The following is a 144,179-nucleotide window of genomic DNA, read 5'->3' on the forward strand; positions in this document are numbered from 1 at the left end:
CAAGAGGAGCATTAACCTGATATTCACTCTTATCCGAAAACTCTATAGGGTCATTTGCAAAACTGGATGATGCTTTTGTAAGACACCATACTGGGCCCAAAAGTTATAAAAACGAATTGAGGATATCTTCAAGAAATGACAAGGTGATGCAGAGTTGCTTTGAGACTTCGTGAATGAATTCTAGAGGGAGAGAATGCTATTAACAGAAGGACCACAACCTTAGTGTCTTTTCCCATACATTTTACAACCTAAGTAATTACCTGCTAATCAATTGCGTTAATCAAATCATTACTAAATTAACATTAAATTCTGTCACCTCAATAGAGACTTAAAGTAAAGTCCAATGCTAAATTAGTAACATTTTCTATCGCATTCTCTAGGAAATTTGATACCTAATTCTGTTAGGTTATATAATTAACAACGACCGTTTATATTCTTATTTGGTATAATTTGGGTGTATCAATTGATCATTAAGCATCTCTGACAAACAAATATGATGATACTGAGGCAAATTTCACCTATACAGGTGATGATTTTAAAGGCCTTGGAAATATTATTCATCAGGGGCCTATTTGGAAAGTTATCTTGTAATTGAAATTGAGTGTAATTACCCAGTCTGGCCAAGCAATTACTTGGTTAGCATGTAATTGAGTTTAATTGAGGAGTAATTACGCTCTTTAATTATGAAGGAGAGGTTGAGAATTGTTTATAGTTAGATGATGTAATAACAAGGTTTTTTTTTTTTTGTTGTTAATTTTCTCCTTATTTTTTTAAATTTTAGTTTATATTTTTTTAATATAGTTTTAGTTTTTATTCTTTCCCTTGAAAAATTGGGGAATCGAACCATCACCAATAAGGTGAAAGTTTAGTTATCCAACCAACTGAATCACTAAGATTCCCCTATTCTTTTTACTTTTAAAATTCTTTTTTATTTTTTACGTTGTTTATATTTCGTTTCTCCAATTCTCATTTCCCAACCTTTACTTCATGTGCTTTCATGTAATTTCTCGTTTTTTGTTTCTTTCTTATTTATTTTTCTATAATGTCTTTATTTCGCTTAGTTGTGTTATTATTCTATTTTTTGAAACTATATCTCCTAGTCATAGAAAGAATGAGTCATCTACAAATTTGACTTATAATGAGTGATGTCATTAAAGTTGAATGTCCTTGTTGATTGAGTTTATAAACAAGCTTGGCTTATATGGAATAATGTCAGAATGGAGAGGTTACTTGTTATCAAACATTTGAACAATGTTATAAAATTATGACAATAAAATATTAATTTTTTGTCAAACACGTAGTTCATGATGTTCTTGCGAAATGTATGGTTAGTTAAAAAATTTAAATTAATTTAACTGAAATAATTATTATTTGAAAACTATGTATTAATTATTTTTATCAAATTATTCACCAATTTATAAGTATTAAATATTATACTTTCAAAAAATAATATATGACTTCATTTACTTAGTAATTCGGATTCATGTCGGGGCACTCAACTACAGAATTCATTCATCTTATAAGGAGACTAGTGAAGCAGTCGATGGAGGGAAGAGAGATCTACACATGGTGCTCATCGAACTAGAAAAGACATATGACAAAGTTCCAAGGGAGGCTTTATGGAGATGCTTGGAGGCTAAAGTGCACCTATGGTGTACACTAGGCCAATCAAAAACATTTTTTATGGAGCCAAGACTCAGGTAAGGATAATGAGAAGATACTCGAAGCACTTTCCAGTTGTGATGGGATTGCACAGGGATCTGCTCTTGGCCCATTTTTATTTTCCTTAGTGATGGATGGATTGATACCGGCAAATCCAAGGTGATGCGTCATGGTGTATGTTATTTGCGGATGACACAGTTCTGATTGGGACTCGTGGTAGAGTTAACGCTAAGCTGGAGGTTTGGAGTCAAACCCTAGAGTCTAAAGGGTACAAGTTGAGCAGGACCAAGACATAATACTTGGAGGGAAAGTTCAGTGACGCTGGCGTGGAAACGAGGCTTCATTCCAGGTCATCCAGAAGAGAGGTAGCTTCAAGCATCTTGGATTTATTATCCAAGGAAATACAGAAATTGACGATGATGTCACACATCATTTTAGAGAGTGAAATAAAGGCTCGCATCCGTTGTGGTAAAGTACTTACAAACGTAATGATAAGAAGGTGCAATCAAAACTTAAATGCAAGTTGCAGTGGTTAGACCAACTACGTTGTATGGGGCGGGATGTTGGCCAGTCAAGAGCTCTCACATTCAGCAAATGAAAATTGGTGAAATGAGAATATTGCGATGAATGTGTGTGCATACTAGGATAGATAGGATTCCAAATGAATATTGTCAAGACATGTGGGAGTGACCTCGTTGGAGGACAAGATGCAAGAAACGAGACTGAGACGGTTCAGGCACGTGAATTAGAGATTCATGGATGCCCAGTACGGAGGTGCGAGAGGTTGGCTATTGATTGTTTCAGGAGAGGTAGAGGTAGGCTAAAGAATTATTGTGGAGAGAGTAATAGATAGGACATGACGCGGTATCAACCTGTCAAGGACATGACCTTAGATAGAAGGTTAGGAGGATACAAATTAGGATAGAGAGTTAGTAGGCAGTTGAGTCTCGCTTATCCTTCCTTACTAGTAGTCGTAGCATTACCCTTGTAGTTTCTTGTCCTTCGATTTATGTTACTATCTGTTATTTCTTGTACTTCGATTATCGTATTATTTTGTTGTACTTACTTTTCCTTTTTCCAGAATATTTGTTTTCTATTTTATTTTGCCATGACTTCTTCACTTCCGTTATTTTTTTTCCCGCACTACTTTGAAATGCTTCCTTGAGCCGAGGGTCTATCGGAAATAATCTTTCTACCTCCACAAGTTAAGAGTTTGGTTTGCACACACTCTAACTTCATCAAGCCCCACTTGTAAAATTACACTCCGTATGTTGTTGTTGTTGTTGATTACCGAGCAATTAAGTAAATTTAATAATATTTTTTTTATATATATATACACATATTTAACAAACACTAACGTTTAAGCTTTGATAATTAATTTTTATTTTTTAAAATTAAAAGATTTAAATGTGTAATTATATTTGTACAAGCAAACATTACGTTTGTAAGTACTTTACCACAAACAATTAAATCTTGATAATTACCATACTGTGTAATTTCAGAAAAATTTGTTCACAAACTAAAGGACTAAAATTAGAATCTCTCTCATCCTACGACGGACACTTTCTAAACATGGAATCAATCATGAGCTAAACTCTAAATCATGTTATCGTTTGGCCGGCGAAAACAGAAATACTAATAATCTAATAGAAGACATCCAAACATAAAAGGCTTAAGACATGGTCAGTCCTTTAAACTTGACATGATATTCCATTTACACATTTGAACTATGTCATGTTTCAATTGAATACTTCAACTCTTAATAAAATCTTTCAGTTAGACACTTTTAGTTTAAATTTTGAAAAAAAAAAAAAAACAAATTGCGTGTGTTTGAATTCATCTATTAAGTAGTTACGTTAACTACATGCACATTAACGTCAATTAGAAAATAAATGTCTAGTGTTTTACGGCTTATTAAAGCGAATGCTTATAATTAAAGAACATAGACATATTTTATGTGATTAACTTAACTACTTAATAAATGAAAGAAAACGCATACAAAAAGATTTTCTAAAATTTAAATCGAAAACATCTAATTAAAACACTGTTTGTTTTGTATTTTGTTATTTTGCTATCTCTTTTCTCACATTATTGTGCCGGGTACTTTTTCTGAGCGGAGAGTCTACTCGAAACAGCTGCGTAGATCCTACCTTTTTCAGATCTCACTTGTGAAATCACAGTGAATTTGTTAATGTTGTTTTTGTTATCTAATTAAAAAGTTTAAGGTGTCCAACTGAAACATGTATTAGTTTGATTGTCTAAAATGTAATCAAACATAAAAATACCCAAAGATAGGCAGGAAATTAAGTGTGACTAATCAAATCTAATCCATATTCCCATGGCACTGCTGCAACAACTCAGTTCCTTTCATCAATTCAAGAAACCCAAATTATGTTGTCCTTTAACTCCTCTAAAGAATCAGATTTTCACATATTTTATAAAACCAAGAAAGCATCTTTCTTCATTTCAAGTTTCATCTTCACTTGATTACTCAAACAATCACAATTATACTAAAAAGTTGGTTCAAGAATTTGATCCAAATATACCTATTGAAGAAGCTGTGACACCACCTAGTTCTTGGTACACTGACACTTCATTTTATACACATGAACTCAATCAAGTCTTCTTCAAAGGCTGGCAAGTTGTTGGTATAACTTCTTTGCACCCTTTTTTGCTTACCTAATCTAGTATATGATTCTTTAAAAAAAAAAAAAAAAAACTGTTTAGTTTTTGTTCTTTCTCTGGATTTTCCTAGTTCGTTTTTTAGTCTGCTTCAATTTGGGAACTGTAATTATTGAAATTATTAGCAGAGTGCAGTATATTGCTCCCTGTATACCAATTTATGTGGCATCCTTTCCTTTTTAGTAAGTACTAGGGGATAAGAATGTCACTTTCTATAATTAGAAACGACTTACCTTTAAAATTTCGAAATGATTTATAGCCACGCAAATGTCCAATGTTTATTTTAAATCATAAATTTCAAAAGTATTCCTTTCTTTCTTAAACTTTGTGTCAAATCAAACGATACCACATAAATTGGGACGGAGGGAGTATTATTATTATGCGTAAGGAGGGAGGGGGGAGGAAAATGGAGCAGGAGGTTACGAGGTGCAGAGGCGAATCCAGGATTTAAATTCTAGGGGTTCAATTTTAAGACTTTTAGTATTGAACGCATTATATTTTTAAAGTTATGAGTTCATATCTATTATTTATTACAATTTTCATTATTTTTTACACATAGATTTATATTCCGCGTTGAAAGTTAGGGGTTGAACCCCACTTGTTATACGCCACTGACGAGGTGGGGAGTCGAACCCTACAACAAGTTGAAAGTTCAGATAGCAAACCAACTAAGCTACTAAGGTTCGCAGTTATATAGATATGTGGAATTATACCAGTTATTGCCCCTCAATCTTGGCATTTTTTTTTTCCTTTTTGATATTAATCTTTGCCTTTATTATCATAGGACTAAATCTTGGTGGTTTAGAGCTTTCCTTCTTCATTTGCAACTGTATCAGTAATTGGCATAGCTAATAGTATTGCATTCTTGGAACATAGCTCTTGTAGATCTCTTACATATGTTTTTCTCTCTTTCTCTGTGTGTGTATTTTCATGTGTAAGTGTATTTCTGTGGTGGGAATAGAGAAAATTTTAATGGAACGCTGTTGAACTAATTTGCCAATACTATTGAGGAAGCTTTTTTGAGGCACAATTAGTATCTATGAAGTGTAGCTTGCAAAGCTCAATGTGAGCTTAATATGCTATAGCGTAGGCGCATAGGTGAGTGTTGAAAATATAGTTGAGCGAATAAAAGTGTGCTCTCTCTAACAGCTTAAGCTTTTATATGAGATGGTCACACATTTCAACAGTGAGAACCTAACTATGGGGAATAAAACTATGGTAATTGTATTGACTACATGACAAGTAAAAGGAGAGTGCAATGAAGTTCTTGTTTATTATCTAATACTACTTTACCATTCTTGAAAAGAAAGTATCAAGTGATTCTGCTTTCTGAATGTGAGTTTTCTGCAATTCTTCTTCTGTGATTTCAGGGTATTCAGAACAGATCAAAGAGCCTAGCCAATATTTCACTGGAAGGTACTGTTATGCCATAAATTTCACTAGATTATAACATTGATATTTGTGAGTTTCAAGTGATTCATATACAGTTTCACTAAATGCAAGAGAAAGGAAAAGCGAGCTCTCGTTCGGATTATTCTTGAGATGAACTTATATACCTATCTGTTTTGTTCGAGTAGCTAATAGTTGATATACAGATTGGGCAACGTCGAGTATGTTGTATGTCGAGATGATGGTGGAAAAATATACGCTTTTCACAATGTGTGCCGGCATCATGCCACTCTTCTTGCTTCTGGAAGTGGGAAAAGCTCTTGCTTTGTTTGCCCATACCATGTGAGTTTTTAATTGCGCATTTGGAGCTTTCTTGATCCTTTTTGAGCTGATTTCAGTTTTCTTATTCTCATTACAATATATGATTTGAAGACTTACTTTACCATCAGCTTTTTCTTGATCTTTTCATTTACTCTTCTTCCAGTAATGAGATTACATGATGGATTATTACTGACTATTGGAGTAAAGGAACTCAGATTTACAGAAAATATCTTTTTGTATGCACACATTTTAAGCACTGGTGTAACCGGCCTATATGAGTTTATTTACCATTTAATATTTCATCAAGTCTGACTTTGCATTATTCTTTAATAATGAGGTTCTTCACGTGTCAAGCTTGCATTTGAAATACGGTACTACAGTCAATCCTGATAGAAAAGATATATGCTATCGTTAGAGTATGTTTGATATTATTTAAAAGAAAATTTTAGATCTATTATTTTAAATTCGATGTCATGTCAAATGTATAAACTGAATGAAGTAGATTTCAAGGTCGAAGACTCAATTCTTTTTTATGTCATTTAAGTTTCTTGTGTTTCTTCCTCCTTTAGTTTGTGATGAATGGTAGTCTGACCTTCAAGTCAGAGAAGGTCAAAACGATCACTCACCGTAACTCAGAAGTAAATGTCTTTGATTCTTGTCTTATTTTTTCTTGGTTTCTTTATGTACTTAGATATTTGCCTCGTCCACGCATCACAGAGGTTATCATTCTCTTGATACTTATTTGGTTGTTATAGCATGCGATTCTATGATTTTAGACATATTGGAGGAAGTAATATCCAATATAATTTCATTTAATGGTTCTTCCTTTTGCAGGGGTGGACATATGGATTGGATGGAGCACTTCTTAAGGCAACAAGAATAACAGGAATCAAGAACTTCAAAGTGAATGTATTAAAAATATACATTATATAACTACATTTTCAGTTCATGGTCGATGTGGGGAGTGATTTGGTCTTTTATGTTTTTCTATATGAAGGATAGGAGATGGGATTAGTTCCAATGAGAGTGGCTGTATGGGGACCATTCATACTTCTCAATTTTGAAAATGGAGCTTTGTCCGAACAAGAATCTGATTTTGACTTGGTTGGAAACGAATGGTTGGGCAGTTCATCCCAAATCTTGGCTGATGGTGGAGTGGATTCTTCATTAAGTTTTTTATGCAGACGTGAATACACCGTTGAGTGTAACTGGAAGGTTAGTTCTCACATTATGGTTAAATCAGTTCATTTGCCTACAATAAAGGGCTTTTTTCATTTTTTACCTGTCGGTCGAAATTAATTATGGGTGCTAGCCAAAGTATACAAAACATATACATTGATTATGTATATTATATTTTGCCGTCTATTATTTTTTAGGGTGGTCCAAAAAGGTAATTATCCCTACAATAAACCGGTGCGTTCTCTTGCAGGTTTTCTGTGACAACTACTTGGATGGTGGTTATCATGTACCATATGCTCATAAAGATCTTGCTTCTGGTCTCACACTTGACTCGTACTCTACCACAGTATGCCCGACACCATCTTTATCATTCTTATTTTTTTCATTTTATTCCAATTTCTAGAGTTTTTATTTAATTCCTCAAATATATGGTTAACGTTTACTTCTATTGTTGCATGTAACTCCTGATAATGAATCAGATACTTGAAAAAGTCAGCATCCAACGATGTGAAACTGGAAGTGCAGAAAGGGACGATCAAGAATTTGATCGACTTGGATCAAAAGCTTTATATGCATTCGTGTATCCAAACTTCATGATCAATAGGTTGGTGATTCATATATTATATAAAACAGCTGGTTTTTATTACAACTTTTTCACGACTGGTAATTCTTGTAAAACTAATCTCTTGAGATTTGTGGGGGGAGCTTAGGTATGGTCCTTGGATGGACACGAATCTCGTACTGCCTCAAGGACCTCGGAAATGTCTAGTGATATTTGACTACTTTCTTGATGCATCTCTCAAGGTAAATGTAGTTCAAATTGAACTGTTACAGATTCATTTTCTATGGTCTGTTTTGAATTTCTGTATGCATCGTCTTGCTTCAATGCAAGTCTCTCAGAGTAGAACTTGTGAAACTTTCTGGAATTGCAGTTTGAATAGGTTAGGAAAAAGTTATATGCTAGTGTTCCTTTCTGTGGATTCTCACAAATTCTAGCTTTGTAGAAGATGTTTAAAGAAAATGGCCATTAGGTTTTCCGGCTCCTCTGGGAGACTGCTCTTTCTCACTACACTCTGGTGGCACTGAATTTTTGAAATTCCTTTGTTAATCTTCATAAACTGGTGTTGATAATATTGTAGTATTAATCATGAAATTACTATGTTGAATTTAGAGTTTTTGGACGGAGAGAAAACTGTCTGTCATGGGGGTGATTAGGAAGACAGGTCCAATTGGATCAAAGTTGTAGAGACCTAAGTGGTATAATTTCTGATTGGTGGATTGTTGTAATAGTACTAAATGCTTGGCAATACTTGGTAGAGCTTATTTTTGATTTCGTGCTGAACCCAGTAAACAAACAAATAGGTCGTCTTTCTGGAAATGTTAAAACAAGAGGGGGAAAGGACAAAGGAAAGAGCGACGCCACAGACTGTTAATGCATGGTGATCTATGTACAGCTAAATGGATTTTTGTTCTTTTTACGTCTATTAGCCATGCCTTTATTAAGCCTGAGATCCTCCACCAATGAAATGCCATTTTCTCTTCACGGAAGATATTTTTTGGAACCCGGTTGGGGTGGGGGGAGGGCCAGGGAAATGAGTTTCGGCAGTATGAATTGGATTTGCTATTGTTTAAAGAGAAGGCGAGACAACAGAAGTTATAGCAAGTTTGACGTCTATTGGAAGCGTGGAGTATCTCTCAGATATTTGAACCAAAAGGAAGCACATCTTTAGCATAGCAATTAAGATCAAACCTTTAAGTGAATTCCTATGGAGACTTCCTAAATAGTTATTTTCCATTAGCATTTCACTCTATTCCATTTCTTACCATATACGATAGAAAAGGAAAGGAATCATATTTCAAAGTTTGGTGTATCCAAAGTCTTTTGCTTTCTTACTCAAAGATAAAGTTACTTCTTCCAGTAATTGCTTCTTCTTTGTTCACAGGGTGATGAGAGTTTTATCGCACAGAGTCTCCAAGATAGTGAGACAGTGCAGGTACAGTAAAAATATGCGCTTTCGCAATCAACTTTTGTCATCGTCTCTTTAATATATATACGCATCTGTTACATGTGTGTTCAGAATCGCCCACTCATTATGCTCTGGTTAACATTGCTAACTACAATTTACAGATAGAGGATATAAAACTATGTGAAGCTGTTCAAAGAGGCCTTGAATCACCCGCATACCGCACTGGGCGCTATGCACCACAAGTTGAGAAGGCTATGCATCATTTTCACAGCCTTCTATATGAAAATCTTCATAACTAATATATTTCGTTATGCTTGCTATTTGTGAGAATTCCAGAAAATTATCTCCACTGTTTTCTGCTGGTAGCAGCAGTCTGAACCAGAAAATTATCGTCACTGGTCCTAGCCCTAGTTATCGAACGGTTGTTTTTCTTCCTTGTCGGTTTCATTGTACATGCCATCTATGGTTTTGGAAGTGTTATAAATAATAACCTGAGGGTCATACATCCTATCTTCCCTAGCCCCCACTCCTCACTTATGGGGTTACCCTGGTTATGTTGTTGTAATTTTTCATGGAATCCTTCGTCGAGCCTAGTGGCTGTGAAGGACTATTTTTCCTGAAGTAGCAAACCCACACTTGCACCAATTATTTGACTTAAATTAATAATCCTGCTACAAGCGTGTTTCAATCACCTAACCCTTCTACGCTTGTTGTTTCTTGGGAGAAAAACTGGACATTATTTGATCGTGTAAATATAATGTAGATTTAGATTCTGTTAATTCCTTTACATTTAACTATTCACGAGCAGCTTCGTATCTGGACTCAAATACTTATTGTTCTTACTGTTCTCTGTCTTCAAATATATTCAAGTCGTGAAAGCATTGTGCATTTTTAATCATGCTTTGTTGGGGCCTCTGTTCTCGTTGTCGAAGTAAAATAATGTTATAATCAAGTGCACATTTTCTCATCGCAGAAGCAAAATAATGCTACAATCAAGTGAGCATTCCATGAAAATAAATTGGAAGGCACAAGGAAAATATATCAAATGCAAATTGCTAAAGTAGTTAAGTGACAGATGTTTCATCTTTTACATGAACAGCACAAAAAGAGCTTTCTCAACAAGGTGGAGTAGTCACGGGAAAATTAGTATCTGCAGCAAAAGGCAAGTGCATCCGAACTTAAAAGACGAATTCAAGGAAAAAAAAAAATACTAATCTACTACATTCACATTCACAAAATGAAATAATAGCGGCATATTTCTGTACAGTAGCAAAAGAAACGCCACTTTTACAAAGCACGATAACACACTTTTGGTTAGCTACGTTTGTGTATATGTAGATGTCTATGAACACTCTTGTTGATTTTTCCGTTTTGGCAGTTTCTTGGAAAAATATTCACCAAATGGCTTCTCAGGGACAGGTATCAACTTCCCAAGAACAGCAAGAGGCCAACTGTTGAGCAAAAACAAATTTCACTTAGTACCAGAAAGATATTACTGGATCATATATAATGCCAGTGCATAAGACCAGACTAACCTTATAATTCCAATGGCAATTGAAACAAGCCATAATTTCCAGCTCAGTCTCACAGTAGAAGTGAATTTTCCAAGAAAGAATATTATGAGAACCTAGCAATAAAAAGATATATGAAAGAATATTATGAGAACCTAGCAATAAAAAGATATTGTTAATATAAAAAGTTGAGGTTCAGTACCAAACAGAAGGATAGGGATAGTATATAGGGCTTTTTTTCATTTTTATGCCCACCGGCCGAAATTAATTGTGAGTGCTAAGCCAAAATATACAAAACATAAACACTGATTGCGTATATTTATACTTACTATACAAAACATATATATTTGCATGCTATTATTTATTAGGGCAGCCCAAAACGGTACTTATCCCTATTATATGTACCTGAAGCACCACTGTGACGCCAACAATTCCAATGAATAGACGGTTTTTTTGGACTCCTTTGAATACATTCATCTCATCTGGTTTCCGAGCATTGAATTCATTGAAAACCTGCAGTTTTGAGTCATTAGCAGTGGGTGCAGTGATTAAATCTCAGTAGAAAGGCATATGTCTGAATTTATGTAGCTCACTTGCAAAATGAATATTTCAGTTTCAGACTTTACCATACACCCCCCTCCCCCCCCCCCCCCCCCCCCCAAAACACACGCTAGTTCCCCACACACACACAACAAACTAGCTTCAGACTTTTTACCGCATACACCGATCTCCGGAACAAACAAAAATAGAAAAGGACTGCAGGGGAAATTGAAGGGAGCCCAAGAAGATAGCTATATCTCATATTTAATTCGAGAGTCATCTCCGGGAACACACCAAGATCCTAAAAAATAGGCAGAGATTAGATACCCCCTCCATCCAAATTTGGTTGCACTCTTGATTCGATTAAGGGAAGAGTCGGAAATATGAATTGTTTAATATTTGTTGAGAAAACACACAGAACATGTTTTGATGCTTTTATGCTGGATAAAGGGGAAATTATAAGGTGGAGAAGTGGGGAGGCTAAAGTTTTTGTGGTATTTCAGACGAATTATAATTAAGGGAAGTGGACAAACTACACAATCCAAAAATGCAAGTAGGAAAAAATACCTGACGTGCCTGAGATTGCATGAAGTACCACACTAGATAATCTTTCTAATGTAAGAAAGGAAAATACAATATGGAGAGTGCAAAAGCCAATCATATCTTATTTTGTTATCAGTTATATTCTTACCTGACACAAGACAAAAGCGTTGAAAATCAAGGTATTCTTCAGTTTAATAGCGCGCGCATTCGTCTCATGCTCCAGATGCAGAAGCTCTCTACCTCGGAAATTGAGGATCAGGAGAACTGTAACTTGATACAGAGCCTGCAGGTGTTCAACCAGGAGATATTAACCTCAAAAACAAATATAAAATGAATATTTCTCATTTTGGAACATCGCCCTTTTTTTTTTTACCTGTATCAGTAAGTTCCTCCACATGATATTGGTGACAAGAGGTTCCCTAAGATAGAATTAAACAAACAATCAATTGAGAAACAGTATAAACTATAGGAATATCGGTTAGTAATACAGAAAGAAGCTGAACATGAGTTGATGCAATTGGGAAATCATTGGCAGTAGCCAAAAAGTTCACCACTAAATGTTTTTAATACAAGCAAGATGCACCAAGTATCGAAGCATAAAAATGAATGGCAGAAGGCATTGGGCAAATATAGAAGTCCCTAAGATCTATTAACACAAGTGGAAAGAGTTGAAAACGTATGGAATCCAATTTAAACTACAATCACATGAATGTTAAGAATGTGGTGAGAATGTTTTAACCCACTGAAAGTGCAGAAAAATGGTATTCCGGCAGCGTGGTTTTCAGCACATCATGGGGGCAGATGTTCAAAAAGGTCTCCCGATTTACACGAAATTATTATTCATACAAGAGTTAATATATGGGCGGCATCCAAATAGGCACCGATAACAAAAGATGGAGAAAAATAAAAAGATTATGCGTGTGTTCAGCGTGGTCCAATGTTTTCCAATTTTCCCATGCTCGGTTGGTCAAAATTTTTGGAAAACACTCTCTAAGAAAACAACTTAAAATGAGAAAAATGATTTCCCTAGTGGAAGTAGGGGAAACAAGTTCCACAAATGGCATTCCACATTGATTGTGTCTTCCCCACCCTCCACAACACCTCATTTTCACCCCCCCCCCCCTCCCACACCGCCTACCCCCCCCCCCCCAAAAAAAATAGTATTTGTCATTATTATATACATGCTTTTAGGATAATATTTTTTGCTTACGTACCACACAAGAAAATAAGAAACCCACTTAATTTTCTGAAAAACATTTTCGAATAAAATATTTCATGGAAAATATTTATTTCCTTCATACCGAACACTAGATTGCGCGCACCTCGACTACCGGGTACGCGCTATCTCCTACCTCCCACCAGCACAGGTACCGAGGTACCGAGTAACTCTGCCCATCAAGTCCTAGCTAGATGGGAAGAAACCACCTAGTATTTTTTTTTATTTTTTATTTTGTCTTTGTTGGGATTTAAACCCTAAGTCTCCGAGGTTTGAGCCCACTTCTTTGACCACTTCCAAGACATTATGCGAACTGACATGAAAGAAGAAATTCCAACAGACCATCATGCATAAAGGCCTCCTCATAGAAAACCAAGTGCGCAGCCACATGACGTATTAGTTATCTCTAAAAGCCTACCCCAGTCATACTACAACTAGGCAGAAAAGCTAATAGAGCCAAGCTAATGTTAACTTGACATCACAAACCCAATATACTTGCCATTAAGAATGTTGAAGCAAGCATCTTTTTTCCAGAAGATCAATCTACAAACTAACCTTCGACCAACAGGAGCTCGGCGCATTAGATGATCAGTTGGTGGTTCTGTGGCCAGTGCAAGCGCACCCAAGGTATCCATAATAAGATTTACCCAAAGTAGCTGCAAAGGTGAATGGAAAAACGTAAATGATCAGTCTCAGAATGTAGAGGTAGAACAACTCAAAGTGCACTTGCTAATCACTCTGATCAATGATATGAGAGAAGAGAAACTAAACCTGAACAGCATTCAATGGGACATCACCAGCAGAAACTGCAGCAACAACATTGATTATAAGAGCAGCAACGTTAACAGTGAGCTGAAACTGGATGAATTTCTGGATGTTAGCATATACGGCTCTGCCCCATCGGACAACCTGCATTTGGTGAGAAAAAGAAAAATAGAAATAATTATACCGTGCGCTGCTTTGAAAAATCTTAGAACTTCAATCAAAGCAACTAGAAAAGATACTAAGGGGTTTGCGAAATATATCAGGTAAAATGGATCAACTTTCGAACTGCTGAAGGCATTTAAACTTGCAAAGAACAACATGCATTCTGAGATAGGAAACTTGTTAGCACTAAAATCATAAGAGAAGCACTCATAAAGTAAGAAATGACTAGCACTTCAGTCATTCCAGAAAAAATTCCTGGAAGGATTACTAAATCTCCACCATTAAAACTTATCCTTAGCATCTTCTTTTATGTTCAAACTATATAAATATGACGCTTGGGGATATCTTCAAAGAAGTTAAGTCAAACACACGAGGCAAGTTTGGGTTTACTACGAAAAGAAAGCCAGATAACCTCCTGCGAAAGCTGTCGCTTTGATAAACTGACCTTCACAACAGAAGCAAATTGGTCATCCAATATGATGATATCTGAACTTTCTTTGGCAACTTCTGTTCCAGCAATTCCCATAGCAAGACCAATATCAGCCTACAAGACAGCAGCAAAGGAAATCTTATTAGCAAATATGGTGGTTAGTTGTGAAGGTAACACCTGCTATCCCATGAAACAACCACAAAGAGCAGACAAGAAAATTTGATCAGCAAATTAGAAAATAGAACTGCAGATAAGGGGCAACTGATGTACCCAGCCACGAATCCACAATCCATGCATTTTAGAGATGCATCCCAAGGGCCTATTCATATGTATCACCATAAGTAACACGAGCAAAAACTTCACTTCTCAAAGGTCCAGCAAGTAACCATATAGTAACAGAAAGAAAATCCTCAGGCCGAAGGGACAGGGAACAGGATAAAATTCAGAAACAGCTAAAGTACACCTAGCAGACCTCATGTTTCCTATAATCACATATACTTTTTAGCAAGTTAAGAAGAGCACCTCATGTAGTGCAGGAGCATCATTAGTACCATCTCCAGTCACAGCTACAACATGGCCCATACTCCTTAGTGCTTGGACAAGTAAGAGCTTATCACTTGGGGACGATCTTCCCATAACCTGGACATGATGTTGATTTTAAAGTGAGCAACAGCTTCGTTGAACGACTAAGAACAATCTAGTTTCATTCCATACCGATATTTTATCTGCCACTCCCTTTCTCTCCTCCTCAGACATCCCTCTAAACCTCTTCCCTTCAATCAGGTTTGGTTCAGTTGCATCAGCATCAGACTTAAGTATCCCACATTCCAAAGCTATTGCCCTTGCTGTTAGTAAGTTGTCACCAGTGACCATCCTTACCTGTGAATTTCAGGGAAAACAGATTTACGTTATTACATATATTGAAAGGTAGCAGGGCAGCTAAATATTTAAAAAAGGATTTGGAAGGGAGAACCACTGATACAATAGTACATCCTATAGTAGTGGACATCCTACACTACAAGCATATAACACAGCCCCCAATGCTGGGACTTACTAAGTTCAAATACGAAAGGGATAGGGTACAATATGAGCAAATAGAAACATTTTTTATAGAGTACATGTATTGCCACATTCGAAGCTTTTCGGAGAGTCATCAACCGTTTCAGACTGCACTATGCATGCAAGAGGAACACACCTGTCAAGGAAAACATTCCCTAGTACAGTCTAGCTAGTGACACAAGACAAGAACTGTCCAACTAAATTACAGATTAACAAGCAGCTGAGGTCCTAATTTGTTTGCGAGTCCCATGAATATGAAAAGATCTCTAAGAAAGCACACAAATTACAGGAAACGCTTGTTCAATTCTTTATTGTCAAAGCATCACACTATTCGTTCAAAACCACAATTATAATGAAACCAAAAAGAACATTGGTATATGCATTACAAAAGACAAGTATCACAGACTCCCTACCAAAGCCTTGGAGTCCCATGTTTGGAAATAGAACACAAATTTCAACAGGAACCAAAAGAAACTTGAATAAAAGAACGATTTTTACGGTAAACAAAGAAATAACACAATACATGACAAACCAAATGATAAGAACTAAGCCAGTATTACATCCATTAGAAAATTATATTACAAAGAATCAATTGCTCCAATTACCTTCACTCCAGCATCAATACATAGCTGAACTGCATCTCTTACACCTGGTCGGCATGGATCCTATAAGACAAATATAAAGAGTTAATTACATGTGACGACCAAAGTAAATGATACTTCCGCATTATATAATCTTAAAATTGGAAAGGAAACGTAGAGAGAACAGGAAGTGAAATGAACTGCAACTGCAGACAAGGCTATGAGAGTGCACAGTAAGTATAAAACTGAGCATCCAGTTACTTGAATTATCCAGGCTCAAAGATAGAGTTCAAGCCAATGGCTTATAATCCTTTCAAGATTGAGCTTGGTCAAAAGACTCATCAGACATCAAGCTTGCTTTTCTTCTCATTTCTCGTTAAAATCACATATGTATGTGTCAGCATTTTGTTTTTATAGAGAGAGATATATGTCATCATTTGTGTGCATTAAAAATATTTAAAGGGGAAACCCTAGTTCTTGGCACTGTCCCTAACCATCACTTCTCTCCTATCTCTACCTCCATTCTCGAACTTCGTGACCGCCATTGCTACTCCCTCCAAGTCACCGCTACTTGTTCACCACTCTAACCCATAGTTGTGGTTCTGCACCCGATTGCTCTTGCTTTGCTGCATAGTTCGTTTTTACCCCCTTCTTAGCCACCAGTGTTGTTCCATAGCATCTACGCTATAGGTTTCACTCCCTGAAGAGTAACCACCTTTGACTCTCATACTAACTGTGCTTTGCAGTGGAACACATAATTCGATTTTAAAGATCTCATGGAATCAATGTCAACAAGACTTTGATATATCATCTCCAACCTCAACCTTGGGAATTTGCCTTCATAGACATACTATTCATGGATTAAGAAGTTTTTCCAGGTTAGATAAAGCAAAACTGAAAATTTAGGATTTCTTTTCCAGTCTTGGTTGTCAACTTCCAAAGTTGCCTTATCTGTTTGCTGCCCTAGGTAAGCCTTCAGCACAAAATCTCAAGCTCCTAAATATTCCCCTTTGTGTGAGCTCAAGCCGCAATTTTCAGTCAGCCAAGCCCAAAAAATAGTTCGGAGAAGGATCAAATCAAGATGAGCCCACAAAGATCTCAGCTTGGTTTTGACTTGACTCGAAAATTTACACCCTTTAAACAGAAAACAAAATTAATTGAATAACTTGGGAGTTCTGTAACATTTTCGTGTGCTACAGAAAAGTTTCCCTTGGTGCATATAGAAGAGAGAGAGATGTCCAATAAAACATATAAATCAGGTTAAGAAGAATTTTACGAAGTACCTTAATGCCTACAATTGCAAGCAATACCAGGTCACCCTCAGGTATTTCCCAGTTATCTATTTCTTCCTCAGTAGGTACTTTTTCAACCTCATATGGCCGATAGGCAATAGCAACACATCTCAAACTCGAAGCAGCCATGTTTGCAATTGCTTCTTTGAATTGTGCCATCTGTGGACGGTAAATAAACTTACACTCAGAATTAAAGCTGAAATTTATATAGTAATTCTATATCTTTTTCGGATCAGTAAAAGTATGGTGAATTTTATGCAAAAAACAACATGCAGAAATCACATCTATATTGAAGAAAAAGTACAGCAGATGGCATTCTTTTATCTCTTAAAGTGCCCAATTTTTGGTTAGTAGTTCCTATGACAAGTTTTCGGAGTGATTATTGACCGAAGAAGAAAATATGACAATTTTAAAATAGGATAAATTGCTAGTGATTGATTAATTTTAGTTCTTTAACAGATCAACTGCTTGATAAGACCAACATTTTCACAAACCTTATCATCGCCGAGAGGAACCCCCGACCCATTCTCATCAATGAAACTTGTACAACAAGAGAGAACAATTTCAGCAGCTCCTTTCCAGTGCAAGTGAACCTCAGAATCCTGCAAAACACCAAACCGCATATGCAGTGTCACTACATTTCAAATCAAGAAACACAGCATTGGTATCAACCGATGCATTGTTCAGATACAAATCGAATTTAATAAGATGGTTTCTCCATGACCATAAAGCTCTAAGAGATAATTTACTACATCCAACCTTCCAGATAGCTTTAGACATTTTCCCTATCACGAGAAAATCTTATAGCACCCAAAGAAGAGATGGACTTCTTTATGACAAGTAAGAAGAGATGGACATAGAAGCAATGTTTTTGTTTGAGTCATCATGTGTATGACTAATAAAAGAACCTTTTTTTTTTTTTGAAAGGACCAGATATTCGGAACACCACCTAAGCAACTTTTGGTCTTTAAGCTTTCCATCAACTTAGTTCCAGAATGATAAAAGCTCGAAGCTTAAACTTCTTTTTACACTATAAGCCTGGCTCTTCAAGATGATGTGGCGATTGCTCCTCACAAGCAGGTTGGAGAAAGAAAATTGGAAGATAAGAAAACAGCAGTTGGCTATAATTCAGAAGCAAGGATGATATGGGAACCATATGTCAATTTTCTATTAGTTTGCTTTTCCTGTAACGTCCTCAAGTAGAAAAATAAAAGGTATAATCACACTTAAAACTAGCCATATTATATGATAAGAAAAGAAGCTTCAGCATTGAGCAAGGCCTTACCCGCTTTATAGCAACGCCGCCTCTTTTTTTCTCTGAGTTGAATGGGAAAGCATGGATAACAGATGCTTCTGATCGTACTGCTTCAAAATTCATCCCCAGCTGTAGAAGAAAATACCAGTTCATTACTTCAGAGAATTCAGACATCCATTATTATAAGCATAAAGGAAAGGATAATTACATTGACAGCCCATTGGAGAATAGCTTTCTCTGTCGGGGATCCAGAAATCTCAGTAGCACCACCACCCTATCAGAAAATGAGGAAGCACATGATCTTCGATTGCATATGTTCTCTATCTATCTAGATGCAGATATGTAATCCCCACAAAATGAAAAAGTAAAACCGGTAAGACAGCTCCTAACAGATAACACGAATTCACACCATAAGCAGCCAAAGGACTCCATAGTGGCAAAGAAGGTACTTCAGCACTTGTTTTACTTGCACAGATCACTCTCAAACAATCTGCTCTTTTCTTTGATAAGTACAATATTTATACACAAGCATCATCAGCAGACCCTAGAGGCACATGTCGTTGGACTGAGTCACGTGTTAGGGTGTGTTTGGTATGGAAGGAAAACATCCCCAGAAAATATTTTCCAATTTTTCCATGTTCGATTGGTCAAAATTTTTGGAAAACATTTTCTCTGGGAGAACAAGAAATTCCTTAAAAATGAGGAAAATGACTTCCCTAGTGGAAGTAGGGAAAACAGGTTCCACAAGTGGCATTCCACATTGATTGTGTCCTCCCCACGCTCCAACACACTTCATCTTCACCCCCATGCCCACCATCCCACACACTACTCCACAACCCCACCTCCCATAGTATTCGTCTAGATGATATACATATGCTTTTACGATAATATTTTTTTTCTTCGTGCCAAACACAAAATAAGAAAGAAGCCCACTTATTTAGTTATTTTCCTGAAAACGTTTTCCAAGAGAGCATTTTCCTTCATACCGAACACACCCTTAGAGTAACTTGATTTACTTTACCAAAAGTGTTTCAGTTATTCAAAGAACAAATATAAACACCCATTTAAACAAAAATGCTACTGACTGAGACCATCAGCTGGGAGCAATTAGTGTTACGCCAAAACCTAAGGAATAAAAGAATAGTCGACCCTCTCTCATCTTAGTAGATTCAGCCTCAAATCATAATTTAAACCCTACTTGTTTACACCATAGCTAAGGAAATAACCCCTCCCTCGTCCATTTGGCATGATATGGACCTCAAGATATATAGCCTGACTTGTGCATTACACAATTAGTCGTAAAAGAAAATACTAAAGTGATAGTGGAAAACTTAATATGATGAAGAAAGCATTACAACAAAATCAAAATCAATATATTCAAAGACTTTGATACTTCAAACCTATGAAAATCATATAAAAGTACTTTTCTCAATAAAGAAATCATATAAAAAGTACATTTTGTTACCCGAATTATATTAACTTCTGAAGGAAAAGGATAGAAATCACATTAAGGCTCCAACTAAACGACGCGGACTATTCTTTAATTTACCTGTGGCACAAAAACGCTTCCAGTTGTATTCAGTCCCACCCCTTCATGGAGCAGAGACAACACAGTTGGAGGCACTTTAGATCTATCATCAGCTGGATCAATCTTTTTGCCAGAGACATAGGCCTCAACCACAGCCATCTACAGAGGGAAAAAAGGTAGAAATCACATATATTTAAAAAGGCTCTTCATCCAAAACCAAGAAGGGAAAATGGAATGAGAAAAGAAAGGAGAGGAAGCGGGGAAACAAAATACAAGAGGATTTAAAAATTTGAACCTGGTTCAAAGTCAAGGTTCCAGTTTTATCACTGCAAATTGTAGTTGCAGAGCCCATAGTTTCACAAGCAGAAAGCCTTCTCACCTGCAGTTAAATATTGTTTAGAACACAGAGGAATCTTGATAAAAGAATCCAGAGAAAGATGACTGCTCCTACCAAAGCCTTATCTGCCATCATTTTCCTCATTGAATAGGCAAGCCTGCAAGATTATAGTTGACCACAAGTCAGAGACTACTTCAATAACAGTTGTGATAGAGAATTACATTAATGCAAAGACCAATAAACAGAAGAACCAAACTAATCAATCACTTAGAGATCTCCAGCAATACATGTGACCTTCACAACCATACTCCAGATTTGTGTTTAACAAGGCATCTAAAAGAGAAGCACCGAACTTACGTTAGGGTAACTGCCAAAGGAAGTCCTTCTGGCACTGCCACAACCACAATTGTAACCTACATTTTCCACAGGTCATTGATTTGAGATGACAAACAATTAGAGAACATAAAGGTCATTATGAAAAAAATGCACATACAGCAATAGTGAAGATTTTTATAGCTCCATCTACAGCCTTGCCAACTTTTGTTTTCCCAGCTGTGAATTGAGGAGATCCGTCTGGGTTATAAGTATGCCCGGTAAAGAATCTGTACGTACATTCTCAAACTTAGACTCCTAAAGCAGTAGAGGTAAGGGAAGGGATAAACAGCATCAATTGAATTCTGGCACTACCTGATCATAAGGACAATCAGAACAGCTAAAGCTACAGTGAGCCCAACTATGCCAATGAAGGTTGCCACCCCATTCAGACGGACCTAAAATGAATTACAGAAAAAGATTGAATTCCTGAATGTAAATCATTCAGCAGAATCATAATATTCTACACTCAAATAACCTGCAACGGTGTTTCCTCTCCATTATCCTCTGAAATGCTTGCCATCAGCAATCCCCATTCTGTGTTTATTCCAACACCTACCACCTGGAAATTAACATGACGTGTATAAAATCATTTGCAAATCAATCAATAAATCTAGCATGCCTCAATCTCAAACAAAGTAGGGGTCAGCCATATGAACTGTTACGGGCTGCCTTCGTTGTGCCATGGCGCCCATAACCCCTGCGCGCCCCAAGAGGGCCAAGCGAGTGTCAGTCGTGCAGGAGACATGCGCAGATGAGTGTCAGCCGCGCGCAGGCTGACACAACCGTGCGCACAGGCAGGGTCGGCCGCACAGGCAGTGTCAGCCGTGCGCAGGCGACGTGCACTGACAAGGGGCTCTAGATATGCTCTATGGCATATTCTAAGAGTGCCAAGGAAGTTTAGCAAGGATATGGGATGAGCCCATGGGCCGTCTGGCAGACGAGGCCACGCGCGAGCCTGAGTGTCAGTCCCGTGCGTTTCCGAGCTATGGATGGAATGTTGGGATTTAGGGTGAGGGGACCCTTCCTCGGATGTTATGGAATGTGCTTACCAAGTTTGGCGTCATTTGAAAATCATTTACCTAAGGGCTTGACTTAGCCAAGGAGCAGTGTCAGTGATAAAGCTCCCGAAGGCTATATCTTGACCCGAGTATGGGGATGAGATGAAACTTCATGTAGGAGTGAAGTCAAGAGAAAGAGTTAGGAACAGACGGCCCCTCATTTTGGGTTCGGAAGAGTGAGAAAGGCCAAGTGGGATTCTCTGGCAAAATGATGTCCAGTGCTAAAACTTGGGCTTTTCTTTTTAAAGCATATATAAGGGGGGCAGAGCTGTCTACAGCTCAGCCAGCCTCCCCCATGCATGCTGTCGGCCAGTCGCACTAAGTGAGCAACCTTGAGGGAGGACCTCAAGGGCCTGCCTAGGCACCTCATAGGAGTGTCCTAGGTATCCATACGAGTTAGGGGACTCTATGGACGACGCCGTGCCTGCGGGCCCGCGTTGGGCGCACAATGACTGCCGGAGGCTTGACGTAGGAGCTGATTATGCCCCGCGGGCTATCTTTATGAATGTTAAAGACCTCCGTGCCAATTGAGTACTCGAGGCACCACTCAAGAGCCTCGTGTATTGACTTGTGAGCTTGGCTTGGGTTCAGCCTTGCAAGCAAGAGTCTGTTGGCCTAGACGTGCAGTCGTGGGGTGACGCTGCACCACGAGGGATGCAAGTATGTCACGAGGGCTATGTTTGCCAATGTCATGGGACAACCCTAGGCACATAAAAGAAGACCGCACATGACGAAAGCCAAGGATTGGTAGTTTCCCTACTCGGGCGCGACACTAGGCAAGTGTCAAGCTTGAGGATAGGACCGTGCGCGCAGGAGCGACGCTCAGTGCCAGGCGAGGGACATGCATGTCCGTAACCAACCCAAGGGGTGCGCATACACGAGACCTAGCATATGAAATGCGCCATCAGAGCGTGACAAGACAAGGCTGAAGCCTTGGCATCAAACGGGCGGCACAAGGAAAGCTAAGCCTCTGAGGCAAGCTTCATCATAGGCACCGGGTCATGCCAAGAAAACCTGGGATAGAAGAAAGGCTGGCTTGTAGTCAGGTGGGACTACGGGCGCCGCATGGGCTATTTGTGTGCCGCTGCCGCTTAGGAGGAGTCGGCCCGTGACAGAACTCTTGAACCATTCAGGAGGAGTCGCCCGTGACAGAACTCTTGAACCATTCATCTTGACAATGTTCTGCTTATTTAACAATGTCTTTTACAGAAAATCAGGTATCTCTAAAGCCATTCGAATATCTGAAATTAAAGTCTAATAGGAAAGACCAAAGTAGACCCTTCAGCCCACAGACATCATGCAGAAAAGAGCCCCTACCAGCATAGTTCCATAGCCATCGGCAATTTTGCATCCAGACATCAGGAAAGGTGATTTATTAGGATCCTTGTGAACCTGGATAACAAAATTCATACCAGTTAACAAGGAAATTGCAGCAGTGTAACCTAAGAGATTTTACTAGAAACACTCACAATCATGCTCTCTCCTGTCATGCTTGATTCATCAAGCGCAAGAGACTGACCCGAGATTAATATTCCATCAGCAGGCACCTGCAATCAATGTAGAGAATAGAGGTTCATAGAAACATGATCATACTTACAACATCAAGAAAGGAAGAAGAAAAGGAAACTGACCTGGTGACCTATTTTCAGAGGTATAACATCACCAAGAAAGGAAGAAGAAAAGGAAACTGACCTGGTCACCTATTTTCAGAGGTATAACATCACCAACAACTACTTCAAATATTGAAACGGGAATTCTTCGGCCGCCTCTAACGACCTGTACAAATTAATCTCAGACTGTTAAAAGAAAAAAGAAGGGAGGGAAGGAAAGGAAAGGACAGAAAACGGGAGACAAACCTCAATTTGTATGTTCTGCTTCTCTTCATTAAGATTTTGGAACTGAAGTGATTGCTTATAGTCACTAACAGCTGCAAATGCATACAGGAAACTAGTGCAGTTACCACAGAGAGCAAGAAATGAACTTTAAGGCTTTATTCATTGGCCACATATAATCCAGATGCCAACATAGTTTCAATGCAGTGGCTTGCATCAATTACTTTACGAAAATAAATATAGACAAGTAAATGCATATTAGACTTCGATGTCTTTTTAATCAGCTATTATGATATTGTTGCAACTGTAACTACTAATCAAAGAGCACACAAGATTTGCTCCGAACTCATTTTCCTTCCACAATTTCTTTGACAATTCATCCGTCTAACTAGGCGGAAATCACAGACTTGACAACATCTGCATCCTTACTAAAAGATCCTGTGATAATGCTTTAGGTAATTCGGTATCGACACTGAACATAGAGTTGTCTTTTATCCTACAAGCTGATTGCAAAATGGACACAGTTGTACCTAACAAAAACCTAAATGAAAAGTTACCTTATCAAAAGAAAACCTAAATGAAGGAAGTAGACACTGGAACTGTTGATAGTTGTAAAAGCATTGGTTGCTAAGAGAAATCAAGCTTCCAAAACTTGGAGGGAGATATTTAATCATGCATGAAATGTTTACCCCAGTGCAGGAAATGTTTCATCTAGAGCTCGCATCTTAAGGTACCACGTAACTCTCTTATACATCATTTGTAGTATAATGTGCAAAATAGTGATCTCACCTTATTGCATCTGGCACCATGTACGATTTAAATGTATGTCAAATTATGATTATCAGTATAATCAGCAATCAGCCTCTAAATCTTCCACATTTTACATTAAATACCAACTAATCTAATCAGCCTCTCAGTCTTTCCCATTTTAAATTTAAATTTCAACTAACCTTGTAGTTCTATCTCTTGGCCAAACAGGCTATAAATAACGAAATCCATGTTTTTAATAACTTATCCAGTGTTAAGAGTTCACTGAAATTGCACATTTCTTCATACTAGCCAAATTAAGCACAAGTTCAACATCAAGAGCTCTATTGAAATAAAATAACTACATAAATCCTTGTACCTGTCACAACTATAACAATAATCACTGCCAAAAAAATGCTTCCTCCATCATACCATCCGTCATCTAAACCCTAATAGAGCAAGCTTAAATTAGAGCAGGAGGAGAAACTCGCAAGCAGATATTAAATAGCTTGTTTGAAGACAAAACCTACTGGAAAAGTTAAGACATAATAGGCCAAAAAATTGTTAAAAAAAGAAAGATGTTCACGGAAACAAATTAGTGGGTATTGCTGCATTATTCTATATATACTTTGCATATGTGTAAGTCTTATAAAAGACAGAGAACATAAGAACTCTTATTGATAGGTAAGAACATAGGAGATTTTATTAACACAACTGTGTTCTTCAAGATCAACAGGACCATAACATTCACCCCCGGCCGCAGTTGAGATTTTATTAACACAACTGTGTTCTTCAAGATCAACAGGACCATAACATTCACCCCCGGCCGCAGTTGTATGAATCTTCAAATTATATTTCCACTCGATATCAATAAAGGACAGAAGAACAGAGATTCTTTCTACTGAAATTTCAATAAATATTTTTCCAATGCAGGATTTATATCCTAAAATGGTGACTAGAAGTTATCATGTGTATTCAGCCCACCTCTGTCTTTATGCCCAGCGCCAATGATGCAGCTGCGGCTACCATCAAAATTATCAGGGTTGTATCACAGCAAGCTTCCCAAACAAACCTCTACAGTGGAGAAAAGGGTAAATATGTTTGATGATAAATAATGTCATATTGATTTTCAACAATAAATCACGGCATTAAATGATGTAATAACTGTAACACATACCCAGAAACTCCTTCCTTTCTTCCGAGGATATGTGTTGGATCCATATGCATTCTTTCGCTTCAGCAGATCTACTTCATCTCCATCGATTCCTTTATCTAAATTTGTTTTCAACTTCTCTGCCACCCCTTTAACCTGGTGTAACACCATTGCACAATGGAAATAGCAAAGATAGATTATTACTTCATCCAGCACTCATATGACTAAAAGAAAAAATTAAAGATTTTGAAGGTGAACTTGCCCCTCCAACATGCTGTAAAGCAGTAACATCATGGTCTCTAGACATCAATGTCAGATCATCCGCGCTAATATCAAACTCACCAACAGAGGTAGTAGTTGGAGGCAACGTTTTAACAGGCCCATCCCCTAAAACAAGAAAAATGTAAGACAAAATAGTACTCGACAGAAACATGTGACCAAAAAAAGAAAAAAATCTATCAGTTCAAAATACGACTAGTAAATCTAGGGCTATGTTGCTCGGATTCTTCAAAAATGTTGATGGGTGTGTGTCGGATTCTCCAAAAGTAGTGTATTTTTGGAGGATCCGACACGGCTGCGGTAGCATTTTTGGAGAGTCCGAGCAACATAGATCTAGGGTTAAAGGTGCGCCTATAGCAAACCTTTCAAGACTAAAAAGTGAAAGAGCCTAAATTATCAGCAAAGATGTAACAGTGGCAGTTAGAGAGTAATTATGGAAGAGTATCCGCCTTCATTCGACTATTGTTCTACTTCCAGAGATAAATTCTTTGCAGCAACAATTATCCGAGAGTAATTAAATCTGCTTCTGTAAGCATACAAGAACTGCGCTACATCTTTTTAAGCTATTTCTTTATTTCCATTTAATATAATAAAGCAAATTGAAAGGTATCTGACGGATATCTGTAGCCACCTTCAGCCGGTTTCCACCACTAATTTAAAAGACGAGATATAACAGATTAATTCCCTCCACCAGAAAAATCTGATCAGCATTCCAAACAGGGAAAGAGAGAACACAAACTTCCGATATATTGGTTCAAGTGAAGTAACAAACAAACAATCATGAAACATTTTTATTTACTGCACACTTCTTTTCACCTACTTCAGCATTCCTGTATTTAGATATGGATACAATTTTTGAGGCTAAGTAGTTAGAGCTGTCACAAACATAGTTTTCACTCAATGACTAAAAGCAGCAACAGGTAGTGTTTACCATTGACTGTCTTCCCCGCTTCTTGAAAAAGAACAGCCGCCTGATTCAATGGAAAGAAAAAAAGGAACAAAAATATTTACTTCCATTGAATGCACTGTAGGATAATGTGAAATATTCAAGATTAATATTTACCCGAATGACTTGTGCATGAGTTCTTATCTTAGCAATCAATCGCTTTCTTTCTTCTTCCTTTTTTAAGTCCAAGGTATATCGAAATCGACGAGAAGCATTAAGGACAAGCGCAGCTTGCTGAGCAAAGATAACTCAGGTCAGCAAAAGTTTATACCCTTCTTAAACCAATAGAAGAAACACAGCTTGTAAGCCTTTTAAAATAAATAAATTAAATTCATAAATGGAAAAGGCATGAAAGCAGCAATTGTCAAACTGACAAAGAAACAAGAAAACGAAAACACTAGACTTCTCCAACACATCGACAAACAACATAGCAAAAGAAGATTTCACATAACCAGGAAACAAACTGCTCTCTGCCATTTTGTAAAAAATAGTTTAATTTTCTTCCTGAGGGCATCACCGTCATTTTGGGATAGGCTTCATTTACAGTTTAACCACTGTGGTTGTGTCTATCGATTCTACAACGAAGGAAATATCACCCTTGAAGCAATTTAAAAACATAATACCATCATAAAGGACAGTGGACATTGATAGCCACATTACACTGGGAAACAGGAAAGCTCCAATACTCCACATTGTTTTTTTTGTTTTTTTTTAATTTTGTTTTTTTATATGGTAATTTGCTCCTTGGTGACTCGAACCCACAACCTTAATTGGAGGTGCAGGTGCTTTCCGCTTGAGATACCCTAGCAATACTCCACATTGTATCCCCTTGGTGATAAAATTTTAGATTCAGTGTAACCGTCATGAAAATGGCACCATAACCATTTGGGTTTTGGCAATGGTTGACAAACGGACTTTTTCATTTTGGCATAAAGGATTCATCAATTGAAACCCTCTAAAATTGTAAGTTTTGACTTACCAGAAAACTAACACAATTAGCATTCTCGAAACGTAAACTCAAAATTGACCAAGTTGAAACCAAAACGAAAATCATAAACTAACCAACTATGCAATGGTTTTACTAACACGGTAAATAAACAAAGAATAAGCCAAAAAGAACCCATACAAAACAAATAATGAAGGAATACCTTAAAAAGATTTTCACAACAAAAACCACATAATAATACGATAACCGAAGTACAAGAAACAGCAGATAGTAACAAAAATCGAAGAACAAGAATGCATACCAAAAAAACCCCATATAAAACAAACAATGAAAGAATACCCAACTAAGATTTCACAACAAAAAACACACAACGCAAACATTGATAATAATTACAAGAAATACGTACCCTTAATAATACGATAACCTTAGTACAAGAAACAACGGATAGTAACAGAAATCGAAGAACAAGAATGCATACCAAAAAAAAAAAAAAAAAAAAACATATAAAACAAATAATGAAGGAATACCCAAACAAGATTTCACAACACAAAACACAAACATTGATATAATAATTAGAAGAAAGACGTACCCTCCAGCGTTTCAAGCGATCGATAGGTGCACTTTTAGTTCTTGGAATATCAAAAGGACTTCCACAATCAGCAATACCAGACTTGATGTTGTTGCTACTGCTACTCCCAGCTTCCAAATCCTCATTATGATGCCGCCTATACGGCGACATTTTCCCATTATCTTCACTCATCACTGTTACTGTCGCAGGAGAGATGACACCAGATTTCACAACAATTTCTTTTTTCTCTGTATTTTCAAACCATCTAAAATATAACCCAAATTTTTAACAAACATATAAATCTAACACACTAAAACTAAATAAACCCAAAAAAGAACAAACATATAAATCGCGCACACAAAATTAAATTAAATAAAACCCAATTTCAGCAAAATTTTACTAGGGTTTATCTCCTAACACGGGCCAAACCAACCATAATTAGCATCATTTTCAACCATTAGCTTAACAATTTTCTTTCTCTATATTTTCAAACCATGTAAAAAAAAAAAAAAAAAAAAAACCCCAAAAGAAACAAATATATAGTAAATCTGACACACACAAAAAAGTAAATAAACCCCTATTTTAGCAAAATTTTACTAGGGTTTATCGCCTAAAAAAATTACAATACAAAGAAAAAAAAAAACATAAATAATAGGTGTATCATATTCAAGCCAAAATCACCACTTATGTGCAGATAAACATAACAACATCTAATACTATTTGTATTCACTGTAATTTTATTTTTTTACCTTATAAATCTGACACACAAAAGTAAATTAAACCCCAATCTCCCAGCATTTTTTTTTCTCAGTATTTTCAAACCATGTAAAATAAAACCCAAAATTGAAAAAACAAATATATAAATCTGACACACTAAAAGTAAATAAAATAAACCCCAATTCCAGATTAAAAAAATATATATCTAGGGTTTATCGCCTAAACACCGACCAAACCACCCATAATTAAACATTTTTTACAATACCAAGGAAAAAAAAACACAAATAGTAGTATCATATTCAACCTATGTGCAGATAAACATAACAAAATCTAAAAAAAAGAACAAACACATACTAATATTATATAATACTACTATATTGTATTCACTGTAATAAATTAACTGAGGTTAAATTGTTAATTTTTTTTTTTTTTTTACCACAAAAGAGAGTGTATAGTGAGAGAAAAAAAAAATGGCGTGTTGGAGGATTTACCGGTAGTGGAGAAACCGACAATATTGTGTGACCAATGTGACAAAAAAGTTAGAGATAAGAAATTTCAATGGAAATTGCAAGCTTTTTTCCAAGGAAAGTGTTAGGAAACTTCGTGTATCTTTCTTAAGACCTCTTATAGTGTTTTGAAAGCAAACCTTTTTTTTTTGAATTTTTTCTGTTACGATATGACAGTATAGTAGCATGGCCTGCCGACCAACAGCCTTCGATAAAAAATTACATTATATATAAAAAGTTTTTTTATTTTTATGTATATATATAAATTTTAAACATCCTAAATATAAGAAAAGAGATTAATTTAGTGATCTAAGATATTTAAAATTTACCTTGAGATTTCAAATTTAAATTTCAATCATTATATTTTTATTTTTTGAATCTCTTAATAAAAAATTTAGATCCTTCACTAGCGCGTTGTACGACATAAAAAGCATGGTACTTGGTTAGTTTTTCAAAAATAAATTAGGTCCTTTTTTGGATATTTTCTATGTGGGACTTATAGTTGGTCGACATGTCAAAAGGAAAAAAAGTCAGAAGACTTTTGGCCATGGAAACCAAATATTTTTTCACTTTATTTGAAATTTGAATTTTGAAATTGGAGTTATATTTGGTTATTATTTTTACAAATAATATTTAATTGTTTGAATATAAAAATATGAAGAAAAAAAGTAAAAATAAAATTTTAGCTATTTTTCAAATTTTAAATATTATTTCTAATTATATTTAGAATTTTTATAGCTAAATATTAATTTTTAAATAAAGTGAAAAAAATTATGGCCAAACGGTCCTTATAGTGGTTTGAAAGCAAAGTTTATTTTTGAATTTTTCCGTTACGATAATGAGAATATAGTAACGTACTAGTAGGGTAGCACATGGTACAACACAAAAAGCATAGTAGTGGTTAGTTTTTCAAAAATAAATTACCTTGTCTGGATATTTTCTATGTGGGCCCTATAGCTAATTGGTTTTCAACTTAATTCCTAAACTTGTTATTCCTTTAGCTTGTGTCAAAAAAAATGATACATTTATATATTTAAAAATAATTTAACTGAAATTTTTTTTTCTCTTAATGAAATAATTTACAGTCACATTAATAGTACTGGTTGGTTTTTCAAAATAAATTGTCTTTTCTGGATATTTCTATGTAGGCCCTATAGTAAATTGGTCGACATGTCAAAAAAAAAGTTACTAAACTTAAATTGAAGGCTAATACATAGATGTCCCTTAAAATTTGTCAGGATATTAGATCTAAACTCTCGGAATAAGCTGTAAAATTTCAGATAATTTTTATTTGAGGTTGATGCATATCTTTAAGAAGTTCTCAAGTTTTATGTGACTAATTTAACTACCTAATAAACTAATAGACGAACGAAAGCATGCAAAATATATTTTAAAGGAAAGTACAAGTGGAGAGGCCCATGGTACCACATAAATAATAGGCCTTCATCCAATTTATGTGGCAAGTTTGACTAGGTATAAAATTTAAAAAGGAAAAAAAAATGTTATTAAAATTTATGGTCCCCTTAAACACTTATGTGTCTATAAATTATTTAATTGAGGTAAAAGAAATTTTTTAAAGTTAAGTCATTTTTAATTATATAAAGGTAATATTTTTTTCACGCGGAGTAAAAAATAAAAGTATTTAAACACTTATGTGGCTATAAATTATTTCATTAAGATAAAAGGAAAACTTTAAATTTAATTATTTTTAATTATAAAAGGGTAAAAAAAATTATACAGACTAACAATAAAAATATGTTATAGGGACAGAGAATATAGTACTAATATACTACTGGTTAAATTTTCAAAATAAATCACCTTCTATGGATATTTTCTATGTGGTCCCGTTTCATAATTTCCTAGTGTGCCAAAAAGAAAAAATTTGATAATTAATTGATCTGACATGTCAAAAAATATTGATATCTGAAGTTAAATATGGAAAAGAGTACTGAACTTGTTTTTAAAATTTTAGGTTTTATGAATAAAATTTGAAGTTAAAATAATGGCTAAGTCTAATAAAACATATTTTGTTGAACGTAGGAGTAAGGATTGCTACATCTTACCCCTATATTCACTAGTGGGATTACACTGGTATATTGTTGTTGTTATAATCTCTAAATATTACTCCCTCGTCTTATTTTGTTCTTCACTCTTTACTTTTTAGTTTAGATTTAGTAATCATTAACTTTAACATTTCAATGTTACCCTTCATAAGGAGTAATACATGTTCACACAAGTATCTATGATTTATTTTCGAAAATTTTTCCTTATTTGTTATATTAAATTTCATATACAGTCAAATACCATTACATAAGTTTATATAAATTGGGATAAAAGAAGTATTTTTTTTAGTCTATGAACAAAAGGGACCAGTTTACTGGCTGAGCTTAATTAATTTATACCTTTTCTATATAGTAATAAATAACAATAGCGATATCTTTTCTTTTCTTTTTCATATAGTTATATTCTATTCTCAAATAGTGTCATTATCTGCATTAATAAAGTTCTAATTTCAACTCCGGCTTTTCAACTATAACGTAGGTTAACCAAAAAGCCTACTATAACGTAAACGTACATCACAGCATAATTAACTTAATAGTAACAAAAAAATTAATGTGTTGTATAGTAAAATGAAACATGTATTAACATACCCAAAAACTACTTTAACAGTTTTTTTGTTTTATTTTAACTCAGACGAATTACACATGCATTATTTTTTATAGGAGAAGAGTCAATTAATTAAGCCATCAAATAACCAACCTCTAACGCTCCTGCCCTATAATTTTTCCCCATTAATTCCTATAGTTGCAAAGTGAAATGCGATGCTACCGTAATTTTCTTTTTTCTGTTTTATTCAATTCGGCGGTTGATATGCACTTTGAAACTCGACTAATTTTGATTCGCATCAGAAAGTCACACTTAATAACAAAGCGAGATATTTAATTAAGAAGGATGGACTACTTATTATTCCAACATAATTTTGATGGTTACCGTCATTATTTATTTTCTCAAGTAACCTACGTACTAGGTAAGTAAATTCCATTTATTGGTACAATATGTTGCGTGAGGAATAAGTAATAAATACTACAAAGTGGAGTAATTTTTTAAGTTGGTGGGTCATGAATATCTGTTGGAGTCTTAAAAGAAGAACACGAGGAAATTTACTTGTAAGGAATTTAACTGTCAGAAGTAATATATTCGGATTTACCTTTAGAATTATTTTAGAAAAAAGAAATATATGTTACCATACAATTATTATATAGGCTTTCACTTTTTAACACGCATCTATATAGTTTATATTTTGAATTTAATAAAAGTTAAAATGAATTTAACTTACGAACAAATTAGATACAAAAACAATAACATACACAGTGGGATCCCATAAATGGGAAGCAAATAAGATATGAATTTGGAATTTATAATTAATTAAATTAAAAAATAGATAATTCATTAAACATTATTTCATGAAGCAGGCAAATCAGGGTGGAACATGCTAGTCGACATGGTTTTTCATATTTTCCTAAAAACGCGTTTGCTTATAAATTCCATGAGATTTTATATTTTTCTATTTCTAGTTAATCGTATTTTTTTTTTGTTTCTTCAAGATGGAACTTTGGAGTAAAATATATTTTCTTTTTCTTTTATGAAAGGAAAAAAAAAAGAAGAACGCGGCATTTACTTTTTTGTATGTTGAGGGAAGTCCTAAAATGGAGGCACGTTGAAGGATACGTGGTATCCCAATCTTTAAGGAACCTACGACTCTTCCATGACATTATTAATTATTAAGAAAAAGACTATACTATAAAAAATAAAACAACTTTTTAAGTTAATAACAAAAATGCCGTGACTATATAACTTTCTTCCTACAACTTTCACTCACTGATTTGACTAATATAAATATATTAAAAACTTATGAAAAGAGAAAATGTTTATTAAAAAAAAAAATCGAGACTCGAATGTGAGATATTTGATTAAGATGATTTCAAGATTTTATTTTTTACCGCCACTAGAAAAGAATGGGTGAAATGTACGAATATCCAATTATATTGTCATTTAACTTATGTCAGCTTTATAATTTTGTTCACTTAGGGACACTTCAGATATATTATGCATAAAGCTAATTTGATTAGAGTTTAACTTCATACACAATGTAGGAAGTTTTATATTGAAGTTCAGTTATATATGATTGAAGTTCAGATGAAAATGACTGAGTCTCACTCATATGTAAATTCAGACGAGACACTTGATACTGTCAAGCCTAATTTTAAATATCGTACATTAAAATAAGTATATATAAAAAAAAATAGTGAGAAAACAAACACAACTTAAATAAGTATATGCTATATCAAAATAAGCTGCCCTTGAAATTTTTACGAAAAGAATGTGGTGGACTATATGACTTTGCCCATAGAAGACAGATGGGTCACATGCACAATCTCCTACATATAAAGGACTTTAGTTTGTTCTCCACATGACTATGACTAATATGAGTCTTTAAATATTAATTTCCCCTTCTGGGGGTTAACTACGTGTTTAGGAGAGGAATATATATCTATATTTTAGTAAGTATTGGCTCCGATAAATTAGTTTTAATTAACTAAAAATGACAACCTAGAAAGGGCGTATCTAATTGTTTCTTCAAAAGTATTAATTGTTTATTTGGAGTGTTAATTGTGTGGCATTTTGTCTGAGTTTTTGCCAAGTTAGCTTTTACAAACTCAGTTTTGTAGTTCTTGATGTTGATGATGAGATGTTTGAGTATTGTTTAAGATTATTACTTCTCAATGCCTTTTTTCTCAACTTTGGTTCCCTTTCATCATGACGACTTTTCTTCCGTTGCATGTAAGTTACACTAATTATTTTGTACTCGCCATTCAATATTATATACGAATTTAAGTTATACATATTGATAGTATAATAAAAATTTACACTATCAGCATAATTACTTATTAATATTATTAAATAAAGTTATCTTAAAATTTTTCTAAGTGACTTGAATGTGTAATTAATATATTATACTAATAATAACCGCAACAAAATTTCATGCTCCTAGCTGATATATTGTTGTGTAGAGTTATAATTCCTAGTATATTCCTTTCAATTAATGAAAAAGAATAAGGACATTGTGCAGAATAAAACCAAATATACATAGCATTTTCCGCCACGAACATAAACTACTATCGTAATTTTGGAAATTCTATGAAATCAAGGTTTCATTTTTCTCATATTGGCTAATTTAAAATATTCATAGACAAACAATTATGAACAAAACCCAAGAAAAAAAATGAAACGAACAAAATAAGAACATTCGATATATATTGTACGTACCACAAAAGAGTTGCTCCTCCTCCTTCTGGTTCTTCTTCTTCAACTTTCCAAAATCTGCTAAAATATAAAGCTGCATGCAAATTATAGTTTGAAACAAAGATATGGATGTGTCTCGAGTCGATTATACAAATAAAAGAAACAAACAAAAAAAAAAAGAATATGTGCAAGAGAGGGAGAAGGAAAATTGAAAATGTACTACACAAACGTAGAAAGAAATTACTTTCAGTTATTTGGTTGATGAATGAAACCTTTGAGATTCATAGCTATCTGAACAGAACTATCGTCGATGACTATTTTATATCAACAGTATGAAATAATAATAATAAAAATCTGCTCTCTACTTTCTTTTTAATAATATTATTTCCCCTCTTTAGTCATATCACATATGCTTCGCTAGAAAGAAAAGAATTTAATGCCAATTGTTCACATTCTGCAATCAGTAACTAGATGCAGGCCTTTTATAGGCCTAAAAATAGGTGTTTCTCTATTTTTTTTCTTTAGTACTAGACGGCCTACGCAGCACGGGCTCAATACTTTAGATTATAATGCATTTATGTGTATGTAATTATTTTTAAATAGTGATAATATATATATATATATATATATATATATATATATATATATATATATATATAACATTGTAATTTGTGTCCGTATCTAAAATTTTATTATATTAATGTTTGCTATGAACACAAAATCGGCAAATTTATTAATATTTTTTAAAAGAGAAGACTTGTTTAAAAGGAAACTATTTTCTTCTCTTTGAGATAAAACAATAGCAATATTTAAGCATCAGTTGATACTTTCAATTTTAATTCGATTAATTTAAAGGTGTAAAATACGTATTATTTTTTATCAAATTTTGATTTGGACAATTCTAATTCAAATTATTAAATTAATTTTACATGTTTAAAACGAAACAAAGTAGAAATTGATTTTTTATTTAAACGAAGAAATACTATTTTTTTAATTTTTAGTAAATATTCTCGGTTTAGCTCATTTTACTTGTCATGTTGTCTTTTGAATGGTTTTTTAAGAAAACGTCGATTAGAAATTTGACTAATTTACCTTATTCATTATTTGATCTGCATTTGATATTTTTTTTACGACATTAATTTCTTTTCACATTTATTAGAGTAAGAATAAAAATAAAAAAGTAATTAAATTCTATCTTATTTTAAAATATAAATATTTTAAGTATATTTATTTTAGTAAACATAACAAATAAATGACATGGCGGAATAACAAATACAACAGTTTACTATCTAGATTAGATCTCAGGCTAATATAAAAAAAAATTGTATGGTTTGACTACTTAACCTTTTGAAGAAAAGCAATTTCATGGATTGACACGAACGTGGTAATGAATTCATCATTATTGACTTAATGAGATACATTGAAAATTACATGAATATTGTTTGATTTTTTAATAGGGGGTGCACTTTTTTTTTTTTTAACATTATTAATTTGCACTATTTTTATGCATATATATATATACACTATGTTCAAAACACGATTAATATAACATTGTAGTTTGTACTCCGTATCTAAAACTTTATTATATTAGTGTTTACTACGAATACAAAGTCTGCACTTTTTTTTTTACATTATTTTTTTTAATATGAGATTCACTTTTTTTTTTTTATATTACTTGATTTTGTTAATATGGGTTGCACCTTTTTTTACCGTGAGTTTAGAGATGGTGGGATCCATTTTTTTTTATATATATATATTGCTTGATGTCGTTTAATATGGGGTGCAATTTTTTTTTTTTTTGGACATTATTAGTTTGTACTATTTTTATGCATATAATATATATACATATACTATGTTCAAAACACGATTAATATAACATTGTAGTTTGTGCTCCGTATCTAAAACTTTATTATATTAGTGTTTGCTAGGAATATAAAGTCTGCATTTTTTTTTTAACATTATATTTTTTTTAATATGGGGTTCACTTTTTTTTATTTTTTTTTATTTTTATATTGCTTGATTTTGATAATATGGGGTCCACTTTTTTTTTTCCCCATGAGTTTGGAGATGGTGAGTTCCATTTTTTTTCTTCCTTTTTTTTATTGCTCGGTGTTATTTAGTATGGGGCCCACCCCCCTCCCTTATTTTAAGGGACAACGGACGACGAAGACCCATGCTTTATATATTTTTTTTTATTGTTTGGTGTTGTTTAGTATGGGGCCCACCCTTTTGAACATTATTAGTTTCACTATTTTTATGCATATAATATATATATATATATATATATATATTATGTTCAAAACACGATTAATATAACATTATAGTTCATGCTCCGTATCTAAAACTTTATTATATTAGTGTTTGTCATGAATACAAAGTCTGCACTTTTTTTGACATTGTTTGTTTTTTTAATATGGGATTCACTTTTTTTTTATATTGCTTGATTTTGTCAATATGGGATACTATGTTCAAAACACGATTAATATAACATTGTAGTTTGTGCTCCGTATCTAAAACTTTATTATATTAGTGTTTCCTACGAATACAAAGTTTGCACTCTTTTTTTGACATTGTTTTTTTTTTAATATGGGATTCAATTTTTTTTAATATTGCTTGATTTTGTTAATATAGAATCCACCTTTTTTTCCCGTGAGTTTGGAGATGGTGGGTTCCACTTTATTTTATTTTTTTAAATATTGGTTGGTGTTTTTTTTATTTTTTAATATTGGTTGGTGTTTAATATGTGGACCACTTTTTTTTTTTTAAATGCTTAATTGGTTGGTGTTTTTTTGAATTTTTTAATATTGGTTGGTGTTTAATATGGGGACCACACTTTTTTTAAAAAGTATTTTAAGTATGTTGCTGTACAATAATTTCATTTGCTCCCACTAATGGGTTGATACACATGTGGCAATGAATCCATTAGGCTATATAGGCCCACAATTTTTTTTTTCAAAAATTGGAAAACGGATATATATATATATATATATATAAGTATTTTAAGTATGTTACTGTACAAATAATTTCATTTGCTCCCACTAATGGGTTGATACGCATGTGGCAATAAATCCATCATTATTGATTTAATTGTTTGATTTTCTAAGCATTTTTGTATTTTAAGTATGTTGTTGTACAATAATTTCATTTGCTCCCTCTAATGGGTTGATACGCATGTGGCCATGAATCCATCATTATTGATTTAATTGTTTGATTTTCTAAGCACTTCTTTATTTTAACATTCTTTGTTTTTTTAATATGGGATTCACTTTTTTTTTTAATATTGCTTGATTTTGTTAATATGAGATCCACTTTTTTTTTCCCGTGAGTTTGGATGTGGTGGGTTCCAGTTTTTTTTCTTCTATTTTTTTTTAATTACTGGTTGGTGTTTAATATGGGGCCTATAATTTTTTTTAAAATATTAGTAGTTGTTTAAAATATGTGAGCCCACAATTTTTTTTTTGAGCCCACAAACGGACGACAAAAAAGTGCCCGTTAAACTGGCTCTTCTAAAGGTAGAAATAACCAAACATAGCTCAAACTTCATAAATTCAAAAATAAAGTGAACAATATTTGGAATCTATTGACAAACACCTACTTATTGAGTTTACTTTTCTCTTTCTTTTGTGTGTAAATTGCTAGGAAACATGTGTAAAAATACGAGCTGTGAATCATAAGGGGCAGATTACACGTTGAGCGCCTGTCAAGGGGTATGAAAGCCAGCAAAGCAACGCAAAGCAAGTCTCTAGTCTCTACCAACTGACAACACTCCCTTTCACTTTTATATGTGGCACCAAAATGAAGCAAAGAAGAAAAATAAGTAAAGATGAAAGCGATATTCAATTAATTTGGTGCGTTAACAAATATCTTTCTGATTATTGTTTTAGTCGTCATGTAATCATCAGCTAACTGGAAGATATAACCAAGTATGTACTATTAATAAAAAACGGCGTTTCCTAATCGCATTATGTCGGCCAAATGAATTTTTTTGGGGCCAATTTGCACGATTGTCCATTATTCGGGGTGGTCTTTAATTTTTGTTCCTCAAATTCCCGGTCTTTAATGTTTGTCATGCGCCTAAAATACCCCGAGGTTCTAAGTTCAAATCGGACTATCGCAAAGTAAAATTTCGTAGCAAAGTTGAAGAATTCTGTTAAAAAAAAAATCAAATGTTGAATTCCAGCAGAGTAAAAAAAATATAAAATAAAAATTTGCCTTGCAAAAGTTTTTTAATGTTTTTTTTTGTTTTTACTGAGCGGGAGTTCGAATTCAGAACCTCAAGATATTTTCAACCACTTATTTAAGCGACAAAAATTAAAGACCAACAATTTGAGGGACAAAAATTAAAGACAAACGCCTTTGAAGGAAAATTTGTGCAAAAAATGTCTTTTTTTCTCATCCAATATCTGGCATCTGCATTATGACCCGTTTAAATTCAGATTCAAGGAGCAAAGAGCTTCCTGACAAAGGTGAATTTGAACCTAGAGGAACTCAAACACAAAACTGTGAAGAAATAAGTCTTGGGCTTAACTCAACTCCAAAAGTTAGCTTATGAGGGAAGGATTACTTAAGTCTATATAAGGAGTTCACCCATCCCTTAAACCACCGATGTGAGATATTTTAACACCCACCTCAAGCCTAGGGCTGGACATATGGTGCGTGGACAATTTTTAATATTGGATTCACTATTGGGAAACAATAATTGGGATGAATCCTACTCTAATACCATGTAAAGAAACGGATCTTGGGCTTAACTCAACCGTAAAAGTTAGCTTGTGGGAAAGATTGTCCAAATCCATATAACGAATTCATCCATTATTTTAACAAAAACTGATTTTATTAAGGATAAAGGAGTACTTGGCACTTCACCATAGCCCCGCCATAACCCCGTATGTATGTATGCGCAAATGAATTTTATGGGTTTAATTGATGGATGTTTCATCATTTTTTTATATAGAAATAAAAATTCATATATAAAAGTCACTAAAATATCAATATATATTAGTTTTTTAATCCATTATTTTAGAGGTGCAATTAATTTATAGCAGAACTTTACGAATAAATTTAAATTTTAAATCAATCTCTGATCTTAGACTTAGAGTGTTGATATGACGTCTATGACGGGGCAAACCTTTAAAAAGGGGTGCACATAACACCTTAGGCGAATTCTATCGAAATGAGAGAAGAAAATTAGGGACCTTATAAGAATGAGCTTAGAATTAATTATTGAGGCGCCTTTTGAGTTAAAATAAAAAAGGAGACAAATTCGTGCGGACTTAGATCCAAAGATAATAAAATAGTTGGACCATGACGGTTATAGCTAATGGGTGAAGGGATATGTTATTTAATTCTAAATTTATTCACTGTTAACTAATTACCTAACTCGATAGAACGTCAACGGCTAGAATGTCAAATACAAAATCTGTCTTCCTAAATGTTTTAAGCCAATATCAAGTTCTTTGCCGACCTTACTGCATATGTTTCTAAAACATTAATTAAAATGTCGATCTCAACCTTGTCGACATAGAGAGAACAAACGAAGTGCAATTATATTGTACGGTAAAAGTGCAATATGGAAAACATGACCTAATACTCAAAGGGAGCAACTTTTTCATCAACCAAATACTTTATAGTACTCACAACTATTTAGCATAAGCTTAACACGGTTTTAAAATAGAGTATGAAGATTTAAGGCTCGCTTTTGTTATCGACCTGTATTCAAAAAATATATTTAACTGAAATTGAAACAAATTTCAAAAATGAAAAAACAGAAGAACAATATATGAAAATATTTGTAGGAATTAAATCGAGTTCACTAAATGCACAATGTGTCCTTAAGGAAATTATTTCCTTCAATGTACCCGAAGTGATGGAATACATCCTCCCAGGATAGAACGATTTACTCACCGGTGTAGCAGTACAACAAACTCCAGCGAATAGCAAATCACTCGAAGGCAGTATATCGCACGAGAAATTTTAGTGCAAGAAAGAAGAGAGAAGATTAGAAATTTCGTAAGGGAAAAAACTGAGGACTAGTCAGATTTATATAGCCATTGATCAGGTTTAGTGAAAAGGTGCAATCTTTAATATTAAACATTTAAATAATTTCGCGAAAATTAAAGGGAAAAATGGTCAGATTTTGGAAACTTATTAATGATTAAATAATTAAACATTAAATAAATTTGGTCCAAAAAAATTATCAATCAATTGACCGAATCCGAAGCCGAGCCAAGCTAGAAGATGTGTTTCTCTATATAAGCACAAGAACTTTCCTTTCCATTACTAATGTGGTAAAAATGCTTCATCCAAAAAGCAATAAAGGAACAATTCAAGTTTTTCATTTTCCCTCCATATTTTCTTCCCTCCATTTCCCATTCATCTACACTTAAAACCCAATAGCTTTTTTATAAGACACATTATTTTTTCCTGTTTTGTCATTGTGAGATTGATTTGGAGTGTTTATATATACCCTCGTAAGATTAAACATTCTCATAATTAAAGTATGTTCCACCGTTTCTCTCTTGTTTGCATAAGTGTTAGTGGGTAGAATTATCCGATCGAAAGGGTTCCTTTTAATTTATATATTAATATTAATTCAACAGTGGGGGAGCAAATGTTGATATCTGAGCCGTAATTCTTCAAGTAGAAAATGTTAGTATTTTGTTTTATAAAAGGTAAAGTCACTTTCGATTTGTACTTGTCTTGCTTGACTTTCAACTTCAGGTTACATCTTTTACCAAGATATCAAGGGATAGTTTATATATATTCTCTCTTTTGTTCTAGTGTACTCTCTGTCTGTTTGTATTATTCTCTATTTCAATATCACCATAAGTCAAGCTAGATTTTACATCAAAATAGAATCAAATATAGATATGTGGATGAACGAATAAGGCAGGTTAATATATACCCACATAGTTAACACAGAAATTTTTTAATTATTTGTATCAATGCTAGTGTGCAGCCTACCCGACCAACAAATTTAGTGGGATGGATGAGATGTCTCAATTTTTAACCAAAGTCAGAATGGAGAAATTTCTGATAGCTAGGTACAAATGAATCCTAAGCTAATGATCTGAATTACTCAGACCAATAGATATTGAATACCAGATGATTAAAAAATACAAAAAATAAAGCGACTAACCAAATCTTGATGAAAGGAGTACTATGACTTTTTCTTTATAGTTGTATTCGAGCCAATTCACAAGCACTTCGATTATACCGTCGAATGTATACTACCTTATACTAGTGCAGGTATTGAATAACTCTACTGGTTAAAACTTAGTTATACTAGCACGGGTATCGAATAATTCTACCCGCCAAATCTTAGTTAGCTAGATAGAAAAAAAAATCACCTAGTTACTCTGATTGATTTCTAAAATTCCCGTTTCAGTTCATTGACTACTAGTAACTTCTATATCTTCCCACATGTGGGTACTAAACAACACAGATGTATGTACTTAAACTTTCTTCTTACTAGTCAAGTCATTTTAATATCAATTATGTATAATAACTAAACTGTCTATATATATTAGTGTTACTTATGGCTTTCCAACTTGCAAATCACGTCAAGAATAGTACCTTTCTTCATTCTACGAGCAATAGAGACTAACATTATTATAATCCATGAAGTGGATGTTTTATTCTGTGGGCTAACTGCAGATGCACCCCACAGAAATACGAAGGAAAATGACAGACAAGTATATACTATTACCTAGGCTCAATCTTTATCTTAATTTGTGGACGGTAGATATTGTTCTGATTGTCTGTCCATTGACCACAGTTTAAAAATTCAAATTCGAACTAAAACCCAATAAGTTTGAGAAGTAAAAATGAAAATTCTCGTCCTTCTTGATAAGACAAGGTGCATTCTACGTTTTGATGATTGTCAAACTGCTGGAGAAATAGAGAGACACCTGGTTTCCGATCTATTCTCTCTGTACGTCGTACAGTCAACAACAATAACTGTAAAGCTACACTGTGCAATTGTTGTTGCGGCCCATGTTTTAAGTCAAACATGAGATGAGTGGTCTCTATGTCACCACATGCTCTCCAATAGATATATAACATGTTCCAACATATTTGGTATCACTTGAAAACCTAAACTATCTTGTGCAAACCTTGCCGCCACAAGTTCTCAAGTGCTCTCAAGAACAAGGTCACTTACAAGCTAAAGGATCTCATCAAGACACCAGATTATGTCTATGTTCTTTAGGTTGTTGTGAGTCTTTGTTTGTTGTTCTTTAAACTGTAAACCTACTCTTCTCTTTTAAGAAGCTGCTTGTAGGTATTTTGAATTCTCAAAGGTAGCTTGTAGGAAGTTTATCTTTACAAGCTTTTGAGTGGTACACTAGGCTAGAGTTAGTCTAGGTGTATTAGAGTATCTTTGACTAGAGTTAGTCAAGTGTGCTTACAATAGGTGTATTGTAAGGGTTGAGGGATTAAGTGTTTTAATTCCTAAGTTGCAAGAGTTGTAATATAAAGCTACTCAGTGTAGTGGAGTTGGAAATCCTACGAGGTAGGTCGTGGTTTTTAATCCCTTGAGCAAGGAGTTTTCCATGGTAATATCTTGTCTATTTACTTACTGCAACATCTTAGGGAACTGGTAGATAACCAGGTCCCCCATATACTGTTTGGTGGACGCATAGCCTGCATCAATTGGTATCAGAGCAGGTGCTTTTTAAAAGGCTAACACTTAGAAAGAATTTGTGAAATGGCAGCCCCATCAAACTTAGAAGAAGGACAATCGACCACCAGACCATCCAGATTTAACGGAAAATACTACGGGTGGTGGAAGACTAGAATGCATGACTTCATTATGGCTGAAGACTCTGAGCTGTGGGACATCATCTGTGATGGTCCTTATGTTCTTGTAAACAAAGATGAAGCTGGTCTGGCAACCACTCCAAAAACAAGGAAAGAATACAATGAGCAGTCAGGAAGGCTGTTGAAAAAAAAAATCAAAGCCAAGAAGATCCTTGTGTGTGGAACAGGACCTGATAAGTACAACCGGGTCTTATCTTGTACAACTGCTAAGGATATCTAGGAAGCTCTCCAAACTGGTCATGAAGGAACAACGCAGGTGTTATATCCCGTAATTTTGCACATTCGGAAAATTCGAAATAATTGTGACTTGTAAGAAATAAGGCCATATTTTGATTTTATTTAATATATATATATATATATATATATATATATATATATATATATATGTGTGTGTGTGTGTGTGTGTGTTGTATATATATATATATATATATATATATATATATATATATGTGTGTGTGTGTGTGTGTGTGTGTGTGTGTGTGTGTTGTTCATGAAAAATGTTGATGCGGAAATATGGAGGGAGGCCAAGGGCAAAATTGGAAATTTTGGAAATTATTTTCGGGAATTACAAAATAAGAACCATAACTAATTGGGCTTAAAAAAAAAAGAGAAAGAGGCCCAAAATTAGGGGGTGGCCGGCCATGGGCCCAAGCCCATGTGCCCATTTAATTCAAGACTATTAAATAAGGAAAAGGGCCACAATTTCTTCATTTTCAAAGAAGCTTCAAGAATAACAAAACTTGAGGAAAAAAAAGGGGGCCATTTGGCCATTGAAGAGAGAAAGAAAAAAAATTTAGCCATCAACCTTTGATCCAAAAATCTTAATTTTCTAGTATTCCTACTAAGTTCAAGACCCTCTTCAACGTGGTATAATTTTCGAGGCAAGAAAATACCTTTTGTGGCAAGTGGAAAATTTTAGAAAAGGTAAGAATTCTATCCTTTTTATATTATGGAAGACTTATATATATGTTGTAGTGTGTGGAAATGAATGTAAAGTATGAAATTTGTGTGTTGTGGGTGTGTGGCCGTGTGTGTGGGTGTAGTGAAGGAAGAGGAATTAAATTTATTTAGTATGTTAATTATGTTGTTGTGGTCTTGTGATGTAAATAGAAGAATAATGGTTCAAGATTGGCATGAAAATTAGTTGTGAGTTGTTGTAGGAAATTATGTGATTTCATTATAGTTTTATGTAATTATGGGAATGGAGTTGTTAAGGTGCAAATTGTTGTTGTTGATGAAATTGGAAGATAAAAATGTGTTGTGAATGTTCGTGTCGAAGATTGGAGGTTTCGGGTGAGGTATGGTTTTTGGTGGGATTGTCGGAATATTGTGTAGATTGTTTGAAATGTCCTTGAATTATGTTTGAATGATCTTGAGCTAGTAAATGAATATGTAAGTGGCGATATTGGCTTGAAAAGACGTAGTTGAATCGAATATGATACGCTATGTAGAGAAGAAAGTTATTAATGTTAGAATGCGTGTAAATTGATTCTTGATGACTATTATTATGGTTGTTGGTATTGTTGGTGTGGTTGTTGATGAATTTGGCCGAGTTAAATTCTCGGGGATGTTGAATTTACAGGGGAGATGCTGCCGAAATTTCTGTAGACAAGTACTAGTTAGAATTGGATTTCTACGTACTTGTAGCTAATGATTGGTAATTGATAATGTTATTGTAGATATTGGGGAGCCCGAGACTTGAGTCGGGATTTGATTAGCGAACGATCGAGGTATGTAAAGCCTACCTTTCTTTCTTTTGGCATGACCTTTATGAAATGAACAAATGACATATATGTATGCTTCTAAAGAAAATTCTATTCTTAGAGCCACTAGGATGGCCGACGTCTTTGACCTCCATAAGCTATTCCATATGGTTTGATACGTGTTTATGATGTTCGAAGATTCTAGTTGTTGTGGTTCCGAATGATGTCCGAAAAAAATATTTGATATGGCTAAAGTCTTGGATATATTTGATATGTACATATGATTCTAAGGCTCCATTTGATTTGCTCCACAGCGATAGTTGAAAGTTTCCTAATATGATGGTTACTTGAATTTCCAAAAAGAGCTTCGGAAATGCTTTTAGAAAGTTCTGTACTTCAAAGGTTTGTAACTTTCGTATACTAACTCCGGTTGACCCGAAACTGATTTCTGAGCCTTCGGATGCCGTAAATATATTTGTCCATCGAGTTTTGAAATTTATTTATGTACTTATATGCATATGGTTTCCTCACTACTCCGCTCGTGCATACTACTATGATATCGTTCGCCGGATCCCGGACCGGTTTTGTGATCGTGCGCACTATGTTATATTCGGCAGTATGATGTGTTACGGTTCCCGAGACCTCGCCATAGGGCCGGGTACCGCTTATATACGGCGTTATGATGTGATATGGCATATGATGTGTTCTGATGATATGATATGTTCGGGGATTGTACAGAGATTTGAAACCATCTGGAGTATGATGTGTTGTGGCGCCAGCGTCGGAGTGGCGACCACGTTCCTGAGCCCTATGCATGATTTTTACTCGCATTATATATGTATTTTCAGTACAGGTTTTGATATACTAATTCTGTATCCATTTTCTGTACTTCTCACTTCAGTTATGATTCGGATTGCTGTATTTCATGCTTTACATACTCAGTACATATTTCGTACTGACCCCCTTTCTTCGGGGGCTGCGTTTCATGCCCGCAGGTACAGACGTTCGTTCAAGTGACCCGCAGTGTAGGATACTTATTCTGCTGTTTGGAGTACTCCTTTTGATCCGGAGCTCATATTTTTGGTACATACCTTCTGTTATACATGTTCTGTATATATGACTATTTGGGTACGACGGGGCCCTGTCCCGTCATATGTTTCTGTTATGGTTTGTAGAGGCCTGTAGACATGTATGTGGGTCATGGGTCATGTTTGTTCGTTTATGTTTGTGATCTGTGCCTTAATGCGGTCCCGTTTGCTATTATGGCCAAAACGACCCATATGTTTGTATATGTTTGTATATCTGGGCGATGTGTATTCCGCCAGCCTACCGGTTTTGGTATGATATTTTTGTACGGGCAACCGCTTAAGATGAGGTCTGTTATTAGTAACCGTATAAATAATGAATGTTAAGCTTGAATAAGTCCTTGATATGTCGATCTGGTACGTAAGTCTGTTTGGGTGTCCAAATAGGGCACCAGTCACGACCCACGGGGCTGGGTCGTGACAGCAGGTGAAGAGCTCCAAGATCGACATGCCCACCACAAAGTATGAGTTGTTCAAAATGAAAGAGGGTGAATCTATTCATGATATGCATACTAGGTTTACCTATATAATCAATGAGTTCAACTCTCTAGGAGAGGTCATCACAACCACCAAACTGGTGAGGAAGTTCCTCAGCGTTCTACCTGATTCTTGGGACAGCAAGGTAAATGCCATCTATGAAGCCAAGGATCTCAGCAAGCTGACGATTGATGAACTTATTAAAAATCTCAAGACTTATGAGATGAAGATGACTTTGAAGAAGGTGGAAAAGAATGAAGTAAAGAAAGAAAGGAGTCTGGTTCTCAAAGCTTCAAGAGGAGATTCGAGCGATGAGGAATTCGAAATGGCTTATCTCACGCAGAGATTCCATAAGATGATCAGGAACAATGGTGGAATTCCCAAGTCAGGAAGTTCCAGCAAAACCTTTAAGGGAAATGACAACTACATGCTGCCACAAGTGTGGAAGACCTGGTCACTTCATTAAAGAGTTCCCTCAAAACAAGCAGGACAATTATGACTGAACTGCGAGGAAGGACCAAGTTCCTGACAGAAAGTTCAAAAGAAAGGAAGCCGCTGATAAGATAGTGAAGCAAGCACTTGCTGCATGGGGGGGGGGGGGGGGGGACTCCTCTAGTGAATCTGAAGATAGAGATGACCAAGGGACAACATCAATGGTGGCCATAGAAAAAGAAGCCTTCAAATATGAGTCAATCTTTGCACTCATGGTTGAATCAGAGCCAGATGATGATAAGTGAGAGGTAAACTTTCTTGATGTCAAGAAAAATTTGAAAGCATATTCTCAGAATAAACCCATATTACTGTCAAGCATGTTAATTGATGCATATCTTGCTCTCGTTGCTAAAAAAGGTAAGCTAAATGATGAGATTGGGGAGATGGAACAAGAAAGAGATGACCTGTTAGTTTCCATTGGGGATATGAAGAAACAAATTGATGAGACTAACCAACTAAACATTATGTTGGAAAGTCAAATGAGAAAGGGTATGGAAACTTCCTTTAAAGGAAAGAATGAAGCCAGTACGGCTCAAGAGGAGCTTGAAAATGAGCTCAAGAAAGTGAAACTAAGTCTCACTGCGGAGATTGAGAAAAATGAGCGACTGAAAGAAGAGCTGAAGAGGGTGAAGTTCGATCTCGACAAAGCTCTTAAGTGGACCTGATTTTCTGACATAATCACTCCCATGTACCAGAGTATGAGAAGTGTAGAGAAGGACTTGGCTTTGAGAAAGAGATGCCCTACAATCCGCATAGTAAATATGTTTCCACAACGGAAAACTGGGTATGTACTTATTGTGGGCAAGATGGTCACTACAAGTAAGCTTGTAAAGCAAGAATTGAGTCATTTCAAAAGAATAAAAACTTTGTCTAGCAGAGAGTTAGGACTGAAAGAGCTGGTCCTCAGAAGAGAATAACAGGAGCCTGTCCTCAAAAGAAAGAAATGTGCTGCCCGGGTGGGCTAAAAGAAGCTTAATTCATCCCTTCCACCCAAACTGGTTTGGGTTCTCAAATCGAATCAATGACACTTACGGGCTGAGGAAAAAGGAAGCTGTCAATATGATTGATAAATAGTGACAGTCCCAAGCTCATGGTTGAGATAAAGAAGTCTCTCCTCAGGGCCTTCACAGCAGAATGTGTCCCTTCGGTAAATAAAGGAAAGAACACATCCCTGATGACAGATGTTGCAGACATTCACACTTATACAAAGTAGATCTCAAATGATGAAATAAAATATGCCATATTCTCTAAGGGCATAAAGATGTCCAGGAAGGTTGAGTGTTGGAAGAATTAAGGAATGAAGCCATAGATGATGGGAATTTTTTTTTAAAATAAAGGGGCAAAAGAAGCTGGTAGTTAGTTCTCTAGTGTTACCCAAAGTATCTAGAAAGGGACTGCACACCTGGTCTCTCTCGTGCTTTCAAGACATAATCCTAGAATTTGCATGGTATGTTGATACAGGTGACTGGAAGGTCGGACATAAATAAAGGGAGAAAATGGTGGCACTTGGTCTTGATGGGTTCAACCGCTAAAGCGTCTACACGAAGATAAAATCACATGGAATGCATCTGACAAGAATGGTTACAATAGTAGGAAAGGTACATTGCTAATAAGTGGTTTTCATCTATGTCTAACTCAGTTCTATACTGTTACAGGTATACATGCATAACAGGACTAGGACAGCCTATGCACAAGTAATTTTGCACACTTCATAGTTACTGCCTGATAGCTTCAAGAAAATTGTCCAAAGACCTGGTCTTTGTGACTCAGGTTAGTAGTCTCTTCAGTGCTCACATACGTCATTGAACCGCTAAAATATTCCAAGTCAGTCTAGTGACCTTCTTCGTCAAATTTCAGAATAACGTCCCATCTAACTTGTTGCCTCTCCCCTGAACCAACTCGCTTCCTTTCCTTACACCCAATCTAGATTGTCACCTCAACCACCTTAAAAACACATCTCTTGTTTCTCTCTCTTCTCACTCATACTCTCAGACTGTTAGTCTTCTTCCTTACATCTCCCTCTCTCTCAGTATCTCTCTAAGCCACTCCGTATTTCCTCCCTATTGTCATGTTTTTACTAAGTGACACCAACCCTTTTCAAACCAGAGCAAATGGATTCTAAGTCTTCACTCTCAAAATACCAAACCTCCTCCGCTCAAAATACCAATGTATCAAACCCAAAATCCCCCTTACCAGGTGCTTCAAAGGAAAAGTTAGGTTCAAATACTGACTCTGACGGAGGCATTTTATTTCGCTCTGTACAAAATCAGACCTCCGGCAGCACGCAACAAAGGGTGAATGAGGAAAAGAAATCGAAGAGAAGGAAAATGAGAACTTACAGTGTTAGAAAACGTATTGCTCAGAAGCCCCCTAGAACGAAAATGTTGACCAGGAAGGTGAGAACAAGGTCACCACCTAGTGAAACAAAAAAATCTGAATAAGCAAGCCATTTATCCATTGCATGTAGACTGGGTGATGAGGAAGTTGAGGACGAAGAGGAATCTTCTCTGATGAGAAGAAACTCCAAGAAAGAGAGAAAGAGTGAAAGGGAAAGTCATTTTGGCACTATGACTGAGAGTAACAAAAGTGAAAAATTAGTCAATGAAAGCAGGGAAGAGATGAGACGAGAGGAATGTGATACTCGATCTTCTTCACAACAAAAGAGAAAGATGAGTACTGATGCGACACCTAGTCCCTCTAAAAGACAGAGACGTGAAACTAATGCAAAGAAGAGGAAAAAAAGTCTAAAAAAGGAAAGAGTCATTTTTCGAAGGGTGTTTGATACTAACCTTGCTGAGGAACCAGGAATGAAAGAACTGAAAAAAAATGGTATAATTTCAAAATTGGATGCATCTTTTTAATCCACCCGCACCCAGTGTATACGAGGCTAAGGTAATTGAACTATATGAAAGCTTATGCCAGATTGATGATGGTATTCTGGCCTTAGCTGTAAACGAGACATAGTTTGTGTTAACTGATTCAATACCTGCAAATATTTTGGGAGTAAAATCTGATGGGGTATGAGCTGTAACTGGAAAGGGATCCACCGGGTTCAAGAATGTGATTGTTAAGGATGCAAAATCTACATCCAAAGTAAGTCTTTCCAAAAGCGAGCTCAATCTTGAGTATCAACTGGTCATTGAATTTGTCAACAAGGTGCTCTTGTTAAGAACTGAAGAATACTCTACTGTGACGTTGGCAGACCTAGTCCTTGTGGAAGCTCTGTCAGTGTTTGAACCAATCAATCTGCTGGCCATTATGTTTGAGCAGATGATCAAGGTGGTGAGAACAGTGCAAGGTAAATCTGGTCTCGTTTATGTGTTCTTTCTAACTAAGGTACTTGTGCACTTCAAGGTGAGAATGGGAAAAGCTAACATGGGGACAAAAGAGCACATGTTCTCTCTGGTTACCTTATAAGACTGCGAGTATGTGCCTAAACGAGTAGGTGTTAGCAGTCCTTCTACAATCTCGATCTTAATTGAAGCCCAAGAAGCAGAAAATGCAGAAAACCAACAGCTCAAAGTAGAGAATGCTCTTCTGAAGGTTTAACTGGCTGAACAAATGAGAGAACCTAGTTCACAAGAGGAAATAAAAAAACTGCAGACTGAAAGAGATCAGTTGAGGGTCAAAGTGGATGTACTTCAAGACCAAATGATGAAGGATCAACGAGCCAATAGTGATAGAGTTAATAAGCTCTTTCAAGCACTAAACCATCCCAGTAATCCTTCCTATTCCTTGTCCTCCCGAACCTGTCATCTTTTTCATCTAAACCTTGTTATTGATAATTCGTTTTGAGTTTTCTCCTAACTTGTGGTACAATTGCAGTTTAATTATCATATTTTTGCACTGAATTGATTACGATATGCTTTTATGATAATCTTTATTGGGCAATCACTCTGTTTTTATGCTTTATTGCTAGCTTTCTCACCTCCATTCTGCTCATGTTTTGTTGACCCAGTGGCTCCGAGTTAATATAGTTGAACTTCTTAATGGCTGTACTTTAATTACTTTTAGATGATGCCAAAAGGGGGAAGGAATGTAAGGATTAGCGATGTTGTGATTAAGGGGGAAGGACCAATGCTGTGATTAAGGGGGAAAAGACTGGTTGGTTTGTGCACTACCACTAATTGGCTAACCTAGTCCAGGACTGAAAGATTAAAGGGGAAGTACTGGTTGGTTTGTGCACTACTACTGATTAGGTAACTTGGTCCTCCAGTCTGTATCTAAATCCTGTTGGTAACATGTTGTTATGCTTTAAAATTGTCCTATTTCACAAGGGGGAAAGTGGGACTTGGTTCTCAGGGGGAACATTGTTTCTAAGTTTCATCATCAAAAAAGGGAAAATTGATAAGACAATGTGCATTCTACATTTTGATGATTGTTAAACTGTTGGAGAAATAGAGAAAGACCTGCTTTGAGATTTGTTCTCTCTGTACGTCGTATAGTCAGCAGCAACAGTTGTAAAACTGCACTGCCACTGTTTAATTGTACATCAGTGCTGCGGCCCATGCTTTAAGTCAAACATAGGATTAGTGGTCTCTATCTCACCCACATGCTCCCCAATATATATATACAACATGTTCCAACATATTGGATATCACTTGAAAACCTAAACTATCTTATGCAAACTTTGCCGCCACAAGTTCTCAAGTGCTCTCAAGAACAAAGCCGTTTATAAGCTAAAGGACCTTATCCAGACACCAAATTATGTCTATGTTCTTTAGGTTGTTGTGAGTCTTTGTTTGTTTGTTCTTTAAACTGTAAACCTACTCTTCTTTTTTAAGAAGGTATTTGTAGGCATTTTGAATTCTCAAAGGTTGCTTATAGAAAGTTTATCTTCACAAGATTTTGAGTGGTATACTAGGCTAGAATTAGTCTAGTGTATTAGAGTGTCTTTGCTAGAGTTAGTCAAGTGTTTCTTACAATAGAGGTATTGTAAGGGTTGAGGGATTATGTGTGTTAATTCCTAGGTTGCAAGAGTTGTAATATGAAGCTGCTCAGTGGAGTGGAGTTGGAATCCTATGAGGTAGGTCGTGATTTTTAATCCCCTGAGCAAGGAGTTTTCCACCGTAATATCTTGTCTATTTACTTACTGCACTTTCTCAGAGAACTGGTAGATAACCAAGTCCCTCATATATTGTATGGTGGACGCATAGCCTACATCACTTCTTTTCAAGAAGACATGATTGATTGAGAGCATTTCGCCTTCTTGAATTTTCAATATTTAATATCTATGTCAATTGTGAGCGACCGATATGAAGAATACAATATTCTTGAATATATATGATGAAATGGATTTTCATATTAAAATAAATGTGAACCGGATTAACTATTATAGTATAATGAGAGTATGCTGAGATAGAGAAGCACCAAATTATTGAAATTGTTTTGATAGGTGGAACTACCAAAATTTTAAAAATTAAATAAGTTTTGATGAATAATTTTAACGGCAAGGAAATAAAGGGATTGTGAACACTAAAGAGTTCAACAACTTCAACACCATGACTATAGATGAATTTGTCAAACTTTGCAAGTCTATGAAAGAATACTAAAAAGCCAGAATAAGTATTGGTTGAACAAAGCATTGATTCTCTTAAAAGAGAGATGAGAGGTGTAGCTGGTACATCAGGAAATATAATGAATGTATGAACGTGAACATGGATGAAGTAGAGGAAAATTCAAGAAAGAAATCGTGAGCTCGATTTTGTGAAGTTACAAGACCAAAACTATGATTATCTTGATCAAGTCATTAAATTTTTCACAAGTTGATACATCAGGAAATATAATGAATGTCTGAACGACACTTGAATTGTAAATCAAATGACAACTAACTGAGAATGTTTTTTTGGTAGTATTTACAATATGTTCTTACAAGTTGTTAAATAAGTAGATAGACTTTTCTTACAAGTTGGTTAAATAAGTGGATAGACTTTATATCGAGGACATCATTAAATAATTAAAGATCATATTCATTTTAATCACTGAAACTTTAGGATAAAATAGTTCTAATACTTGGATTTGTTTAATGATAATTACCTTTTTGAACCGCCCTAAAAAATAATAGTCGGTAAATACATATATTTTGTATATTAAATATAAATATACATTTAATATAAATATTTATACATATAATATATATATTATATACATAAATATACAAAATCAGTGTATATGTTTTGTACATTTTGGATGGTGCTCCTAATTAATTACAGCCAAGGGGCAAAAAACCTAATTGGTACATAGAAGAGTTAGTTTTCACTGCCTTTTTGTTTGTGTTAATTTTTTATTTTTTTCGTTTGCGGGGTCGGGGGTTCAAGTCTCCTACTAAAGTCAAGAAGGTATGGTAAGACTTAATGCATTGTCGTACCAAAATGTTTGTCCTTTTTCCCTTTTTTTCCATCACTTCTCCCCTAGTAATATGAGGTCTCGACAGTATACTGTTTCCATCAAGCTACCTTTTTTTAAAAGAAAAAAAAAAATCTATCTACCTCAAAACAGAGGCGAATTTATGTATAAAACTTGGATCAAGTGAACACATGGTCACTCAACTAAATTCGATATTTTAGGTATATAATTCTAAAAATATATCTAATATTAACGGAAGAAACACAAGATCAAACCAAGTCAAGTGGAGCATTGGTAGAGGCTCTATTTCTTTCCTTTGGGTGTTGGGATCGATCCCTAGCTCCTTCACGTTTTTATTTTTTTTTTACTTTTATTTCTAAAGCAGCCTTTTAACTTTCTTTTTTATATTATTCTAAACCCTTTTTGGACTTTTTTCCTCCTCTTTTGTAACTATGCATCTCTTTGATGCCATTGCAATTATAAAACAACTTACTTCATAAAAAAATGTAATTAATTATCTTTTGCTCGCCAAGTTGATGTCACTATAAAATTTTATATCTTATCTTAAAAGGAATGATGAACCCATCCTCTTAAAATCCTGGATTCGCCTCTGCCTTGAAGCTCAAACTTAGTTTATTTGCACAAGGTTAATCCAAATTAAAGTAAAACTCTGTGTTGTAAAAAGAAATAGTATATGAAAAGAATCAAATTGATGCATAATTATTCATACTCCTTTTAATATTTTGTGTATGGATGGGATATAAAGTGATATATACTTGCCTTGTGAATGACCTAGAGGAGATCAAGGAAAATTCATCAAGAATCAATTGGCACAAGCATTTTCTCGAATCCTATATATCCGGAGAGACAAAGAATAAAGAAGAATATAATAAGGTCAAGAATATAATCAAGAATCTTAACACATATTGAAGAACTTATATAAAGCCGAATGCGCGTAAAACTAGAAATAAAGAGGATTATACTTTATTTGAAAGAAATAATATCTTGTCGTAAAGTAAAATGCTTATAAGAAGAAAAGATTTAAGTTCTATGCGCCGACGCCCAATGGCGTAAATAAATAATATTTTTAGAATTGGATAACTTAAAAAGTAATTGTAGGTAATTTTATTCATACTAATATCCTGATTAATTAAGCTCCTCAAAAGCTAAAAATGCTTATTTTTTCAACAACAAAAAAAGTGGCTATTCTAAAGAGTTGAGTTGTTTGGTCTAGCTTTTAAGTGTTTTTGAGTTGTGACATGAGGTTGTTTCCAGAAGCTAAAAGTAGTAGCTTTTCCCAAAATGACTTTTGAAAACTTAACCAAACACAAATTACTGTTCTAAAATATTAACAAAAGTATTATTTTTTAAATTGATTAGCCAAGCATAAACAACTATTCTTTAAAATTACCCTTTTAAAAGCACTTATGATAAAAGACTTTTCAAAATAAGTAGATTTTAGAAGTTTGACCACACATGCTATAAGTATCTATTTATAAATAACTTACAATGAGTGATAAGTGACTTGTTATAACAAATTAAATTATACCGATGAGGTAGAAACTCAAGAAATAGTTAACTTTAAAGTTACTTACCACACAATTTTCTTTTCTTGGTTCATACTCTGATGTGATCAAAAGGAATCACTTAAGCTCTAAGTGTTTTGCTAATATAGTGGTACTCGTGTGAAAGTGAAAAAGGAAGAGATATGATACTTATAAGGGCAAAAGATTATATTCAAGATAACAAAAAAATTATGTGTCATTCAGCAATTGCAGCTAACTAATCCTCTTCCTTTTATGATTCTGGTTTAGTTGAGAAGTCTTGGTCAGCTTTTTGCTTTAGGAAATTTCCAAGAAACTTCTGAGATGACCCCATCAAGACTAAAATGAAGGCATATGCCAATTTTCTTTTTCCAGAAAAGAGTTAAAACTAATTATGCAAATTAATTAAACTTCAAGATTTGGTTTCAAATCTTAATTTATAAGCTGTATTGATCTTGGATTAAGGATTTTGTCCACTTAACTGTCTTACATTTGATGACCATTCTTACAGTAATATCTTGATCTTGAAACATGGGTTTTTCTTATGTGTATGTGGCTAGAGTGCTTTGATTAAACGACCTCTAAGTCTTCAATTAGGTAAATGACCTCAAATTATTTTTAATTGGGCGGATGACCCTTTAATTAGATTGAGGAATTTAAAAAAAGGAAAAAAAAAAATCCAGTTTTTGGTTTTTCCCCTTATCGTCTATAATCGGTTTTCTTCTTGGTCGACGGAGGTCATTTTCAGCGGAAATTAGTTAAAAGGGGTCTTTTCAAAATGAATAGAGGTATATGACTCTCATATGACCCTTTGTACATATGAACGATTCTGAAATAACACAAAGGCGATCTGTTATATTTTGTATAGGGTCATTTAATCAATTCACCCGTCATTTTCATTATTGGTCGATTATCACCCTATTACCACCAACTTGGTTGTTTATCAACCCATAAACGCTAATCAATATCATTCTCGGTTGATGGAGGTTATTTCCAGCATCCTTCTTGGTTGTTTATCAACCCATGGTCGCTAATTATCAATATCCTTTTTGGTTGTTTATCAATCCATGATAGCTAATCAACCTCGTTCTTGATCATTTTATCAATCCATTGTTGCTAATTAACCTCTTTCTTGGTCGATGGAGGTTATTTTCAACCTCCTTGGTCATTTATTAACCATAGTCGCTAATCAAAGGCCTTCGTGGTTGCTCGAGGTTGTTTTCATAATCAAACTTACAAAAAGAAAATAAAAGGAAAAGAAAAAGGAGGTGATTTCCTTAATTCAAGACTTAATTTTAAATCTTCTCATGTGTCTATGACTATTTCATTTTTCGTTTTTATATCTGCTTTGTGTAATTATTAAAAGTCCCACATCGGTGGGTTAAAAGGTACATGGTCTCCTTATATGGACTAATTAGGCAATCCTCCCCTCATGAGCTAGATTTTGGGGTTGAGTTACGCCCAAGATCCATTTCTTTACATGGTATCAACGTCATGCCCGCCCAATTCAATGTTCCCGATGTTGGGCCCCCATATTAAATTGTCCACGCATCAGATGTCCAGCCCTGGGCGTGAGGTAACTAGGGTGTTAACCCACAAGGGTACATGGTCTTCTTATATGGACCTGGGCAATCCTCCCCTATGAGCTAACTTTTGGGTTGAGTTAGACCCAAAATTCATTTCTTTACCGTAATTAAGTAGTTGCTTTTGTGGGAAAGGTATATATAATTAAATTCTTGGAAAAGACCATTAATTGGGAGTAAATCAAACGCAATATTAAGTTAAGGTTGGGATTTCCCATCATTAATCTAGTCTTCCGAGCACATAATTAAACCTCAATTCTAATTCAACTAGTATTAGTCTTATCATTACCAATATTTTGTCCTGCAATTATGTTCCAATTAATTTACTCTATTGTGGTCTGGAGCTTGTGGTAAGTTTCATGAACTGGGGACAAGATTCGTACTGGAAATAGATTTTGGAGCTATTATACTGTAGACTAAATTCTTTTATATCTTGTTAGGCAAAGGGTTGAAGTATATTTAAAGTAGAAAGTTTCATGTGTTAGCTAGGAACGATAATTCATATATAAAATCATATAAACTTATGTTTGGTGAATCCAAAGTTTATTAGACTTTCATCACCATCAAGGGGTATGGAGGGATGGATGTAATTTGTTCATCCTTAATCGGAAGTTCTCGAGTTCAACTCCTATAATAGAAAAACTGTGATAAGGGGACATTTTCCCCTATTGTAAGCCCTACTCGGCGTGAATCTAAATCAATCAAGTCAGTAGATTCTCGATACCAGATGATTAAATGCAAATTTGGCTAAAGAAAAAAGAATCATATCCTTCAACTTATACGAAGAATGGAACAATAGAAATCTATTAATCTCAATTGAAACAAAGAGTATACATGTAGCGAAGATGAATATTCAACATAAATGATATGCAATGGCCTATTGATTCTATAAGATAGAAATTTAAAATATTTGAAATAATTGTTACTAGTAAATCTGAAACAGTAAATGGACTGGCAAGCCATATTACAAGTGATAAGATATATAGTACTGATCATTATTCACTAATTATGTAGTGTGAGATTTTAATTATATATAAAAAAATAAAAAAATAAAAAAATTGGATTCAGTCGCATACAAAGGCTTTATAGATTTTATTATTTTATAAATGACTTGATTGTGTGAGTATTTTTTGTTGTAAAAATATTGAATTTAATATCTCTAAAAGAAGTTTTTAATTCATTATTTTAGCATATATTAATGAGTCATTATTTTACAATATTAATGTGTTTATCCAAATTGATTATTGTGGTTGAATGATTTCATAATGGTCTAAACGTTATACAATGTCTCTTTGTCAAACTTTGTGTTTGTCAAAGTTATGTCTAAACGCATACTATTAATATCGTATTAATTGGTTTTTTAATGTACTACTTAATTAGCCATATTTGATTATTGAAAGACACTCATTGTCATTGTCCGTTTGCTGATTTGTGTTAAATGAGTATTACTCATTTATCAATTTAATACATTGAATGGCTATTATTATTATATTACCATTCCTTGGGAATCATCTTTGGGGTATTTTATTTTGGCTGCAACCATTTGAGTTCTTCTACATATATATCAGTATTCCTTTTCTTTAGTGTAGTAGAAATACAAAAACATGTTATTGCTATGTTATGTTATGCTGGGTTTTCTACTTTTGTAAAATCTTTGTTAGATTCTGGCTCTTAGTTTTGTACTAGAAGAGCTTGTTGAATCATGGGGGATACACCCATACCGGGTGAAATATCCTTAAGGACAGTGCTATTGGCATGCCTCAAGCTACGAAGAATTCTCTACAATTGTTTTGTGATCAAGTATTTTCCTCAAGTGTAAAAGAAGTTCCTATAAGTGTTCGTGATGAAGAAAAGTCCCTACACGTGTTCGTGATGAAGTATTTTCCGTAAGATTTTCAACATTTTTTACACTGTTAGTATATAGAACTTATACTATTGTTTTTATCCCCCTTTCCAAAACTATTCTCCCATATAGAAATGTTCTTGTTGCACTTATATATGGTGACTTTCATGCCTGTAATATCATGTATTTTAGTTAGTACACCATGCTTTGGTCGGTTCGGACTAGTTTTGATATTCAAAACGAAAAGTTGTATTTTAATTTCTTAATTCCCCTATAAAATCCTAAAGAACAAAACATTCAGAAACTTCAGTATCTACTTTTTACCAAGACTTTCGTGATAATATGAAAAAATAATTAGAAATTCATATCATTACTTTGTTGTAAGTTTTGAAACTCTCTCGGTGATTTTTTTCTTATATGTCTAAGTTTTAGTGAACAAAGTTACCTAGTATACCAGACGCGGAGTCACCGTTCGATAGAACTCAATAACTTTGATTCAAATCTTAGGTATCCAGAACCCAGTAAGCAAAAATGAGTCGTGGCCAGAAGTCAAAAATTAAAAAAGAAGTCACCGTTCGACAGAACTCAATAACTTTAATTCAAATCTTAGGTATTCAGAACCCAGTAAGCAAAAATGAGTCGTGGCCAGAAGTCAAAAATTAAAAAAGAAGTCACCGTTCGACAGAACTCAATAACTTTGATTCAAATCTTAGGTATCCATAACTCAATAAGCAAAAAAGAGTCGTGGCCAGAAGTCATAAATTAAAAAAACCTGAATCTACTTATGCTGGTGGCCGGTGGAAATTAATAAGCACCCGGTAAAATAGTCAACGGGAGCATAGTTAGAGTATAGGAAGCGGATTCGCGCACAAAACCTAATAATTTTGGTTCAAACTTGATTTTGTCTTAAGAAATTTGTTTAATATACACTAAAATTATTATTAATTTAGAACTCAATAACTCAAAAGAACTAAATATTTTAAATCCATAAATTTCAAATTCTGATTCTGCCTCTGGATACAAGCAAGTTAGTCCAAACAACACCATCATCATTAAAAAAGGAGTTTTTGAAATTCTCTTGGTGAACACAATTAATCTAGGAAACACATGTTCTACATATTCCCTTTCTCATTTACTTAATTAAAGGCGGTTTGGATTTGCATGGTGAAAGATTATCGATTCGTTTCCAAAGAAACACAAGATGACGACCATATGCATGTGATCAGTAGGGGCCATAGCGACTTCCACCGCCCATTACGTGTTATTTCTTTCTTGTCCACGAATTTTCACACTTTTCTTAGTCTTAACATATCCCGAATCCTACGCAATTGCTTTTGTACTAAAATTGGTAAATAAATATTGGTGTGTTATAAATAGACCGTATTATGAATGTCCATTTAAATACACAATCAACTGGATAAGCTTACAATCAAGCAGATAGCTTGTAAGTAGCTTAAGCAAGCAGCTTCCTGAAAAGTCTTGCAGCAGCTTCCTCAGGCTTGCAATCAAGTAGACAGCTTGCAAGTAGCTCAAGCAGCTAGCTTGCGAGAGTAGCTCAAACAGGTAGCTTGAGAGTAGCTCAAGCAAGCAAATTGCCAGCAGTTTTTAAAAAGGCCTCGCAACATCTTCCTTGAAAGCCTCACAGCAGTTTCCTTTCTTCTAAATAAGAAGTCAATTCAATTCATTTTTACATCAATTGAAAGAGTAATAAAATAAATAAAACGGCCTTTATTAAGAAGTAATAGATTAAAACGGTCTTTCAAATACCTAGGAATTTACAGGTTAATTCATCGAGTATATTAAGAAAGTAAGAGAATAACCATATACTAAGAGTAATAGATTCATAATAACAAGTAAGTAATTACTCAAACATAATATATTAATTAAATATGGAATAATTTACATAGTAGGGAGATAAGTACAGAAAACATAGTTAAAAACTTACATGATTTGAAGATGGAGAGAGGTTTCTAAATCAAAAAGAACATATTGCAGAAAACAAAGACTTTAGTTGAAGCACACGACAAAGACATTTCATAAAAAGAAAAAGAAGACTTTAGTGGAAGCACAAGACAAAAACATTTTGGAAAAAGAAAAAGAAGACTTTTAGTGGAGACAATAATGATAGCACAAGACAAAGACATCTCAGAAAAAGAACACTTTATTAAAGTAGTTTTAATAAAGTAACGGGATAGCTCTGTCTGAGAACTGGAGGGTCTCATGCTGTTCAAATAGAAAATCAGTTAGCAGTAATCTTTAATCTACTTAATTGGTCTGCTAAATTATTATATTTTCCTTTTATATGCTTAAATTTTAAATTATAAATTGAAATGATATCTAAAAAATTTAGCCATCTTTGTCTACTATATATATATATATATAGGGTTTTGCTAACCTACAACATGAAAGTTGTAGGTTAGCATTGTACCCATATTTTGAATCACCAAAATGCCCCTGCCACCTCATTAAAATACAAAAGTTCAGGGATTATTTAGTCATTTGCCTAAATTCCACAATTTCCATTATTCGTTATTTTCATAATATTATTCGTTATTTTCAAAATGCCCCTGCCACCTCATAATATTATTCGTTATTTTCATTCCCTTGCTGTTTCGCTCCCAGACGTCTTTCTTGAAGATTCTGATGTCTAGAAAATATTTGGGGAAAATGAAGATCACATTCCAATTAAAGCATCAACTGTCTTCTTTTTATTACTCTTCATAAGCTTTAATAAAGTGATTTCCCTCTATTGGTAATACCTTTTTATTAGTGGGTGCTTGGAATTTCCATGGAATCACCAAACCTGTTTTTGGACTGGGACTTGGTAAATCAATTTCTACATCTAGAATATTTAAATTAACAGGAGATTAAATCTGCTCTCAAGAACTGAAAAAGTACCAAAAAATCCATCATCTGAACTGACTGAACATCAAAAACAATAATGAAATCAAGTGTTTTTTTACTCTCAAAAAAGCTTGCCCTCTACTTTCTCCAAATGTATGATGTTTACTGTTAAAAGTTTCGATCAATACGAAATTTCAACTGCATTTCATTCAATTTCGTATTGAGAGCAAAATTACGTTGAGATCCTTAAATTTTTATTAGCTGGAATGATATATCAAGGGCATTTTGGTGATTCAAAGTATGGGTACAATGTCAACCAAGGACCTTCATGTTGTAGGTTGACAAAACTCTCTATATATATATCCCAGCTTCTTTGGCTATATTTTTTTTTAATTAAAAAAATCATATACCCCCCTCTCTCTTTCGTATGAGAGTGTTTTTGATCGATTATTGTTGCAAGTATCTTCCTAATTCCTTAATCTAATAATATTTTAGGCATCTGATACCCAAGAGAGAAGGGGGTATATGATTTTTTAATTTTTCAAAGGAATTTCAAAACACTCAGTGAGAATGTAATATGGTTTTTATCAAATATTTAAACAATTATATTCGGTACTTCCTCACTCCTAGATGTCTTCTTATCATGTAGTTATATTTCTAAGTTTCTGTGAAGTTTTCCATCTTAGATTAAAATAGATGAGCTGGGTGTGCATTCCCCCATGAATGCAGCTAGATTCCCTGTATCGGATAGGGATACCGCTAGTCCGATTCAAACGGTAATCGGTAAAGACTTATCAAATCCATTGATGACTGTCACTTTGCCAAAAAGTGAAGATGAGGGATTTTTGGACTATATGTTTATCTTGTTCGCTCTGATACCAGATCCAAATGACGCAGATTCCGGAATGAGTTTTGATTCGATTGCAGTACACAATTTAGACGCATGAAGAAATTAGTAAATGAGGTAATTGTGATAGCCAAAGACAAAAGAAGAAAAGAAAAGATTCGTTGAAAAAAGCAGCAATGTCTAGAAGACAATACATATAAAGTAACTTTATTAAAGTAAACTTTAATAAAGTAGTTACAGCAAAGGACAGATCAGTAAAAGGACAATAATATAAAGTTTGTTCTGAAAGTTTCACGTGACGATGGGGCCCAAAGAGCACCCGGCTGAACTCAAAAGATTCTTTAATATTTTGAAAGCCGAAGTTGAAGTCCGCCAGATGCCTAAAAATAAGACCATTTGTGAAGAGGCAAAGACATCAACAACAACACCCGTAAGAAAAACTTTCATATTCCCTGTCTCTTCCATCATATGCCTATAATCCTTTCCCCAATCCAAACCTTTGTAATATAAAAATCTATTGTAAAATAGTACTAAGTTTTTTCAATAATTCTCTTAGTGTGAAGTAGTTTTGTGGGTTCCCTGAAAGGGAACCCTCCCTCCGTCTTTAAATCATATAAGTTTTTATTCACTATGTTTCTGTACTATTTCCGTTTATTATGTAAATTATGTCCATGTTTATATAAAATTATGTTTCAGTAATTTTAATGAATCTGTTACTCTCAGTATATGATTTTTCTCTTAACTTCTTAATAAACTCGATGGATTAACCTGTAAATTTCTAGGTGTTAAGCGGCCATTAAAATGTCCAAAAATGATAAAGGACTAAATATTGGCCATGTTCGGGGTGTGATTAAAGAAGAAGGTTATTAAGAACAAAGGTTAAAGAGAAAGAGATGAACAGTGTAACAAGATTCATGACTGGACAGAGTCCAGATTATTATTATTATTAAAAAAAATATGGGAAAGAACAGAAACTTAGAAATATAACTACATAATAAGAAGACATTTAGGAGTGAGGAAGTACCGATTTTTTATTTTTTCTTTAATTTTTTTTGTACTAATTTAATGTCTTCAGTATTAAAGTGTTTTTGGCTATTAGAATATTAGACGTAATAGAATCTTCACAAAAATATATATATATATATATATATATATATATCAGCTTCTTTGACTATATCTTTTATTGTCGTGTACTTTTAATCATAACATGGTGACATTTTTCTCCTTGGTTTAAATACTCTAGATATGTTATTGTGGTGATGTGTGCTATGATTTAAAGAGAAGGGGTCGAGGATTTGAGGTAAATATAAAGAGATGAGATGTTCGTCCTAGATTCTGAAGGCTGAATATATCGACAATCTCTTAAATTTGTTATTGTATTTAATTTAGACACTCGAATAATGACATCTAATTGAGCACCTGAAAGTATTAGATATTTTTGGATCGAATTTTAGAAAAACCTATGCGTGTATACTCAAACGCTCATTACGTAGATATAAGTTAATTATATAAAAAATGACACATCCTTTAATTTTAGACATCAGCATTAATTGAAACATGTCTAAAATTTTATTACTTATTGAGATTAATGCACATAATTAAAGAAGGGTGGTATATTTTAAGTGGCTAACTTATCTACGTAATGGACGCTTGAGAAAACGCACACAACTTCAAGTTGAAAGTTCAAATAAAAACGCTTCATCATATGTTCAGATTCTCAATCGAAATAGATCGTAGTTCTAGTGTCTGAATAATGATAGAAAATTATAGGACTCAACCCGAAAACACTGGACAGTTCCTTTACATTCCTACCAAGTCACCAAAACAATAGCAGATATCACTTCCACTTCATTTACATACCTACCAAGTCACCAAAACAATAGTAGGAGAAGTTAAGTAAAAGTTGAGTTTCTCAATCCCTCTAGAGTTGAATGAAAAAAAGAAAAAGAAAAAGAAAAAAAGAATATCACTTTCACTTCCTTTACATACCTAACAAGTCACCAAAACAATAGCAGATATCACTTCCACTTCCTTTACATTCCTACCAAGTCACCCTACCAAGTCACCAAAACAATAGCAGATATCACTTCCACTTCCTTTACATTCCTACCAAGTCACCCTACCAAGTCACCAAAACAATAGCAGATATCACTTCCACTTCCTTTACATTCCTACCAAGTCACCAAAACAATAGTAGGAGACGTTAAGTAAAAGTAGAGTTTTTCAATCCCTCTAGAGTTGAATGAAAAAAATAAAATAAAAATAAAATGAATATCACTTCCACTTCCTTTACATTCCTACCAAGTACCAACCAACTGGAAGCTTAGTATCCAGAGCTTAAGTTTTATGCATTATTGGAATTAAAAAAAATTCTCACTCTTGTAGTATCACTTGTAAGGATTTTTCAAAAATTAACGACTGAAGTACATATTTCAAGGTTAAAAAAAAAATCGAGAAAAACCCACGGAAACAATTGCCTTCATTAACCACATCTGCATAACATTATCAATGAAGTAATAACGAATAGCTAATGAATTTCTAAAGGCATGATTCTTGCTTAATGTTTTGTAAGTATTTCAGATACTTAATTTAAAATGAATGAGGAATAGATGATTTAGATAATGGATAGTCATACCATTCACATTTGGAAGGCAATTACCAACTCAAATGTTGTATCCAGCCAGTGGGGCTTTGTCTCTACAAGTGTGGGCAAGGGTCATTTTGTATTAATTAAAGGTCAACTGAATATTCAAAATAACACCACTGTATGACACTTCTTTAACAAAGATTTTCCTGGGAAACTCCTCTCGGAAATATTTATAGTTGACTTGCAACTTTCAACATGTTATATCTACTCTAAGCAATATGTTCACTTATTTCATTGTCCAAGTTATTTAACCAAGATCAGCAGGTATAGAATCCAAAATGTTTAAAACTTCACAATTATTGTTGTGGAAAAGGGATCTGCAATTAATATATCTTTTATATACATACACACCCCATGTCATCTTTGCCACAACATCATGTCCCATGGGGTTCAATGGATCACAACAAACTATTTGGACTTGAAAAGGCACAATACTATATCTTGGCCCTTCAGCTTTAATCAATTGCGATTATATGATCTCAATAATGAAGATTAAGTCTAAGAACAAATAAAATGACAAAAATAATAAAGGTAACAAAAATCTCTCATGTTGAGAGGATTAAGACACTAGGTTGATTAATATAAATACAAATTCATGAATTGACACAGTTTCTGAGCTCAAAAACAACTTGAAGAAAATAACAAACAAGAAACCGAAGACGCAGACGACCTTTTGTCAGCGTTTCAAGGGTGGGATTATCTTTGATCGGATCAACTTCTTAAGTTTAATGAAATCTTTATCGTTCTGCTTAAATAATCAAATCCCACAACCGCAAAAAAGAATTCTTTTTTCTTTGTAAAAGAAAAGAGGCTTTCCCTGAAAATAGGCTGAAACAGGTTACTCCTCATCTGAGTAGTTGAATTTGACCGAGTGCGAGTTCAAGTCAATTATCCCTCCTCTGTAACTACCTCGCTTCTTCTTGGTCTTCTCATGTCGGAAATCCCTGAAAATAGCATATATAGTTAAGCTTTTCTATCGAAACAAAGTAGAACCTATGCAGAGTTGCAGACCATGAACATGCTTGGTGTTCTCGCTAAAGAAAATAGCAATTAATAGCTTCACTCACCCCACCCCGAAAAAATGAATTCTGTCATCGGCACATCACCTAACTACCATGAAAAGAACTACTCCCTCTATATTGTTATGCGAAGGTGTTAGACTAAGCACGGAGTTTAAGAGAAAAATGAAGACTTTTGAAACTTGTGGTCTAAAGTAAGCGGTAGAAATTTTTGTGGCTACAAATCATTTATTAAGGGTAAAATGGAAAGTTTGAAGTTAAATTGTTACTAAATATGGAAAGATGTCATTTTTTGGCGACTGACTAGAAAGGAAAGAGCATCATATAAATTGGGATGGAGGGAGCAATACTTAACAGAAAGATGAGCAGAGGGGATGATGGAAGAAGAGAACAAGTAAAAACTTTAGCGCAAAGTGATATTTAGTGCTAACAGAACTGAATGAGTATACCTATAATGTAATTTTCCAAGGCAAGAAACATTAACAAATGCGAGCAATCTAGTATTCTTCCCTACTTCCGTTTGACAACTGACTTCAGAAATTTATTTTCCCTCAAACACCAAAAGAGCAGTCCACTAGGTAACATTTACTTATAAATTAATTCATATTCGTCAAGAGTAAATTCAAGGTCACCAAACTAATGGAAGGGATTTGGAAATATATACCTTCCCTTAACCTGGCCCAAAACTTCCTGTGCTTTTGCACCATAGCCAATATCTGCACCCTCCTGCAACAGTTGTACATGGGGAAGCGGAAAAGTTAGTTGCATGGTAAAAGATGCATAACTAAAAAGATAATGAATAAAATAGATGGAAGACGAGAATCTGATCATACCTTTGCCCAATAAGAATTATCTTTAAGTCTATCATCTTTAAACTCCACCTGATCAATTTTCACTCTTTGAAAGGCATTTACATTTTTTGGCTGGAAAAGCAATCAGAATACATTTTCAGAACATAAGTAATAATACAGTAGGCAAATTCAAAGCAGATACTTCCCCTGTGTCAATTTGCGTGGCTTGATTAGGAGAGGGAGGGTCAAACTAACTAATGTTCGGCGTGAATTCGGACATAGAATCTTCAATTTTTTTGAAATAAAATTTGCATATTTAGAAGCTACACAAAAAGTACTACTCCCTCCATCCCAAAAAAATTGTCTTAGTTTGACTTGGCACGAAGTTTAAGAAATAAAAGAAGACTTTTGAAATGCGTGGTCCAAAACAGGCCTTAAATATTTTTTTTTTGAGAATGGTAATGTTGCAAAACAAGCCTTAAATATTGGTGGGGCTATGAATCATCTCATAAAGTTAAATTGTTTCTAAATATGGAAAGGTGTCAATCTTTTTGGAACAAACTAATAGAGAAAGTAAGACAATCTTTTTGGACAGAGGGAGTATAAGTCAAATAGTTAGTCATTCCAAATATTTAGATGGTATTTGAAAAAATTATGCTCAAAGAAAGCATCCTTCGACTCTCCAACTATAGTAACTAAGACGCATAAATTGTTAACTATAGCCTCATCCTTCTTCAGACTGTTCCACAACCCGGTTGAATTACAATCCCTTACTATCCAGTCCTTTTTTCTTTTCTCTTGTGTTAATCCAATCATATTATGATGTCTCATTATCCATAATCTATAGCATATAGTCCATAAACCAAAAGTAAACATAACGCCCACTTAATCTTGTACACAAGGCCAAAAAACTCTATTCACACAAGTTTACTTGCTGAAGTATATCAAAGATTAATGAATGCCTATACAATAACAATTTTTCCCCCATCGGTGAAGCAGATCATCAATAGAAATTAACTCAAGCATAACAGAAAGTTATTTAAGAATGAAATTATTCTGCAAATTGTGAATTCTTTAAAGTTAATTATTTAAGAATGAAATTATTCTGCAAATTATGAATTCTTTAAAGTTATCTTTCCTTTAGCACACAACACACAACTTAAAGAGTTGTTTTTTGAGAAAAGGTAAGGTAATCACTGTTTAAGAGTTGTATTATGACATTAACATTGATAGCAAATTACGAACCTCGCTTGTTAAGACTTAGCACATTGACAATCCAAGGTCAAAAAGGTAATAGAAAAAGGAAGCATGCATACCTCTGCCGATCCATTAAGCTCTTTCCTCGATGATTTCTGCTTAGCAGAATTGTTGAACTCATCCTGATGATTACCATTAGAGTTTGCTTCAACGACTTCACCATTTTGTTCTTGTTCCAAGCCTTCGGTCTTTCTGCGCTTTGATTCTTCAGTTCCAACCCCATCAACTGCCTGATTTTCATTTTCATCAGAAGCTAATCTTTTTCTCTTCTTGGAATCCTTAGAATCAGCAGCTCCACTCTCTTCCTTGGACTTTCTCTTTTTATCCTTTTTAGTTGTTTCCACAGTAAGATCGGTATTACCATTGTCTACAGGCACTACACTTTCTGATTTCTCCTCAGTTTTCTTCTTTTTCTTCTCCTTCTTCTTCAAGGGCACATCAGCCTGTAATAGAAAAAAAGTATCATCAGCGCTCTTCTTATGCTTCAGATTAGTCACTCGTATTTTTTCATCTCAATTTGGTTGCTAACCTTATTGTCTGTTAAAACCTCCTGAGCAGTAGAAGCATCTGGAACATTGCTAATTTTGTCTTCACTTTTCTTTTTCTTTTTTGAAGCATCTGGAACATTGCTAATTTTGTCTTCACTTTTCTTTTTCTTTTTTTTCTTACTAATTGTTTCCTGAGAGTCAGCAGCATTGCTACTTGTCTTGTTAGCATTTGTGTCATCTTCACATTGCACTGCACACCAGATTGTATTAGATAAAATCAAGATACAATAACACCCGTAACATCACATATACTAGCTTCACGAAAGAAATCAAGTTTAATATGAATGAAGTATAATATACCATAAATTACCTGGCTCTTTGTGACCCTTAGATATTGTATCATTGTCAGTACTGCATATTTGACACGAGATCAAGTAGCATGAGAGAAGGAACTGGAAAGTAAAATTACTATAAAGTACTGCACAGTCAAGTAAGAAGGAAGCAGAGCAGGTTTAGCGAAAGGAACACATCGACCAGCATCCCACATAAAACAGATGCAATATTGATTGTGTTGACACACCATTTACTGCCCAAACCCCAAAAACAGAGAAAAATAATGAAACACAAACATTTATCATCAGGATAAGATTATGTTAGTTAAGTGATTACTTCTCAACATACTTGTTGTTTAGATACTTGTTGTATAACTCCTCCAAACTAAGGGAGCAAGACTTCCAATTATCACCCTGCATCAAAAATTCAAAAGGCAGAAAGACATGAATGACTGCACCAATATCTTCGCATATAGGCGAGTTTCAGATTCAAGAGTGACATCACAAATCAAACTTTTCCATTAGGAACAAAACATGTAAACACTCAACCAGGATCAGCGTGATCAGCGTGACCTAGCACATTCTTCACTTCGTGGAACAGAATGCCAGACATGATATAAAATATAATTCGATAAGTGGAAGTTTCTTGGACATAGTAATACTAACATAATTGCAGAAACTTTCAATTAATTACTTTTTTTCTTCTTACAACAACAACATACCCAGTGAAATCCCACAATGTGGGGTCTGGGGAGGGTAAAGTGTACGCAGACCTTACCCCTATCTCGGAAGATAGGGAGGCTGTTTTCGAAAGACCCTCGGACTTTTTTTCTTCTTCATAAAACGAAAACAATTTTCTTCTTTGACTATAAGCACTATCATACAAAATATCAATGAAACACATTTTTTTTTTTCAAGCCAAAACGGCAAACTCTTCTTCTTGAACATTTTCTTCTCCATGGAATAACGGATAAGAGGAAAACAAAGAATAAATGCTCTCTAGCTTTTGAGATCATTGTTTAGGCATGTCATTCCTCTAAACACCATTTCCTTTTAGCAACCTCATAGTGTAACTTATTAATCTCCTCGCCCCTACTTCCTATGAGTCAATAAAACAAGCTTAATCTCTACTAAGACTTTTCACCATCTGCCACTCAACTTCTTTAAATGAAACCAAACATCCTCCTTTGTTTTTTTGATTAGATAAGGAAAACCAACCATCCTACTTAAATCACAAACTGCAATTCATCAAAGATAAGTCATATAGTATACCAGAAACAATAGCTCAAGAATATACAGTGTATCACCCGAGAATAATACTCCCTTTCTCTCCATATTTCTACGACATTGTTATTACTTGAGAATGATGCTTTTGAATACATCAATCTTATTTCAAAAATGGGAAATTTATATCTTATTACATTTCTTTTGAGCCAAAAGTCTACCAGAAATAGTCTCTCTACCCCACAAAGGTCGAGGTAAGGTCTGCTTACATAATACCCTACCAGACATTGGGAAATTTATATCTGAATTAAGACAAAAACTTGAAATAAAAGGTTTTGAAAATCTTGGATAAAAATCAAATAATTTAAAGGAAGTGAATAAACCAAGAATGATACTCCCTTTCTCCATATTTTAATGACATTGTCACTATTTGACAAGTGTTATTTTAACTATAACCAATCTGATCTATAGTAAATCTATGCAGCTTTTGATATGGAAATTTTATTTCAAAAATGGGAATTTATATCTGAATTGAGACAAAAACTAAAATAATTTCACCCATGAGTTCCAAACACATGACATACTAAAAGGTTGTAAAAATCTTGGATAAAAATCACATTTTTAAAGGGAGAAGTAAACAAACAAACCTCAGTTTGTGTTTCTTTAAGGAAATATTTGAGGGTTTTAGAGAATCCATTGATGTGAAGATAATGGAGTATAGATTGGTGTAAAAGTGACTTGTCTTGAGTTTGCTTCTTAGCCATAACAGGACTTGACTTTGATGACTCTGCTAGAACTACCTGTCTAGGCTTGAAGGCTAATAATAAGGAGGTATTAGGGTTTTGCAGCTGCTTGATTTCTAGCATATATTAAGGAAGGGAAGCAAGGGTTTTAGGGCAACGGCCAAAAAAATATGACTCACTCGAAAATTCACCTGTGGTCGTGTACATGACCATGAACATTGGAACAAAAAGAAAAAGAGAAAAATGACCAAATTAGACTCATCTATGTTTTTAGGTTTTGATTGAATAGTAGAAAATGGCCAAAATCATCCTTTTTACAATAAGAAAATACTTGGGGTTTGTTAGGTAACCGGTTAGAATTATGCAAATATTAGTAATACATGGATTAGTTATAGGGAATCTATGTACTCTTTTTATTTCATTTTAAGTGTTGTTAGTTTGACTAGACATAAAGTTTAAAAAATAAATAAAGATTTTTAATTCATGTGGTCTTAAATCAAAGATGTGTGCAGTACTTTAAATCTAGTAGCCTTAAACTTGCCATGTAGAATATTGAAATTGGAAAAATTACTATAGAAAGATGCACTCTTTTTAGGACAGACCAAAAAGGAAAATAAGACCCTATGAAAGGAGTATTATTTTATGCATGTATTAGTTATGCGGCGTTTAATTATTCATTTTTTTTGCGTGGATTGTCCTTTATTTGGGGTGGTCTTTAATTTTTGCCCTTCAAATTGGTGGTCTTTAAGTTTTGCCCTTCGCATAATACCCCGAGGTTGTGGGTTCGAACTCCAGCTCAGGAAAAAAAAATGCAAGGCAGCTGTTTGAACTCGCAGATTCTACCTTAAAGCCAAAATTTTGCCTCAAGGTAGAGTTTTAAAGGCAAAATTTTGTCTTGCTAATCCAAACTCTATCTTGCGATTTTTTTATAAATGACTGAGCGGGGGTTCGAACCCGAAACCAAGAGATTTTTAGCGAAAGGCAAAAGTTAAAGACCACCAATTTAAGGGGCATATATTAAAGACCACCGCCATCAAAGGGAAATCCTGCAAATTGCCCTAAGTTATTCATTTGGTTCTTCCACCTTTTGTCTTGCATAAAATAATACATACATTCTCTCATAACTTATCTATATATTGCAAACAAAATACCGTACTAATTTTATACATGAATAATTCACCTCATAACTAGCTACCAAACACAATGTTACTTATGCAAGACTTTAATACATGAATAACTCACTCCTAACCAACTGCCAAACGAACCCTATTATAGTTTATGCAGTATTAGTAATACAAGGATGTGTTACGAGGGAATTTATATATTATTTATGCATGGATTAGTTATACACGGTTTAGTTATTCATATATTAATTATTCTAGCCTCTATCCTGCATCATATAATACATAGATTCATCCATAATTTATACATATATTAGTTATGCGAGTCTCTAAATTGTAAATCATACACCGTATTATTTTTATACACAAATAAATTTCCCCATAACAAACTACCAAACGTGGTATTAATATGAGGGTTACGTCCTTGGTAAGTTAAAGGTGTCATTTATGTCTAATCACATCTCCCAAATACTTTTTTGGCTACCTCTATCTCTCCTCATACCCACCATAGACAACCTCTCACACATCCTCACCGGGACATCTGTGCATTTCCTCTTCACATGCCCGATCATCTCAGTCTCGCCTCTTCATCTTGTCTACTACGGAGGCCAATCCCACCTTGTCCCGAATATCTTCGTTTCAATTTATATCTCTCCTAGTATACCCACACATCCATCTCAACATTGTCTTAATCGACCAACACTCTGCCTATACAGCATAGCTGGTGACCACCACTTTATAAATTTACCTTTTAAGTCTTGGTGACACGTTCCTATTACATTCATCGTGGCGGTAATGATGACAATGGTGGTAGGAGGGCAAGGAAAATTTAGTGATGGACGAACAAATAGATAGGAGTGGTAAAATGGGCTAAGGGCTCTAAGAAGACATGCAACGTGATATCCACGTCATCAAATGTTAATGTCACATAGGATTAGGTGCCCACCTTGAACAACCTTAACGGCGGAGGAGTATATTTGGCCCTTTTTCCGTTACATAAAATATGAGGAGGAAAATAAGATAACAATATGACCACACCATATCAGTTGTTGCATAAAGTATCTTTTTACCGTTACATAATAATGAGTTTGACGATACAATATAATAAATTTTAAGTAACAATTGGAACAAATATTGAATAATAACACAGGATGTAACAACCATCCAACAAGCTGTAACATTTTCCTTCCGCCTCTCCCCTCCGCCGATATAATTATTACAAAATAACACAATCATAATCCTTGAGGAGTTCCATTCACCCACGTTGTTGAAGATTTAGGTCTTTCTGTTGGAAAATGTACTTCAAGCTCTTATGGCCAATATAAATCTCACAAGTTTCGTCGTATAAGTAATGCCTTCAAATCTTTAGAGCGAATATCATTGCGGCCATCTCCAATTCATGTGTACTATTGATAAATGAATTGAAATAATCGTTTTAAAAAAAGCTTGAATCCTCTCCTCCCTAATACACGAACAATTTGCATGTAATTGTTGGAACTATCTCATTCTCTTTATTTATTTTATTATTTAGACTTTCATTGGTTCTTTATTTAAAAAAATAAAATAAAATAAAAATAAACTCTTGTATGCCTCTGTAGACATGGGCATGGGTAATGAAATCCTTGTTTTATCTCTTATTTATATGATGAATTCGTCATTTCTTATTTTATTTTTTTGACTTCTTTTGCTATATGTGAAAGCACTTCTTATGATGTTTTGGCTCTTCATACTGAATCTTATCTAAATCAACTAATTTTTATTTTTATTTTTATTTTTTTGTCAAATCTTTTTACATGTGTTTATGAGCTTTAAACGTATAATCTTTTCACAATGTTGCAGTTGCCCACCCTAATGAGTTCATGAAAATCCAAGACAAATCAAACCATGTAAATATAAGTCGTGAAAAGATTTTAATCTTATGGAACTAGGAAGAAGTGTTGCACGCACATCCAACTAACAATATTGAACAGTAACGATGACAACAATAATGCTTATTTAGTGGAGTTTTGGTTTTCTACAAAGAGGGCTTACCATTTACTCTTTGTTTTAAAGGCGTTGGATGCAACTTTTAGGATAATGGAACTTTAAAAAGAGAAGGGAGAAGAAACTGAAGACTGAATAGAATCATAATATTAAATTTGTCACGACCCAGCCCCGTGGGCCGCGACTGGTGCCCTATTTGGACACCCAAACAGACTTACGTACCAGATCGACATATCAAAGATTTATTCAAACTTACCAAATCGACATATCGAAGACTTATTCAAATTTAGCATACGTTATTTTGCACAAATACTGAGAACAGACATCATCTTAAGCGGTCGCCCGTACAGAAACATCATATCAATCCTGTAGGCTGGCGGAATACACATCGCCCCAAATATACACACATATACAAACATATGGGCCGTTTTGGCCGTAATAGCAAACGGGACCGCATTAAGACGCAGATCATAATCACAAACGAACAAACATGACCCATGACCCACATATATGACTACAAGCCTCTACAAATCATAACAAAACATATGACGGGACAGGGCCCCGTCGTACCCCATATAGTCAAATATACAGAAATATGTACAACAAGGATATGTACCAAAATGTAGGCTCCGGATCAAAGGGAGCACTCCAAAGTAGCAGAATGTATCCTACACTGGCGGGTCACCAGAACAAACGTCTGTACCTGCGGGCATGAAATGCAGCCCCCGAAGAAAGGGGGTCAGTATGAAATATGTACTGAGTATGTAAAGCAGGAAGTACAGTAATCCAAATCAGAACTGAAATAGGGAGTACGGAAAGCGGTTACAGAATCAGTATATCAAACCTGTTTTAAGAACATATGTAATGCAAACAAAAATCATGCATAAGGCTCAGGAACGTGGTCGCCACTCCGACACTGGCGCCACAACACATCATACTCCAGAAGGTTTCAAATCTCCGTACAATCCCCGAACATATCACATCATCATATCATATCAAACATTAGAACATATCATATGCCATATCACATCATAACGTCGTATATAAGCGGAACCCGGCCCTATGGCGAGGTCTCGGGAACCGTAACACATCATACTGCCGAATATAACATAGTGCGCACGATCACAAAACCGGCCCGGGATCCGGCGAACGATGTCATAGTAGTAGGCACGAGCGGAGTAGTGCGGAAACCATATGCATATAAATAAATAGATTTCAAAACTCGATGAACAAATATATTTACGGCATCCGAAGGCTCAGAAATGAGTTTCGGGTCAATCGGAGTTAGTATGCGAAAGTTACAAACTTTTGAAGTACAGAAGTTTCTAAAAGCATTTCAGAAGCTCTTTTTGGGAATTTCAAGTAGCAATCATATTAGGGAACTTTCAATTGTCGCTATGGAGCAAATCAAATGGGGTCTTAGAAACATATGTACATATCAAAATACATGTATCCAAAGCTTTAGCCATATCAAATCTTTTTCGGACATCATTCGGAAGTATACCAACTAGAATCATTCGAACCGAAAATATTTCATAAGTCATACTTGGAAATTTAAGTATCATTCATATTAGAAGACTTTCGAACATCATTATGGATCACATATTCATATTAGGAGACTTGCGGATAACATTATGGATCAAATCAAATGGGGACTTTAAGGCCATATTTTCATATCTAAATATTCATCAAAGGCTTTAGTCTTCTCGTTTTTCTTTCGAGCAACTTTCGGAACATAGCAATAGAATCTTTGAACATCATAAAATATGTATCCAACTATATGGAATAGCTTATGGAGGTCAAAGACGTTAGCTATCCTAGTGGCTCTAAGAATAGGATTTTCTTTAGGAGCATACTTATACGTTATTGGTTCATTCCAAAAAGGTCATGCCAAAAGAAATAAAGGTAGGCTTTACATACCTCGATCGCCCGCTAGTCAAATCCCGAATCAAGTCTCGGGCTCTCCAATATCTACAACAATATTATCAATTACCAAACATTAGCTACAAGTACTTAGAAATTCAGTTTTTAACTAGTACTTGTCTACAGAAATTTTGGCAGCATCTCCCCTATAAATTCAGCATCCCCCGAGAATTTAACTCGGCCAAATTCATCAACAACCATACCAACAATACCAATAACATCAATAATCAATTCAAAACACATTCTAACATTAGTAACCTTCCTTTCAACATAATTCATCAACATTCCATTCAACTACGAATTTTCAAGCCGATTTCGACACTTACATATTCACTACCAATTCAAGATCATTCAAGTGCAATTCAAAAGCATTTCATACCATTCTACAAAATATACAAAAATCCCACCAAAACTACAATTCACCCGAAACCTCCAACCTTCGACACAACATTCACAACACATTTTTCATCTTCCAATTTCATCAACAACAACCACAATTTGCACTTTAACAATTCCCATTTCCATAATTACATAAATCTATAATAAAATCACAAAATTTCCTACAACAACTTAACAACCAATTTTCATGCCAACTTGAACTAGTATTCTTCCATTTGCATCACAAGGCCACCACAACACAATTAACATAATAAATAGAATTTTGTTCATCCCTCTCCATCCACAACAATATTCGGCCACACACACACACATACCCATAAAACACAATTTTCATACTCTACATTCATTTCCACATACTACAACATATATATAAAATTCTTCCAAGATAAAAAGAGTAGAATCTTTACCTTTTTCAGAATTTCCACTTGCCAACAAAGTGATTTTCTTGCTTCAAAAATTATACCACGTTGAAGAGGGTCTTGAGATTAGTAGGAATACTAGAAAATTACAATTTTTGGATCAAAGATGGAAGCCCTCAAATTTTTCTTTCTTTTCTCTTGGTGGTCGAATCCTCTCTCTCTCTCTCTCTCTCTCTCTCTCTCTCTCTCTCTCTCTCTCTCTCTTTTGTTTTCTTGATTGTTCTTGAAACTTCTTGCAAATGAAGAAGTTGTGGCCCCTTTTGTTACTTAATAGTCTTGAATTAAGTGGGCACATGGGCTTGGGCCCATGGCCGGCCACCCCTAATGTTTTTGGGCCTCTTTGTTTTTTTTTTCATTTCTTTTGAGCCCAATTAGTTATGGGTCTTATTTTGTAATTCCCGAAACTAATTTTCAAAATTCTCAATTTTTCCCTTGGTCTTCCTCCATATTTCCGCGTCAATATTTTTCATGAATAACACATATATTAAATAATATCAAAATATTGCCTTATCTCTTACTAGTCACAATTATTTCAAATTTCCCGAATATGCAAAAATATTGGATATAACAAAATTGATGAGAGAATTTTCTAATGCAATAAATGGGTAATCGTATAATTATTGCAGTCAGGTTTGGGTTTATGATAGTCATACTATTATATATAGGATAAAAGGGTATTATCTTCCGTGTTTAATTTTGTAATAATTTTTGTTTTCAAACCCTGTGTCTATTGCGAAAGATATTTTGAGACTTTTCTTTTAGGCTTTTCGTTATTGCGCTGTTGTATTTGCTTCTTTTTATTTTCACTAAGATGTTGGTTATAAAATTGTTCTGACTATTAGTTTTGAAATATTTAAGTTTTGATACATAGGGTTGAATTCATAAACTTGTATGTTTAGTTTATCTAATGACAAGAAATTAAGCATACTTTAGATTTCACAAAATATAATTTGTGATTAGTTTCACTACTTGGGTATTAAAAAAATCATAAATTCAATGAGGTGATCGTGCAGAGCGCGAATAAATTCACTAGTATTAAATAATAACACAAGATGTAACAACCATCCAACATGTTGTAACATTTCCCTTCTTCTTCTTCCCTCCACCAATATAATTATTATTTTTATTTTAAAGCATGTACATTTAATACCTTTGAGTATACATTTCACATATTGCATATTTAAGTGTGATTCAACTACATTTACACTTGCATATCATTAAGATATATAAATTGTGAATTATATATATCTATAATGTTCATAACTGTTTCAAAGTAATTTGTTAAGGGATAAATTTTCTAAAGGCCAAACTCATCGGTAGACATCTGTGGTCGTCCAATTCTTTCACTTGAGCACCTAAAGTGGACCTTGTTTCATTTAGACACCTCAGGTGGGCAATACCTGTTCCAGTTAGACAATTTTTGCACCGTTGGCATGTCGCGTGTTATCAGTCAAAAAACGCGCGTGTAACCTTTATTTTTAATCCTATGTGGCAGCCAACGATATTATTACTTCCCCATTTATACATATCATCTTCTCCACTTCAAAATAAAATCCAATTTAGCCCTAATTTTAGCCCCTTTTCACGATCAATTTTTCCCCTCAAATTCAAGATAATATTTTCTGCTTCATCTCGTTCGTTCTTCCATTGCTGTTACTATTATGTCGAGCTTATCCGACTCTTTCAAGGAGTTTTTTTTATGAACATGATTGATATTGTAGATGTGGTAATGAAGCATTATTGAAGACTTCTTGGACCCAATTAAACCCAGGTCGCAGATTTTTATGTTGTAAAATACCAAAGGTAAACTTATATCTTCATTCATTCCTTATTTAATTATTTATTAGATGATTAATTGTTGGGTTGAAAATTGGTTTTGTAGAAAATGGGTGGTTGTGATTATTTCTTTTGGATTGAAGATAGGCACCTTGCGCAAGCAAATAGGGTGATGTGGGGTTTGTTGAAGAAAGTGAAGGCTTTTGAGCAGAAAAGAATTCGTATGCTCATTGCTGCTGCCATTGTTGCTGGTTTTGTGATGCTCGGGATATAGAGAATCAAGCCAAATTGTTAGATGGAGCAGTACAATATGTGCTCCGTAAGTACTTGCCTTTTGCTAAGTTGTGTAGTTGTAATATTGTTAGGATTGTCGGAATGTAATTTGGTTACTGCATTGTTGTGACAATTTTGTATTTTGGCATGGCTAAACTTTGGCCAACAGTCACTCATGTAAACCAGCATTTTGAATGAAATGAAATGAAATGTTGTTTTGTCTATACTATATTTGCCAACAATGCTTTGTTTTGAGCTCACACAGTTGCATAAAAACCTGGCCTGCTCTGTTTTGTATTTGCCAACAATGCTCTGTTTATGCTACATATTATTGCCAACAACAGGTAGGTCAATGTTATTCAACACCAACAACAGCTATAATTACATTAGCAGAACTGTTTAAACACCAACAACAAGTATATAATGGGCACAAAGTAACCCCAAATAGTAGCTAATATATTAACATGCTCAAGAATGAGCTCAAAGTTAGCATACAAGTAGCCAAAAGCAAACATTAAAATACTGCAAATTGTTTACTGCTACATACAAGTAGCAGATGCCAAAATAACCATCCAAAAAGAGAAATTGTTTGGTGCCACATTACATTGCCAATTAAGTACTACATCCTATCCTAATACTGCCAATTCTTCTTCTTCTTCTTGTTTGCCATCTGCTTCAATTGGGGGCCAGTGACAGCTGTTACACCCCATTTTAACCGGGTTGAAGCGGAGTACAACATATTGAAGATTTCTATTTGTTTTATTTTAAGGAGTCGCCACCTAATTGATTTTAAGGTGAATTAGGGCACCTATACTTGAAACAAACTAAACAATGAGGTGCTAATTGACTTTGCACTTTTAGAAGTATAAACAAAATTATGTTTTATTAACTACATTCGGCTAAAAGTATGCATAATTTGGATAACCTTAAAAGATGTTTACAAAATATTCTTTAGTTCTTTTCCTTATACTAACTACCCATTCCTAAACTAAACCTACTAAAATCATCAGGATTTATCTAAACTAAAAAAAAACAAAAGTTAGTTGCATAATACAAATTAATGTGCACAAAAATAAAATGAAAGGGCAAATGATATCAAATGGGTCAGCCCACTTTTGAGGGACTGCTGCTGCTGTTGGGCTTTTAGCCCAGTAATTTCATTGTATTGCTGCGGATGGGCTGGACATGGAAGATGACCCGAGGAGATTATGTTTGGCTTTTAGCCCAACATCAAATGCGGAAGAAGACGAGTCCGAGAGACTCGTATGCGATGGTCATGCATAAAACGAAAGAGAAAAAAAAATTAGTGTCTACTCTATGAATAATATTAGACATGAAAAATATAAATTCAGAACAAAACAACAGATTATGTATATACTATGCATATTCAAATGTATTTCATGTATACACATGCATACACAATATACTTGCAATGTTCAGACACATAAGATGCTGAAAATGGGCACAAAATCATCAACATTCGTGCGATTTCTTGCTTTTAGCTGGAGAAAATGTACTTCAACTCATGCTTTGAAAGAATGTATTTTGGTTTATTACGGCCCCAACAAGATGATCAAGAGGGATATAAAACACAAGAGCATTCACACATCACATGCTGGAAATAATAGTTGGTCATTAGAAAAACATTTAGACAGAAATAGGAAAGGAACATGCTGGACAGAATCTAGTTACGGGTTCGAAGTCTAACACGAAGCATTTAGATCCTATTTGTCTGAAACTAAACAAAGCAGAATATGAGATTATCATAGAAAGAGAGGGGGAAAGGGACTAGCAAAGACTTGGTCTCCTCAATCAAACAAATCAAACACTCAGTTTAGGACCTCTTACTTAGATGAAACAAACATGTCACAGGATGGCAGAAAGCATACAAATTCAATTATTCTGACGTGATAACAGAACAAACATCATGTCTTAGCTGGGTTCAAAATGATATCAAGAATGCATAGATGAATTCAAGACTTGCACATGCTATAAATCAAAGAAAGGGCAAAGGACAGGAAATTAGTTATGTTTTTGAAAGACAAAGGTTCTAAATGATCCTAGTGACCAGATGATTCCTTTTCAATGAGTTTAAGATTCAAACCCCATCTCTGTTAGATTTGCTCGTCCTTTTAAAGTTCAGCAAACAAAATAGCCAACCATAACAATGGGTTTATCATGGCAGCAACAAAGGCTTACAAATTGTGAACTCATGAATCATATAATCCCACATATGAGCATACAACAGTGGGCAGGTGATACAATGACATGTCAACCTTTTAATTTCCAAGATAGTATTAAATCCATTTAAGTCATCTTAAGACTCTTAAGCATATCATTCTTTTAATCATATCAGGATGTCTAAACTTCACATTATATCAAAGATCAGTAAACCTATTGTGACAGCCAAGTTGCACATCTACAATTTTAAACATCAAATTGTCTCTCTCTATGTGAACCATATCAGACCTCTAAAGTCACATTGCACACTTGTTCAATCATTTAGAATTATTAGGCAAGTTCACAAGATCACACAGGCTCATCATGAAATTCAAAAGAAAACTTGTTTCATACTAGTACATCAACACAGCCTTATTCCTTATTCTTTAGATAAACAAAACAAAGTGTGTAAAGGCCTTATTTTTGAACCAAACAGGAAAACCAAATATCTCAACCAAGACTCTGATATATGGCATCGAAGACTGAACCAGACTGACCTAATTACCACTCTTTCTCATAGAACAGAACTGCAACCAAGGGTAAAAAAAAAAAAAGGAAATCTAACTAGGCATTAGGGAATAATGGGAAAAACTCACTCCAAGAACATACATCCCCAGGAGAACACAAGTTGGTTTCAGAACAGATGACACATTAGATTGCCAGATAGGCTATTTAACATTGTCCAAACATCAAACCAGAGACCAAACAATCTACACAGGTAATTCAGTGGCCCTTTATGACATAATAAATAGGACACACAACTAAATCATCCAGCATGCTGCTGATGGCATGACTAAGTCAGAAGATAAGACCCATATTGTTATCAAACTGAGTTATCATTTGTATCAAATCAGCACATTGAACCTCAAACTACAATAACTCACTTCTAGCTTACTAAAATAACTAATGAAATTTACTCATGTGTTAGGTTATTAAGAATCAAAATTTCAACTAGCAAAAACACCCACTATGCTTAATCATAAAACACAGCTTAAGTAATCACAACCAAACAACTAATACACATTTGAACATGCTTAAGCAATTATCAATCAGGAAATTAACTAATAAAGGCAACTGAATGCTTATCTACCATATCTAAGCCACTACCAATAGACAAACTTATCTAGATAGAGAATTAGCAATAATTTCAATTAAACAGCACGAGTATAAGCATACTGACTTAACTTAACTAACAAACACTACCTAAATCCACCCTAATCATGCTCTCACTACTAATATCAACGAACAAGCTAACACACAGCAGGACAGAAATCAAAGATCAAAACAGAACATAAAATAACTAAAGGGAGGAGATTCACCTTCCTCAGGTGCAGCGAAATGAGGCGAAGGTTTCGATCTAACCTCGAAGCACCACGAAAATCGAACTTGCGTACGTTCGAATTCAGACCAACACCCGAAGCAAAAAGAAAGAACAGAATGCGTATTTGTGACGATATCAGTAAGATTGAAGAAAATTAGTATTTTCAAAAGAATGGCTTGAGCGATTAAACACTCGTTTTTTTTTCGGGGTATTCAAACTGCTCCAACTTTTTTCTTAAAGGAATTTTTGTGACCAAAAAAAGGGGGGTTTCGTCTATCCAAAAAAATCCCCCCTCTTTCCAATCTCTCCCCTTTCTTTATAGTTGTTTGAAGGAAGCGAGAGAGGGAAGAGCGTGGGGAACAGGGTGAAATGGGGGTGGCAGAAGCGTGGGGGGACAAGGCGGAGTGGGGTGGCAGAAGATCACGTGGGGAGATGAGGGAGAGGAGAGAAGGGAGACGATGGGGGAAGGGAAAGGATGGGGCGGCGGAATGAAGGAAAAATGAAGGGAAACCCTTCCCTTATTCTGAACGAGGATGGGCCGGGTATTGTGTGGGCTGGACCATTAAAATATGGATTGGATATTAAAATGGGCTAGTGAATTAAAATGTGGCCAGGTAAATTAAAAACATGGACTGGTTTGTGAATTGGTCCGAAAAATAGCATGAGTTGCTTGGGCTATTATATTTAAATAAAGACCTATTTAAATAACTTGTGTTAAAATATTATTTCATATAAAATATGCAATTATTAGTGCTCAGATAATAAAAATGGCGTTGTAATAGCCGTGCAATAATATTTCGAAAATCCACAATAAGTAAACACTATTATTTAATTGTGTAAAGATAAATGCGATGCGTGTGCGTAAGACGGTAAAAAAAATGCTGAAATGATAATTATGATAATACTAGTAATAATAGTAATAGTAATAATAATAATAATAATAATAATAATAATAATAATAATAATAATAATAATAGTAATGGTAGTAATAACGGTAGTAAAAGATAATGACAGGATAATGAAATGCCGGTATTAATAAAAGCTAATCATAGTAAAAAATGCAAATAATTATTTTTTAAAGTTGCCAAAATATTAGAAGCGAAAAATAGGTATTTTGGAGGAAAGGTGGGACAAAATTGGGTGTCAACAACAACTTCCTTGTTTTTCCATCTTAATCCTCTAGCTTTATAACCAAGGTTTATGCTTGTTGGACTTGCATCCTTGTAAGCTGAATCAGTTTCTAGAATCCTTTGGCTTGATGTTCCTGGCCGCATTTTAGCAGAAAAATGAAGCATAATCAGTTTTGTTACATGTAGTTGTGTTTTAGAGACCAAAGTTAGAATTGACTTACATTTAGTATTTGAGTTCCACTTGTACTTGTGTACATGCCAAATCCAACATCAGCTGCCCTTTTGTGTCCCCTAGTTGCAGGTTCCTTTCCAGTTGCAACCTTGGCTCTCTTCTGTCCAGCAACTTGTCTTCTTCTAGGAGGTAGTTGACTTGTTATTCCTCTTGTACTAGGAATACTTGTATCTATAGGTGGGGCTGGCTGGCTTGAGCTTCTAACTCTTTTTGATTGATTCACCCTCCTAACTCTAGTTGTATCATCACAAACTGCTGCTGAAGGTTTAGGATGGCTTAAGCTCGTAGGTGCAGTTTCGCTAGGTGCTTCTGCAGGGTGTTGTAAACTTTGGCTAGGTGCTTCTGCACCTGGCACAACCTGCATATTTAAAGGCAGTAACCCACTTAAAAACCCAAAATACATGATAAACAAGTTAACTAACTCAAAGAAAACTATTTTACCTTGCAATATTTCTTGTTATGTCCTTGTTGATGACACTTTGAACAAGTTATTTCCCCCCCTTTTCTGGACACCTTTCCATACCTCATCTTTTTTGGTTCATTTTTGCCTTTTGTTCTTTTCTTCTTCGGCCTGCCAGGCATTGGTTTAGGTGCAAGAGGCTCAATCTTTAGATTGTTTGTTTCAGGCCACATCTTCATATTTGGAATTGGTTGGATGAAATGACTATATGTCTTTAAGAATGTATCCTCCTATACCAATGCTCCACAAAGTGTTCAGGCTCTAGTTCTATGTGGTAGTATGCACAAACAGCATGCTGGCATGGAATTCCTCTCAGTTGCCAAGTTCTACAACTACAACTCTTAGTACTCATGTTAACTGTATGCCTATACTCACCCTCTCCAATCTCAAATCCAACATCAGCATTCCAAAGAACCTTGCAGCCCCTAGCCATTTCCTTATTATCCTCTAAGGTAAGTCTAGCCATAGGTGAAATCTCAGATATCCAAGTGTTGGTAAACTTAATCATATCACATTGTCTAGTCATTATCTTTCTCCTAATTTCCTCCAACATGGTTATAATTGATATGTGTCTACAAGACAAGATCCATGAATTGAAGGTCTCACACATGTTATTCTCAACAACATCACACTTAGAATGCTTTTTAAAGTATGCCCTCACCCATGATTTTTCTGGATAATACAATAAATCAGCACAAATATCATTACCAAGTTTGCTTATTTTATCAAGCTCTGACCTGAATTTCACTTCAAAACTGGCCTTAGAACATCTCCAACATTGTTTTCTTCTCTTTTCACCCTTCCATTCTTGATGCCAATTGGACCAGCTGTGTCTTGCACATCTCCTATGCTCAGCATCGGGTAACAATTCTTCTACAGCAGCATGAAAACCCTTCAAAGAAAAGAAATTATTAAAGAAACACTCAACAGTAAGAAACAGTAAGAAATTAAACAAGTTACTATGTACATTACCTTTTGCATGTCTGCCATCACAGTAAGACCATCTCCAGTACCCAACTGCAGATCTTCTTTCAAGTAATTAATGAAAAAACTCCAACTATGCTTAGTCTCTGAGTCAACAACTGCCCAGGCTATAGGAAACATCTGATTGTTTCCATTCTTGCCAACTGCTACTAGCAGTTTACTTTTACAAGCACCCTTTAGAAAAAACCCATCAAAACCTATTATTCTCCTACAACCTTCCATCCACCCCTTCTTCAATGCATCCAAGCAGACATAGAAGTACACAAATAAATTCTTCCCTGGATAACTTTCTCTGTCCATCCTCACCCAAACAGAACTACCAGGATTTGTCTGTTTTATCATATCAGCATAGTCACACAATCTTGCAAACTCTAAATTCCAATCACCATAGACCTCTTAGTATCTGCATTTTTAGCTGTGTAGCAAATTGTCCTACCAACATAAAGTCCTAACTTATCCCTGCACATGTCTTGTATTTCCCATATTCTCAACGATGGCTGCTTAATTATTTCATCCTTAAATCTAGAAGCAAGCCATTCAGTGTTGCACATTTTGTTATTGTTAGAAGTTGTACACTTGTGTACAGGATGGTAGCTCTTAATCATAAAGTCACCAGAATCTCTATCTGTTGCAGCATAACACAACCACTTGCACTGTTTGTTACCCTTATACTGAGCCCTACTTTACCAGGTTGATTAGGCCTTAACTTAAGACTAACTTTGTATTCTATTGCATAATCAGCCAATGCTTTCCTAAATACTTTTTCATTTTCGAAAACCATACCAAGTTCAAAAATAACAACTACACAAGCTAGATCATACCCGACCTTTGTGCTCTTCCTTCTTGCTGGTAGATCAACACCCCTTACAACATCAGCATCTAACTCATCATCACTGTCATCACTACCATAATCTGAACTGTCAATATAATCCTCATCTCCACCTAATCTTCCCACATACCTAGCAGACTTATTTCTACCAATATCTTCAAAGCCTCTATCAACACCAGCTTCACCTAATGGTATTTCCTATGTGTTAGTTTTTTTCTTCTAGGATTGGGGTTCCTTTTACTCCTCTTTCAGCTCTAAGGTTTCTCAATTCTTCATCAACATCTGAATCATCAAGATCTGGAAAATCTGATTCAGAACTACTAGCAACATCTAATTGATCCCCATTTGTTGCAGCCCCGTTTAGAATTGTTTCACCATCATTCAGATCTGTTTCAGCACCATTTAGATCTGTTTCACCCCCATTCAAATTTGTTTCACCCCTATTTGGATCTGTTTCACCCACATTTGGAATTGGAAATGTTTCAGCCTCCTTTGGAAGTGTTTCAGCCTCCTTTGGAGGTGTTTCAGCCTCCTTTGGAAATGTTTCAGCCTCATCTGGAACATTTACATCAGTATTTATACCCCTCCCACCCACATGTGTTGCCCTACCTTCATCAGTGCCACATGGGTCATTAATACAGTCATCACCCTCTGGCCTTACCAACAAACCAATTGGTTGTGGCAACTCCTCCACCTCATCAATGCCATGGACCACAAACACATCAAACTCATCACCATGTTTTAAGTCATTTACAAGCCCTAGTAATTGTCTATCAGAAGTAAGCTGAACAAAGGCACTATCATCAACCTTTTTGAAGTAGAATCCAAGGACATTTGTGTACCCAAGATCTTTAGTGTATGCTTCAAACTCAACAAGACTAAAATGGTCTTTATCGATAGCAGCACCAAAGACCTCTAATTCCCCTTTGTACGTGGGACCCACTACAGGGTCTTCCACAACTGTACCCCCATGGTGAAAACAAGTAAGAATATAGTCGTCCATTATATTCCTCCACACCCCACAACACACAAGCAACAAGGAAATGCCCAAAAAAAACCCGAACTTTAACACTGAAATTCCCAAATAAACCCTAGTAAACAAATAAAGTGATAACAACCAGTTTCGTACCAAAACACCCTAATTTAAACACAATATAGCATACAAACACGAGAAACGTTTAGTAGAACCTTAAATTTCTCCAATGTCGCAAATGAAGTTGAAACGAACAAAGTCCAAAGCATTGATTTCCAGACTAAAACCTGCAAATAAATGAAAATAATACCTTATGAGTGATTATTAACTAAGAATTAAGTGAAAATGGAGAAGATATTGAACGAAATCGACGAAAATTTTACCTCAATTTTCGTGGCAAATCGCCGGATCGTTTGCACCTAAAGTGTATATATGGAAATGGGTAATTTTGAGCCCTAATTTGGTCTTTAGTTGATTTGCCCGCGTGTGCAATGATGTGGCCAATTAAAATGAGTTGGCAACTGAGCTGACACATCATTAATTGAGTTGGCAAATGAGTTGGCACATCATTAATTGTGTTGGAAAATGAGTTGGCACATCATTAATTGAGTTGGCAAAATTTAAATGAGCTCGTACAATGTAATTGGTCACTTAAACCACGTAGGAGACAACTGATATACACGCGCTTGGGATTTAAAAAATCTGGTGCAAAAATTGTCTAACTGGAACATGTATTGCCCACCTGAGGTGTCTAAATGAAACAAGGTCCACTTTAGGTGGTCAAGTGAAAGAACTGGACGACTACAAATGTCTACCGATGGGTTTGGCCTTTTCTAAACGAATATAGGAAAGTAAATATTTTTATTCTACCTATCATGAAAACGCCCTAAGCTATAACATCGCATGCATAGATAAATTATTGGGTCATTCACACAAATGTTACTATTTCGGTGTCTTTAATTTTTGGCCCTCAAATTTCTACTCTTTAATTTTTGCCTTACAACACTTTTCGCTCGGCATAGGTTTATATTTCCGCATCATAATATCCCGCAAGCTATGCTGGACATGACAAAATTTTCAAAACTCAACATAAAATGGCCAAAAGCACATCAAACTCCAAAAAAACAGACACAAAAAATGATGGAGAACATATGTCCCAAAAAGCATAACTCCAATTTCTGAACACTACACAAATTCTGAAAATACTACACAACTTATGCCGCCTAACTTAATTTGCATAGAACTTATGCTAGCCAAAGTAGAAGTCTAGTTTTCGAAGATAAACATTACAGAACTTTAGCCGAGCGAAGCAAGTCTAAATATTTTCATTATATAAGCAGCAGAGACAAAAACTAAAGACCACATATATGAGGGAAAAAAATTTAAAAAGACCAGTCCATTTGAAAGGGGCAATTTGCACGATTGCCCTCATTCGGGGGTGGTCTTTAATTTTTGTCCCTCAAATTGCTAGTCTTTAGTTTTTGCCTTTTGCCTAATCCCCCGAGGTTCTGGGTTTGAACTCCAGCTCAGTAAAAAAAAAATTCGCAAGGCAGAGTTTCATAGCAAAAGTAGGCCTATTCGAACAAAAATTAGGCCTTAAGGCAAACTTTTGTCCAAAATTAGGCCTTAATTTGCCAAAAATTAGGCCTTAAGGCATATCTTTTGCCTGAATAGGCCTAATTTTAGGCAAATGTTAGGCCTTAAGGTAGAGGTTTCGCGAAAGCCTTGCCATGCGATTTTTTTTTCTGAGCGGGGTTCGAACCTAGAACCTCGGGTTTTTGGCCACTTTTTTAAGCGAAAGGCTAAAATTAAAGATTAGCAATTTGAGGGCTGAAGGACAATCCGCACAAAAAAATATGTTTGAAAGACAATGGGCAATTTGCAGGATTGTTCTTCGTTGGGGGTGGTCTTTAATTTTTGTCCTCTGCCTGGGCCTTAAGGCAGAATTTGCATGGGTTGAATTTTGTCTTAAAGCATAATTTTGTAAATTCTATCCATGCAAAGGCAGAAGACAAAAATTAAAGACCACCAATTTGAGGGACAATCCGCACAAAAAACAAATGTTTGAAAGACAATCCGTGCAAAAACTTCTTAATTGGTCTTTGAAGTAAATTTGGGCCACATTAAGTGGTCTTGAAATTAAACCCAGGGCCTCGTTAATTGGTCCTGGAACTAAATATGGGCCATGCAAATTAGGCCCAAACTAAGAACACATTCTTAAAACCCTACTATATAAACTTAACTCAAATATATCAGCAGCTGTGTAAAGAACAGACAAAGGACCCTGCACAAATCTACAGGGGGTAAGTAAACACATTTTCTCGTCTTCTATAATCATTTGTATTATGTTTCTATTTTGTTTATGGGTTTGTTAGTTTTTTTAAGCATTTAAAATGTAGCATTGTTTTGGGGTTTTACATAATAACCTCACTTTTACACTTGTTGAAATGGATTTGTGTTAAAAGCATCAATTTCTTTTAGGATTATCCAGTTTAATATAATGAATTATTTTATTCTTTTTTGGAATTTTGGGTTTTCTGTTTAGTTTCTGCTTGTTTTGTATAATTATTTATTAGTTTTTACTTGCTTATATATTTTTTTTTTGTATTACTGAGTATTTGCAATGAATCTTTGTTAAACTGAATATTCATTACCATCTTTTTTATGAAGAAACATAATTTTTTTTTTGACATTTTTGGAAAAGTGATTAAATTCTTATTTGGGGGAAGTGGGCATTTGTTATGTAAAATTTTGTATAGAGTAAGTAATGTATATTATACATGTCCTATACACAAATATACATATAAACATACATCATCATTGTATATGTTTTTGTATATTTTGGTTAGAGCCTGTAATTAATTTTGGTCGACGGGCCAAAAATGAAAAAAAACCCTTAAGCTCTCTGGTCTTTTTTTTGGTAAACTAGTATCTTATTTGATTTAAAATTGTCATCTCAAATTTTTGCATCAGAAAGCAAGTAGAGAAGTCGATGTTAATGCTTTGCTAAACTTGTGTTTTTGGGCTGTTCCATATTATAGAGATAGAGACATGGGTGAGGGAGGTGTACCGGTTCCAGAGTCGGTATTGAAGAAGCAAAAAAGGAATGTGGAATGGGCCCTTGTGAAGAAGCAAGAGCTTGAAGCTGCCAAGAAAAAGAATGCTGAGAATCGCAAACTTATCTACAACAGGGCTAAACAGTACGCTAAGGAGTACTCCGAGCAGGTATTAATAAGCTCAATATCTCATTAAAAATGCTGATTTTGTCTAATACCGAGGTTTTTTAAGAGTTAGTATATATGTGTTTAGGAGAGGGAGTTGATCCGTTTGAAGCGCGAGGCGCGATTGAAGGGAGGATTCTATGTTGATCCCGAAGCAAAGTTGCTCTTCATCATTAGAATTCGTGGGTAAGATATTGCTGGATGGTTTATTTAAGCCATGGATGTTTTGATGAATAAAGTCTGGTTATTGATCTTTTTTTTTAAATATTAGGATTAACGCAATGCCACCGCAGACAAAAAAGATTCTTCAGCTTCTTCGATTGCGACAGGTACTTTATTGATGTTTCCTGTTCGATATCTATGAAAATCTATAAGAGGACACTAGTTCAAGTTCTTAGCTGTCACTTGTGTATTATGGGAATCTATTTTTCCCTTCTTTAGTTTCCTTGCCACTTTGTAACCTCGAAGTGATTCTATCTGCTCAACTTGGCTATGGATAGCATCATTACGGTGGTCAACTAAGTGTTGTGTTTGGCCTGAAAGAGATTTAGAGTAGCATTTGAACTTCGAATTTTAACTGTTATTGTCATGCCAAACGGACTTTGACATTTAACTTGGATGGAGTAGTTGATTCAGTTCCATTTTCTTATCATATGTAGGCTTTGCATAATTTTCGTTGATTGTTCATTACACTTTTTTCTTGTTCTTTGGTTTGATTGATTGATTACGCTTACGCGTTATCCTTATTTTTTCGGTTCATCCATTACACTCTTTTTATCTAGTCACTTTGCATAATTTGATGCTATAACCTATGACAAAACATGATTGGACTGCCATTTTACGTGTATTTATTTTATGATTTGTGGTTAATTCATAATATCTGCTAGTGCCTCTTGGTTACCAAGTCTAAGTTGTTGCGCAAATGAACATAATAATGTATCTTTAGGCAATACGTACAGTTATGCTCTTGTTTTAGACTCTGTGTACTGATTTTTTGGATATTTTTGAAGAAGCAACAACTGACCAATGAATTACTCTTAAACTTTGTACATGGGATTTTTGGTTTTTCTTTATGTGATCTTTCTTATTGTTCATTGTGTATTACTTCCCGGCTTAATTCTACCTGTCTTATGAGAGGACTCTTTGCTATATGGCAGATCTTTAACGGTGTCTTCCTGAAAGTTAATAAGGCCACCGTGAACATGTTGCATAGGGTTGAGCCATACGTTACATACGGGTGGGTATCATTCTGTTTGTTTTCTCATGCGTTGCTTCCTTGTGAGGTTGATTGTGATTTTGGAGTTCCCCTATCAGTTATTGATTGATGCATTTCTTTAATTTCTCAGTTATCCCAACTTGAAGAGCATTAAAGAGTTGATCTACAAACGAGGTTACGGAAAGGTAGACAAGCAAAGAATTGCTTTGACTGACAATGCTGTCATTGAGCAGGTTGGTGCAAAATATGTTTTGAAGTTCATTCATAGTGTACTGTAAAATCTCTCTATAACGACATCATTTGTTTGGAGATATTTTGGCTGCTGTAGCGGAATGCTTTTGTAGAGAACATATAAGACAGTTAGACCTCTCTATAGCAACCTATCCTCTATAAACATATAAGACAGACCTCTCTATAACAACCTATCCTCTATAACATTTCACTATAACCATGTTTTCTGTGGTACAGATCTTTCATGTTGTTTATATTATATGTTCTCTATAACACCATCCAAAAAATATCAGAATGCGATGCTATTATAGAAAGATTTGATTGGATAACATAACATGTAAAATCGGTTCCAAAAAACTTGGTCGTTATAGTGAAATGTTATAGAGAAGTCTGACTGTACATGACAAAAGTTCTAAAACATCCAAAGCTTCAACCAAACAATACCTTAATCTCTCGACATTTTTCATCAAAATGCGGTATGTTGCAGGTTTTGGGCAAGCATGGAATTATTTGCATCGAAGATCTTGTCCACGAGATCATTACTGTTGGACCACACTTCAAGGAGGCTAACAATTTCTTATGGCCATTCCAACTCAAGGCACCTCTAGGTGGACTCAAAAAGAAGAGAAATCACTATGTTGAAGGTGGTGATGCTGGAAATCGTGAGAATTTCATCAATGAGCTCATCAGGAGGATGAACTAAAGATGATCTCACTAACAAGTTTTGTTTCTTTAGAAAGTTTGTTTCTGGTGTTTGAACTGTTTGTAATATTTGAACTAGACAAATTTCAGGTTTTGTTCTCGAGGTTAAAATTAGTTTTTGGGATTAAGTATACCAGTTGCCTGTGGTTTTGTCAATGTTCAATTTTAAAGTGGGAAGTGTGCTTCAATTTAAATATATGGTTTCTGCACTTTGGAATTTCTCGTGTTTACAGATCATGTCCTATATTACCTGTCCTCTTTAGCTTACAGTATTTAGAGAAACTAAAGTCGGTCTATTTTCCTGAATGTGATCAAATATGTTTCCTATGTTATGTATATATTGTTATGCTCTATCAAGAAAAAATAATTTTGACGGTGGTGGTGGTATCCTAGCTGCTATCCGACATCTTTTCTTAATAAAGATAAATAAATTGCTTCTCTAAAAATTTTGCTCCATTATCGTTATCAGATTAAACTAAGACTATTGAGGGGGTAGATGTTCTTCAAGTATTTCAGCACGTGCTGCAAAAGCACGCTCAGTTCATTGTCAATTTACAAACCAAAGTTGACAAGTACAATCATGTGGGGAGAAATAGATTTTTGGCCCTTTATAAACTTTTTTTATTGCGCGGATTGTCCTTTCTTTGTGATGGTCTTTAATTTTGTCCCTCAAATTGATGTTCTTTAATTTTTGTCTTTCGCCTAATACTTCGAGGTTCAGGGTTTGAACCTGAGCTTAGTAAAAAAAATTAAAAAAAATAAAATGAAAGGAATTTCACAAGGCAGAGTTTTGAAGGCAAAATTTAAGGCATAAGTGTATAACTATCATGTACCCATGTTGATTCATATAACTATCTAATTGATGGCTTTGTTAAGCTGCTGTTTAAGTACAATGTAAAGATCCCAAAATTAAATGTATCAATGTTGGTTCGTATGCACATTAGTATAGTATAGCGGAACTACCTTGCAGATCAATATAGTTATCTTCAATGCAGAGGACTACTATGGGATTATGGGAGATGATTGCAATCTAACACTTATGCTAACAGGGCAGAGTTTGCATGCTCGATGGGGCAAAGTTTCCTGCAAACTATGCGTTATCAGGTAGAGTTTGCTAAGGAATAGTTTGCCTGCAAAACTCTACCTTAAGGTATAGTTTACAGGCAAACTCTGCCCAATCAGACATAATTTGTCTGCAAACTATGCCCGATGGAGCAGAGTTTGTATAGCAACCGCTGCCTAGTGAATTTTGTTTTTTCACCTGAGCAGGGGTTCGAATCCGAAATCTTAAAGTTTTAGGTGAAGGGCAAAAGTTAAATACTTTCATTTGATGGGCAAAGATTAAAGATCACCCCAAAATAAGGACATTACTGCGAATTGCTCAACTTGTTTTAATTTTATGACTTTTTTTACAAGAAATATTTATTTACTTGTCTCGGCCTTTATTACGTGTCACACAACTTTACTTATCATGTAATTTTTGTGTCACAAAAAACTGAATTCAAATCTTAAACCTTTTGGTTCACAAACTTTAAGTCTACTTTTTTTTATGAGACAAAGAAAAACCTCACAAAGTTGTGTTAGACACATCATTTTGTTGTCCTAACTTTAAGATATTTTTATTGTCTTATACTCTTTCAAGAAAAAATAATTTGGAGTGGTGGTACCTAAACTACTATCTAACATCTTTTCTTAATTAAAATAGTTTTTTTTGTCCATTATATATGAATATTTGATATAAAAATATTCTGAGATTTTTTTTTTTCAAATATAGAGTAGCAATGTAAATTTAATACTATAATAAAATAATTAATTGGATTTCTAAGCACTTAATAATCATTAAATTTGAAAATATTCACAGTTTAAGAAATTACAGATAAAAATATCACTTAATTAAATGATTTTAGTTTGAAATTACAAAATCAAAATTAAACTTTATCAATATTTAGGAATTAAAAATTCGAATATTTTCAAAATTCCCAAAACAAAAATAAACTTCCACGCATGCTGGTTCTATGATACGTGTAAACCTTTATCATGGGACACGAAAATACATAGATCAGAGCTCCATCATTTTTTATTTCATTTTTATATTATATATAATATAGCAAAAGAGAGTCTTTACAATCTGTACAGTATTTGATAGCCACAGAAGGAAGCATAGAGGGAAACAAAAAAGGAAAGAATCAATGGATGCAGCAAAAGAGAGGAAAGAGCAAGTGGAAAAGAAAGAAGACAAGGATGATGATCCCATGGCCAAAACTAGAGATATAATCAGAGAAGCCATTATAAGTGATGGTCAAAATTATCCAAACACTACTAATAATAAGAAGAAAGAAGGTGCTGAAGAACTTGATGATGTCTTAGTTTTTTCAAGAACTGTCCAGAAAAGGGACTCTTCACTTGAGTGATATATCACCTTCCATGTTATTTACTATGTTGCTTGGATTTCTCTTTCAATTTTTGATATTACATGTTATTTCATTTGCTTTGTTTATTTTGTCAGTTCGCTGTCGTTATTTTCTGTTTTGATATTCTTTAAAGTCGAGCCTATCAGAAATAACCTCTCTACCCTATAAAAGATAGAGGTAATGTTTGCATACATCCTATCTTCCCTAGATTTCACTTGTGAGATAGATTAACTGGGTATGTGTTGTTGTTGTTCCTTGGACTTTTCAAGTATGTCTTCCGCAGCGTGTTGAAGTCAAATCCTTTAAATGCATTTTTGGAGGATTTGAACGAATATAAATACATTTTTAAAGAACCGAGCAACGATGCTGAAAAACTTGATGATGTTCAAGTTTTCTCAAGAACTGCCCAGAAAAAGGACACTTCACTTAGTGATATATCCCGTTACCTGTTGGTATATATCATATTGCTCGTATTCTTCAAAAAATATTGCCAAATATAGCCGGATATGTGACAAATTTTCTCAAAAGTAATCTATTTTCAGAGAATTCAATACGAATTCGGTAATATTTTTATAGAATTTGAGTAACATAGGTTATTTATATTAGATTTCTTTGTTTATTTGTATATATAGTTTGCACTCTTTTGGATGGAACCATAATAACTCATCAATTTAAGGTCTCCAATTTTCTTTTTCATTTGGGTATGTGAATTTCTTGTTAAATTATCTGTCTATATTTTTTCATTTAATATTTGTTACTTCTTCGCCTCAAATTAGTTTATCATTTCACTAGGCACAAAATTTAAGATTTTTTTTTTTTTTTTTGAAATTGTGGCCTAAATCAATTTTTAGATATTTGTGTGGCGGTAAATCATCTCATAAGTTAAATTATTTTTAAATATAAAAATGTAACATTTCTTTGGGACAAATTAAAAAGAAAGTTCCCACATAAATTAGGACAAAGTGTATGTTTCGCTTTTCAAAAGTGGTAAATATTGATCTAAACTATTTTAAAATGTATTTTTTTTTTCATAAAATTGATTTGAGAAAAATTGTAACTTTTAGTCCTTTTCAATAATTTTTGAATTTTTTTAATGTTTAATATTGAGTTGATCTAATTCAATTTATTTTTCGAAAAACAAAATATGACAAGTTGAGCATGTATTATTCATCTGTCTATAAGGGCATATAACCTCATAGTAACTGAATAGAATGATTTTTTTTAATAGCGAGCCTTCTTTTCCAAATTTTTGAGCGGATTGCCCTTCTTTTGGGGTGGTCTTTAAATTTTGTCTCTCATATTTGTAGTCTTTAAATTTTGCCCTTCATATTTGTGGTCTTTAAGTTTTGCCCTTCACTTGAAAAGGTGGGCAAATACCTGAGATTTTGGGTTCGAACTCTCACTCAGGTATAAAATAAAAAAATAATTTCGCATGGCAAGGCTGGGGCACTTGTATGACGGATCCAGCATACACTCCTTAAGGAAAAATTAAAGTTGTGCCGGATTCGGCATAACTAAAAGCCTGTCCCATAAGACGAAACTTTTCCTTAAGACATAATTTAGTTATGCCTTATGGGGTAAACTTTTAGTTAAGACATAACCAAAAGTATGCCCCATAAGATAGAACTTTTCCTTAAGACATAGACTTTGCCTTATAAGGCAAACTTTTAGTTATGCCTTAAGGAAAAGTTTCGCCTTATGGGGCATACTTTTAGTTATGTCTTATAGGGCACACTTTTAGTTAAGACACAACTAAAAGTATACTTCATAAGACGGAACTTTTCCTTAGTTTGCCTTGAAAAGTAAAATAAAACAAAATATATGCCTCAAGGCAAAGTCTGCCCCCTCCGGCAGACTTTTAGTTAAGCATAACTAAAAGTCTGTCGGAGGGGCAGAGCGAAATTCAAACTCTGCCTTATGATTTTTTTTAAATTTTTGACAGAGCGGGAGTTCGAATCCGGAACCCATAAATTTTAGGCGAAGGGCAAAACTTAAAGACTAGCAATTTGAGGGGCAAAACTTAAAGATCACCCCAGAAGAAGGGCAATTCTGCCCCTTCTTTTCTAATGAAGCATATAGATTTTAAATCAGTCAAAATGTGTTAATTACAAATAAAGTAAAGCCAACCTTACCATATTATGTTTTGGGTTTCGGAAATAATATTTTTTTTCCACATTTTGAATGGGATTATAATTTTTCTTAATTCTAAATTAAAGGCTGAAAATGAGTTGGATTATTGCATCAATTTTAAAATATCAAAAACAACCTTCAATAATATAAATTGTGACATATTTTTGAGTAATTAAAACCTTCATGTAATAATAATTTATGATTAAAATTTGTATATCTTTTTTATTTTTTATTTTCAAAACCCGCCCATTAAACTTCATGATATATGATTTTTATTTTAGAGCTCAAATTTTAGAAATGTCGTGATATATCTCGTTATTAATGTTATTATTAGTATCATAATTTTACTACAACAATTTAATTTTTGTAAAACACTTTTCTATTTTCGTGTCATATTTATTCAAAGAGTGTGAAGCAGTGTCAAAATCAAAATACTCAAAAAGCATTAGCTCTCTCTAAAAAGGAGGTGATCCAGTCGCACCTTCCGGCACGACTACCTTGTTACGATTTCACTTTAGTCACTTATCCTATCTTCGGCATCCCCTCCTTGCCGTTAAAGTAATGACTTTGGGCATGGCCAACTCCCAGTCATGGGTGGCGTTTACTCTAATTATTTTGTAAGCTATTTTATTAGTAATATTTTAATAAAAAATAATGATCTTCAATATAAATATAATTAATAGCTGATATGATATTTAAATTTTTGCAAATTACTTGAAAATGTTAATTTAAATAAGTCTTTATCTCATAATACAAGACATGAACGAGGTATTATTTTTAACCTAAAATTTAGAATTGTTAAGTAAAATTTACTCACCTATACACAATATTATTGATTTTTTAGGTTGAGAATTTCACATTCTTGCTTTAGAAAGCGTATAAAATCTGTCATAAAGTTATTTTTGACATTACATTTTTTTTTGGAAACTGTTTATGTAAGAATGATATGAAAATAAAATAATACTTTATATAAAATTGAATAGTTGAAATAAAGGGTGTGTTCGGTATGGAGGAAATTGTTTTTCTAGAAAATGTGTTCTTTGAAAATAAGTGAATTTCTTATTTATTTTCTCATGTTCGGTTGATTAGTGTAAAATAAGTGAATTTCTTACTTATTTTTTCAGGTTCGGTTGGTTAGTAAAAAATATTTTTAGGTAAATACCCACCAAGCCCACCCCAAAAAATATCAGAACACGATGCTATTAGAAAGATTTGACTGGGTAACATAATATGTAAAATCGATTCCAAAAAACTTGATCTTATAGTGAAATGTTATAGAGAGGTCTGACTGTACGTGACAAAAGTTCAAAAACATCCAAAGCTTCAAACAAACCATACCTTAATCTCTCGACATTTTTTCATCAAAATGCGGTATGTTGCAGGTTTTGGGCAAACATGGTATTATTTGCATCGAAGATCTTGTCCACGAGATCATCACTGTTGGACCACACTTCAAAGAGGCTCACAATTTCTTATGGCCATTCCAACTCAAGGCACCTCTAGGTGGACTCAAAAAGAAGAGAAATCACTATGTTGTAGGCGGTGACGCTGGAAATCGTGAGAATTTCATCAATGAGCTCATCAAGAGGGTGAACTAAATGTGATCTCACTAAGCAGGAGTTTTGTTTCTTTAGAAAGTTTGTTTCTGGTGTTTGAACTGTTAGGAAAATAGCACAATATTGATATTGAACTTGAAATTAAAAATAGTAACCAAATTATCATAAATACTGTGTCGTGACAAGCCATTGCCTTGAAACCGATTTTCGGCCCAACACCGGTACAAATCGTTCACAGCCGGTCGCTCTCCAAGGTTTCATAGTTCTTTGAGAAACGTGTACTCATGGCTGGAAGTTGGAGTATTTTGCACAAAATACAATTGCACAGAAACTAACTTGAGAAGAAGAGAGGAAGAGTATTTTTTTTTTTGGGTGTCATTTTTGTTCACCAATGTCTCCTCTTATATAGGAGATTTCCAAGAGTTTTACGTTTGCAAATAGGAGAGTTTACAGAAGAGGAGATGAATGAAATTAATGGAATTAATTGACCATTACATCAAATGACATAATTCATTTGGATGAATTTGTTTCAAGTCCTTGTAACGTGTTTGTAGAGAATTCATGCATTTGGAATGAATAGATTAATCTGCTTGTAACGTATTTGTACCTTTTGCATTACACAAAATCACAAATGTTAGGAATGATTTCAACAGTCCCCCGCTAATGCAAAGATAAAGAGTGAGAACAGATTCTGGGCTAAAGGAAGGAACATGTACTTAAGTGTCAATATCTTTCCATTTGAATTAACACATAGTGAAATGAGGCAACAACTAATATCCACAAAGTGAAGTACTCTTGAACTGAATGGACATAAGTTGAGACCCCCATAACACATACGATATCCTTAGTTTTGTGCAACCTCCGCGATACTAACAAAGTGCTTTTATGGTCATGCACACACCTTGGGTCTCATGAGTGCTCTAGAAAGACGGCCCAAGTCCTTCATAAAAGGCGACCACACCTTTATACTCACATAGGTGATTCCATCAAGTCTATCTCAAGATAGACCACCTTAAGGCTATGGAATCATTAATATCAAAATAAGCTCAACCTTGTAAACATACCACACGCCACAGGGATAGAAAATATAGTGTATATTGACGGCCTATATAGCTTTGTTTGACCACAAACGAGTATCCACCGTATTACCTCAATCAATGGGCTTTAGTCCCATCCCCCTCGACGTATCAAGGATCATTTTCCTTACTAAACCTTTGGTTAAAGGATCCGCCAAATTTCTTTCGGACCTTACATATTCCAAGGAAATAACACCATGTTTTAACAAATGTTTAACTACACCATCTCTGAGGCGAATATGTCTTCTTTTTCCATTGTAAACACTATTCTTGGCAATCCCAATTGCCGCCTGTGAGCCACAATGTAAAGGGACTGTTGTAGTTTGTCTTCCCTACAAGGGCACATCTGCCAAAATGTTTCTCAACCACTCAGCTTCTTGCTCTGCCAACTCGAGAGCAATGAATTCAGATTCCATGGTAGAACGTGCTATACAAGCCTATTTGGATGACTTTCATGAAATAGCACCTGCACCCAAAGTAAACAACTAGCCACTTGTGGAGCTAACTTCATCATTGTTAGTTACCCAGTTTGCATCACAAAAACCTTCTAAAACAGTAGGAAATTTATTAAAATGAAAACACCAATCCATAAGTACCTCTCAAGTACCTTAGCAAGCGATGAAGAGCATTACAGTGTTCACTACTGGGTTATGAGTATATCTACTTAATCTGTTAACAACATAAGCTATATCAGGCCGAGTATAGTTCATTAGAAACATTACACTCTCAATTATTTTAGCATATTCAGTTTGAGAAACACTAGATTCTTTAATATTTCTCAAGTGTATGCTAGGATCATAAGGAGTTCTCATTGGCACAACATCAAAACAATCAAGCTTTTTCAATATCTATTCAATACAATGAGACTGACACAAAGAAAAGCCATTAATAGTTCTGTTGATTTTAATCCCTAAAATCTGATAAGTCGTGGATTTTAGGGCTTTTTACATCCACTACTTATTCTTTTTGAGTAGTCTTTTCAAGTGTTTGTTCGTGTTTTTTCATGTGTTTTCAGTTTTTGTGAGTCGAGGACAAAAAAGGGACAAAATGAAACAAAAAAAGCAAAAGAGCATAAAGTTGCGGCAAATATGCGGCACTGCAAAGTGGACTTGGGGCCACATATTTGGCCCAGAGAAATTATAGTAAGCTCAGAAAAGATCATCGACTTGCGATGAGAATGTGGCATTGCAACTTTGGAGTTGCGGTCGCATTTTGGAAGCCCAAACACCCAGTGAGCTAAGCTACATGCCTGAATTTGCGAAGCAGATGCGGCACCGCAAACTCAAGTTGCGGCCGCATCTTCAGAAGGACCAAGAAGAATTGCTGAGCGTGCTGCGGTCGCAAACTCAAGTTGCGACCACAAACTTGGATCGCAAGTCGTAAATTTGTCCGAAATTTGACTTTTTTTTTCCTTCCTCTATAACTCAAAAGAAAGGGCTTTCTTTGAATAGAAATATGCAATCTTCCTTGTACCTAGTGCTCTGTGCACATTATTGAATATTCCTCACTTTTCAGTTTTAGTTGTCTTTTAGCTCTAAAGAGAGTATTGAATACTATTGTTGTGTGAAGCTTTTAGATAAGATTTTTCACCTTTTGTCATCTTCTTCTTTAACATTATTGTAAACTTCCATGAATATTCTCTTTGCTACTACTTTTTATTTAATGAGTATGAGTAGCTAAATCGTTTAGCTATGGTTGTGGGATCAAATGTGTTAGTTATGTGATTCGGTTTTTGCGTTCAACCTCCATTTATGTGTCATGATGCTTTTCTATTTACTCTTTGTTCTTTAATGCCATTTAATGGTGTACAACATTATTTGTGCCTATTTACTTTTCCTTTGCTTGAGAGAGAAAGGGGAAGTTAGGAAAAGAGTAAATAACAAGAATTTGAAGCTTTTAAACCTTATCTAATAACTTGAGCTAGAGATAAGAAAGTTACTTGAAATAAAATGGGTGTTCATTCTTAGATCACATCCTAAGGCTTGGGAAATCTTAGTGATGACATTTATTACTTTGGTTGAGAAACTCTTGATAAACTTATGTAACCCATATTTAATCGCACATACACATATGAAGGAATTGGATTAATACGCAGTTGCATTACTTTCCATTAGAACCACAAACTTAGTGCCTTTAGTAATTTTTAATCAAAAATCAAGCATTCTCTTACCAATGATCATGACAAATATTAAACCAAACGTTTTGTACATTCCCGTCTCTATAAATATAGACTATTAGTCAAGTGTTACACTTAACGAGTTTATTTCTTCATTGTATTCTCTGTGGGATTTGACCCTAACCTTGTTAGGTTCTATATTTGACAACGACTGCTTACTCCTAATTTGAAGGTGTAATTTGGGCGTATCAAAATCACATCTGCTTCTCCAAGGCCTTTCATTTCAAACTTAGAAGATAAAAAGTTCTTAGTCTCATTAACAACATTCACATTAGGGGGCCAAAGATTAACATGTCATTCACATATAAAGATATAATTACACAATCTAATCCTATCATTTTGGAATAAACACAGGTATCAGATGCATTAACAACAAATCCATTATCCACTAATGTGACATTAAATTTTTCATACCACTGTTTAGGTGCCTGCTTTAGCCCATACAAAGACTTCCTCAATTTACATACTTTATTTTCCTGTCCTGGGACCACAAAATCCTCAGATTGAATCACATAGATCTCTTCCTCTAAATCACCATTTAGAAATGCCTTTTTGACATCCATTTGGTGTACCACTAAACTATGAATAGCGGCTAAAGCAATAAGAGTCCTAATGGTTGCTATTTTAGTTACAGGAGAATAAGTATCAAAGCAATCAACACTTTTCCTTTGCTTAAAATCCCTAACCACAAGTATAGCCTTGTATTTATCAATTGTACCATCAGGTCTCAATTTCTTCTTAAATATCCACTTGCTATTTATGGGTTTACAACCTTTAGGCAAATCATACAAGTCCCAAGTGTGATTAGATACGATAGAGTCTAATTCACTTTTAATGGCCTCTTTCCAAAACATAGCATCGATTGACTTCATTGCTTCATCATAAGTCTTAGGGTCTTCTTCTATTAGGCAGATAGACACTAATTCATCATTTACAACATCAATATCAAAATTTTCAATCAAAAAGGCTGTAATAAAATCTGGACCAAAGCTAGTCTCAATTCTGCGTCTTTTACTCCTCCTAAGTTCAATTTCATGCTCATTATCAACGATATTAGAAGAGGAAACACCATGAGAATTAATAGACGTAGATGTAGAGATATTATTTTTTACATCACTAGGCACATCATTTTTAAAAGGAAAAACATGCTCAAAAAATTCTGCATCTCTAGATTCACAAATAGAATAATCATTTAAAGACATAAACCTATATGCAACACTATTTTGAGAATAAACAATAAAGACAGTGTCAATAGTCTTAGAACCTATATTTAGACGTTTAAAATCAAGCAGACCAACTTTAGCCAAACACCCCACACTTTCAGAAATTTCAAGTTAGGGGCGAACCCTTTCCACAACTCATAGGGAGTCTTGTCCAAGTTCTTATGAGGGACTCTATTAAGAATATAACATGTATACAAGACAGCTTCTCCCCACACGTTTTCAGATAGACCCGAGCTCAAAAGCATAGAGTTCATCATTTCCTTTAACAGTTCTATTTTTCCGTTCGGCTACACCATTTTGTTGGGGGCGTATAAGGAGCACTAACCTCATGTATAATACCATTTTTCTCACGAAAATGTTGTAGGGTATTAGTACTATATTCACTGCCCCTATCAGATCTTAGTCTCTTGATTTTTCTGTCTAATTGATTTTCTACCTTTGCTTTGAATTTCAAAAACATGCTTTCAGCCTCATCTTTAGACTTAAGAAGATATACCTTAGTGTATCTAGAAAAATTACCAACAAAAGTAATGTAATACTTCTTTCCACCTTTACTAATAGTATTCTTGAAATCGGCTAAATCCGAATGTACTAATTGAAGCAATTCTATTTTTCTACTAGTAGTAGGTTTAAATGGTTTCTTGGCATGTTTTGCTTCTACACACAGAGGACATTTAGAAAAATCATCATTTTTTATCACAGGGATTAACTCCATTTTTCTAAGTCTTTTAAAGAAGCAATATTAGCATGACCTAGTCTACCATGCCACAAATTAATAGACTCAACAATATAAACAGAATTGGAAACACTTGCATTATTGACAATCTATTGAACAATGTTCAATACAAATAAACCCCCTCTAAGATATTCCTTTCCAAAAAAGTCTCCTCCACGAGAAATTATTATTTTATCAACTTCAAAAACAAATTTAAGGCCTGCTTTGTTGAGAAGTGCTCCAGAAACTAAGTCTCTACGGAGAGAGGGAACGTACAGAACATTGCTCAAGACTAATGTTTTTCCAGAAGGTAACTTAAGAAGGATTTTTCCTTTAACCATAACTCCAGCAGTAGTGGAGTTACCCATGTAGACACATTTGCTATCAATGGACTACTCAAAGTCATGGAACAGTTCCTTGTTAGCACAGAAAAGCCTTGAATCGCCTGTGTCCAGCACCCAGTCAGTCTTGTTATCCACTAGGTTAGCCTCGACGACTACAACAGCAATCACTTCATTACCCTCAACAAGATGAGCTTGGACATCACCTTGTCCTCCCTGCTTCGAGTTTTACCCTTGTCTTAGATGGCAATGGGCAGCCCTATGACTAAGTTTCCCACAGACAAAACAAGGTCCTTTTGATTTTTGGATTTGGCTCTCGGGCTTGTTGAAGTAGTTCTTCTTCTTCACATGTTCCTTTTTCAGGACTTTCTTCTGTTTGCCTTTGAACCTGTCTTTCACAATAGTACTAGAATATTCCATAAGATTAGCTTTAGAAGAATTAAGAGAAAGAGCTTCCACCTTAACTTTGAGACAGTTTGCCTCCTCAGTCCTCATTTTACTGATCATTTCTTGGAGGGTTAAATTCTTTTTCTTATGCTTTAATTGGTTTCTATAATAACTCCATGATGGTGAAAAATTTTCAAGTAGAACATTGGCCTAAAAAATCTCACACATCTTCATGCCTTCGTTGAGAACATCAGCAGTCAAGTTCTCATACTCGTGAACCTGTTCCATGATTGGCTTATTGTCAACCATCTGAAATTTAATCCACCGCCCAACAACATACTTTTTCTTCTCTGCATCGTCAGCACCATATTTCTTTTCCAATCTGTCCCATATTTCCTTGGCAGATTTATAAGTAACAAATAAATCAAATAAAGGATTAGTCACGTGGTTCAGCAAATGCCTCTAATAGTTTTGTTATCTTTTCAAACTTCTTTTTAGTTGCATCATCAACAATCATAGCAGTGCTAGAACCAGTAGTAGCGTTAGCAACATCAACAACAGTGTTAGAACCAAAAGTAGGAGGTTCGTTAAACAAAACATAATCAACTTCTAATTGTTCAAAGAAAATGAGAAGTTTCTGTGACCAACGTTTAAAATTATTTCCGTCCAAAGGCTCGAGCTTTGACAGATTAGGAAGAGTTTTGTTCAAGGAAATAACCATTTGTTCACTATTGTTTGTGGAAATCACTTTCAAATTGTTAGGAAAATAGCACAATATTGATATTGAACTTGGAATTAATAATAGTAACCAAATTATCACAAACACTGCGTCGAGGCAAGCCACTGCCTTGTAAGTGATTTTCGGCCCGACATCGGTACAAATCGTTCACAACCGGTCGCTCCCCATAATTTCACAGTTCTTCCAGAAATGTGTACTCGTGGCTGGAAGTTGGAGTATTTTGCACAAAATACAATTATCCAAAAACTAACTTGAGAAGAAGAGAGGAAGAGTATTTTTCTATTTTTGGTTTGGTGTATTTTATGTCCACCAATGTCTCTTCTTATATAGGAGATTTCCAAGAGTTTTACGTTTGCACATAGGAGAGTTTACAGGACAGGAGATAAATGATATTAATGAAATTTATTCACTATTACATCAAATTACATAATTCATTTGGATGAATTTGTTTCAAGTCCTTGTAACGTGTTTGTAGAGAATTCATGCATTTGGAATGAATAGGTTAATCTCCTTGTAATGTATCTGTATCTTTTGCATTACACAAAATGACAAAATCACAAACGTTAGGAACGATTTCAACATGAACTGTTTGTAATAATTGGATTAGACTTATTTCAGGTTTTGTTCTCGAGTTTAAAATTAGTTTTTGGGATTAAGTATACCAGTTACCTATGGTTTTCTCAATGTTCAATTTTAAAATGGGAAGTGCGCTTGTTCAATTTAAATATAACGTTTCTGCACTTTGAAATTTCTTTGTGTTTACGGATCATGTCCTATATTACCTGTCCTTTGACATACAGTACATAATCTACCCTAGAGAAACTAAACTAGTCTATAGTTACCTGCAATGTTTTTTGTCCTTTGATATATATATATATATATATATATATATATATATATATAGAGAGAGAGAGAGAGAGAGAGAGAGAGAGAGAGAGAAAGCGAGAGAGAGAATCTTCAAATGCCTCTTCAACATTTAGTCGGATTAATTATGACGCACCAACATCTACGGGTGACCTATTACTCCCCTGGACAATTTTAAAGTGAAATTAATACCTCCCTGGATGGTGAGGTGGCACAGAGAGTGTAGTTCACTCTCTACTCTCTTCTTTGAGAGAGTGAGAAGCAAATAAAAATGTTAAAAAAAATTATAAGCATTATTTACTTTTTTTTCTTTTTCTTTTTTCATTCTCTCTCTTCTTTTTTCCTCTTATTCCCTTATTCTTCACTGCCCGCCACAGTCCACCACTATCCACCACCCTCCACCGCCGCCAGTTAATTTTCTAAAAATTAACCCATTACTTCCCCACCTTCTTTTACCCAAACCCAACTCCAAAACTTGCATACCCACCGTCCTAATCCTAACACTATCCTCAACTTCCTCTCCTTCCCCACTATCATCTTCCCCATCATCCTCCATTAGAGGGTACCCCATCATCACCGACAAAGCTCAATCATTTCATTATTGGGGGAATTCTCTATTACATCCAATTCAACATCCCCAAACACTTCCTTATACTTCAACATCCACAAATACATATACACCTAAAGAGTGAGAAAATACATAAAAGACGAAAAAAAAGCAATCAAAGAAAAACCAGAATTTCAGTACCCATTTGACAGAAATTGAAAAAAAAGAAGTCCATTTAGCCTTGTTTGTTGGTATTGTACACGTCAGGTGCATGCATTTCACCACTCAAATACAGATCTGGTGGTAGCGTTTCAAGGGGGTAATAATTCCATTTAAAAAATAGTCAGGGGGTAATAGGTCACTTGTAAAGGTTGGGTGCGTCATAATTAATCCAACTAAACGTTGAGGGGGCATTTGACTACTCTCTCTCTCTCTCTCTATATATATATATATATATATATATATATATATATATATAGATATTGTTACTCTTTCAAGAAAAAAAAATATTTTGATGGTGGTGGTTTCAAAACTGCTATCCAACATCTTTTCTCAACATGGCTAAATAAATTACTTCTCTGAATGTCACACATTATGTGTATTGGTGTGGGGTGGATGAAGTGGAGGTGAGCATCCGGAGTCTTGTGTGATAAGAAGGTGCCACCAAAACTTAAAGGAAAGTTCTACAGAGTGGTTTAGACCAACTATGTTATATGGGGCAGAGTGTTGGCCAATAAAGAACTCTCACGTTGAGAAGATGAAAGTCACAGAAATGAGGATGTTGCGGTGGATGTGTGGGCATACTAAGAGAGATGAGATTCGAAATGTAGATAGGGACAAGGTAGGAGTGGCCTGGATGGAGGACAAGATGTGGGAAACAAGGGTGAGATGGTTCGGGCAGGTGAAGAGGAGATGCGCGGATGCCCCAATGCGGACGTGTGAGAGATTGGTTATGGATGGCTTTAGGAGAGGTAGAGGTAGGCCGAAGAAATATTGGGGAGAAGTGATTAGGCAGGACATGACACATTTACAACTTACTGAGGACATTACTTTAGATAGAAGGTTGTGGAGGACACGAATTAGGGTAAAAGGTTAGTAGGTAGTAGAACATGTCTCGTGTGTACTTCCATACTAGTAGGCGTAATATTACCTTTGTCGTTTCTTGTCCTTCGATTTCTTGTTACTATCTGCTATCTATGGTACTTCGATTATCGTATTAATTTGCTGTATTTACTGTTACTTTTCTGCGTAGTGCTTAGCTATACTATTTTACTATGGCTTCTTAATTACTTTCTTCAACCTTATCGAACCTATTTGTCAAGCTTTTTCTTGAGCCGAGGGTCTTTCGGAAATAATCTCCCTACCTCCCAAAGTAGGAATAAGGTCTTCGTACACTCTACCCTCCCCAGACCCCTCTTGTGAAATTAGACTGGGTATGTTGTTGTTATTGTTATTAAAGTAAAACTATGGAGGGCTTAGAAGTACTGTACCAAGAAAATCCATTTTGTATAAAGAGGATGAAGGTATAAACCAATTGATATCCCTTGAATTTCTGAAAGTATGTGGCTGTTACGGAAAAAAAAAAAACCAACAAACATTATATTCCCTATGTCCCAATATATGTGGCACAAGTTAAGTTTTCACAGTTAAAATATTTTAATTGTAATAGTGAATTAGGACATGAAATCTTTAAATTTCTTAGAATTTAAAGTGTACTATTAGTCACGATAACTGACAATTCAAAAGTATTACGTATAAAACGTGAAAAAATTATGGTTAAAAAAACTAATTTGAATATCGAAATCCGAATTGAGACGAATGTATACATTATATTAGTATTGTACAATTTTTTATACCAACAAAATGTTTTTATTTTTAGATTTATAGATTTCATATCTATTTTTCTTACTTATAATATTTTTTGAATTATCTGGTAATATAAATTACGCGCTAATAGTATATATAACTTAAACTAAAAAAGAATACACAAAACAAAAATAACGTTCCACGATGTGCTGGTTCCTGAGATACGTGTAGACCTTTGTCCTGGTATACGCAAATACATAGATTTTAGAGCTTCATCTATTTTATACTATTATATAAGATATATCAACAGAGAGTCTTTATAATCTTTATTTGATAACTACAGAACGAAGTATAGATCGACAAAAAAAGAATCAATGGAAGCAGCAAAAGAGAGGAAAGAGCAAATGGAAAAGAAAGAAGAAAAGGATGATGATCCCATGGCCAAAACTAGAGAAATAATTAGAGAAGCCATTATAAGTGATGGTCAAAATTATCCAAACACTACTAATAAGAAGAAGAAGAAGAAAGAAGGTGCTGAAGAACTTGATGATGTTCTAATTTTTTCAAGAACTGTCCAGAAAAGGGACTCTTCACTTGAGTGATATATTACCTTCCTTGTTATTTACTATTTTACTAGGACTTCTCTTTCAAGTTTTAATTGTACCTGTTATTTCATTTGCTTTGTTTATCTTATCATTCCGTTGTCATTATTAAATTTATGTACATCTTACCTCTCTCAAATTTCACTTGTGAAATTAACTGGGTATGTGTTGTTGCTGTTCCTTGGACTTTTCAAATATGTCGCCGGCTGCGTGTTGAAGTCAAATCCTGTAAATGTAATGCAATTTTCGGAGGATCCGAACGAAAACAAATACAACAGTATTTTTAAAAAATCTGAGCAGAATAGGTTATTTATATTAGGTTTTCCTTCTTTATTTGAAGAAACGGTGCTGAAGAACTTGACGGAGTTCAAGTTTTCTCAAGAACTGTCCAGAAAAAGGACAATTACTTGAGTGATATATCCCGTTCCTTGTTATTTACCATGTTGATCGTACTCTTAAAAAAATATTGTCGGATATGTATTGCATTTTCCCAAAAAATATTTTAAAGAATTTGAGTAACATAGGTTGCTTATATTAGATTTTCTTTGTTTATTTGTATATATATAGTTTGGACTCTTCGTTGGATGGGACCATAATAACTCATCAATTTAAAATCTCCAATTTCCTTTTTCATTTGGGTGTGTAATTTCTTGTTAAATTATCCTTTTTTTAGGTTCTAGTCTCAAATTAGTTTATCATTTGATTAGGTACAAAATTTAAGATTTTTTTTTTTTTTTTTTGAAATTGTGGCCCAAAACAATTGTTTGATATTTGTGTGGATAAATCATCCCATAATTTAAATTATTTTTATATATAGAAATGTGTCATTTCTTTGGAACAAACTAAAAGGAAAGTGCCCCACATAAATTGTGTCCGCTTTTCAAAAGCGGTAAATATTGATCTAACATTTTAAAATGTAACTTTTTTCATAAAATTGATATGATAAAATTTGTAACTTTTAGTTTTTTTCATATAGTTTTTGAAAAAAATAATTTAATTTTGGAAAATTTTAATATATTATATTGAGTTGATCTAATTAAATTTATTTCAAAAGCGCAATATGACAAGTTGAGCATGTAATTCAACTCTCTTTTTTGAATTTTTTTTGAGAAGCATTGCCTACCGGAGATTTTAATATTCAACTGTCTCTAAGAGCACATAACCTAATAGTAATTGAATAGAATGATTCTGTTTTTTTTAATAGCGAGCCTTCTTTTCTAACGAAACATATAAATTTTAAATCAGTCAAAATGTGCTAATTACAAATAAAGCAAAGCCTTTTTTTTTTTTGACATTTTGAATGGGATTATAAATTTTCTTAATCTTAAATTAAAGGCTAAAAATGAGATGGATTATCACATCGATTTTTAAAATGTCAAAAACGACCTTCAGTATTATAAATTGTGACATATTTTTAATAATTAAAACCTTCAAGTAATGATATTTTATAATTAACATTTGTATATCTCTTTTTTTTTCTTTTGATTTTCAAAACCCGGACATTAGACTTCACGGTATATAGTTTTTATTTTAGAGCTCCAATTTTAGCAATGTCGTGATATGTCTCGTTATTAATGTGATTATTAGTATTATAATTTTACGACTACAATTTAATTTTTGTAAAACATTTTTCTACTTTTGTGTCATATTTATATATTCAAAGGGTGTGAAGCAGTCGTCAAACCAAAAATACTCAACAAGCATTAGCTCTTCCTGAAAAAAAGGCGATCCAGCCGCACCTTCCGGTACGGCTTCCTTGTTACGATTTCACTCCAGTCACTTACTCTATCTTCGGCATCCCCTCTTTGCGGTTAAGGTAACGACTTCGGGAAATGACCAACTTCCAGTCATGAGCACCGTACTCTAATTATTTTGTAAGCTATTTTATTGATAATATTTAATAAAAAATAATAATCTTCAATATAAATATAGTTAATAATTGATATGATATTTAAAATTTTGCAAATCACTTGAAAATGTTAATTCAAATTAAGTCTTTGTCTCATAATACAAGACATGAACGAGGTATTATTTTTAACTCAAAATTTAGAATTGTTAAATAAAATTTACTCACCTATACAATATATTCTTGATTTTTTGTTGATAGTTTCACATTCTTGTTTTAGAAAGTGTATAAAATCTGTCATAAATTGAAAGTTATTTTACATTTTTTTTTGGAAACTGTTTATGTAAGAATGATATGAAAATAAGATAATACTTTATATAAAATTGAATAGTTGAAATAAACGGCGTGTTCTGTATGGAGGAAAATGTGGTCTTTGAAATAAGTGCATTTCTTATTTAAATTTTCATATTCAGTTGGTTAGTGTAACATAAGTGAATCTCTTACTTATTTTTTCAAGTTCGGTTGGTTAATAGAACATATTTTTATGTAATTAATACCCACCAAGCCTTAGCAACCCCACCCCACCCCCACGACCCATCCAAAGTACCCGCCCTCCACCACCTTCCCCACCCACCCCCAACCAAAATAAAATATATGAAGTAGAAAACCCGAGAAGGAATTGCGGGAAGGGGGGGGGGGGGGGGGGGAGTGGGCGGTGTAGAAAACAAAAAAAAAAACTTTTAAAACTTCTTTTAAAAAAAAACATATTTTTTTTAGAGGGATGGTGGGGGGGGGGGGGGGGTCGCAGAGGGGATGGATGGTGTAAAAAATTTAAAAACAAAGATTTTTTTTTTTCAATAGGGGGTGGGGGGTGGATATTGTAGAAAATAAAAAAAATAAGTTTTTTTGAGGGGGTTTGGGGGTGGGGATGGGGGGGGGGGGGTGTAGTGGAGGGGTCATGTACCCGGGGGGTGGTGGTGGTGGTGGCGGCGGCATGCCACTTGTGCGACTTGTTTTCCCTACTTTCTTTAGGGGAATCATTTTCCTGATTTTTGAAGAATTTATTTTTTATAGAAAATATGTTTCAAATTTTTGACCAAACAAAAATGAGAAAATGGAAAAAATTTCCGGACACACTCAAAGTTTCCCTTCCTTTTGGTCTGATGAAATAAATTTTCAATACTAATAATACTGCATAAAATTGATCAAGAAAATTTTAAGCTTTACAAAAAAGGTTAATGCAGCAAAACGAGACATTACATATCAAAAGGAAAAAATTAAAAAAAAAGAGGTATGGAATTTAATTCTTATATAATGCTATTGCTTATTTTTTTGAATCATTTAAAAGATTGTATATTGTAATTCATATTAATTGAATGTCATTTATTTTAAAAATAGATGTAATAATTAAATTCATTTTTAGCCATTAATTTAACATCATATTGCTCTATGTATTGACCCACTTAGAATGTGAAGAGGTTATTTTTTTCAAATCCAAAATATTAAGGGGATACATATATGATGATTATAATATGCTTTCATATATTTACGTCATATATCTCCAATGTTAGGATCACACTAGACTACTAAGTATTATGGTGAAAATGCTTTAATTAGTTAAGATTCATCAAAGATGATACTGAGGTCAGACAGAGAATAAACTACTTGGAACGTTTAAATTCAGGCTGATGATCCTGTTTGTTTGCCCGCTGAGCCGAGGTGGCATTAGGGCTGTTTTTAGATCTGTTCTGAGTTAAACAACCTCCATGCTAGAGTTATTGACCTAGTAAGTCATCTCACCGTGCAATCCGTCCCTCTTATGGTATCAGAGCCATGGTACAGAAGTAGTAATAGGTGATATAGGTTCAACACACTTTTCAAAATGAATATCATTAGAAGTAAAAATACTGTTAAAAACAGCAAAAAAGAGGAATATGATATGCCTCAACAATTAGATCAGCTTAATAAGTGGACAATCCCTAAGATTCTGCCCAGATTAATATATCAAATAGGAACCTTTGAGAAATTAGGTCTCAAGCAGGTGGTAAAAACCACTGAAGAAACTATTATGGTTGATAGTGACCATGCTACTTTTAGATTATTATCTGAAAGTGATTTATTCCATAGATTTATGCACATTGGATTAATACAAGTTGCATTCAAGCCACTTACATTAAGAGGTTACCTGAAAGCTTTATAGTAGCTTTAAGAGATTGCAAGAACCAAAACTAGAAAAAATCCCTAATAGGGACAGTCCAAACCAGTTTAGCTTATAGTTCTGTATATTTTAATGCTTATCTTAACTTGAAGGTATCTTTGCAGGATGAAAATTCTTTAAACGCTTAAATATTAAATTACATGGCTATAATTATATGTCTGGTACTGACGTAATATGTATTTTCTATAGGATATATTTTAAACCATTATATACTATGAATCCTATGTGCAAAATTATGGATTTAAAAAATGAAACTATTTTAATACAAATTAATATTGGTAAATCCAAAGTTACTACTCGCAAACCTATCGAATGGGATGGAATTGATTTTCCCAAAGAGTGGGTCATAGAGAGAGCTGCTCCTCCCCAAAATAATTTGAATACATATATTATTGAAATTGAGTAGGCCCCAGATGGACTATCAAGCTAAAGTTCACAGAGCCAAAATTCTTGATAGACAAAGTCGAACGTAATAGTATCGATACAAAATCTAGATTGACTAGATCAAATTCTTCATATCATTCTTATATTTCACCTGTTAATTATATTGTCCAATCTCCATCCAGAGCTTCTACTTCTCAAATTAGAGAAACTGATAATAATAGAATTAGTAGTATTAGAATTGACAAAGATAATATTGTCAGTGGCATTCAAGACCCGGAATTAACTGAGTCAGAAACGGATTTTCCAGATGGTATTTAATGGATCAAGACCAAAAAATAGATTTTAGCCGGGGGTCACCCGCAAGAAAAAAGATCAGTGAAGAATTCTTCAAACCCACATGGAACCATTTAAAAAATAGTTTTTTGAAAGTTTTGATACTAAAGAAAGAACATTTTTTCAAGAGGAATTTTATAAAGATCTTTCACAAGTTAACAAGATTATATGTTTTGTTCCCTTGTTTATGGCCAATATGTTGGAAATTATATTTCTGTTTTAGAAAGAGAATATAGGTTGACTAATGGAGAAATTATTAATACTATTTTTCCTCCACTATAATCTTTTTAAATCAAGAAGGACGATAAGATTCTTCATTTTGCAGTTTTTCAAAATTATTTGAAGATGATACTTTACAAATTACTGCTAGGCATATTAATATTATCCTGAAGCAACAAAATTAAGCCAGTATTTACATGAATATATTAGGCTAACAAATTATTTTATTTTGAGGAAAGTGGTTTTCGGGTCTGGATCGGAAATCAAGGTTACTTGTGACGAGTGAAGACTTAAGATAAATAGCAGCTGTGGTCCTGGTATTTCAGTAAACGTGTGTTCGCGGGGTCTTCGTGTTAGAGGAATGGTAAAGATGTCATGGAACCAAAAGATAGTTGATTTGAGTGTTATGTTGCTATCATACTTTGTATAATAGACACAAGGGTCATTATTGAGTTGGAATGTTTGGTTGTGCCGTGGGCCAGTGGTTTACTAGTAAGAATGAACCTAGTGTTGAACAGGTGCGAAGTTTTAGTACTCAAGGAGCTATAGGGTGTTGCATCTAATTTTGGATTAGGGTTGAGAGCCTTGTACCTATTGTTTAAGTTTCAACTGGTTTCTGCTATTACTGGTATGGTTATTCGATTGAGTTGATCGAATGAAAGAGACAATACATGAATGGTTAGAGGTGTTTTGGTTCGACAAATTGTGACGTTCGAAGTGGTAAATCAATGATGAGGTTCAAATTAATTTGAGTTGTAGGGAACGTTTTAGTATTTGAGTTAAGGGAATTTGAGCAAAGGCACGTCGGTGGAGGTACTTGGGGACATTAGTAGGATGGTGTATGTGATAAGCTGGATTTTTAGAGAGTATTCAGTTTTAGAGTTGAATGCGTTAAGGGAACTCTAGTGTGTAGAGTGTGTGGTATCCCTCTATCTCTAGGAATTTCTCAGCTAAGATTTATGATTATACAGTATTCTATTGAGTGGGTTCGAGAAATGGTTATGGTATTGATGATCGTGATTTGATTAGAAATTAGAAAATTGAAGAGTCAATAAACGGATAGTTGATCTAGAGTCGGTAAGAATGAAATACATCTTCGGGATTTCTTGGGTCTATTTAGATTGTGGTGTTGTTGTCTTGCGTAATTCAAATGAGGTGTGATTGTTGTGTGAGCTTAAGGAAGCAAGTCTACAGGAATGGACTAAGTGATATGAGGAAATTCCGTGAGGTTTCGTGATCGACGACTAGTAAGAAGCAAATTTCAGGTAACCGACATGTTAAGTTTTATAGGAAGTGTCTTGTGGTAAACACCATTGGACAGTTTCGTAACACTCTTCAGTGGATGAATTAGTGTGGCTTAAGGGAAAGGAATTGTGGAAATCCTTATTATGTGAGGGATAGAGTTGTATTCTCGAGATGGGATCGTATTCGTGTTAAGCGTTTTCTCTTACGAGTAATAATGACTGGATATCTTAGGTGAATACTTTTGGATATTAAGAATACTTCTGGATATTAAGGACTCGAAAATAGTTGTGCTAGGATGGCGCAAGAGGTTACGGGATTTGATGCATTCGGCAATGTTATGGGCATATCGAGGTATTACAATGGAGGGTTCAATGGTTAAATGATTTTTATATGACACTGCAGGTTTTTAAAGTCGAAAAAGTTTAGGTTGTATCCGAGGTGCGTATCTGTAACGAGCCGTTTGGTCGTTATAGTATTTTTGGTGTTTTCGTCATTTTTGAGCATTGATTAGCTCACCTTTGACCCGAGGGGATCATTGACACGCTTCCCAAGGTATCTGGACCGGATTCGGGCAACTTTTGAGAAAAATTGGCTCAAAGTGAAAAATAGTTGACCCAAAGTTGACTTTTGGGCAAACGAACCTTTGTCAAAATTCTGTCGATTCCGAGAGGTCCGGATGGTCGTTTAGAACTTGTGTGTGTATTTGGTTCGGTTCCCAATGCACTTGGATGCATTTCGGGACTTGGGTTGGGAATTTGAGATTAAGGCATCGGGGGTTGACTCAGTCAACGAGACCTCCGTTGGAAATTGTGAGGCCACAGGCGCGTTCGTAGCGCATTTTTATGTGAGACTATATGTTTGGTATGTGAGCAGATGGCCTCGGGAATTAGTCAAAAAATCAGATCGAAAGGTGAAACTTGGGTTAAGTTTCTGGTGTCTGGTGTCCGCTTTGGCGGCATCAGCACTGCAGCAGTGGCACCCCTGGAGCGATAGCCCTGCCGCCGAAGCAGTGAAGGGGATTTTGGTCTCGACCGCTGAAGCGGTCGAGTAACCGCTGGAGCAGCACCGCTGAAGCGGGTGACGGGCAGTTTTGTAAAGTTAATGAAGTGTTAAAAACCCTTAGACCCTCATTATGTCCCATTTCGATATTTGAGCTTGAAGAAACTGCTTTTAAGGATATTTGGAGGAGAATTTTGGAGGTAAATCTTGCCCATCTTTTCATTGTTCCTTTAATCCATTATCAGGTTAGATTCCCCTTTTCCCTTAATAAAGCCTTGGTGATGGGAGTTCAAAGAGGGTTTTGGAAGAACATTGTCCCTAGGATTATTAATGATAAATTGGTGATGTTTATGTTAGATATTGACTAATCTAAACTTATTAATCATATATCTTTCACTTTTAGCATTGAATTTTGGAATTGAAGACTTAGTGTTTATACCCAAGTTGGGAGTTTTGCTTGAAATCAGAAATTTGTCTAATTCTTGAGCTAAATCAACAATTAGTGGTTGGGTTATGATTACCTAGTACTCAATTTGGTATTCTGCCCTCGAATTTCCCGTTTTGCCCTTGTGGGCCCGTTTTTCCTAATTTCTAGGGTTAGAATTGACCTAATTGAAATAGTAGCAATATTAGTATCATTCTTCATGATTTCTAATAGAGAATTCGATTATGCTTAGACTACTTTGGTTCTGAGGTTCAACGGAAGGGCAAGGCAAAAAAGTGAGTTGTTGGTGTTGCGGTTCGACAATCCAGGTAGGTTATAGCTTACCTTTGGTGTGACTTCGTATAGCGAAGCACATATTTAGACTATAATGTCGGAGATAGCATGTGAACCTTCAGGTACGAAGTCGAGTTGGATATTCCCTTAGGTTGGGCCCTGTTGTGTGTTAGGACTAGCCACCCCGTTATGTGTGCTTTGATTGTTCCATTGCTATGAGTAGTTGGTAGATATTGAAATCTGTGTTATTATCTTGATTGAGATAGAATTGACATACCCGTTGTTGGTATTTGTACTTTGATATGTTGTTTGCGTACCCACCGTTAGTACTTGCGATATTGATATATTGTTGGCATACCACTGTTGGTATTGTGATATGATACATTGTTGGCGTACCCTATTATTGGTGCTTATGATTTTGAACTTGATTGTTGATGATTGATACACGCATTGCACGCATTCTCACACATTCATGATGCATGGCCGATACCTGGTGATGATCTGGTATCGTTGATTGAGTAAACTGGTATTTTGATAAACTCTTTTACTTAAGTGATTTTGAAAAGGCCGATGTCCGAAGATCAATTCCGGAATCGTTGATTGTATGAAACTGATATTTAATAAACTCTTTTACTTGAGTGATTGTGAGAAGGCCGATGTCTGAGGTTCAATTCCGGAATCGTTGATTGTGTGAAACTGATATTTGACAGACTCTTTTACCTGAGTGATTGTGAGAAGGCCGATGTCCGAGGTTAAATTCCGGAATCATTGACTGTGTGAAACTGATATTTGGCTGACTCTTTTACTTGAGTGATTGTGAGATAGCCGACGTCCGATGATTTATTCTGGCATCGTTGTTGCATGGATGATTCCGATGATATCTCGGCTTCGTTGTTAGTGCATGGACTCCGCGGGTCCCCCAGGGTGGTGCCGGTGAGAACCCTCCGTGAGCAAAGATCCGGGGTCCCGTCTGTCTGTTGCGGAAAGATCCGGGACGAGTGACACTTAGACTTCGCGAGTCACGCTGGGTTGTGCTACCGAGACGTCGATATTTCCGTCCGGAGTACATGTGTACACCTCATTTGCATGGAATTACATTGCATTCATACCATTATTGCACTGCATTGCATTATGACTTGATTGAGATGCTTGGTGATTGGGTTGTGATGAGTGGATTAGATTGGATATATTCAGACTTGACATATTTGGGTTTAGATGCATTACATAGGGGATGATGGATTCTCGGTTTTGATTATAGTGTCTTATGCTTGGTTGGTTTATTTGCTTATCTGCTTTATTATCTGAATTGCGTTAACTATGCTTAGTTGGCCGATGATGCCTAGCAGTACTATTGTTTGTATTGACCTACACTTGCTGTATTCTTTTATGAATGAAGAGTACCAGGTTGGATCCACTTCCGTGACCCGTGGCTGATCGACGCTTCAGCTTTCTCTCGAGTTTCCAGGTTGAGCATGGCGTCTGCTGACCTTCCTATCAGATGTTCTATTTTTATTTCAGAGACAGACATTTATGTAATAGTATTCCAGATTGTATTATTCTCCTTAGATGCTCTTGTATTATTTCGACTAGACCCTGGGAGTGTTTATTGTCTTCCGCACTTTCTGCTACTTATATATAGATATATCGTGAGACTTACGTATTTGTTCTATTTCGCTAATTAAATTCATTCTTTCACGTATTTATTCATCGTTGGGTTGAAGGTTCGCTTACCGAGGTCGGAAGGTAAGTGCCCGCACGACCTAAGCAAAATAGGTCGTGACAAGTTAATATCAGAGCCCTAAGTTATTGGTCTTTGATACAGGAGCATGTCTAGTAGAGGCTCGCGGATCGGTACGATGAGCTCGGTACTTATCTGCGGGAGGTTATAGGACATTTAGGAAATCTCACTTTCTTTCTATCCGTCATGCTACTTTATTCCAATTGGTATCTGGAAAGATCAAATTGGTATTTGACTCTTATCTCTTCTCTCACAGATGGTGAGGACTCAAGCTACTATGGCCCGAGGTCAGGTGCCAGAGCCCGCAGCTACGACTGGCATCGAGGGCGAGCGACAGCCAGAGGGCGCGACAGAGCGAGATGCCGCGGGGCTGCCCTAGCCAGGGGTAGAGCTCTGACCCCTGAGCAGGAACCTACGCGGGTAGTGCATTCCGCTGTAGCTATGGTTTCTCGCATTGATGCGATACCTACTTCTGGTGATGAGATTAGGCCCATGGAGGGCGCTGCTATGACTGCTTCTGATCAGGAGCTGGTTGGGAGATTCAGGAAGTTAGAGCCGCCGAGGTTTGCTGGTACCTCGTCTGAGGATGCCTATGAGTTTATTCTTGATATGCATTAGCTGCTGCACTGTACGGGGATAGTGGAGACCCACGGCGTTGATTATGTGTCCTACTAATTTCGCGGCGCCGTGAAGACGTAGTGGAGGTATTTCGTGGCGTGCAGACCTGAGGGTCTCCTCCTTTGACTTGGACTCAGTTCTACTGGGCCTTCCTTAAGAAGTATGTGCCTTGATCTTTGAGAGAGGCTCGTAGGGAGCAGTTTTTACACCTTGAGCAGAGGAGCATGTCCTTGGAGTCCTATGTGACCTGTTTCCTTTAGTGAGCCACCTAGGCAGAGAGCTTCTGAGAGTTCGTTCTCCAGACCAGTGGATAGGGTTGCTTCATCCGAGTCTTCGGCTTTCGTGTTTTAGCACTCAACTCCTCTTACCTGTTACTCTTGTGGAGAAGTTGGGCATGTTTCCAGGAGATATCCCCGACCTAGGGGGGATTATCAGCCGCTGAGGACTCGTGTATCATCCGGTGGTCGAGGTGGGACTTCTCAGAGAGGTGGTGCTCAGTCAGGCGACAGTACTTCCCATGGTTCTAGAGGTGGGTCCCATCCAGCTAGAGGTGGTACTCAGAGTGCGAGAGGGGAGTCCCAGACTGGGCGTGGTGGAGCCCATTATTACTCATTTTCTCATAGGCCCGAGGCAGAAGCCTCAGATGCTGTGATCTCAGGTACCATTTCTGTCCGTCATATAGCAGCATCTGTGTTATTTGATCCTGGATCCACTTATTCGTATGTATCTGCGTTTCATGCCGTTGGTTGGGATTTACCTTGTGATAACATAGATATAACTATTCATATGTCTACTCCGGTCAGAAATTCTGTGGTTGTGGATCGAGTCTACCGGTCTTGTTTGGTTACTTTTATGGGGTACGACACTTGGATAGATTTGATAATTCTTGATATGGTGGACTTTGATATTATATTGGGTATGTCTTGGCTTTCTCCTTATCATGCGATCTTGGACTGTCACGCCAAGACAGTCACCTTAGCCATGCCGGCCATTCCTAGGCTTGAGTGGGGAGGTATTCCAAGTCCCGCTCCGAAGAAGATCATTTCCTTTCTTCGGTCGAAGAAGTTAGTAAGTAAGGGGTGTTTAGCGTGTTTGGCGCATGTTCGTGATACGACTGTTGCATCTTCACCCCTTGGGTCTATCCCTATTGTGAGCGAGTTCGCAGAGGTAGTCCCGTCAGATCTGCCGATTATGCCACCCGATAGCTACATTAATTTTTGTATCGACGTGGACCCGGGCACTCAGCCCATTTCCATCCTACCATATCGGATGGCACATGCTGAGTTGAGGGAGCTTAAGGAACAATTGCAGGATTTATTGAGCAAGGGGTTCATTAGACTGAGCGTCTCTCTTTGGGGTACTCCTGTGTTATTTGTGAAGAAGAAAGATGGGACTATGAGAATGTGTATTGATTACCGCCAGTTGAACATGGTCACTATTCGGAACAATTGCCCTATGTCTCGTATTGATGATCTGTTTGACCAGCTTCAGGGTGCTTTAGTGTTTTCGAAGATTGATTTGTGTTCCGGCTATCACCAGTTGAAGATTAGAGAGGAGGATATCCTGAAGACAGCATTCCGAACGAGATATGGCCACTATGAGTTTTTAGTGATGTCTTTTGGGCTTACCAATACCCCGGCTGCATTTATGACTTTGATGAATGACATCTTTAGGCTGTTCCTGGATTCCCTTGTGATTGTGTTTATTGATGACATATTGGTGTATTCCAAGAGTAGAGTGGAGCATGAGAGCCATCTCCGTACCGTTCTTTGGTTGTTGAAGAAACATAGCCTGTTTGCTAAATTTTCTAAGTGTGAGTTCTGGTTGGCGTATGTGGCATTCTTGGGTCATGTAGTGTCTAAGGAGGGGATTATGGTTGATCCACAGAAGATTGAGGCTGTGAGAGGTTGGACGAGGCCCATTACTGTTACTGAGATTCGTAGCTTTGTGAGTTTGGCCAGTTATTACCGTCGCTTTGTGAAGGGTTTTGCTGCCATTGCATCATCCTTGACCCTATTGACTCAAAAGGATGTTCCCTTCCAGGGGATGGATGATTGTGAGGAGAGCTTTCAAAAGCTCAAGATTGTTTTGACTACAGCCCCAATCCTAGCCCTACATGTGGAAGGTAAGGATTTCGCTGTCTATTGTGATACTTCCCGTATGGGTTTGGGTGCGGTGTTGATGAAGGAGGGTAGAGTGATAGCTTATGCTTCCCGTAAGTTAAAAGTTCATGAGAAGAATTACCCTACCCATGATTTGGAGTTGTTGGCCGTAGTCTTCGCGTTGAAGCTTTGGAGGCATTACTTGTACGGTGTCCATTGTGAGGTTTTTGCCGATCACCGTAGCCTTCAACATGTGTTTACCCAGAGATATCTTAATTTCAGGTAGCGCCAATGGATGGAGCTCCTAAAGGATTATGACATCTCTATTCTATATCATCCCGGGAAAGCCACTATAGTGGCTGATGCCTTGAGTCTCAAGGCAGTGAGTATGGGGAGTTTAGCTTGATTGATTGTTTCCGAGCGTCCGTTGGCCATGGGGGTTCAGACTCTAGCCAACAGTTTCGTTCATCTTGAAATTTCAGCTTCGGGCAGGATTTTGGCTTGTATAGAGGCGAGATCGTCTTTGTTGGATCGGATCAGGACTCACCAGTTTGAGGATGCTCAGTTGAGCAAGATCCGAGATAGGGTTTCGAGAGGTGAGGCCAAGGAGGCTGTGATTGATTCTAAGGGCATTTTGAGGATTAGATGACAAGTGTGCGTTCCTCGTGTTGGTGATTTGATTCAGTTGATCTTATCTGAGGCTCATAGCTCTCGCTATTCTGTTCATCCGGGGGCCACTAAGATGTACCGAGACTTGAGACAACACAATTGGTGGCGTCGGATGAAAAGAGATATAGTTGATTTTGTGGCTAAGTGTGGAAATTGTCAACAGGTAAAATATGAGCACCAACGGCCCGGTAGGGTGTTTCAGAGGATGCCCATTCCCGAGTGGAAGTGGGAGAGGATTACCATGGATTTTTTCACGAGTCTTCCGAAGACCCTTGGCAAGTTTGATTCTATTTGGGTGATAGTGGATCGGTTGATGAAGTCCGCTCATTTTGTCCCAGTTCAGGTTTCCTATACCGCGGAGAAGTTAGCTAAGATGTATATTCGGGACATTGTGAGATTACATGGGGTTCCTATTTCTGTTGTATCTGATCGAGGTACTATCTTCACTTCCCGATTTTGGAGATCATTTCACGAGGAGTTGGGTACTTGATTGGATCTTAGTACAGCTTTCCATCACCAGACCGATAGCCAGTCCGAGCAGACCATTTAGGTGCTCGAGGACATGTTGAGAGCGCGTGTTATTGATTTCGGTGGTCATTGGGATCAACACTTTCCCTTGGTAGAGTTTGCGTATAATAACAGTTATCATTCGAGTATTGGTATGGCGCCTTTTAAGGCCTTATATGGTAGGAGATGTAGATCTCCGATTTGTTGGTTTGATGGGTTCGAGGCTCAACCTATGAGCACGGATCTATTGAGAGAGTCCCTTGATAGGGTGAGAGTTATTCAGGCCAAGCTTGTGGCAGCTCAGAGTCGGCAAAAGGTGTATGCGGACCGGATGGTCTGGGATTTGAAATTTGCTATTGGTGACCAGGTTTTATTGAAGGTTTCACCTATGAAGGGTATTATGAAGTTCGGTAAGATAGGCAAGTTGAGCCCATGGTACATTGGTCCGTTTGAGATTGTGGATAGTATCGGTGTTGTAGCTTATGAGTTAGCATTGCTGCCAGGCTTGGCGGGAGTTCATCCGATCTTTCATGTTTCGATGCTAAAGAAATACCATGCCGTCGATACCAACATTGTCCGTTGGGATTCTATATTGCTTGATGAGAATTTGACTTATGAGGAGGAGCCTATCGCAATCTTGGATAGGCAGGTTCGGAAGCTGAGGCCAAAGGAAATTGCTTCTGTGAAGGTACAATGGAAGCACCGCCATGTGGAAAAGGATACTTGGGAGACTGAGTCCGATATGCGTAGCCGATATCCTAGTTGTTCGCTGATTTAGGTAATTCCATACTTTCCTTCTTTTCTTCGCTCGAGGACGAGCAACAGTTCAATTGGTATCTTGGTCGTTATAGTATTTTTGGCATTTACGCCTGTTTTCGAGCATTGATTAGATCACCTTTGACCCGAGGGGACCATTGACATGCTTCCCAAGGTATCTGGACCGGATTCGAGCAACTTTTGGGAAAAATATCCTCAAAGTGAAAAATGGTTAACCCAAAGTTAGTTTTGGGCAAACGAATCTTTGTCGGAATTTCGTCAATTCCTAGAGGTCCGGATGGTCATTTAAAATTGTGTGTATAGTTGGTTCGGTTCCCAATGCACTTGGATGCATTTCGGGACTTGGGTTGGGAATTTGAGATTAAGGCATCGGGGGTTGACTCGGTCAACGGGACCTCTGTTCGAAATTTCGAGGCCACGGGCGAGTTCGTAGTGCGTTTTTATATGAGACTATGTGTTTGGTATGTGAGCAGATAACCTCGGTAATTAGTCAAAAAATCAGATCGAAAGGTGAAACTTAGGTTAAGTTTCTGGAATCTAGTGTCCGCTTTGGGGCACCAGCACCGTAGCAGCGGCACCGCTGGAGCGGTAGCCCTGCCGCCGAAGCGGTGAAGGAGATTTTGGCCTCGACCTCTGAAGCGGTCGAGTGACCGCTGGAGAGGCACCGCTGGGGCGGTGCCAGTGCCGCTGAAGCGGGTGACAGGCAGTTTTGTAATGTTAATGAAGTGTTAAAAACCCTTAGACCCTTATTATGTCCCATTTTGATATTTGAGCTTGAAGAAACTGCTCTTAAGGATATTTGGAGGAGAATGTTGGAGGTAAATCTTGCCCATCTCTTCATTTTTCCTTTAATCCATTATCAGGTTAGATTCCCCTTTTCCCTTAATAAACCCATGGTGATGGGAGTTCAAAGAAGGTTTTGGAAGAACATTGTCCCTAGGATTATTAATGGGAAATTGGTGATGTTTATGTTAAATATTGACTAATTTAAGCTTATTAATCATATATCTTCCACTTTTAGCATTGAATTTTGGAATTGAAGACTTAGGGTTTATACCCAATTTGGGGGTTTTGCATGAAATCAGAAATTAGACTAATCCTTGAGCTAAATCTACAATTAGTGATTGGGTTATGATTACATAGTACTCAATTTGGTATTTTGCCCTCGAATTTCTCGTTTTGCCCTCGTGGGCCCTTTTTTTTTTTCCAATTTCTAGGGTTAGAATTGACCTAATTGAAATAGTAGCAATATTAGTATCATTCTTCATGATTTCTAATATAGAATTCTATTATGCTTAGGCTACTTTGGTTCTGAGGTTCAACGAAAGGGCAAGGCAAAAGAGTGAGTTGTTGGTGTTGCGGTTTGGCAATCCAGGTAGGTTATGGCTTACCTTTGGTGAGACTTGTATAGCGAAGCAAATATTTAGACTATAATGTCGAAGACAGCATGTGAACCTTCGGGTATGAAGTCGGGTTGAATATTGCCTTTGGTTGAGCCCTATTGTGTGTTGGGACTAGCTACCCCGTTATGTGTGCTTTGATTGTTCCATTTCCATGAGTAGTTGGTAGATATTGAAATCTGTGTTATTATCTTGATTGAGATAGAATTGGCATACCCGTTGTTGGTATTTGTACTTGGACATGTTGTTTGCGTACCCATCGTTGGTACTTGCGATATTGATATATGGTTGGCATACCATTGTTGGTATTATGATATGATACATTGTTTGCATACCCTATTGTTGGTGCTTATGATTTTGAACTTGATTGTTGATGATTGATACACGCATTGCACGCATTCTCACACATTCATGATGCATGGCCGATACCTTGTGATGATCCGGTATCGTTGATTAAGTAAACTGGTATTTTGATAAATTCTTTTACTTAAGTGATTTTGAAAAGGCCGATGTCCGAAGATCAATTCCGAAATCGTTGATTGTATGAAACTGATATTCAATAAACTCTTTTACTTGAGTGATTGTGAGAAGGCCGATGTCCGAGGTTCAATTTCGGAATCGTTGATTGTGTGAAACTGATATTTGACAGACTCTTTTACTTGAGTGATTGTGAGAAGGCCGATGTCCGAGGTTCAATTCCGGAATCATTGACTGTGTGAAACTGATATTTGGCTGACTCTTTTACTTAAGTGATTGTGAGATGGCCGACGTCCGATGATCTATTTTGGAATCGTTATTGCATGGATGATTCCGATGATATCTCAGAATCGTTGTTAGTGCATGGACTCCGCGGGTCCCCCAGGGTGGTGTCGGTGAGAACCCCCCGTATGCAAAGATCCGGGGTCCCGTTTGTCTGTTGGGCAAAGATCCGGGACGGGTGGCACTTAGACTTCACGAGTCATGCTGGGTTGTGCTACCGAGACGTCGATATTTCCTTCTGGAGTACATGTGTACACCTCATTTGCATGGCATTGCATAGCATTCATACCATTATTGCACTGCATTGCATTATAACTTGATTGAGATGCTTGATGATTGGGTTGTGATGAGTGGATTAGGTTGGATATATTCAGACTTGACATATTTGGGTTTAGATGCTTTACATAGGCGATGATGGATTCTCGGTTGTGATTATAATATTTTATGCTTGGTTGGTTTATTTGCTTATCTGCTTTATTATCTGAATTGTGTTAACTATGCTTAGTCGACCGATGATGCCTACCAGTACTATTGTTTGTACTGACCTGCACTTGCTGCATTCTTTTATGAATGCAGAGTACCAGGTTGGATCCACTTCCGTGACCCGTGGCTAATCGTCGCTTCCGCTTTCTCTCGGGTTTCCAGGTTGAGCATGGCGTCTGCTGACCTTGAAGACTTTCCTATCAGATGTCCTATTTTTATTTCAGAGACACAGACATTTATGTATTAGTATTCCAGATTGTATTATTCTTCTTAGATGCTCTTGTATTATTCAGACTAGACCCTGGGGGTATTTATTGTCTTCCGCACTTTCTACTACTTATATAGATATATCGTGAGACTTATGTATTTGTTATATTTCACTTTTTAAATTCATTTTTTCGCGTATTTATTCATTGTTGGGTTGAGGATTCTCTTACCGAGGTGGAAAGGTAAGTGCCCGCACGACCTAAGCAAAATGGGCCGTGACAGTATCGGGTAAAGGTTGAGAAACTCAAAGCCTGCATTCACAAGGTTTACTTCTTCGGTACTCAGTTGACAGCTTGGATATGATTCAGCTTTTGGAGTCGAGAATGACATAAATGATTTATTATGCGTGGTAAGACTATGATTGGTTTCAGAAAGTTGGAGTCAGTTCGAATGATTATTGATGGTTTTCAGGGGTTGTGCATTCATTCTGGGTCAGTATTGGTTGATTAGAACTTTACGGACTGTGTTCATATCTACGGAAGAACTTATGGATTCTCAGAAAAATCACCTTCATGGATTCGATGAGTTTCAGTTCAGATATGAGGTATGATAGTTTTATCGAGCTATGTCAGGATTTGCGAGTGGATTTGATGGTATTTTACCGGGAGCAACTATTCAGATAGATATAATGGTTTTGTCAATACTTGATAATGATTTGAGGAGTTATTATGGTTGCGAGAGGTCTTTAGAGTGATCAGATAGTTTCCTACTGACTCGGCTCGATAAGGTATTCAGTGATATGCTTCCTGTATTGTGATTTAAAGCTTTAAAAAGACTTGGAACTAGCGAAGTCAGCTATGAGTAAGATCAATTCGATGGAATTGCTTAGAATGCTCCGATAAAGCAAGAATTCTTTTCTGGTAAGAGTAAGTCATGGCTTCTGGCTTATGTTTATGTGTTTCTAAGAGATCGTAGGGAGAAGAACGACTTGAGAAGGGTGAAGGAAAGGTTGGCTAAATTAGAGTATTTGTTTTACCGATTCAGCGTGGGCTATGATGGTGTTGATATCTAAAGGTCTGTGCTGTTTTGAGGAATGTTTATGGGACCTATTGATTGCTTTCAGAGGTATGGTTATGTCTATTCAGATAATTCTGGTAAGAGCAGTTCTTTATTTTGGGGATCATTTGTGAGAGCAGCTCGAGTATGGTAATATGGAAGTTGGGTCTTTTAGCTAAGTTAGAGGAAGTTTGGTTGATAAGGCGAGAGGGTAGTGATTGTTGCATACTTCGTGCCGTGGAGGCTTCCGTGTTGTTATGATAATGACTCATTGGTTACCATCAGCGTTCATACTCTCTTTCTTCGTTCGAGTATGAACGATTGTTTAATTGATATCTGATGTAATAACCCATTCGGTCGTTATAGCATTTATGACCCATTTACCTCCGTTGACCTTTCCCCGAGCCCTATGAGTATAATTTTGACCCACGGAGATGGGTGGCACATTTCTCGAGGTCATCGAGCGAGTTCTAGTGTGACTTTTGAAAATTTGAGCCTTTAAGTGAAAGGCGTTTGACCAATAGTTGAGTTTTGGGTGGACAAACCTTTTTGGGAAATCCGTCAATTTCGAGAGGTCCGGATGATTGTTTATGATTTGGCGGGATGCTCGATTCAATTTCCAAGGTAATTGGGAGCGTTTTGGGACTTGGGTTGGAAAGTTGACTTTGGGCCATTTAGGGGTTGACTTGGTCAAATAGACCTCGGTTAGGAAATCCGAGGCTACGGGTGAGTTCGTGGCACGTTTTTATGTGTGTTTGCATGTTTGTTTTGTACATGTGGGCCTCGGGTGATAGTCGCATTTCGGGTTGAGACTTATCAAAACCAAGATTTTCTGGTGTCTGGTGTGACCACCATAGAGCAACTAGAACCGCCATGGCGGTCCCGCTGTAGCAGTCATATTAACGCTATAGCGGCCTTGCGATTTTAGTGTTGGCCACCATATCCGTCCTCCTTACCGCCATAGCGGTTGCATTGTAGCCGTCCTCCTTACCGACATAGCGGTTGCACTGTAGTCGTACTCCTTACCGCCATAGCGGTTGCGCCATAGCCGTTCCTGGACTGCCTTAGCCGTTGACGGGCAGATTTTTCTCTATTCCTTAAGTTAAAAACCCTAAACCCTTATCACTTCATTACTTCATTTGTTTAGCATCTTGGGGCGAATTTGAGAGCTTTTGACCAGATTCTTCAAAGAGGTAAGATCCTTGGCCTTAGAATTCATCACTTTCCCTTCTTAATCATTAATCCATGGTAGAAATTTATGAAACTTGAGATAGAAAATGGGTTTTAATGGTTTCTTCATTAAATGGGTTTAAGCCTTTCTTAATGAGTTATAATTGGTGGATTTAGCTAAGTTAAGCATGGAATTGGTTAGATTAATGTTGTTAGACTTGACTTAATCCTTTTATTTTGATGAAATTGAAAGAGGAAAAGTTGGGTTTTATGATAAATTCCTAAAATGGGTTTTAGACTTCCTAAATAGAAATTGTTGATGAAATTGATTAATATAACCCCAGAATCTCATTTATTCATTGTTGTTAATCTTATATCTTCCATTATTAGAGGTTAATTTGTGGATCGAAAAGTTAGGGCTCATTCCCAAAATTAGGGGTTTCACTTTAAATCCGAATTTCTCTTAATCTTGAGTTAATCTAGAAAATCATTAGTGGGTTTGATCATCTAGACTTGAATTGCATATTCCACCTTAGAATTTTCCGTTTTGCCCTCGTGGGCCTATTTCCCCAATTTCCATAGGTTGGAATTGACCTAAATTAGAAGTATAGCAATATGGCTATTGTTCTTCTTGATTTCTATTGTAGAAAGCGAATATGATTAGACTTTGAGTATTTGGAGACGCTACAAAAGGGAAAGGCAAAGGTGTGGTTGTTCGTGGCTTCTGTTCGGCTTTCCAGGTAGGTTACGCCTTACTTTATGGTTAGACTTCGGTTAGTAAAGCATATGTAGAGTTAGTGATTGTCGAAGCGAGCATGTTACGCCTTCGGGTAAGAAGTTGGGATGGATTCTTTGGTTGGTATTGTTGTTGATTATGGCTTATTGCCTTGTTGTGTTCTATTGAGTAGTTGCCTTATTATGATTTGTTGGCGTGTCGCCACGTGATTGATTCTAGAGTTGTTGCTTAGTGATTGTCCTATGAATTGGAGAGCGTATTTATCATCGTTGAGATTGTAGAAAGGGAAAGCAAGGTTATGGTATTGATATTGTGATTGAGATATGTGTCCTTGTGGGGCACGATTGATTAGATATATTTGTGTTCATTGATTGATATTATGTAGTGTATTCAATCTCATCTTTCATGATACCATGATATGAATACTCAGTGACCTATTCACGATTGTGAACCCGTATCTCTCGATTATTGGTTATTGACTTGTGAACAGGAAGGAGTTGAAATAGGAATATGTGTCCAGGTGTGGCACGATTGTCATTGATATAATCTTGTTGACATTGATATCATGCATGCATTCATACTCGTATATTTGGATCGGGTTGCACGCCGCAACACACACACACACACACACACACACACACACATATATATATATATTGGATCGGGTTGCACGTACCGCAACACTGACTGGGATCGGGTTGCACGTTCCGCAACACTGACAGGGATCGGGTTGCACGTTCTGAAACACTGACTTGGATCAGGTTGTGCGCCGCAGCAGGTAAATGGACTTCGCGGGTCCCCCACGGGTCCTGACTGTTGGAGCGTAGACTTCGTTCGCACGAACCGTGTGTGTATCATTGCATTGCATTCATATTTCATTCACTAATACATCTGATTTCTCGTAGTGGTTATTAATGTAGCGTACGGTGTTTGTGATTATTGATTTCCTGGTTGGTTACTGATATGATATTGCCGTGTGCCCGACTAATATATATTCAAAAATTGATCGGAGTCGAGGAGTTGACGGAGATGAGCTCGTCGGAGCTCCGATAGTGCCGAAAGTAGGATGAGCTCATAAGATGGGAAAAAAATAAGAAGAAAGGAAGGGGTGGGGGTGTGATCACAAAAATCTGAATTTTTCAATTAAAAAAAAGAATAAATTTTAATCAAAACGCATCTATTTTTTAATAACTTTTATATTTTGTGCATTAGCTCCCAGGGAGGTATTAAATTTTCATTTTTTATTTTGTCAGGGGAATAATAGGTCGCTCGATTAGTGGGAGGGTGAAGTTGAATTTTTGGGTATAGTTCAAGGTGCAATCTATGTCTTTTGCCTAAACATAATTAATAACTGATATGATATTTAATTTTTTTTGAAAATTACTTGAAAATGTTAATTGAAACAAATTTTTATTTCTTAGTATAAGAGATGAACGAGATATTATTTTCTAAATCAAAATTTTAGGACCATTAACTAAAATTTACTCATTTATATACAATATTGATGAATATTTTATTTTTGATAATTTCAGATTCCTGATTTTAAAAGCATATAAAATCTATCATAAGTAGAAAGTTATTTTTGATCTATTTCTTTTTTGAAAAAACTTCTAGGCTTATGATTTGTAAGAATGATATGAAAATATAATAATATTTTATACAAATTTGAATAGTTGTAATAAATTTTTTCTTCTTTTTTGTCTGATGAAATAAAGTTTCCAATAATAATGAAACTATATAAAATGAATCAAGATAATTTGAAGCTTTAATAAAAATTTCATTCAACAAAATGAGACTTTAAATACCAAAAGAAAAACAATTAAATAAAAGAGCGATAGAATTTAGTTTTTGTACAATGCTATTGTTTATTTTTTAAATTATTTAAAAGAGTACATGCTATAATTAATATTAATTCAAGGCCGTTTTTGTCATTTTAAAAATAAATGCATTATCCAATTCATTTGTAGCCGTTGATTTAAGATCAAGCGGTTTTATTGTACCATTTAGAATGTGAATGGGGTATTGTTTTCTAAATTCAAAATGTTAATGGGTATATAAATGATGATCATAATATGGTATCATCTATTAACTGAGTAGACTCTTAAATGTCATATCATTACAATCTCTAAATGTTAGGACCAATATGGAAAAGTCATTATGAGATAATAAAAATTCTTTGAATTTCTTTTAATAATACTCTTGTTCCTTACCATTTTCTCTATGATGGTAAGGTAATAAGTAACATTCCTTTCTAGTCTAGATATGGATGGTAACAATTTAAGTATAGATATGTGTAATATCAAAATCAAAGACTCCTATTCATTTCCCACATTATAAATATAAGCATGTTCTTCTGACTTGTCAGAATAAATATACACATTCCCAAAATTTCTACTGTAAGCATGGCTATCAAGAGTGTTTCAGTTCTTGTTTGCACACTCCTTATACTTTTCATAGGTATTTCAAAAGTGCATTAGTTTCTCTATGTTATATTTGATACTTTTCATTCCTTTAATGAAAGACATGTTTGGTTTTGTTTATTAGGAAATGTACTTGTGCATACCTTCACTTAAATGTTCAAGAGGCTAGACTAATGTTATAATATGCTTTTTTTGTATCTGATTCAAGTGATACTAAAATGCAATTTTTTTATCTGTTAGAACTAATATGTCTTTGTTAAAAAATGTTGAAAAATTATTTATATCATTCAATCATAAGGTCATGCACATCTTTAAATAGTTAGATTTAAAACATCTAAACACTAATTTAACAAAAATTCATACACACATGTGCGGCCACACACACACATAACTTATGCGCATTGCTGTGATTTTGCAGGTCACAATAACATAGTTGATGCATCAGTGTGTTGCCAGGATCACAAGCTTAGTCCATGTGTACATGGTAGAGATGATAATCCAGAGTTTGATGGCAAATGTTGGTTATTATGCATTAATGATTGTGAGAAAGGAGGACAATGTATAAATAACAATACATGTCACTGCAAATGTTAGCTTCATTTCTACATAAAATTAAATATGAAAGATGGATTTGAAATTATTCATTATAGGGCATTTTAGTCCTTTTCTGTTGGATTACAATGTATGTTTTAAATCTTTCAAGTATGTTTCCTTTTGATAAGATCCAGGTAAGTTATTCTCTTTACGGTATTTATGATACGAGCAAAAAAATTGGTCATTATAATTAGATACTTCTAGTCCTGGATAATCATTCAACTAGATAAAGAAAAAATAGTTGAATAAATATCTCATTCTAAGTAGGCGTTTGGCCATAAAAACCAAGTACTTTTCACTTTATTTGAAATTTTAGAGTTGGAGTTGAAGTTGGGGTTAAAGATGAAGTTGTATTTAGTTATAATTTTTGCACAGGATATTTGGTAGTGTGAACGTATTGAAGTGAAAAAAATCAAAACAAGGTTTTAGTTGTTTTTCAAATTCCAAATATGCTGATTTCCAAATAAAGTGAAACAATTTTTTGAAAAAAAAGTGAAAAAATTTCATGACCTAACGGGTCCTAAGTTTCCATTAATCCCGTTTATCCACTAATTAGTAAAAATTTATCAAAAAAATATGTTAGTTATGAGAAATTTAGCGAAGGATTAGATGAAGGTCGAAGCTAGCTAATCTTTTTATTTTATTTTATTTTTATAATGGGTAGCCCTGAAAACATTATGTATTCGAAATTTCAATTTCTTTTTAGTAGCTCATGATATACCCTGATGGTACATTTCAGTTACAATTTACAACTTCAATAATTTTTTTTTTTTGGGCCTTTACGTTTCCTAATTTAGTTCCACAAACATATTTGGATATTTCATTTATGCTATTGCCTACATTATATTGTTACTTTAAGTTAATTTAGCAAATATAATAACAGAATAGATAAGCTCAAGTTTCACTTGGTAGGTAATTTAGGTTGAGTATAAATCACGTCCCACCCTGGTTTGCAATCGTGATCTGGATCTACCAGGCTTACATTCTTCTGATCATATTGTATAATTTAAAATCTACTCCACATGTTTGCTCGTTCTCCCTAGTATCCTCCTCGACCAGATGATGCCTCAATTGAATCTTCACCGAAGCTATCTCTTTTGATCTCAACTTCCTAGTCTGCCGATGGCTACTGACTTCTCCTCATAAACTAGATTTTGATCAAGCAACACCGAATCCCATTGTATCACATGAGAACCATCCATATGGTACTTCTTCAGCATCGAAACACGAAACGCAGGTGAACACCCGAAAACCCATGAGGTAAGGCTAACTCATACGCTGGACAATCTCAAAGAGCCCAAAAAACCTCGAGCTTAACTTAGCCTTCTTTCAAACCTCATCAATCCCTTCATGGGTGAAAACTTCAATAAAACCCTCCCTCTGACCATGAGCTTCAAATCACGAACCTTCCGCTCTGCATAACGCTTTTGGATACTCTGAGCCCTGAGAAGCCTGTCCTGAATTCACTTAATTAACATTATCTAAGGAATATCTCAACAAATATGTACCTGAAACCTCACCTCAAATGCATCAAACCAACCAATCGGAGAATGACATCTCTTACCATACAAAGCCTCAAATGCTGCCATCAATGATCGAATGATGACTGTTGTATTAAGCAAACTCTGCCAAAAGCAAGAACTGGTATTAATGACCACAAAAATCAATAACACAAACCTACAACATATCCTCCAAAACCTAAATAGTCCGCTCGGACTGACCATCTATGTGAGTGCCACGACCTAAATTTGCAGGTCATAATGAAACTTATACTATCCCACCGATAGGCGAACCATTCCCAAAATAACAAATCATTTATAAAGTAAATTAAAAGAATTGATTACACTTGCAACATTATCCAACAGTCTTAATGTAAATACATAAGTGCGGAAAGTAACTTAGTCAAATACATTCCCAAAACCTGGTCTAACTCGTACAAGAGCTTCTAATAGAATTTTTAAATAGAAGATGGATAGTATAACATAAATTGAAAGATCCATGGCTGTGGGTCCAATTGTAGCTCACCCTAGAATCTAGAGTAGGATAACCTTGGGATCAACCACGAGGTCTGAAACTGGTGCACGTGTTCGTATCTGCACCCAAAAAGTGCCGCATGTGTATTATGAGTACAAACCACTAGTACTCCATAGGTATCATAGGTCGACAATGAAGGAACCATACATATAGTATATAAATATTGAAAACATATGTAAAGTTAGTGATTGTCGGAGATAGCATGTTACGCCTTTGGGTATGAAGTTGGGATGGATTCTTAGGTTGGTATTGTTGTTGACTATGGCTTGTCGCCTTATTGTGTTCTATTGAGTGGTTGCCTTATTATGATTTGTTGGCTTGTCGCCACGTGATTGATTCTAGAGTTGATGCTTAGTGATTGCCTTATGATTTGGAGAGCGTATTTATCATAGCTGAAATTGTAGAAAGGGATTGTAAGGTTATGATATTGATATTGTGATTGAGATATGTGTCCATGTGGGGCACGATTGATTAGATACGTTGTCTTCATTCATTGATATTATGTAGTGTACTCAATCTCATCTTTCATGATACCCTGATATGAATACTTAGTGACTTATTCATGATTGTGAACCCGTATCTCTCGGTTATTGGTTATTGACTTGTGAACATGAAGGAATTGAAATAGGAATATGTGTCCAGGCGTGGCACGGTTGTCATTGATATCATGCATGCATTCATACTCATATATTTGGATCGGGTTGCGCGCGACAACACACACACACACACACATATATATATATATATATATTGGATCAGGTTGCACGTACCGCAACACTGACTGGGATCGGGTTGTGCGTTCCCTAACACTGACTAGGATCGGGTTGCATGTTCCGCAGCGTTGACTTGGATTGTGCTGTATGCCGCATCAAGTAAATGGACTTCGCAGGTCCCCCATGGGTTATGATTGTCGGAGTGTAGACATCGTTCGCACGAAGCGTGTGTGTATCATTGCATTGCATTCATATTTCATTCACTCATGCATATGATTTCTGGTAGCGGTTATTTATTGTACCGTACGGTGTTCGTGATTATTGATTTCCTGGTTGGTTACTGATATGAGATTGTAGTGTGCATGAATAATATATATTTGAAAATTGATCAGAATCGAGGAGTAGAGACTTTCTCCTAGGTTGAGACTTGAGGATCCGGAGTGACATTGTTGGCTGTGCTAGTGTTTATGGTTATTCTATGGAATCGTGAAAAAACTTGGCAAGACTTGTGTTTAGGTGCTTCACTATAGGATATGATTCGGTTATTGATCCTTATGTACTTGAGTTGTCATTCTTGGACTGTGTGGTGTGTATACCTGATAGTGAGCATATCTTTTCTTCAGTCTATTACTTTATATACGTTAATTAACTGTTGTCGGCCTATGATGCTTACTCAGTACGTGTTGTTTGTACTGATGCTGCCTTGCTACACTCCTTTTCGGGGTGTAGAGTTTGAGACAGGTTTCGCTTCTACTTCTCGCGGCTGATTTTCGAGGCCTGGATTGCGAGTGTCTAGGGTGAGCATCTGACAAGTCGCTGCCCGGAGGCTCATCTATCCTGTCTTTATATTCTATCATTCATACAACTTTTTATTTGACTTTCAGACTTGTATATTAGACATTCTTGTAGTTGCTCTTGTATGAGTCAGACCAGTTCTTTGGGGATTGTATTTATATTCTGCACTTATGATTATTTATGATTCAGGCTTCTACTTATTCTGCTCTATTTAGTTTATTGGGGTTTGAATTGATGATTTGGGAAAGGGTTCGCCTAATGAGGTGGGAAACGGTAGGTGCCCGCGCGACTTAGTTAATTTGGGTCGTGACACCCGACATCAATTAGAGGCCCCACATACACAAACCAGATATGCACACACATAAAAACGCGCTACGAATTCACTCGTGGCCTCGGAATTTACGACGGATGCCTAATTTACCAAGCCACCCCCCAAACGGAATAAAATAAGTATCCAACCAAGTACCCAAAATGCAATCAAACCCGAACCATCCACCCCACCAAGTCATAATTGACCCTCCGGACCTCAAGGAATTGACGGAATCCCCAAAAATGTCCGTTTACCCAAAAGTCAATCATTGGTCAAACACTTTCACTTAAACATTCTAAATCCTTTAGTTTTCACTAGACTCGCTTAAAGTCTTGGTAATGGATCAACAGGGGTAAAACGGTCAAAAAGCACATAACGACTTACAACAACCTTATTCCATGTGTACATGGTAGAGATGATAATCCGGAGTTAGATGGCAAATGTTGGTTCTTTTTTCATAAAATTAAATATGAAAGATGGATTTGAATTTATTCACTAAAGGGCATTTTAGTGCTTCGCTGATGGACTACAATGTATTTTTTTAAATCTATGAAGTATGTTTCCTTTTAATAAGATCCAAGTTGTATGGGTTTTCTTCTGAAATAAAATTGAAGTTATTCTCTTTTCGGTATTTATGATACGAGCCAAAAATTTGGTCATTATAATTAGATACATCTGGTCTTGGATAATCATTCAACTAAACAAAGGAAAAATTGTTGAATAAATATCTCATTCTAAGTACTTCTTCCATTAATCATGTTTAGCCAAGAATTAGTAACAAATTATCAAAAAAATATGTTAGTTATGAGAAAGTTAGCGAAGGATTAGAGACGAAGCTCGTAGCTATCTAAGTCCATTTTTTTTGGGTAATGGTAGCCCTGAAAACATTACGTATTCGAAATTTGAATTTTCTTTAGAGGCTCATGATTTATCATAGTGGTACATTTCAGTTACAACTTAAAACTCCAATATTTGTTTTTGGGGCTTCACGTTTCATATATTAGTTCCATATATAGATTTCAATATTTTATTTATGCTATTTCCTACATCATATTGTTACTTTCAGTTAATTTATCAAATATAATAACAGAACCGATAAGCTCAGGTTTCACTTGGTTGGTAATTTATGTTGAGTGTAATCATGTTCCACCCCGATTTGCGATCGCGGTCTGGATCTATCAGGCGTACATTCTTCAAAGCATATTGTAAACGTTAAAATCTTCATTTCACGCTCCTTTAAAATAGTTTAAACTGTTAATTGTTGGAAGAATGCTTTTAAGTACATGATAGAAACTTCTGGTTACACCATATCAGTAGTCGTTTGGTATAGGGTATAAGATGGGATATACTGGTACTAAATTTTTCGGTTAAATTAGTACCATGTTTGGTTTGAGTTATTAATTAGTACTGGTACAAAATTATACCATAAATTGGGATAATATTATCCTCTTTTCTAGTTGGTATAACTAATACCAGTACTAATATATGTTGGGATAACTTTTCTAAATGACCATCTTGCCCCTTGACCTGTTTCATATATACGTATTACGCTGTTCCAGAATTTTCTTTTCTCATCTTCACTTCTCCCACCAGAGCTTTGGGCACTCAACTATGGGAGATTGATACTCCAACAAATCCAACATATTGATACTCCAACAAATCCATCTCTCTAAGTTTGTCCTTTTATTTTCTTCTCCTTTTCTGTTACTTTACCATGTATCTATTATCATTAAAAAAAAAAAAACCCTTTACCATTCTACTTACAAATTGATAAGTTTTTGGTATCACAAGAAATCTTCTCCCTTCTACTTCATGTTTTCCTCCTCTTTTTTTTTTTTTTTTCTACTTTCCTCTTCTTGTAAATTTTTATTTTTTATTAATTTTTTTTTAATTTTGTATGTTTATTGATCATTGAATAAAGTAGCAGGTCTATTGTTTAGTTTCTCTCAGGAGTAATACGATGCTAAATCTGAGTTCCTCTTAGATTTCTTCGGTTGTATTCCTCTTATCAGTACTAATGTGGATAAATGGTTAAAATTTTTTGAAAATGAGAGGAAGATTCACATTTTGTAATCACTAATGTTGGGGTTTGGATTTTTGTTGTACTGGTTTTGATTTTTTGAAGCTTCGAGTTTTTCAATGTTATTTTTATGTTACTAATGGAGATTTAGCGGGATATTGACGTTTTTTTTTACCTTCTTTTGATGTAATGATTCAACTAGAACTATTGTGTTTATAGATGACTATACTATTTCTAATTGTCACCAGTTATAAAAGAGGACCGTATTGCGGTGAAAAACGCAACTCTTTTGTGAAACTTATTTGTTCTAGTGACCGATGGTGACAATGGTGAAATTTATTTGTACATGAGAAGAAAACAAGAACTCAGTTTTATATTATGTAATATCTATGTTTCAGTATATATGCTCAGTTTAATAATGATTTTGCAATTTTTAAACGACAAATTGGTGTCTATGGATCCTCAACAATTGTGCGATGTCGAATGTTTTATCATCCTTGAGGAGATTATGGTGCATTAATATGTTGTCTTTATTTGTATTTTTATGCCTATTTACAACATAATTTTAAGAAGACAATCTAGAAATAGATGGGTCACTCGATATACCACATGTGCTAGAATTCCTAAAATCACGTCTCATCTAAATTCTATCATTCGTGACAGTGATATTGTATGTATTGATAAGCTTAGGATGGATAGAAAGGCCTTTCACATTTTAGCTTCTTTAGCCACGAATATTGGAGGATTGACAGACACTAACAATATGTCAAGCACTGAAAAGCTAGCAATGTTCTTAAATATTTTGGCTCATCACGAGAAGATCAGGTCTATCAAAGTTGATTATATTAGATCGGGGTGGAGTGTAAGTCAAGCCTTTAATGAATGTCTAAGAGCAATTCTCAAACTAACTCCATTATTACTTGTTAGTCCTAATCCAGTGGCCGAAGATGAGACTGATGATCGATGGAAATGGTTTAAGGTAGGTAAATTTCAATATAACATTTGATTTACTATAGAAAGATTTAAAACATTATCTTGTAAGTATTTTGTTAATTTATTTTATAGGGTTGTCTAGGTGCATTGGATGGTACTTACATTCCCATTAGTGTTCGAACTATAGATAAGCCAAGATACAGGACACGAAAAGGAGATATAGCAACTAATGTCTTGGGGGTTTGTGATAGAAATCTTAACTTTACTTATGTCTTACCTGGTTGGGAGGGATCAACCGCTGATGGTCATGTATTGCGAGATGCTGTTGTACAAAGGAATGGTTTGAAAGTACCCGAGGGTATGCTTTATACAGAAAGACTTGTCTATTCTTATTACCTCAAAAATAGAATAATATTTTAAAGTAATTATATTATTGTTTATATTTTTTAGGAAATTATTATTTATGTGACGGAGGATATACAAATGGAAATGGTTTTCTGTCCCCTTATCGAGGATATAGATACTGGCTAAGGGATTGGCAAGGTGACAATCCACCACCTCAATGCCTAGAAGAGATGTTTAATATGAAGCATGCTAGGGCGCGCAATGTTATTGAAAGAGCATTTGGTGTATTGAAAGGACGTTGGGGAATTCTTAGAAGTCCTTCGTGGTACTCGGTTAAGATTCATACTGGAATCATTAGTGCATGCTGTTTGTTACACAATTTCATTCGAAGAGAGATGGAAGTTGATCCATTAGACATGGAAACATAATTCAACATGGAGCATCAACATGAACCTGAACATGGAAATATTAATACCGTTGAACCATCCGATGAGTGGACCACTTGGAGGGATGAGCTAGCTCAGTCTATGTGGAATGAAATATCTAGCAACTAGTCTTTGTAATGTTTAAGTTATGTTGTCATTTTGTGGTGCTTGTACACTTTTGGTATGGTTTTCGTCCATTGGATGATGTAGTAGCTAGTGATATTTTGTGAAGACAAATTGTGAATCTTTTTGTATGTCTCACATTGCTGTTTGTGGAGACAATTCACCTTAATGTATATCTAACAATATCTTTTTGAAGACAAGTAGTGAATCTTTACGTATGTTTTTACTTCTTTTTTTTAATATAATCAGTGTATCTATGAGTTAGTCTCACATTATTAGTTTTCCTGAACAATTTAGTTGTATTTTTTTTTTTTGGTGATGGATAAAATATTTATAAGTGAGTCATAAGTTAAGTGACTTCACATCTTCTTGTTAAGGTTCTTAATTATTTGATTGCAAATAGCAAATACTTGCTCATTTCTTGCTATGTTGTTTATTTGATCAGCTTTGGTCAATATCATATTGACGGAATGAGTAATCACACATCATCTTCTGACCAAGCATCAAAAAGGTCGAGCCGAGCAACACCTCAGAGCCGAAGGTCATGGACACTAGAAGAAGAACGCACTCTTATTGATGGTTTAAAGGATTTGTGTGTCAAGGGTTGGAAAGCGGATAATGGCACCTTTAGGCCCGGATACATGACGAAATTGGGTCTTTATTTAAACAAAATCCATCCTAACCGTGGATTGAAATCTCAACCACATATTAATTCTAAAATGAAGCATGGAAGAAGGATTACGGGACTATAGCTTTATTAAAAAGTCGTAGTGGTTTGGGCTTTCAATATGGTGAAGGAAGAATTATAGTTGATGATCCAAGCAAATGGGATGAGTTTGTTAAGGTAATGAAAATTTTATTTTCTGCTCATCGAATATGTTGTTAATAAAGTTTCTTAACATGTGATTTCTGTTGCATATGCCAAGTAAAAGAGAGATATGGCTTTAGTAGTTTGGCTCTTTACTATGCTTGTCCTCAAATTCTAAAGTCACTAACTTAACTAAAGGAAGTAATATTGTTTTATGTCAAGACTACTGCCTTAGCTCTATGTTAGGACTGTTAACTTCACTAACTTAACTAAAGGAAGTAATGTTGTTTTATGTCAAGACTATAATATCATGTCTATTCTTGGACTTATTCCTTTTGCTGCATCAATTTATTTGGTTTGTGGTATTAATTTGTATACTTATAAAGTACGTATGTTGATTGAATATGTTGCTTTATCCTATTTTATTATAGGCTGATCCAAATGCCAAAGGAATGCAAAACAAGACATGGCCATTGTTCGAGGATTGGGAAGAAATATTTGGAAAAGATAGAGCAACGGGAGAGTTTGCAGAAGGGCTGAAAGATGCTTTTGAGAAAATTGTTAGGATCCAAGGTCAAGGAGTTTTTAATGACAGGAGATTATGATTTCTTATTGAAGTTGATGATGAAGATGATGAAGAAGATGCTAGACATGAACCTGATGTAGCCCCTGGAGAAGAGGAAAATGCTCATAGACCTAGTAGAGCTTCTCAAAGTGTAGATAGAGCTTCTGAAAGTGTAAATCCCAAACACCAACAAAACCAACAACAAGGTAAAAATACTAGAAGCTCCTCTTCTAATGTCAATGATAAAGAGAAAAGCAAAAAAAAGAAAAAGAACTGTTGAAGATGTTAACGAGACAACTTTAAGGGATTTAGTTGATGTTATGAAGGAATTTACGAAAAATCACGACAAAACAATGGGTGCTTTAATTGACATGTATGGGGTGCGTGATGAATCTGAAATTAGTGGAAAAGTTTTAGATATCCTTTCATCCCCTGCTTATCAAGAGTTGTATAGTCCAGATCAACAAATCAAAGCATCAATGGGGCTTACTTCTGATGTTAGAAAAATGGATTTGTTCTTACGAATGGGTGAACTTCAACGTCAAAACATTGTGTGGATGATTGTCAATGACATGTTTCCAAGTACATGAATATCATTGTAAGGGCTGGCCATGGGTTGATATTTTTGCTAAATTGACGATCTTCAAAAGGGTTAATGATTGTATCTGTTTTTGAAGCCTTAGCTCTATAAACTTGATATGTAGTCGGGAAGAGCATGAGGATGTAGATGTCAATGTTATATGTGTGAATGGTTGTCAATGATAGGTTTCCAAGTACATAATATGATTGTACAGGCTGGCCATAGGTTGATAATTTTTGCTAAATTCACAATCTTCAAAAGGTTTAATGGTTGTATTATATTTTGATGCCTCCGCTCTATAAACTTGATATGTGATGGAGAAGAGCATGAGGATGCAAATGTAAATATAATATATGAATGCTAATCATGTATTTTGAACTTTTCTTATGGTATGGTATTTTGTGTATGTTTCTACAAATCTTAGTTTCAGTTTCTGCGCTCATTTTTGTACAGTTTCTGCATCATTTTTGCACAGTTTATGCATTTTCTGCTTCATTTTTTCATAGTTTCTGCATTTTTTGGCTTCAGTTTTTGCATTTTTCTGCACAGTTTCTGCATCATTTCTTCACAGTTTCTGCATTTTCTGCATCATTTTTGCATAGTTTCTGCATTTTTTTGCTTGAATTTTTGCATTTTTCTGCACAGTTTCTGCATTTTCTGCATCATTTTTGCACAGTTTCTGCATTTTTTTGCTTCAGTTTTTGCATTTTTCTGCACAGTTTCTGCATCATTTTTGCACAGTTTCTGCATTTTCTGCATCATTTTTGCATAGTTCCTGCATTTTTTGGCTTCAGTTTTTGCATTTTTTTGCACAGTTTCTGCGTCATTTTTGCACAGTTTCTGCATTTTCTGCATCATTTTTGCACAGTTTCTGCAATTTTTGGCTTCAGTTTTTGCATTTTTCTGCATAATTTCTGCATTTTCTACATCATTTTCGCACAGTTTTATGCACAATTCTTGCATTTCCAGCACCTAGTTTCAGTTTCAGTTTCTGTTTTTTTGGTTTCTAGGCAACCAATTTACTAGCTTGAGTGACAAACCAAAGTTGTAAGAAGAAAAAAAAAAGGAAACAAACTAGTGAGAGTTCATTATAATGGGTAATTTATAACCTATGCACCAAGTTGGATCTCTTGTATGTTTTTGCACTTATGCACAATAAGCCATTGGAATATCAAGGTTAAAATTGAAAATGAAAACTTTATCTAGGTTTATCCAACTTCAAACCAAACACATGCTTTGAATTATACATGGTATATCCCATCTTTAATCCAATGAACCAAACAAAGGACTAGTACTAAATAATCCAGGGATTATTTAGTCCCAGAACTATAATCCCAGCATAAATTTATCCGTGTACCAAACGACCACAGTTTAGAGTTGTCTTAAAAAAATAGAGCCAGTGCAGTGCAACATAATCTGGTGAAATATGGGAACAATAGTGCTTTCATTGGACTGTCTATTGACACAAACTGCTTTTGGAATGAACCGCCCCCCCTCCCTCCCTCCTTCTCCCCCCCCCCCCCCCCCCCCCCCCCCCCACCCTTTTTTTTTTTGATCTACTACAAGAAAAGTTCCTTCATTAGCCCTTAGACTGTATATTCATTATATTTTGGGAAAATACATTAAAATCCTCTCAACGTATAGCCAGATTAATTATGACACACCTAATCTTTGCGGGCGACCTATTACCCCCCAGTCTTAATTTTTCAGTATTTTAGTACCATTTTCGACTGACGTGGCAAAAAATAAATAAATTATGGCGAGTGAAAATGGTCCAAACGAGATATTTTAATAAAAATTAATTTTTAAAAATTAATTTATATTTTATCCTCTCACCTAACCCACCCTCCCTCTCTTTCACATTTCAATTGTTAAATGCAATTTATTTTTCTCTTTCTTCTTCTTTCTCCTCAACCACGGCCGCCGCCGCCACACCGCAGCAGCAGCAACAACAACAACGCCGCAGCAGCAGCAACCACCACCGCCGCCGCCGCCACACCGCAGCAGCAGTGGTAAATATAATTAATAATTAATAATTATAATTAATAATTAATAATTATAATTAATAAAAGAAAAATCAAATGAAAAAAAAGAAGGAAAAGTGGCAGTGACGTGGCACCAATGTGGCAGAGAGTGTGCAACACTCTCTACTGTGCAACTGGGCTTCAATTTTTTTTTTTGCCACGTCAGTCAAAAAAGGTCACTAAAATACTGAAAAATTAAGACTAGGGGGTAATAGGTCGCCCGCAAAGGTTGGGCGCGTCATAATTAATTTGGCTATACGTTTGGAGGGGGGGGGGGTTTAATGTATTTTCCCTTATATTTTCTAAATTTAATTATTGTTTACCCCGATTTTGGATAATCAATTAAATTTGTAAGTAGGTATAGGATATGTGCTTGGTCTTGATGT

At 35.3% G+C, this 144,179-nt stretch overlaps 5 protein-coding genes across 16 annotated transcripts; 3 read left to right on the plus strand and 2 right to left on the minus strand.

The window, feature by feature from the left end:
• The first annotated feature begins 3,907 nt into the window (after window positions 1-3,907).
• On the plus strand, window positions 3,908-9,845 carry LOC132603183 (choline monooxygenase, chloroplastic). 2 transcript variants are annotated; one of them, XM_060316120.1, is made up of 10 exons: window positions 3,908-4,310; window positions 5,715-5,760; window positions 5,940-6,075; window positions 6,889-6,957; window positions 7,057-7,269; window positions 7,484-7,579; window positions 7,713-7,837; window positions 7,944-8,037; window positions 9,177-9,227; window positions 9,362-9,845. In XM_060316120.1, the coding sequence occupies exons 1-10, from the start codon at window positions 4,001-4,003 to the stop codon at window positions 9,497-9,499; spliced, it is 1,278 nt and encodes a 425-aa protein (XP_060172103.1). In that variant the 5' UTR covers window positions 3,908-4,000; the 3' UTR covers window positions 9,500-9,845. The 2 variants fall into 2 exon arrangements, with proteins under 2 accessions (XP_060172103.1, XP_060172102.1); XM_060316119.1 differs by having other exon boundaries at window positions 3,909-4,310; window positions 6,889-6,963.
• A 392-nt stretch (window positions 9,846-10,237) lies between these two features.
• On the minus strand, window positions 10,238-55,499 carry LOC132603181 (calcium-transporting ATPase 8, plasma membrane-type-like). 10 transcript variants are annotated; one of them, XM_060316117.1, is made up of 36 exons: window positions 55,368-55,499; window positions 54,553-54,623; window positions 34,875-34,944; window positions 28,345-28,523; window positions 26,927-27,043; window positions 26,795-26,834; window positions 25,847-25,971; window positions 25,609-25,740; window positions 25,416-25,505; window positions 24,811-24,880; window positions 23,709-23,779; window positions 23,545-23,628; window positions 23,322-23,399; window positions 23,170-23,244; window positions 21,270-21,353; window positions 21,107-21,189; window positions 20,913-21,021; window positions 20,777-20,832; window positions 20,534-20,576; window positions 20,378-20,461; window positions 20,104-20,241; window positions 18,763-18,828; window positions 18,585-18,683; window positions 17,794-17,901; window positions 17,291-17,458; window positions 16,032-16,091; window positions 15,082-15,246; window positions 14,890-15,006; window positions 14,383-14,481; window positions 13,782-13,919; window positions 13,566-13,666; window positions 12,168-12,213; window positions 11,943-12,077; window positions 11,117-11,224; window positions 10,736-10,827; window positions 10,238-10,651 (listed from the first exon to the last, which is right to left on the minus strand). In XM_060316117.1, the coding sequence occupies exons 4-36, from the start codon at window positions 28,513-28,515 to the stop codon at window positions 10,543-10,545; spliced, it is 3,261 nt and encodes a 1,086-aa protein (XP_060172100.1). In that variant the 5' UTR covers window positions 28,516-28,523; window positions 34,875-34,944; window positions 54,553-54,623; window positions 55,368-55,499; the 3' UTR covers window positions 10,238-10,542. The 10 variants fall into 10 exon arrangements, 9 of the variants coding, with proteins under 9 accessions (XP_060172100.1, XP_060172096.1, XP_060172094.1 ...); XM_060316113.1 differs by lacking the exons at window positions 54,553-54,623; window positions 55,368-55,499 and adding an exon at window positions 35,123-35,297 and having other exon boundaries at window positions 34,875-34,928; XM_060316111.1 differs by lacking the exons at window positions 54,553-54,623; window positions 55,368-55,499 and adding an exon at window positions 35,123-35,297 and having other exon boundaries at window positions 28,345-28,571; window positions 34,875-34,928.
• Window positions 55,500-65,606: 10,107 nt separating this feature from the next.
• Window positions 65,607-71,197, minus strand: LOC132603184 (suppressor protein SRP40). 2 transcript variants are annotated; one of them, XM_060316122.1, is made up of 8 exons: window positions 70,839-71,197; window positions 69,305-69,381; window positions 69,006-69,046; window positions 68,677-68,885; window positions 68,207-68,590; window positions 66,933-67,022; window positions 66,764-66,825; window positions 65,607-66,024 (listed from the first exon to the last, which is right to left on the minus strand). In XM_060316122.1, the coding sequence occupies exons 1-8, from the start codon at window positions 71,055-71,057 to the stop codon at window positions 65,919-65,921; spliced, it is 1,188 nt and encodes a 395-aa protein (XP_060172105.1). In that variant the 5' UTR covers window positions 71,058-71,197; the 3' UTR covers window positions 65,607-65,918. The 2 variants fall into 2 exon arrangements, with proteins under 2 accessions (XP_060172105.1, XP_060172106.1); XM_060316123.1 differs by having other exon boundaries at window positions 69,317-69,381; window positions 70,839-71,195.
• A 17,955-nt stretch (window positions 71,198-89,152) lies between these two features.
• On the plus strand, window positions 89,153-92,566 carry LOC132603185 (large ribosomal subunit protein uL30y). Its single transcript, XM_060316124.1, has 7 exons — window positions 89,153-89,280; window positions 90,019-90,202; window positions 90,287-90,384; window positions 90,470-90,527; window positions 91,356-91,435; window positions 91,545-91,647; window positions 92,133-92,566. Exons 2-7 carry the CDS (start codon window positions 90,029-90,031, stop codon window positions 92,346-92,348), a joined length of 729 nt encoding a protein of 242 aa, XP_060172107.1. The 5' UTR covers window positions 89,153-89,280; window positions 90,019-90,028; the 3' UTR covers window positions 92,349-92,566.
• Window positions 92,567-138,681: 46,115 nt separating this feature from the next.
• Window positions 138,682-139,696, plus strand: LOC132601297 (protein ALP1-like). The gene is made up of 3 exons (XM_060314398.1): window positions 138,682-138,969; window positions 139,056-139,281; window positions 139,374-139,696. The coding sequence occupies exons 1-3, from the start codon at window positions 138,682-138,684 to the stop codon at window positions 139,694-139,696; spliced, it is 837 nt and encodes a 278-aa protein (XP_060170381.1).
• Window positions 139,697-144,179: the final 4,483 nt, after the last annotated feature.

Source organism: Lycium barbarum, chromosome 7 (genome assembly GCF_019175385.1).
Source record: "Lycium barbarum isolate Lr01 chromosome 7, ASM1917538v2, whole genome shotgun sequence".
NCBI lineage: Eukaryota > Viridiplantae > Streptophyta > Magnoliopsida > Solanales > Solanaceae > Lycium > Lycium barbarum.

Bases quoted from the DNA above. Each gene is read 5' to 3' on its own strand.
- LOC132603183 (XM_060316119.1), top strand. From the start codon at position 4,001: ATGGCACTGCTGCAACAACTCAGTTCCTTTCATCAATTCAAGAAACCC. The intron at 7,580-7,712 runs GTATGCCCGACA...ATAATGAATCAG, and splicing joins TTGACTCGTACTCTACCACA to ATACTTGAAAAAGTCAGCAT. The intron at 8,038-9,176 runs GTAAATGTAGTT...CTTTGTTCACAG, and splicing joins TTCTTGATGCATCTCTCAAG to GGTGATGAGAGTTTTATCGC.
- LOC132603181 (XM_060316110.1), bottom strand. From the start codon at position 29,734: ATGCTACTATACTGTCATATCGTAACAGAAAAAATTCAAAAAAAAAAG. The intron at 27,044-28,344 runs GTACGTCTTTCT...ATCTTTGCTCAG, and splicing joins ATCGCTTGAAACGCTGGAGG to CAAGCTGCGCTTGTCCTTAA. The intron at 21,022-21,106 runs GTAGTGCCAGAA...ATGTACGTACAG, and splicing joins CTGATTGTCCTTATGATCAG to ATTCTTTACCGGGCATACTT.
- LOC132603184 (XM_060316122.1), bottom strand. From the start codon at position 71,057: ATGCTAGAAATCAAGCAGCTGCAAAACCCTAATACCTCCTTATTATTA. The intron at 69,382-70,838 runs GTTTGTTTGTTT...TTTTTGATGCAG, and splicing joins TTAAAGAAACACAAACTGAG to GGTGATAATTGGAAGTCTTG. The intron at 66,826-66,932 runs GTATGATCAGAT...CAACTGTTGCAG, and splicing joins ATAATTCTTATTGGGCAAAG to GAGGGTGCAGATATTGGCTA.
- LOC132603185 (XM_060316124.1), top strand. From the start codon at position 90,029: ATGGGTGAGGGAGGTGTACCGGTTCCAGAGTCGGTATTGAAGAAGCAA. The intron at 90,203-90,286 runs GTATTAATAAGC...ATATGTGTTTAG, and splicing joins CTAAGGAGTACTCCGAGCAG to GAGAGGGAGTTGATCCGTTT. The intron at 90,528-91,355 runs GTACTTTATTGA...GCTATATGGCAG, and splicing joins AGCTTCTTCGATTGCGACAG to ATCTTTAACGGTGTCTTCCT.
- LOC132601297 (XM_060314398.1), top strand. From the start codon at position 138,682: ATGGATAGAAAGGCCTTTCACATTTTAGCTTCTTTAGCCACGAATATT. The intron at 138,970-139,055 runs GTAGGTAAATTT...TTTATTTTATAG, and splicing joins ATCGATGGAAATGGTTTAAG to GGTTGTCTAGGTGCATTGGA. The intron at 139,282-139,373 runs GTATGCTTTATA...TATATTTTTTAG, and splicing joins TGGTTTGAAAGTACCCGAGG to GAAATTATTATTTATGTGAC.